Raw genomic sequence first — 144,179 nt, 5'->3', positions numbered from 1 at the left:
TCTTTTTAAAAATTAAAATTAAAAATAAAAATTGAAAATGTTACATTCAAGTAACATGTAAATGTTAAGCTCTCTGAGGGCAGAGACTGTTTCTTTGCTCTAAAGTCTATCCAACATCAGTACTGCTCCTGTTTTTCTTTTTTTAATCAATGTTTGCATGGTGTAACTTTTCCATCTTGCCCTTTTAATCTAACTATGTTATTATATTTGACATGAATTTCCTGTAGGCAGTGTATTATTGGGTCATGTTTTGTATCCACTCTGGCAATTTTTGTTTTTTAATTTAAGTTTAAACTATTTATGTTCATTAGTGATATGGCAGAGCTTAAGTCTGCCATTTTTTCCTTTTTTTTCTGTTTGTTTCTTCCATTCCTTATTCCTGTTTCCATTTTCTACTTTCCTATGGGTTATTCAAACTTTTTTTTAGGATTCCATCTTGATTCATTTCTAGTGTTTTGGGTTTTTTTGTTTTGTTTTGCTTTTTTTCATTTTTAGTGTTTTTGAGTTACCACCTGGTTTAGTTTTCTTAGTGGCTGTTTTAGGTGTATAATATACATACATAATTTCTCTTGGTCTATTGGTATCCACATTTTACCACTTCAAGTAACACAAGAAATCTATTTTCACATAGGTCTCTTTACATTTCCTCCTTGTTAAATATAATTGTTTAAATAATATAAATATAATTGCTTCCTCTGCATACATTGAGAATGACAGCAGATGTTTATAATTTTTACTTCAGTCATCAAATACTATTTAAAAAAATCTCATGAGGATAGTCTATTATATTCTTCTTTATTTGTAGCCATTCTGACGTTCTTTTTTCCTGAAGCTCCCACCCTTCTTCTGCTATCATTTTCTTTCTGTTTAGAACTTCCTTTAGCCATTCTTCAAAGAGAGGTTTTCTAGAAACAAATTCTGTTTTCCTTCAACCAAAATTGTTTTACTTTCCCCCTTCCTTCCTAGGGGATATTTTCATTGAATGCAGAATTCATGCTTGACAGTTCTTTACTTTCGGTAGTTGGAGACTATTGCACTATTATTTCCTTCTGCCCTTCATGGCTCCAGAGGATTAATCTACCATCATTCTAATTGGTGCTTCCTTATAAGTAATGAATACAGCATTTCTCTGTTGCATTCCATTTTTGTCTTAAATTTTAGAAGTTTAATTTTGATGTTCCTTTGCATAAATTTCTTTGGGTTTATCCTATTTGAAGGTTGCTTACCTTGAACCTATAGGTTTTTGTCTTTTGCCAAACTTGGGAAATTTTCACCAACTATTTCTTTAAAAAATGCTTTTATACCACTCTTTCCTCTGCTGGAACTCCATGATATGGATACTAGCAGTTTTGTTATTACACCACAGGTTCCCCGAGACTGCTCATTTTCTTTCAATCTACTTTCTCTCTTCAGATTAGGTGAATTCTACTGAGCTGTCTTCAAGTTCACTGATTCTATTCTGTCATCTTCATTCCACTTCCTGAGCCCATCCAGTGATTTTTTTTTTTTTTTAATTTCAGTTACTGTGTTTTCAGCTAATTTCTATTTGGTTCTTTTTAATAAGATTTATTTCTTTGCTGAGATTTTCTATTTTCTTTATATATTTCAGGATAATTGTTGAGACTTTTCTGAATTGAAATATGGTTGGCACACAATGCTACATTCATTTCAGGTATACAATGCAATGATTAGACAATTCTATATGTTATTTTGTGCTCTCACCACAAGTGTCGCTACCATCCGACACCATACATATTATAGGACCACTGACTGTATTCCCTACACTGTACTTTTATCTCCATGACTTATTCATTCCATAACTACAAGCCTGTACCTCCCATTCTCCTTCATCCACGTCACCCATGTCCTCATTCCCCTCCCCACTGGCAATTACTGGTTTGTTCTGAATTCCTTCTTTTTGTTTCTTTGTTTATTGAAGAATTTTTTGATGGTTGCTTTAAAATACTTGTCGCGGGGGGGGGGCACCTGGATGACTCAGTCAGTTATGCATCCAATTCTTGATTTCGATTCGGGTCAAGATCACAGGGTGGTAAGATTGGGCCCTGCATCAGTCAGGCTCCATGAAGCCTGCTTAAGATTCTCTCCCTTTCCCTCTCCCTCTGCATCACCCCACTAAAATGCATGTATGCATACTCTCTCTCTCAAAATGTAAATAAATTAAATAAAATAAAATATCATGTAATTCTGACATCTGATTCAGCTTGGTATTGGTGTCTGTTGAGTATCCTTTCTCATTCATGTGATTTTTCTGGTTCTTGGTAGGACGAGTGATTTTCTGTTGTATTCCAACAAATTGGATATTATATTATAGGACTCTGGATCCTATTTTTTTTTTTTGATACTCAGTACCTCTATTAAGGTGTAGCATGAGAACCAAATGGGCCCCACCAATACCATCCAGCAAAAGAGAGGCACTGACTCTGACTCACAATGCCCCATAACAGACGAGTGGAGTGAACATTCAGCTCACCTGTCTCTGCTGACTCCTTTCCTTAAAAAATGATGCATTGTCAACTTGCCTTACTGTCACCAAGTGGGAATAAAGATTGAGTCCCAACTTGGGCCCTGCTGCCATCAAGTAGGGATAAGCAGAGGACTGACTCATACTCCATTGCTGTAGAGTGGGGGTAGAGGCTCAGCTCCCCAATGGGTCCCACTGACATGGGGTGGGGAATAGGGGAAAATGAAGTCCTTACTACTACCCTCAACTTGCACCATCTTGTTCACTGTCATTGATGCCATATAGGGCTCAGCGGCACATCCAATGACACCAGTCTCGTGGGAGAACCCAAGTCCTGCCTAGTTCTGCTGGGTGGGGGACGAAGGACCAGCTGCCCACTCAGTCCACCAATACCATCTGGTGAGAGAGGTAGAGTACCGCCACCTGCTTCTGCCAAGTAGAGAATGGAAGGGAAGTGGGGAATTGGTGCACAATATCTGCTTCCACAGGGAAGGGACTGAAAGGTAGAATGAAAGATCAGCTCCTCTCTGGCAGGCTGAAACTGTAGGGAAGGAGTAGTATGGTTTTTCTGTTGGTGTTTGACTGGAGTAAGGTGGACCCTTTTCCTGGTCCTTTGGCTAGGGGAAGAGGCCTTGTTTGCATATTTTTGGCTGTGCCCTTTAATGATTCTGAGATGGATGCTTCTGTAGCACCCTGTTGATACACTGGAGGCACTAAGGAAAAACCCAGGGAACTTACCACAATGCCGTTCCTCAAGACCTAATGTTCCTAAGCAGCCCATCTTCTTCTGTCTACTTTGAGAGTCTTCTTCTAACAAACCTTGTTTGTTAGATTATGGCCAGGGTTTTTAGTTGTAATAGGGAGAACCTGGGAGGAATGAGGCTACTTCACCTTGACAGAATCCCAGAGCTTATTTCTTGTTCTGCCAGTATTTTGTATGTTATGAAAGTGCCTGGCACACAGTAGACATTTCAAAGAATATTTAGCCTATGAATGGAGAAGTCACTAATGCAAAGATGGCTATAGTACAGTCCTTCCCTACAGTGTTTCAGATACGAGTTCTCTCAGTCCAAAGTTCATATTCCTTACCTGCCACTTAGCAGCTTGGGCAATGTCTCAAAACTCTTTAAGATTTATTATCTCTGAAATGGATTATTTAATCATCCTGTTGGAAGTAAATAGTCTTCCTCAATTCTAATGTTTCTTTCTGTGTCAAAGTAGCTTCTTTAACAGGTCAGTCCTTGCTTCTCTCCCCATTTTCTTTCATACCAGGCAAGGAGTGACCCACCTGATTGGTGAGTTTGGGAGAAGAGACTGAACATGTATACTGAACTTCTAAATTATTCTAACTTAATGCAGGTGGCAGCAGCACTGGTTGGGGACATGTCTCACAGGAAGGATGGGAGAAGACTGCATGTCTCCACTGGGCATCTCACATCTAAAGAGAGAGAAGGGTGGGCTCTGCATGTCCAGTGTCATTAGAGTGAGTCATAAACTTCTGTCTCACCTAATTCATTGTAAGGTTCTCAAAACTAGCAAGAAATATTCAATAAATACCTTTTAAGCACTAACCAAGAGCCAGACATTTTGTCACTAAACAAAGACAAATGCCTTAAGGTGCCTGCCTTCAAGTAGCACACTGAATACTTGGGAAATTGGAAATGTAAACAGTAACAAGAAAATAACCTCTTCAGTGCTATACCAGAATTTTGAAAATGAGGTGAATTAAAACAGAAGTGCGGAGCACATGTAAGTTTTCACAAACATGGTCTAATTAACATAATATCGTTTAAAAAAACTGGGACATTAATCATAGTAATAACCACAATAGTATACACTAACACTTACTGGGTACTTCCCATGATAAAGTGCTGAGTGCTTTACATGTTTTATCTCCTTAATTATCAGAGTAAACCTCTAAAGAACATACTTCCCTACCTTCATTTTATAGCAGAAAAAAACTAAAGCATAAAAGGGTGAACAAGCTTTCTTGGGATCACATTGGTAATTAATGATGAGTCCACCAACCTCAAAGCCTATAATCCTAACCAACGGACGACACTACCCACTCCATAAATGAAGAAATTCAGGCTTAATTTTATTTAGTTTTACATCTCCAGCATTTTACAGTGTGCATGGCAAACACCAAGCACTCAAAAACTACTATGGGATAAAAATAAGATAGGAAGGGAGAAAAAAAAAAGGAGGCTCTTTGACTTAGGAAAAAAATCATCCATCAGAAAATCAGAATGATATATTCCTGTGGCTCGTGGTAGTGGTAGGACTATTGTCTCCAGGAAGCAGACATTGAAGAGCAATATATTTGTAAATATTTGGAGTTCTGATTTATCTTAAAGAGGGCAGCCTGAATACACAGCTGTGTTCACTCCTACGTACTTGTTTGGTCTATAAATAATAGCAATGTGGTGACAGTCCAGAGGCTACTCAGAGAAAGCACTCTTGGGTGACTTATCTCACCCCAAACATCCCAGGCTTCTGAGACTAGGTCTGCATCATAAAGCACGGGCTTTCCATTCCAGCTGACCTTAGCCAGACAGTCAGGGCAACACAGACAACACAGGTCAGAGGAATGACCAAAGAGTTAGAAAATAGAAACAATGGTCAGTATTTAATTATCATTTTTTAAAAAGGCATTTTAATTTCATGAAGTCATATTTTCTATTTCCTTAAGACCATTATGAATTTGAATTATTAACACCAATTAGAATTAATTTTACCAGTCAAAGAAAATGTAATAATACTTTCATTATTCCTTGCAGCCTTCCTGTACTATATACCATACACATACCATACATATAAAGTGTCTTCTGGCATGTGCCTGTCTTATGGTCTAAATATATGCACTTTATAGGCAAAGGCATATTGCTTTTTAAATGTTATTTATTTCTTCATCCCTAGTTTCCTGCATAATAAAGATATAAAAAGGCACATGAAAATTCTCAGTAAATGACTGAGAAATTGATAAGTTAAGTAATATCTAAGTAGTCCATTTTTGCCTCAGTAGAGATTATTTTAGTCAAAAGAATAAAATAGGATTTAACCTGTTGCCAGCTTCCTCCCTGCTGCTCCCATCCCAATCCATCCAATCTTCTCCACCGACTTCCTGTTCATCTTCTTAAGCAAATTGGGCTGCTTATTTTTTAAAGCTCTTCTTTCTAATACAGTAGCCTCTAGTCACAAATGTCTGTTTACATTAAACTAGTTAACATTTAATTAAAAACTCAACACTTCCTTCCACGTGCTTCATTTCAGTGGCCAAGAGCCTCATGGGGTTAATGACCTCTATACGGACAGCACAGAGAGAGAACATATCCATCCTCGCTAGAAGTTCTCTTGGATAGTACTGCTGGAAAGACCTCCTTCTGTCCCCAGCTCTTAAGGCAACACCTTTACCAAGAGTTTGACTCAAGCTTTCCCCAGCACTCATCTATGTTTTAAAATGCAAACACATGACTGCTGTGGTTTTTCAGAATAATCGGAGGCAGGCACAGAGCTGGTAAGAAATGTCTAGGGGACTATTGGTAAAGGAATAGACTGATGAAAGTGTCTAGAATGTGACGATGTTCCACATGAGAATCAGCTCCCTAGGACCTGTGCTATCTGAGCAATTACATGTCCAGGGTTAGATGATTTGCATTCTGATGGGATTGAGGGGAGGTCAGGTCACAAAACAGAATGCATCTCTCTATTCTTCTCCTAGGATGTGAGGGATTGTGTGTGAATCATTTATATGCTCCGCATTAATATTTATAGAAGATAATATACCTGTATAGATGTGTATGTATATTTACTCTATGCACATGGTTAAAATTCATCTACATGAGACTTGAAAGACCTAATGTTTGCCATACTGGAACAACTGTTATGCAACCAGAAATCACTCTGAAGGAATGAGAGCAGGGAATATGCCTTTGCCGAGGCAGAGGGATGTGCAGCGAGTGAGCAAAATACCTTTTCTTCAGCCATTGCTGTCTTCATCCAGCCACTTGCGGACGCACAGCTTCATCGCCGTGACACTGCTGAGTCCTGCTGTCTACTTCATCGGGGGAGCTCTCTGACTGTCAGTCTGCTCCCTCCTACCCATTCCCAATGTAAGAATTAACCACACCACTTTTTTTTCAGCCCATTTATATTTTTTTAAAGATTTTTTAAATTTATTTGAGAGAAAGAGAGAGACAGAGAGAGTACAAGCAGGGGACAGGGAGAGAAAGAGGCAGATTCCCTGCTGAGTAGGGAACCCAAGGTTGGGCTCGATCCCAGGACCCCAGAATCATGATCTGAGATGAAGCCAGATGCTTAACTCACTGAGCCACCAGAGTGTCCCTTATCAACATATTTAAATACCAGTGTAATTATAAGGAAAAAAGTTTTTTTTGAAATAGGTTGATTTTCAAAGTGCTTTTATCTGCCTCAATTGTAAACCTTGCTTCATTATTACTAATTTATTGAATGCTTACTGTATATTAGGCTCACTCTATCCTTTAGCTTATTTGACCATACAATGTCGTGCATGAACAGTACCAGTAACATGCCCATAATAGAGATGGGGATATTAAAGCTGAGATAAGTTAAGCTCTTTCCAAAGATCATATAGCAGTAAGTTTTAAAACCCTGGTTCAATATGAAGCACATCATTTCAAAGAAGCTGGGGAAGTGGGTGCATTATGATGGAAGGAAGAGAATCTGATGTTGTATACTTTAATGATTTATGTTTGCAGCAGAACGGCCACTGTCTAGGGACACTTGTCTATGTGGAAAGGCCATTCGTGCTCTAAACTTGACACTCACTCAGTAGTACACATTCCTGCTCTGTTATTTCCCTGTGGGCATGTTCATTTTCCAACTAGTCTTCCTTTTCAGTTCTAAAACTGGGATTGCACACGGTAGCAGGGCGGGACACTAGGTTTTTAGATTGGTGAATTCCCTGTGCACTTCACTTAATTTCCTCAGCTTTCATTTTCAGATCCCTAGAAAGAGGCACTCACAAATATCCAGACAGAACAACTAAGCACTGAACCATTTCTGGTTTCAGATAAGATTATTCATAAAGACAAAAGCCTGGAATATTTAACAAATGCAAGTATAAGCAGTGTAAGCACCTAGCTCAGTCTACCAGGGGCAGGGAAAATAGATTGCGGTGTCAACTTAATCAATGGTTCATTGCTGTACTTTTTCAGTGCTTGAACCTTATTAGGATTGAGGCTGCATTGCTCAGCTGAAAATCAATCTGGAATTTTTCAAACAGCTGCAAACTGTAGAAATACAACTGCAAATAATTTGATGATTTTTCCAAGTACCTTGGGAAAATCCATGCAAAACTAAGTGGGGCTGGTACATGGATGCGCCTCTGATGAGGCAAAGGGATGAGGAAGCCAGCACAATGCATGTTGGATTCCAAATCCAGAGCAAATTGACTGAACTTGTGTTTGATGTCAATTTTGAAGATGCAGTGAATGAACTCAGCAGTATGAATTTTAGACTCTCTCCATACAGAAACTGACTTCAGGCCAAGGTTGGAATAACAGCATATACAAGAATTGTAGAGTTTCTCTTTGGGCCTGACCTAGCATTTGGAAATGGTTTCGGAGATGATATGGATTACCAGGACAAAGGGAAAAAAGAGAAGGGACACTGACAGATGAGCCAACCTAAAAAGGGGGTGAGATACTCTTAGCAGACCTAACCAGGTTACAGTCTGTAAAGACCTCTCTGTCTGGTTGCAGCTGGCTTGCAGCTGAGTATATGACAGAACAATGCTCCATGTAGACATTAGGGAAAGGGTTTCTGAAGTTTTAAGATACAAGGAATCCCAGAACGATTAATAGGCTCATAAGTATAAAAAGAGAAATACTCACATCGTGGTTAAGAACATGAACCTTCATGTAGGTGAAATCTGAGTTAAATCCCACTCCACTATTTAGTACAGGTCCTGGTGAGGTGTTCAACCTCCTTGAGTCTCAGTTTCATAGCTCTAACCAATGCTGACACTTCCCACCTCTCAGCCTTGTTGAGACGATAAAATGAAATCATTAAATACCTAGTACCACAACTAGCATGTAATGCATGGTCCCAAATGGTAGACGTTGATGCTATTATTGTGAGGAAGAGAAAAAATACAATTTTAGATCAGGTCATTGTTATAGGTTGAACTATGCCCCCCCCCCCCAAAAATATACATTGAACTCCTAACCCCTGATATCTGAGAATGTGATCTTATTTGTAAACAGAGTGTTTGCAGATACAATCAAGTGAACATGAGATCATGACAGTGGGCCCTAATCCAGTATAACTGGAGTCCTTATGACTAGAGAAGAAACAGAGACAGACATGCGCAGAGGAAAGACAGTAAAGAGACACACAGAGAGAAGATGACCATATGAAGCTAGAGACAGAGACTGGCATTATGAACTCCCTGAGGATGCTGGAAGCTGGAAGAAGCAATGAAGGTTCATCCCATAGAGGTTTCAGAGGGACCACAGTCCCGCAAACACCTTGATTTCAGACTTCTGGCCTCTAGAATTATTAGCAATTAAGTTTCTGTTAGCTTAAGTCACCTGTTCTGTGGTACTTTGTTATGGCAGCTACAAAAAACTAATACAGTCATGATTCATACACAAGGAAAAGAGGAAGAGAGTCTATTTCGCAGGCATTTTATTAGCTGTTAGTCTTAACTAACTAGAGATGCTTTGGTTCAGTCGGAAAGTTCACAAAAATCTAGAAAGACTACGAAGTTTTAAATGTCGTAATTTTGTGAAAGAGTTTGTGATTTTTAATACAGTTATAAGTTTTAAAATACTGCATTAGTTAGTTCAAGCTGCCAAAGCAAAATAGTAAAGTTAGGGTGCCTTAAACAATAGAAATTTATTTTCTCACAGTTGTGGAGGCTGGAAGTCCAAGATCAAGGTGCCAATATGGTGAGGTTCTGGTAGACTCCTCCTAGCATAGAGATGGCCACCTTCTTGCTATCCTCACATGGCCTTTCCTTGGTGCTATGTAAGAGAGAAAGAGCTCTAGTATGTCTTCTTAGAAGGCCACTAATCCCATCAGACCAGGGCCTCATCCTCATGACCTCATCTAACCTGTCTCCCAGTGGCCCCATCTCCAAATAAATACCATTGTCTTGTGGGCTAGATCTTCAATATATGAATCTGGCAGGGACATAAATATTTACTTCATAATGTATGTGTTGAACTAGCAAGCTCTATATTATTCACCTCTCTCTCAAATATATCATGAGCTCAGATGAGTGCATTTTGGGAGAGAGGGGACAGAATACGTCCAGTGATTAGTAAGAAATGGTCTCTGACCTCAAGCATCTTATAGACTACTAGAAGAGATAGATTATCAACAGGACATTCCAATATAATATGGTAGGTGCAGTGCTAGAGGTGAGCCTGTGGGGCAGCAGAAGAGGCCCGGGGAAATCTTCTTACAGGAGACCCCCCCAGAGAAGGGGCTGTGTCTCACTCCATTTTATCCATGAAGAGCATAGTATATGGCAATCGGTACAATTAGTGTTTAATAAATACTTGTTGAAGAAGAAAATGAAAGGATAAATGAAGGAGTAAATAAAATTACCATTAACTGCAACACCAAAATTCCTTACCATCAAAGACAGTATGTTAGAACTTCATTAAAAAGTTCTAAAATGTGGGGCACCTGGGTGCCTCAGACAGTTAAGTGTCTGCCTTCGACCTATGACTTCAGGGTCCTGGGATCGAGTTCCGCATCCAGCTCTCTGCTCACTGGGGAATCTGCCTCTCCCTCTTCCTCTGATAGTGTGCGTTCTCTCTCTCAAATAAATAAAATCTTAAAAAGAAAGAAAGGAAAGAAGGGAGGGAGGAAGGAAAAGGATGGAGGGAGAAAAGGAGAAAGAAAAAAAGAAAGAAACAAAGTAAAAGAAAATAAGTACAATTCTAAAATATAAGTTGAGGTACTGTGTAGGAAAAAACATTGAACTAGGAATCTAAGGAATGGGTTTTATTCCTCACTGCCTTACAGTAGCCCTGAACCTTGGATAAGAGCCTGAGGAAGAATACATCCAAGAGCAAGGGGTTTCATCCAGTCCCTTTTAGCTCTAAAACTATGATTCTGAGATTCCCTTTTTGGATTTCATCTCAGAAACATTATTAAAAACATCAGGAGTGCTAAAAGTAAATCATTACTCTCAGTAAGGTGAAAAAGGACTCAATGATCCAAATAATAGCCACAGAGTGTTTGTCGAATTAAAGTAGTAAGTAGTATAATGCAGAGGTACCAATGGGTTTTATTCACTCACCTGTAAGTATTTAGTCAACTACTACTAAGTGTCAGTCTAGGTACCAGGTAATGACATACTGAAATATATGTGAGTATACATATATATGAATGTATATATGTACATACATATATGTATACATGTATATTTAATATCATTCATATATATATACTAAAATCTACTTAAACTTTTCAATCTGACTGCTCTGTTTCCACAATCTCATGTTAGCAGTGCTGTGGAAAGGAATTTCCTCTAATTCTTTTAGTGCTTGGCTCTTTTATCTGAAACATGAGTTTACTGTAGTTGACAAAAACCAAAAATAGCTTCATAAACTGCAGCCTTTTTATTCCCCTTCGAATTTGAAAAGCCTTAATAAAGTTTCATTCATTTCCATTTTGGGGGAAAGTAAGAATATTTTTTAATTCTTCCTGAACTCAAGTCCATCCCAGTATCAATCCAGAATCCCTTTCCAGACTTTCCTACACCCTAAAGAGATGATGCCCTAGCCTCAGTTTCCAAGGAATCATAGAATGTTAGTGATAAAGTGACCACAGGGCTGGTTTAACCCGACTCCTTCATTCTGAAGATAAAGACCTAGAAGAATGAAATGATTACCCAAGGTCATTCAGCTAATGACTATGTGAGGGTAAGACTATCACCCAAATCTCCTGACTTTAAGCCACAATTGCTCCACTAAACCATGCACCCCAACTGCCCTGTTTCATTTTTGTCCTTCGCATGCCTTAAGTCATAGATGTGGTCATTCTTTGAACTGTGTCATGCATTCAATTGGTTTCTATCTTTTTAGATCAAGGGCCAGAAAACTTTTTCTGTAAAGGGCCAGACAGTAAATAGCTTTGAAGGCTATACAGTCTCTATAGCAACTATTCAGCTCTCACTGTAGTACAAAAGCACCCTTAGACAATATGGAAAAAGTAAGTGCCTATGTTCCAATAAAACTATTTACAAAAACAGACAGTGATCTGGATTACCAGTGGGTCAAAGTCTGGACTTGATAGATGTGTCTTCTCTACTCTTGATCTTAGAAGCCCACTTCCTCTAATTATCAGGGTAAGAATGAAAGATACCATCTTTCTTCCCTTCCTGTAAAAACAAGATCTTGTGAATCTTATACATTAATTCTACAGAAATCTACTGAATACTTACTTTATGGGAAAAGAATAAGGGGTAAAACAAGCTGTAATAATAATAATAATAAAGTATGATATCTAATGAGAATTTATTATGTCCCATTTACAAAGGAAAACACTCTTATGTGTAGGCTTCTCATTATCCTTACAAAGCCCCTTGTTACTGCTAAGAAAAGTGGGCCCAGGAGGAGTAGGAAACTCATCCAAGGACCCACAGTTAGAAAGTTGCAGAAGTAAGATTTGAATCCAGACATGCATGGTTCTTATCACTGTCACCTTCTAACTTCATGAGATCTTGGGGGATCTGGTCTCTTATTACAAAGGAAGCTTAGTTTTACCCCGGATCTGTGTTGTCTTCACTTAGTAACTGAACCCCCCCTTCCACTCCCCTCCCCCATCTATTCCTCTACCTCTGTTCTCTTGTTTGGCAATAATTTATATTCCCACAGCTGTGAATGATGTGAGTTTTTGAGCCAAAAGAAAGTATAATGATATATTAGTCTAGGTTTCAACAAAAAAAAAAAAAAAAAGAAAGAAAGTTAAAAACCAAATTACAGACCTTTTAAAGACATGTATCAATCAGTCTTTTAATTTTTCAGTATGTGTGATTTGTCTACTCACTCTGACCAGCACACTGGTTTTCACGCAAGAAAGATTTTGGAGCCCTGAGGTTAAGGCCTTACTTTTCAGCTATTTAGTTGAGACAGCTTGGGCCAACTGTAGTCCTTATATTCCCCTTTAGTAAAATGAGGGAGTTTTATTTAACACTCACCAAGGCTCAGATGGTCTAGTTAATGAGTCTACGGGAAAGGTAAAGGACCACACAAGCAGCCCTCAGGGTCTGACTATTCTTTAAAGAACTACTTCTATTCTGCAAGGTTCATGTGCTGGATGCTTCTGGGGACCAAAATTTAACTAAAAGCACTGACTTGATACAAAAATATGCAACTGCATTTGTGTGAGCAACAATATGTGCATGTTTGCCCAATATTATAATGCAATGTTAAGAACCCAGGCTTGGGGGGGCGCCTGGGTGGCTCAGTGGGTTAAGCCGCTGCCTTTGGCTCAGGTCATGATCTCAGTGTCCTGGGATCGAGCCCCGCCTCGGGCTCTCTGCTCAGCGGGGAGCCTGCTTCCTCCTCTCTCTCTGCCTGCCTCTCTGCCTGCTTGTGATCTCTCTCTGTCAAATAAATAAATAAAATCTTTAAAAAAAAAAAAAAAAAAAAAAAGAACCCAGGCTTGGGTATCAAACGACCCTGGTATCATATTTTTACTTTATCACTTGTTAATTGCATGGGACCCTACAAAGGGAGGGTTAAAGTGGACTGGACAACAGGTTTTCTCTAGCTAAGATATAATAAGGGAGAGAAATGGAGGTGAAGGCATTGGAAAGGAAATTTATTACCCTATAGAGTAATAAATTGAAACACCAGTGCCTATAGGGGAGATGTTACATCCAAATAAATTTTTTAAAAAAGGAAATTAAATGAGTAGGAAGGCAGGGAGTTCTCTGTCCATGGAAGGACTCAAATAACCTCGGGACATTCACTTTTTGAAAACTGTTAAAGAAGAAATTTAGTTATCAGATAAGAGCACAGCCAGATAGCCTCCAAGACTCCCTCTGATTCTGAAACTCTGTGACCCTAGGATGTATGAAAGGGATTTGTTTGCTTATCCTCTGCAAAGTGCAGAAGTGGTCTAAGTATCCTTTGGGTTTAGCTTCCACTCTCCTGGAGTATCATGAAGAGCACTTAGCCTAGCCTTTCAGCATCCCAAAGGGCATTTTCTTCCTTGCTTAGAGCCCAGACAGCCCCTCCCATTATTTATTTGTGCAGCATGTACACAGTGACCTTGAATTCACTGTTTTTATAGGCAAGATAGACTGAGAGCTGTCCAAGCAGCTCCTGGGAGTTCCCAATTCAATGTTCCCTAACTTCATGGTCACAATCCACAAAAGCTTACATTGCTACTTAGTTTTCCTGTGACTAATCAGAACCGTCACTGGAATGAGCTGCCTCTACGAAGTGTGGGTAGTTGGATTAAATACTCTTTCATTCGTTTAACCTTACTGTTGTACTTTCTAAATGACGGGCACAGTGTAAACCACTGGAAATATAGGAGTCACTCGCCATTAGCCCCTCCTACACCTAGTTCCCAGCATTAGTGTTGTGATTGATAATACCTTGTGTCTGGATCCCCGTGTAGGCAATGCCGGCTCTGGAATGCAACAGAGAGAACCATCAGGGCTAGAGCCAAGCGTGATAAGATGAAACGGAATGCATTGTCAGCAGTAAAAGTACATGAGATGATGTCCTCTCCAACAGATGCATCTCTGTTTCAGACTTTTTTTTTTTTAACTGCTTTGAAAGGGCTAGCAATAAACTATCCAAGAAAGTCTATATCCAAGCTTTGGCATGTCCTTATCAAAGCCAATCACTGAACTCTGTTTTGGAACTTGCCCATTCCTCACTACGGATCATCCAACTAAGCACCCAACTCGCAATTCTCAAGAAAGGCTGTGGTGTCCACCTTCCGTTATCATATCCTCTGACTCCCCTCTCAGTAGATTCCCTTTACATGCACAAGATTTGTAAAACAGAAGAAAGGAGGTCATTGTATTAAGCTATGTGCAGGCATGTGGACATGACATTATAGTATTTATCCAAATGCTTTCTGGCAAATACCTGTTAATCCCCCACTTCCGTGATACTGGCAGCTGAGACCACAGGTAGTGGCTTCCCTACCTGAACATCAGGGCGATCTGAAATCCAACAGGAGCCCTCCTAATCTTCTTTTCCCAGTCCTTGCAAGTCATGCAAACCTCTCTCTGGGCTGAAACTACAGATCGTTGCAGAGTTTATCTAAACCATGATGAGGCACAGTCTTGAAGGAACTTAAGTACCAGCAAGGACAGTAAAGGAGAAACTCAAGTATGGGCAATGAGACTGGGATACAGTAACCATTCAAAATGGTCAGAGCAGAACAATGTCTAATAGAAAGAAACCTTCAAAATATGAAATGTGATGACATGCTCTAGCTGTTTTTTAGCTATCCCTCTTTAAACCATCCTGGAATTAAACTAGGATTATCCTCAGAGACTAGTGAGGAAATAAACTTTGATGTGGGTGTCAAGAGGCCTCAGCTTTGTAGAGTGTAAAACTGAAAAGACAGAACTTACTTTGTCATTACCATGGCTTGCTTTTTTCCTTTTCCTTATCTTTCAGCCATTGTGTTGTACAAAGAAATATGGCTACCAGAGAAATAAGGAATGAAAGCTACAGGGTGTGTTAGATAGAGTTCCCTAGAAATTTCTTCAAGTGATTTATTCAGGAAGCATTCTCAGGAGAAAGGGTGAGTGAATGCGGGAAAAGTGAAATGGTTTCCTCTAGAGACTGGCTTCACTGTAACAGGAAATCTCTGGAGAACAAGTTGTACCACAAAGTTAGTTCCACCTTGCAGCATGTGGGATGGCCTTTATATGACCATCCCAGTGAGACTTCTGACCCAAAAGAGGGAATAAGGGACAGCCTCTAAGGTGAAGTGCCCCACAGTCTAAGGCAATTCTCCAAGGAAGGGGATAGCTGTGAACTATTTCTAGCCAACAATCTCAGAAGGTGGGTTTTGGGTACCCTTATTGATTAAAAATATCTGGGCAAGGCCCCACCTGTATTGACTCAGTGTACTGCTTACAGCACTTAGAATAATTTGTTTCCTAAGTTCTTCCTTCTGAGTATAGCTTCTAGAATTCTCATGTGTCTCAACTTCTCAGAGACCTTCTAGGAAGATGGTAAGTTGGGATGAACTTCATCCCCTGCTGCTGCCTCTGCTGCTGAGGTATAACTGACACTCATCCGTCCTAACTTCTAATGTCTGTGTTAGATTTCCCTCCCCATGGTCCACGCTTCTACTAGTCTAGGTGGCTTATCTGATGGGTTACCACAAATTCTCATCCCAAGGGGTCTGCAACCTGGTTACTATGCTTTTATTAGACAGTGGTTGCTCTACAAGTCATTTTGAAATTACAGATGAGGATGAAAATACAAGAGATGCTTAAGTGGTTTATCTCTATGTTAGACATATTCCTCCTTGCCTTCATTGTATATGAGCAATCCTACTACCTCATGATAACCAGGGTTAAATACCTCTGCCACTAGGGTGACTCCCTTCTTTGGCTGATGGTCAATTAGCTCAAGGATCCCAAGGTGTCCATGTGGAAGCCATAACTTTCAAGGAGGAGTGTTCTTACTACATCGCCTGGTAGAAACAATCCCCTCTGGGACCTAAGACCTCCAAACCCACAGAGCCTAAGTTTGCAGAAAAGGTTTACAAAAATTCTATAAATGGTTTACAGGGAGTCAAAATGAATGGTGCCATTTCTACTTCCACTCTTCGGTTCTCAGGCCTATGTATTCAACCAATTGGGAACGTAATATCATATAATGCTTAATGGTTTAATGTGTATACTGATAGCACTCCATCTTCGCATGGTCTCTTCTCAAAGACACATGGTGCTTCAGCTGTGACAGCAGAAGCTTTTCTTCCTTGTTCTACTAAGCTATAATCTTCTGGATGGTATAGTATGAGGTAGGAGCAATGGATGCCGTAGCCATGTGCTGCTGATTTCCAAGTTTTTGCAAGTCATCCCGGCATGCAGGGTCCTTCCCAAGGTGGCAAATCCTGTATCACAAGTGACTTCTCCCAATACAGATACACCCTCCCTTATCTAACTTCATATTCTATTCCCCATGACATAGCATCGATTCTTTCATGGACACAATCTCCAGTTCATACCAGTACCTGTTAGCCCAGTCCTACAGCTACTCGCACATACAGTCCTGTCCTATCTCAGCAAGTTTTGTTGCAATTTGACCTTAATTGTATGCATGGGACCAGAGGAGGTAGAACAGATCCCAACGTGTCTTATAAGTCTCTTTATAATTCTCCTTTGAAGCCTCTCATAGTCTTTAAGCAAGGGGGGGAGGGGGGGCGGTACTCTTTCTCCAGAACCTACTTCTGTCAGCCCAGAGGGTTCCAGGGAATTGGGCAGTTCTGGATTCTTAAGTGCATCTTACCAGCTATCCCCATCCCAAGTCTCACAGTCTCACTCATTCCCTATGAAGGCCTTCATTTTCACATAGGAGACTTGCCTCAGCTGAGACTTCAGGGCTATCTGAAGTTCTGCCCTCTTCTGAGTAAGTCTTGTTCCTGACCCCTCAGCTGTGCTTCCCCTCTGGCTGTTGGAGATAAGACTCTTTTTGAAAACTTCCAACAAAATTCCCTGCCTCTCAGTTGGCTTTAAATTGTTGATAGCTATATTTGAGACTGTCTTTTTCTCTTTCAAGTGAATTAGTTATGCTAACAACAGCTACCTAATTCCACAGTCTTTGGGTTACTATTTCCCTGTACATCTCAAATGCACAGTACAATGCTTCAGCTAAAGCAACTCTTCCACATCTATCCCAACCCCAGTTCAACTCAGCGGAATGTCTTAGCAACTGCACTGTTTCCCATGGCGACTATCAAGACCCCACTTACCACCAGTGACAGGGGTCGTCATTGCCACCCAGCCAGTGAGGGATCCAACTCCAGAATCTCATCCCAGGACCATCTGCAGTCCAAACTGCCCCCGATCCAGAAGCAGAGCCCAAGAGCAAAGACAGGACTGCTCTCAAAAGAAGAGCAAGGGAAGCAGGGTCAGGAATAGGACAACTGCTAAGCAAGAATGTAACCACAGCTAAAAAGAAGCATAGATCTGATCCCATAGGGTCATTCTGGAACTGGAGCACAGAATGCACCACAGAAGCATTCCTACCCTGAGGCAAGTGGCCCAGCCTCTGAAGCACCTATGCCAGGCTATCCCAGCGTGCAGTACACGCATGCGACCACGGGGCAACTGCAGCTTACATTGAGCCAGTGGTACTTCTCGAGGGAAAGAGCAACCGTAAACAGTAATCAGCCAGCCCTCACAGCAGCTGGGGAATGAGTGTGGGGAATGAGGTAAGGGGCCTGGACCCAATAGCATCTATTACACGGGCAAGTAGAATTCTGCTCAAGAAAATGTGAGCGCTTCTAATAGAATTATTTAGTCATTAACTAATTCACTTTTAAAATTTAATGAGCAGTCACCAGTACGGGGCGAATTCCTTATCACTAGAGAGATACGATCTGAGCTAACGGGTCATTCGGAGCTGGTGAGGAGTCAGTCCATTGGTCTTTGAGGTCCGTTCCACATCTGAGATGCTATTATTGCACTTCAGTGATGAGAAAATGAGTTGGGAAAATGAATGAGACAAAGAGAGGCTGAAAGAAAAAAGAAAGAAAGAGAGAGAGAAAGAAAGAAAGAAATCAAGGCCCTAGAGAAGGGGGTATTTAGCCGGAACCACTGACCATGGACAAGCCTGGGAGGCTTGTGAACCCCTGAATTTGTTTGTGAAATTCTGTGTGAATGGGAGTGTGCTTTTGCTGGGAAAATAGTCTGTAGTTTTCATCATATTCTCCAAAGTGTCTGTGCTATAAACAGAATTATGTGAGAGAGAAAGGGTCCTTCTCAGAGAAGCAGAAATCCCTCACTGGGAACTCCCTACATACCCATGGCTGAGTTTTCCTTGTACTGTTTTGAAAATACATTAATTGAATTTCTATAAGAGGAGATTGAAATCAAAACGCCAGAGAATAAATACTGTACCTGATATTCTGCTATACAGCTTACACGTTTTCGACTGACGTTTTGCAGGACTCGTCCTCCGATGGAAAAAAGGAAACCAAAGTACATGCAGAAACCTCATTTGTGCTCAACCAAAATGAGGCCATTCCTGGTGACTGTCACAACCCTATCATAACCAATGCCTTTGCCACATATATTTTGATTCTGACTATAGTGAGAGAAAGCTCAAGTTTGGGAAGAAAATTACAAGGAGAACAAGGAGGAATCACCTCAGAAGAAAGAGAAGTCCTACTGTGGAGATAACATATTTCTATGGAATCCCATACACCTCAGCTCCATGTCAACAGGTCACAAACACAGGAAAAGACATGCAGTCCTTGTTACTCACTGAGCAGTCCCACTTCATGATTCAGCAGTGAGGATGGGTCTGACCTGCAGGACATGCCCTTATGTGATTTTTATTATGACAACATTGATTCACTCTATTGGATAGACTCATGGAAGGGATTTCATGGTTTATCTAAACGACTTCCTCATTTTACCAATTAACAAGCTGAGGCCCAGAGCAGAGAAGTGTCATGCTTGAGAGTGGCAAAGGTGAACCTAGCCCCAAATAATACTGCACAGAAAAAAGAGCAGAGATTCTTAATCCAGGTTGCCTTGGGCCAAATCCTGACTCTGCGGCTTACTTGCTGACCTGCGGCAGGCCAGGTAACCTCACAGTTTACTCACCTGTAAAAGCAGCATCATGTCATTGCAGATATAACAAGTTAGTTCTTCAAACTGCTTCGCACAGACCTGGTATATGATGAAGGCATAGTTAACATTATTAGCCCCATTGTCATTTAAACAAAAGTCACCTGGCTCCAAATCCAGTTTTCTGTTCAGTAAAGAACACAGGATTCAAATTCTGAATATTTCACCTACTACATGGGGCATTTTGGACATGTGACTTAACCTTTCTGTGGATTCGTTTCCTTATCTGGAAAGTGATAGTAATAGCACACCCATAGCACAGAACTGTAGGAAGACAAACCAAGATAATGAGCATAAAGCACCTCACATTTAAGAAACACCCCACCTCCCATGACCCTTTCCCTTAAAGCCGTTCATTTAGAACTTTCATACCTTGAGAGAAGAGGGTAAATGGTAAGAACTCACAGAAAATTAATGGTTATATTATTTTTACACAGGGTATTCACTTTTACCTGTACCATCTTCATTATCCTCCATCCCAAAACTGTGTCTACTATCAACAGAATTTTACAAATGAAGAAAACAGTGTCAAGAAAGTTCGGGAACTTACTCAAGTCTGCAGTGTCCATACACACTAGAGTCAGGGGCCCCACCAAGGTGCCAGGTTGCAGAGCTTTGGCCATTCTGCTCCTGTACACTGGGGGAGTGGGGACTTAGCTTCACATCTGCAAGCCCTGCTCTGTGCTAGGCTGTGAGGAAATACGGACCAAGGGAGAGGAGTGAGAACTATCATTACTGGGTGCTCTTATATCCAGGCTTTACCAGTGATATTCCACTTAGGAAGACATGACATCCTATGAGCCTGGAAACCAGCTCCAACAAGACAGAACAATGTCTCATAGTCTTGTGTTTCAATTCAGCACTGTTTGATTTTTTTTTTTTTTTTAATACTAACTAAGCGACATTGGTGAAGAGGCTCCCAGGTCTGTCCACACAGATATTGACTCAGTCACCATCTCTCAAACAATGGTATTAAGTAAACTTCGAGGTGAGGAATGAACAGCCAAAATCAATTGGAGTTGCAGAGTCCACATGGGCTATCTGCACAAATAGTAAAACACCTTCCATGAATTTAGAATCAACTTCTTACCCAAAGAGCGGTGTCTGGAATTCACTGGCCACCAGTCCAGAAACCATGAGCTGGAAGCACCAGCCCCAACACAGATCCAGCTGTGGACAATTTGGGCTTAGAAAATCAGCTTATCTGAACGTGAAAATGTTGCTAATTTAGTCATTTCTGGAAGAAACCACAATTGTTATAACTGTGATTAAGCTGACATGTTCCTAGTAAGCTCCTTTCATATCTGTGTCTACCTATCGCCAACACAGCATTTTAAAAAGTAGAAAATAGTTATTCCCAGATCATTGGTGATCATTTTAGCTATACACATCCACTTAAAAGACTTATTACCATATTATAATAATTAGTACATGTATGTTACCTTTCCAAAGGACATTCAAATGTTCTATCTTATACTCACAACTCAGAAAGTGGGTTTGAATTATTATTTCCAATTTACAGATGAGAATACAGAGAAATTCAGTGATTTTGCCTAAGATTACACAGCTGAAAATTCAGGCATACTTAAGGTAGTCCTAAGTGTTTTTACCTAAAAGCTAGATACTGTGCTAAGAGAACAGATGTTAATGTTCAAACATCAGTTTGCTCACCTGTAGAATGAGGAAGTAATAGTGCCTAAATCATAATATTGTGAGTATTAAATGAGATCGTTCATATAAATCACTAAGAACAGTGCTGAAACAATAAGGACTCTCTGAATTCCAAACATATTACTAATATTTCATAGATGTAGCAATGGGCTCAAAAACACTAAGGTTCAAGTCCGGACATAATACTTTCTAACTGCATGAGTTTGGGAAGTGCCTAAATACAAATATGTTAAATAAGGTTAGGTGATTCTTGCCCTGCCATCTTCACAGGATGCATGACATAATAAGTGGAAATGCTTTGAAATTTGCAAAGTGCTAGGAAAATATCTGAAGTTATGTCAGTGCAATAAACTCCTGAGGCAGCAGAAATAATACTAGTTAACAAATATTGACTCCTTGCACACATGCCAGACACTGTGCTCAGTGCTATATAAGCTGAGTTCCTTGCCATTCTCACAAAGACCATAAGGGCAGGTATTAACATCCCCATCCTATGGACGACTATGCCAAGACTCAAAGCAATGAGGTAATTTTCTCAGAGTCACTCAGCAGTAAGTGATGGTTGGGATGGGTCCTAAAATGAAATCCAGATCTTGAGCTTATTAAGCTTTTAAGGACTACACTAAAAAGATGAGCTACTGAGCTTTATAATCATAAAGAAAAGTCCAACAATAAAAGAAGAGCACTCTTTTGTATATGCAAGGCTCATCTACAACCTATCAATGAAAGTGAGTAGATGGGCTTTGCCTGGCCCTGAATGCATTATCAGAAAATAATAAACTACATTTAACTAATAGTTTTGTCATCCTCACATATCAACATTCTCCCCATTTGGGGCCTCTACTGGGGAATCCCAAAGATCTCTAAGTAAGTCTACCTAAGTATTTGTACCTCTTTCAACTAGAACCCACCACTTGAAAGAAAATGAAAATAAAAAAGTATCTAAAGACAGTGACTCTCTCCCCCTCTGACCAGGGTATTCTAGGGAAGGAAATTAAAATGCCACTTCAATGGGGAAAAATTTGAATATTTAATCTTGGGTATTTCAATCTGTTCTTTTGGAACTTGGCAGTATTACAAATTTATTGGCATGTTTTTTTAAGGAAAATGCTGTAGGAGGTCCGATTGGATTTATTTTTACATAGACATACCCATACCAACCTTATTTAGAAGAGGCCAATCTTGAGGGATGTTTATTTTTTAAAACTCAAAAACAAATCAGAATATTTTTTCCTCCTTTTAAAAAAAAAAGTTTTCAATGCATTTTAATAAGGCTCAAACTGTCTCCCTGTGAGTTTCCCTCAAGTTATCCATTTTTAATTGTCTTTAGATCTTGGCATCTTGATGTCATGGATAGGAATTGTGGCTGTGTTCTGCCAGTCTCTCCCACCCCCTTCCTTGTATGCTCGCGGAAATAAGCTTAGCAGCCATCTGCAACTCCGTGTGGAGGCAGGCTGAATGTCAGCCCTCCTGCAGGCTCCACGCAGAAGAGAGCTCCAGAAGACCTGCTGGTCTCACACCCAAACTGCCATGCCCTTGCCTTGCGGTCTTTTCCTATTAATATTTCAGCACTTGGGTTGCATGGGCTTGGGAAGCCCTTTTGTCTCAGTAGGGAGCAAAAGACAAGCTCCATAGAGGGTCTTTTCCTATAGAGAGTTTGAGAATGAGTATTTAGGTCTGACTAAAGAGCAACCTATTGACCTTTTTGGTAGGCTAGAGAGACTAGATATTCATGCTAAACTTTAAGAAAGGCAGAAGAGAAAAGTACAGGTTGAGCTGAAAGTTGAATAGAAGGGAAGGATAAAGGGGTGCCTGGGTGGCTCAGCCAGTTAAGCGTCTGTCTGCAGCTCAGGTCTTGATCTCAGGGTCCTGGGATCAAGCCCCTCTTCAGGCTTCCTGCTCAGAGGGAGTCTGATTCTCCCTCTCCTTCTGTAGCTCCCCTTGCTTGTGTGCCCTCTCTCTCTCTGTGAAATAAATAAATAAAATCTTATTTTAAAAAGGGGGGGAAGGATAGAAAAGGGAGAGAGGATATGATAAAGAAAGAGGCTAAGAATGGCACAGTCACCAGACTGTGGAAAGAGACAAGATGCCCTTCAACGGACGAATGGATAAAGAAGATGTGGTCCATATATACAATGGAGTATTATGCCTCCATCAGAAAAGATGAATAACCAACTTTTGTATCAACATGGATGGGATTGGAGGAGATTATGCTGAGTGAAATAAGTCAAGCAGAGAGAGTCAATTTTCATACAGTTTCGCTTACTTGTGGAGCCTAAGGAATAACCAGAGGACATTGAGTGAAGGAGAGGAGAGGTGAGTTTGGGGAAATTGGAGGGCGAGATGAACCATGAGACTGTGGACTCTGAGAAACAAACTGAGGGTTTGGGAGGGGAGAGACGTGGGGGTTGGGTGAGCCTGGTGGTGGGTATTAACGAGGGCACGTATTGCATGAGCATTTGGTGTGGTGCATAAACAATGAATCTTGGAACTCTGAAAAAATAAAATTAAATTTAAAAAAAAAAGAAAGAGGCTAAGGGAGAAACAGTTGAGAAAGAAGGGAGGGTTTGAGGGAAGAATAAAGGAAGACAAAGGAATGTAGGCATTATGCCTACTGTTGAACTTGGGATCATAGGTGAATCTATAGTAGGAAGGAGGGATTGAGAAGAAAAGAGATGGAAGGAGGAAGAGAAAAATAAATATACCTACAATGCTTGTTATGTATGCCAAGCATGTGTTTGGTGCTTTCATATTCACACTCTCATTTGCTCTTTACCACAGTCCTATCTGGTAGGTATAAAGAAAACTAGGCTCAGAGTGACTTTGAAAGTTGACTAAATTTTCAAAGCTAATTGCAAAACCCAATCTTCACTGGTCATTACATTATCAAACAAACATTTGTTGACTACCTTGTGAAGAGATGCCATACACTGTGCCACTTGTCCAAGTAAGTGATGTCTATTTTCTGCTCTCCAGAACTTCACAAATAGGGACACCTGGGTGGCACAGTCAGTTGAACATCTGACTCTTGGTTTTTGGCTCAGGTCACAGTCTCGGGGTCATGAGACAGAACCCCAGGTCAGGCTCTGTGCTCAGTAAGGAATCTGCCTGAGACACTCTCTCCCTCTGCCCCTCCCTCTCTTCCACCCCCCTCAAATAAATAAATCTTTAAAAAATTATTACATATTTATTTGACAATAGGATGCAGTCTAGCTTCACAGTTTAGAGAAGTCCATATAATAGAAACCAGTCTCTAAGTTTCAGAATAAAATTAGGAGTTCATTCTATGTTGGCTAGAATGTCTCTCCATTCTTCAGACTGTTGATGGAAGGGCTCATGTGTTACTCAGCTTTCTCTCAATCTAGAGATATTTTACTGAGGTCAATGTTTCCCACAGCTATTAGGGTCAGTTTTGAAAAGACCCAGAGCAAACATCAGCAAGATGATGGGCTAGGAGGTCCCAATTCTTGTCTCTCCTACAAAAACAATAAATAAACCACCAACTGACAAAAAGTAGCTTTGGGAAAGCTCTGGACTCCAATAAAGAAGCAGCAGAAATCCTGCAAAGCTCAAAAAATAAGGATGGCTACATAGACAAGTACAGAAAACATTTTACCGGCATAACCCCAGCCCTGAGTCCAGAGCAGCGCAGTGACCAGAATTTTCCAGAGCAAATCAGTGCCCAGGATTTCCTCAGGGAAATTTCACCCCAAAAGGAAAAGGAGAGCAAGAGAAATACAGCAAGCCCCATCACCACTGTAAACGCTTGTAGCCTTTGCTACTGAGGACCCTCACCCACCAGTCTTCACCAGTGCAGAATCCAGCTGATGGAGCTGGCCGGAGTCCCCCTCACTGCGTCTCTTTACCAGAGTTGGAGTTCTATCTACAGTGAGACCTGCTCCAAGAGACTCTAGTTGCCACAGTGAACCACTCTCCAGATCAGGACACCATAGTCCCTCGCCACCTACAGGAACAGAGCCACCACTGCACAGCAGTCCACCCTTTGAATACTAAGTCAAGGCTTTAACCTGCCAAAGCTAGGTCCAAGCTCTCCCTGCTCCGTACCCTCTCCTCTGAGTCCTGACATGAGGCTTCCACAGGTTATTGCTGGGGCCATGCGGCTGCTATTCTGTGACTGCCCCCTGGGTCCTAAGTAGATCTCACTACCTGGAGATGACAACCAACAGTAGGAGACTTAACCAACTGTGCCACTCAGGTGCCCCTCAGAGTTTTGTTTTTTTTTTCCCCTCAGAGTTTTTATTAAAGATAAATTGATGATAAATATTTATCTAGACTAAGAAATAAAAATAGATGAATCAAATTAATAAAATTAGAAGCAAAAGAGGAGACATTACAACTGGTATCATAGAAATACAAAGGGTAATAAGATATTACAGTAAAAAAATAATGCTAAAAAATTAGCTAATTTAAAGAAGTGGATAAGTTCCTAGCAACATACAACTTAAGACTGAATCATGAAATAATAGAAAATCTGAACAGACCAGTAACTAGCAAGGAGATTGAATCAATAATCAAAACTCTCCCAACAAATAAAAGTCTAGAACCAGATGCCTTCACTGATGGAACCTACCACACATTTAAAAAAGAATTAATAGTAATCCTCTCCAAAAAATTGAAGAGGAAGGAATACTTCCAAGCTCTTTTTAGAAGGTCAGCATTGCCTTATAACAAAACCAGACAAGGACTCTACAAGAAAAGAAAATTAAAGGATATATCCCTGATGAACATATATGCTAGGAAATCAAATCCAAGAGCTTCAAGAGCATATTAAAAGGACGATACACCATGATCAAGTGGGACTTATTCCTGGGATGCAAGGTGGTTCACATATGCAAATCAATGAGTGTGATTTACCACATTAACAGAATGAAGGATAAAAATCATACGATCATGTTAATAGATGCAGCATTTGACCAAAAAAAAAAAAAAATAAATAAGGCATTTGAAAAAATTGAACACTCTTTTCAGGCATAGAAGAAATGTATCTAACCAAAATGAAGACCGTACATGACAAACCTGTAGTTAACATCATACTCTCTGAAGAAAAGTTAAAAACCTTTCCTCTAAGATCAGGAAAAGACAAGGATGCCCACTCTTGCCACTTCTATTCAACAGAGTACTGGAAGTTCTAAACACAGGAATTAATCAAGGAAAAGAAATGCAAGGCATCCAAATTGGAAGGAAAGAAATAAAATTATCTGTTTATTAGGGAAGCTAGATGATGTGATCCTACATATAGAAAACCCTAAAGACTCTACTCCTCCAAAAAAAAAAAAAAACCCTGTTAGAACTAATAATTCAGTAAAGTTGCAGGACACAAAATTAGCATACAAAACTCAGTTGTGTTTTGATACACTAACAATGAACTATCTGAAAGAGAAATTCAGAAAGTAATCACATTTACTATAGCAAGAAAATAATAAAATACTATACTATAAAATAAAATAGAAAATAATAAAATACTTAGGAACACATTTAACCATGGTGGTAAAAGACTTGCACCCTAAAAACTGTAAGACACTGAGGAAAGAAATTAAAGACACAAATAAATGGAAGTTTATCTTGGATAAACTTCCAAGTTTATCCAAGAAACTTGGAAGAATTAATACTGATAAAATATTTTGGTAGGATAGACTACCAAATCAGTTTATAGACTGAATGCAATTTCTATCAAAATTCCAATGGCATTTTTCACAGAAATAGAAAAACTTTCTAAAATTTCTGTGGACCTTAAAAAGTCTTGAATAGCCAAAGCAATCTTGAGAAAGAGAAACAAATATTGAGGTATCACAATCCCTGACTTAAAACTGTATTATGAAGCTATAGTAACCAAGATAGTAGGTACAGGCATAAAAACAGAAACATAGACAAGTAAAACAAAATAGCCTGGAAATAAACCCACTCATATATGGTCAATGAATCTTTGACAAGGGCATTGAGAACACATTTTGGGGAAAGGATAGTCTCTTAAATAAATGATACTAGGGAAGCTAGAAATCCACATGCAAAAGAATGAAGTTGACACCTATCTTACACCATTCACAAAAACTCAAAATGGATTAAAAACTTAAATGTAACATCTGAAAACATAAAACTTCTAGAAGAAAATAAAGGGAAAACGTTCCTTGATATTGGTCTTAGCGATAAATTTCCTAGGTAAGATACCAAAAGCACAGGCAACAAAGTTAAAATAAACATGTAGGACTACATCAAACTAAAGAGCTTCTGTACAGCAAAGGAAACCATCAACAAAATGAAAAGACAACCTACAAAATGGGAAAAAATATTTACAAACTATATATCTGATAAGGGGTTAATGTCCAAAATACATAAAGTACTCATACAACTCTCAAAGGGATACAAACACACCAATGTTTATAGAAGCATTATCTATAATAGCCAAATTATGTATGGAAAGAGTCCAAATGTCCATCAACTGATGAATGAAAAAAAAAAAAAAGGGGATGGTATATGGGGCACCTGGGTAACTCAGTCGGTTAACCTACCTTTGGCTCAGGTAATGAACCCAGGGTCCTGGGGTCCTGGGATCGAACTGTGCATCAGGCTCCCTGTTCAGCAGAGAGCCTGCTTCTCTCTCTCCTCTGCTGCTCTCCCTGCTTGTGTGCTCACTCTCTTTCTGTTAAATAAATAAATAAAATCTTTTTAAAAAGAGGTAGTATATATATATATATATACACACACACACATATATATGTATATATATGTATACACATACACACACACACACACATACACACACACAATGGAATATTACCCAGCCATAAAAAAGAATGAGATCTCACTATTTGCAATGCTGTGGATGGAACTGGAGAGTATAGTACTAAGTGAAATAAGTTAATCAGAGAAAGACAAATACCATATGACTTCACTAAAAAAAAAAAAAAAATGAACATTGGAGGAAAAAAAGAAAGGCAAACCAAGAAACAGACTCTTAAGTATAAAGAACAAACTGATGGTTACTAGAGGGGAGGTGGGGGAGGTGGATTAAACATCCCCAAGTGATGGGGAATGAGGAGGGCACTTGTTGTGATGAGTACGGGTGTTGCATGGATGTGCAGAATCACTAAATTATACACCTGGAACTAATATTACACTGCATTTTAACTAAGTGGGATGTAAATAAAAATTTAATTAAAAAAAAGAGAACTCAGGGATGCACGGTGGCTCAGTTGGTTAAGCGTCTGACTCTTGATTTCAGCTCAGATCATGATCTCAGAATTATGAGATCAAGCCCCAAGTGTAGCTCTGCACTGGGCATGGAGCCTTCTTAAGTTTTTTTTCTCTCTCTCTTCCTCTGCCCATCCCCCCTCTTTAAAAAAAAAAAAAACTCATATAACTTACTAGAAAAAAAAGGAAATAATCCATTTTTTAAAAGATTTTATTTATTTATTTGAGAGATAGAGAAAACACAAGTGCAGGGTGGCAGAGGGAGAAGTAGACTCCCCGCTGAGCAGGGAGCCAGACATGGGGCTCTATCCCAGGGCCCCCAGATCATGAACTAAGGTAAAGGTAGATGCTCTACTGACTGAACCACCCCGGTGCATTGCAAAAAAATCCATTTTAAATGGTCAAAGAACTGAATAGACATTTTCCCAAAGAAGACATACAGATGAAAAGGTGTTCAACATCACTAATTATCAGGGAAATTCAAACAAAGCCACATAAGATACTAGTTCACACCTATCAATATGGCTATCATCAAAAAGACAAGAGATAAGCAATGTTAATAAAGATGTGGGGAATGAGATACCCTTATACACTGTTGCTGGGGATGTAAGTTGGTATAGCCATTATGGAAAACAATATGATGGTTCTTCAAAAAATTAAAAATAGAACAACCATATGACCTAGCAATCCTACTCCTGGGTATATATCTCAAGGAAATGATATCCGTGTCCCAGAAAGAGTATCTGCACTCCCATGTCTATTGCAGCATTAGTCACAATAGCCAAAATACTGAAACAACCTTAATGCCTTTCAACGGATAAGTAAGTAGATAAAGAAAAAATGGATAAAAGAATGGGTGAAATAGGGTATTATTTAGCCACAAGAAAGAAGGAAATTCTAACATTTGCGACAACATGGTTTTGAGAGTGGAGGGCATTATGATAAGTAAGGTAAGCCAGACAGAGGGGGGAAAAAATAAAAAGCAAATACTGTATGGTATCAGATGTATGTGGAATCTACAACAAAAAGAAATCAATTTCATAGAGACAGCAAATAGGAAGGTGGTTGCCAGGGGATGGGGATGGGGAAGTTGGAAACATAGGTTAAAAGTTACAAACTTCAGTTTTAAGAATAAATCCTGAGGCTCTACTGTATAACATGCTGACTACATTTAATAATACTGTATTGTAAATTTGAAAATTGAAACTTGCTAAGAGGAGTATAGATTAAGTGTTCTTACCATAAACAACAACAACAAAAGAGTTAACCATGTGAGGTAATGGATGTCTTAATTACCTTGATCTTAATAATCACCACAGTGAATATGTATATCAAATATCATGTTGTATATCCTAAGTACATAAAACTATGTTTGTCAGTTATTCCTCAATAAAGATGGAAAAAAGGAGATCTATCTCATACAAAAATGAAGAAAATACTGAGGGCCAAAATACTGTAGGCAGAAGGAAGAGCCACAAGTACAACACTTGTCATGTGCTAGGAAAGACAGAAGTCTGGAATGGCTGATGGCTCAAACTAAGGAAAGGGAAGAATCAGGAGGGTAAGCATGGATTATAAATTGTAGCAAGGACTCTAGATTTCATCGTAAGTGCAGTAAGAGGCCATGCAGAGTTTTAAGCAGGAGGATGATGTGATCTCGTTATGTGTTCCAAGAATGGTTTAAGGCAGGTTTAAGGGGAGAAGGATAGACAGAGGAAGTAAGAGACCAGTTAGCTGACTGATTCAGTAGTCTGACTGATAAAAGATGATAGCAGCAGTGGTAGTGGCAACTGAGACGATGAGAAGTTCAGATAAAGAACATAAGGCAGTAGCATAGTCAGTGGGAGTGTGTCATCAATTGTGTCATCAATTAGATGTGATAGGGAGGACAGAGTAGAGAAATGGAGGAGGATTATTCTGTCTCTAGTTTGAACAGTACAGTGCAAAGTAACGTATTTACAAAGACCAGGTGGAGTAGGTGAGAAACACAAGTGTTCCTTAAGTTGTTGGCATACAGAAACAATAGTTCATTCTTGGATGTTTCCATTTGAGATACATTAATTAAATACACTAGTGGAGATGTCTAATAGGCAGTAGGGCATATAACTTAAAATTTCATGGAGATAATGGGGCAAGAGGCACAACTTTTCAGCGCATACAAGGAGAAGCATAAATAGATAAAAGAAGTGGTCCAAGATCTAAGCCATGGGGTATTCAACATATAGTAGGCCAAAAAAAGAAGAGGGGATAAGCTCAAAAGGTAGGAAGGAATAACCTATGAGGTATGAAGAAAATTAGGAGTGTGATGTCAGGAAAGCCAAGAAGAGAGAGTGTCTCTATAGGAAGGGTCAGATGAGTTATATACTGCTGAGAATTCCTGCAAAATGAGAACAAGAGGTAGCTATTGAATTTGGCCAGATAGATGTCACTGGTGATACTGAAAAGAGCAGTTTCTATGGAGTGTTTGGTATAGAAGCCTAATTAGAATGGTTTGAGGAAGGAAATAAAGAAGCGTAAGAGGCACTACATGACTCTTTTGAGAAGTTCTGCTTTGAAAGGGAGCAGAGAAATGGGGTAGTTTTTAGAGATGGACATCAGTCAAAAGGGCTTTTCTCCCCTCATACTGTGGAAAGCCTAAAGTTGGGCTTCCCTGAGATGAGAATTCATGAATGACCAATTTATTTATTTTTTTCAAGATTTATTTATGTATTTATTTGAGAGAGAGAAAGAGACAAAGAGAGTGCATGGGCAGAGAGGAGGAGAAGAGAAAGGAAGTAGACTTCCCACCCAGCAGGGAGGCAGTTGCGGGCTCAGTCCCAAGACCCTGAGATCATGACCTGAGCCAAAGGCAAACACTCAACCCACTGAGCCTCCCAGGAACCCCATGTATGAGAAATTTATGAAGACAGTGTCCGCTAGGATACTAGTAAGGGAACCAGAGAAACAAAATGAGGAGAAGAGGAGGTCCAACAGAGGAGGGATTTCTGGAAGGTCCTACTGGAAGCAGCTTCTGCCTAACACATCAGGGGAACTGTGTGGTGTAAGGTACCTTCAGAGCTCTCCAAACCTGAAGCTGGGGATGCTGGCTCTCACAACCACGCCCATCATCTGCCCCCACAGACACACACTGCAAATAAATTCCAAGCATTTCTGGATTTCCCAGAAGACATTAGAAGTGAAAGACCAGGGAAGTGAGTGGGGAGCTCACCAAAAGAAGAAAAAAAGAGAGACAGAGACAGAGGAAGGAAGGAAGGAAGGAAGGATGGACAGATGGCAGGCAGGGAAGTTGAGAAGTATACCAGGTAAGAGATGGCTGTCCTCTCCTGAAAGAAGTTTCAGTGGAGACCTGACATAGACTCTGTAGGAACCTGTTTCCGTTTGCAGCATGGAATTTCATTCCAAAGATATTTACTGAGCATCTACTACATGCTTGTCATGAATCCTCAGTGTTGATTTGCAGGCAAGGATGGAGTCTGGGACCTTTCTGCAATAAGCCATGTGGTTTGCATAATGGACATAAACTTATCATTTACAATCCAAAGACAAAAACTTGTAAGTATTGAAGGGCTTTACTCATGCTTTCAATATCCATTCAACAATCGTTTTTGTTGTTGTTTTGTTTTGTTTTCAACCTCAAACCCTAAGTATTTATCTGGAGTTCAGTAGAAAGCAGATTGTTTTTTTTTTTTTCTGCCTATGACCAGAAATAAAGATTTTGCAACGCAAGCTCTGATGACAGTTCAGTTGATGGCATGAGAGAGATAATGGATTTCTCTGCTCCTACTGTTCTATTGATGGAAGAATATAGCTAATGCTCACAACTTGCAGGAAAAAGACAAGGGGATTACACAGGCCGATTTCATATACTCCTCAGCTCTAAATACATATTCAGTTCCCAGAATTGTCCATCCAGTTTGGTGCTGAGACTATAGAGATGAATAAGACTGAGTCCCAGCCTCTGATAGGCTGGACAAAATCCAAAGGTAATACGAAACACAAGGAACCAGCAAACATCAATCTAAAATTATGTGAATCCATCCCCATTTCTCTTCTACCCTGATAGAACTGCTCAGCTCAGTAAATTAGCATTTACTCTGAGCCATACTGTGATATAAAAATTCCTTATTGTCACTTTTTGATTCCTCCATCCTCCTCCATAGCCAAGACTCTTGTTATATTTTAAAACCTCATTTCCTTAAACAAGCTCATCAAGCTGACAATGCAAGAGCAGTAAAAAGCCCCAGAACAGTTCAAGGCTACCTCGAGACCCAAGTCCACAAATCTACCTGGTTTCTAGGGCACCTCAGATTTAGAGTGTTCTCTGAGCACGTGCAGAGCCCTCTTCCTTTGTCAATTTCTGGACATAGTTAGCCTGAAGGCAGCTTTATAGACCCAGGCATTTCACTGCATTGAGGTGTAAAACATCATTAGATAGAAGGACCTGTCCACCTACTTAGCAGACTTCTTTCAGGGAGAAACATGACCCCACTTTGGTCAAAGCTAAAACATGAAGGCTTCTTCACCCCACAAACATCATGGAGTTCTGTTAGTAACACTGTGATGTGCCATGCCCCACCCCTTCAGAACTCAGCACAGGCCCCCTGCTGTCAGAGCTCTGGCCACTATATTTGTTTCCCAGGGCTGCTGTAACAAAGCACCACACACCAGGCAGCTTAGGTAACAGAAATGTATTGTCTCGAAGTTCTGGAGTGCAGAAGTTCAAAATCAAGGTGTGTGCAGACAGGTTCCTTCTGAGGGCTGTGAGGGAAGATCTGGTCCTAACCTCTGGGAGCCTAGCTTCTGGGAGCCTCAGGCATTCCTTGGTTTGCAGATGGCAATCTTGCTGGGCCTTTACATTGTCTTCTCTCTACATATGTCTATGTCTGTGTCAAAATGTCCCCTTTTTATAAGGACATAGTCATATTGGATTAGAACCATCCTAATCATCTCATCTTAACTTGATCCTCACTTTGATCTTTTCCAAAGACCCTGTTTCCAAATAAGGTCATATTCCCAGGTATCTGGGGTTAAGACTTCAACAATTTCTGGAGGGACACAACTCTACCCGTAACAGCAACTGAGAGCTTGCCGCTAAAACCCCTCCTGAGATTGCCTTAGCTGAAGAGAGGGACCTCTCCCAAGTCATGCCCCCCTCCCTATCTCAACCCATATCCTATGACCGACTGACAGAGGGAGTGAAAAGCCTGAATCCCCTAATTCAGGACAAGTGCATGGTTATCCCAGCTCCAAAACTCACTGTAGCATTGTCAGAGATCTCTGCCTGGCCCTTCTTCCCTCACTTCCCCTACAGCCATTAAACTGGCAAATACACCCCAATAAATTTCCTGCATGCAAATAGCCAAATCAGAGTCCACTTCCCCAGTCATACCACTTTTAGCAGGGGCCTTTCTGAGCCTACCCTCTGTGCCCGATGCCGGGGAATCACAAACAAGATAAATCACTGCCCTCCAAGAGTTTAATATAAGAAAATGTTGTCAGGAATAGAAAGAAAGACTTACGTCAAACATCTCCTGCCTCTAGGATCACTATTTTCTATTTTGTGATTTGGCTCCCTTATCTGCTCCTCTCCCGTATCTCAGACAACGGTCACACTCTTCTAATGAATTGTGCTTCTAGAAGAAAAAAATAAAGAGGAAAAATGGTTGTTTGTTAAGTAGGGCTGTGAGATAGACATTTTGCATATTCAATCACATTGAATTCTCCCAACAACCCTGTTCCTTTACGTTACAAATGGACAAGCTGAGATTCTAGGCGCACCAATAATGGCCCAGCTCATCTGGCTTGTAGTAGATTTAGCAAGGAAGGAAATTCAGGGGCTTCTGATTTCAAAGCCTGTGCTTTTTCTACCACGCCAGTGGTTCCCAGACTTACATTACACAAGTCAGTAAATTAAAAACAAACAAAAATTGGCAAACAGAAATAGAGCTAGAAACTTCAGATATTTCCAAAAACATTAAATGTAGAAACTTCAGCCTACTATTACCACCATTTCATAATAAAAGGAACATTGCAACACAGAAAAATTGCAATGGCTGAATCTCAAAATAGAAGATCAGCACTTATAATTAAATGAATTTAGCTTCATGGAAAACATACCACATTGCCCTTCGTTTTTTTCATTTTGCTAAAGATTTGCGAAAATTTTGTAAAGAACCAGTACAAATCTTGAATTAAAGAAAAAAAGAGCTTAGTAATCATTTCTAATAGATCTGGATTTTGTTCATTCTGAAGTAAAAATAACCTCTCTAGGTTACATAGCAAAATATTTTGAGTGTTGCGGAAGTGTATCTAACCTAGCTTTGATGTGATCAAACATAACTACAGACTACGAAGGAATGTTACATTCGAAGAAACAAAGTGAAAGCAAAAGGAAATCATATTTTATAACTTGGCTATTTCTCCCCAAGTCTCAGATCTCCCTCAAAATTCAAGAGCTGGCAAGGGTCCAGTTTCCAATCAGAAGATTTTCCTTTGGCCCTATCCATTCACATTTGAATGAAGTTATATTCCAGAGTTTTCATTCTGCCGTCAGTTACCTCTGACAGGGAACTAGAGTTAAAATTCACATGTTAGTTAGTAACTGAAAGCTTGTAACATGCCAGCTCGGAGTTTGAAATATATACGTTCTATAATGCATGCTGCACATTCTTTCTAATTATTTGGAAGATGTGTAATGAGCTAATATATTCACTAGTAGCAACAAATAGGTCTTGCGCAGAAACACTGGCTTGCATTTACAAGCATTCTTCATCTAGAGTGCTCTCACAGCACCTCATAGATGGCATAAGGATAAGCCGCCCACCAGCAGATACCTCAAGGGTGAAAACCCTTGCGTCTGAGGTTTCTGCAGCACAGAGAGCACACTGCAGCATTACATGGGATGAGGTCTTAATTCCCCAAGTATTACAGATTTAGAGCTGACGTGAGGTATTTCGTTTGAAGAACAGAAGTATTTTAAGAAGGCTGAGTGCAATTTTGAAGTGGCAATCATTCCTTACAGGCAGCTTGTCATAGTGGAAAGAATGAAGTCTCTGGAGTTCATCGGAGCTAAGCATGGATCCCAGCTCCACTACTTACCCAGCTGAGTGACCCCGAACACAGCCTGGCTCCTCTTTGTAAAAGTGGCAGTGATAACGGTACCTCCCCACAAGCTTGCTGTAAAAATCCAGTGGAAGACTGCACCCGATACATAAGAGTCATTATTATATTTTATCTGTAAAATGGAGGGATCATCAACTTCAAAGCATTGTGAAAATAAAAATAACGATAAAGAACGGGTGATGAGGAGGTACCATGTGCTAGGAAATGTGCACAGTGCTTTTTCATATGATCTCATTGTATCTTAAGGATCAACGTATCATTTTAACAGGTGAAGAAATTGGAATCCCTGAGACAGAAAGTGGCATGTCCAAGGCTTCTGGGAAGTTAATAAGTGACAGATAGTGCACAGTACCCAAGTTTGTAGTGTTTAAGTGTATAGTTGGACCAAACAAATGGTATTTAGTTCATCTCTTTAGAGAATAACTTAGGATGCCCATCTCATCTCTCTATACCTATTTACATTTCTGGCAAATTATTCTGAGTGGATTCAAAGTAAAAGTACACCCTCTACCCTTAAAATGTGCCCTCTCCAGAATAACTCCAATTCAGTTCAATGTACCAAACCATTATGGAACACATGCAGAATGCAAAGACTATTCCCGGCACCTCAGGCATACCCGTGTTTTAGAGATGCATGCCCAGTGCTATCTTTTTTTTTTTTTTTTAAAGATTTTGTTTATTTGACAGAGAGAGATCACAAGTAGGCAGAGAGGCAGGCAGAGAGAGAAGGGGAAGCAGGCTCTCTGCAGAGCAGAGAGCCCCACGCGGGGCTCGATACCAGGACCCTGGGATCATACCTGAGCTGAAGGCAGAGGCTTTAACCCACTGAGCCACCCAGGCACCCCATGCCCAGTGCTGTCTTATAACAAGGCCACAATCACAGCTAATTAACAAACAGGTTAGACTGAGCTAAGCATTGTAAAAGAAGTAACAGCAAAATTTTATAGACTCAAAGTAAAAGCAATTAATTCTGTTTGGGAGGAGAGGGAAATGCACAGTGGAAGGTGCATCTGAGTGAGCCTCAGAGACGGTACCCTCTCTAAGCCATCCCTAATAAGGATCAACCCTTTGGGTGAAGCAGACCCTCTTCTAAAATGCAAACACCTCTTCCTGGAGGACGAGGGTATTACATCTCATTTTTTAGGTCATTTTCAGCTTTGTCAGCAGACTCTGAGACTGTCAGCACACAGGGCCCTAAGAAGGAGCACCAGGACAGGAAGGAAACAGGAAGCCACACGGAGGTGAGAGGCACGGTGGCTAACCTTCAACTACTATGCCAACTGCAGGACTATTCACATGGACCAGCTGACCCACCACTTTCTTGGCAGGAGCACCACACCCTTCCCAAAAGTAATGGGCTGAAATATCAGAAGCGAGGGTCTATGGTAGATAAGGGATATGACATTTCCAAACAGCATCTAAGTTTTCAGTTCTAGAGTCAGTTTACAGGAGCTTAACTGGAGTCTTCTGATTTCTGCACAGGGGGCAAGAGACTGGGACAAGGCATTGTTTGGGGTCTTTTCAGTTCTCTTTAGCATTTTGTTGCATAAAGGCTATTCTTCAGGAAATTCACTGCAGTTTCTGAAGATGACCAACATATCCAAACAAAAGAAGATAGTTTTTTACTTTAAAAAATCTACCTGAATCTATAACAGGGTCATAGAAAATAAGAGTTTGGAAGCCAAACAGGTGTGGGAATCCATTTCCTAGAGCTAAACCTTACAGATTCCTAGCTGTCTGACCTCATAAATTCACCTAATCTCCAGTTTCTCATCTGTAAAGTGGGAATTATATTACCTACCTAATAAGGTTGATATAAAATCACCTGCAACACGAGGCAAAGATTCTTTTTTTTTCTTCAGTGATGCATCTCAATGTCCCGTACATTGCCTAGCATTTACTAAAAGAACAAATCAGTACTAATATCCACTCAAAACCTAGTTGTGCTAGGTATTGTTCTAGTAACTGGATTCCTATAAATAATAAATGAGATAATATCTGCATAGCATTAGGTATGCTAAATAGATGGTTTTTTCTCTTTATGATATCTCAAACAAGAGCAGTGGACAAGGGAAGAGAGAATCACCCACGCATTAGTGCCTGGCCCTACACTCTCCCTGATGTTCTGAATTGTTATGGAGATTCTCACCCTGATGCCTACCATTTGATTTCACCAGCTGCTGCCCCTTTATCAACGGCTGAAAATCCTTAGATCTTCCTGATTGGAGCCCTACCACACTTGAAAATCAAAGTGAGCCTTACTTAAAGCAAATTCTAAACGTCTTTCCCATAAAAGGCTCACCTTGAAATAGAACTGATTTCCTGCCAATGTCTATTTTGAACAGACATATATTTTAAGCTCCCCAGGTATGTCTTTAAGTCTCCAGCATTCAGAAAGTCATCTAGCAGTGTTTTGCACACAGGGAGTGCTCAGGGAGCAGAGTGTTTTGTTTTGTTTTGTTAATTTTATTTTTTCAGTGTTCCAAGATTCATTGTTTATGTACCACACCCATGCTCCATGCAATACATGCCTTCCTTAATACCTGCCCTCCTTAATACCTACCACCAGGCCCTCCCAACCCCCCACGCCCCTCCCCTCCAAAACCCTCAGTTTGTTTCTCAGAGTCAACAGTCTCTCATGGTTCGTATGAGTGGCGTGTTTCTTTTCTTTTTTTTTTTTTTAAGATTTTATTTATTTATTTGACAGACAGAGATCATAAGTAGGCAGAGAGGCAGGCACAGAGAGAGGAGGAAGCAGGCTCCCCGCTGAGCAGACAGCCCAATGCAGAGCTCGATCCCAGGACCCTGGGATCATGACCTGAGCCTAAGGCAGAGGCTTTAACCCACTGAGCCACCCAGGCGCCCCGAGTGGCATGTTTCTTAAATGAAAGAGAAAACAGAAGACCAGCAAAACATACAGAATGAGAGGAGATGGGGAGAAAGAGAAGGGGATGAGGGAGAAGGAAAGGCAGGAAGGAAGGATCTTACCCTTGTCCCTGTGCCTATTGGTCCATTTAAGTACGGCTCAGGACAGTGGTTCTTGAACCTGAGTTCACAGAACACTCAGGAAGCCTGCTGAAAATGCAGGTTCTTCCCCACTCCCCAATATTCTAATTCAGTAGGGTCCTAAGAATATGCATTTTAACAAATCTCCCCAGTCATTTTTTTAAAGATTTATTTATTTATTTGAGAGAGAGAGAGCATGAGCAGGAAACGGAGAGAGAATTCAAGCAGACTCCCTGTTGAGCATAGAGCTGGAAGTGGGGTTCCATCACATGACTCTGAGATCTCACCTGAGCCAAAACCAAGAGTCTTATGCTTAATCGATAGAGCCACCCAGACATCTCTCCCTGGTCATTTCTGATGCAGGTAGCCTTTGGTTGCTCTTTTGAGAAGCACTGCCCTAAGAAAGGCATGATAATGACCGCTGTAAAGAAAGGAAGCAGTTCAGGAACAGACCACCCATAGGCTAAATTCAAAACCATCAGGAATAAGGAAGGGAGGGGCTACTTTCTTTGAAATATCACCACTGTAAAGAACAGAGTTAAAACCTTGCTATTATTACCCTGCTATACTCTTGCTAAACATTGCAAAGTGTTCTTCACTGCCAGTAAGATAATTTTAGCAAGGCACTCCGTAATCTGGTTCCCACTTACTTTGCGAACTGCTCCCTTTCCTCGTGCATCTATCGTCCATTAGAAGCAGAAGAACTTGTGCATTATCCTAAGCATACTGTATACATCACTTCTACATTTGTGGTAGGATATTAAAAAATGGTCAAATAATTTCCACAACTTGGAGGGACCTAACACACAATTCCTTCCAACCCCAGGATCCAAGTCACCTCAGACTTTTTGGACAGCTCCTGCAAGCCTGTCTCCTAAGGCCTTAGAGCCAGACTCTCAAGACTTCTGGCAAGTCTGTGAGTTCCTAAAAGTCTTCAAATAAAAACTCTTTTTTCAAGTTATTGAGAGCAATATTGTTGATTTGAATCAAAGAACCTTAAGTCATACATATTCTTCCCTTTAACCTTTACTTTCTGTACCTTTCACTGGGCACTTTACATATACTGCCTTATTCCATTAATTTTTCATACATCTCTGAATTTTTCTGCAAATAAATGCAAGTTCTTTTGGAACAGAGACTATATGTGATAGTTCTTTATGTGCCCCTCTAAAGGCCCAGGATAGTGTCTTGAATAAAACATTTGTGGTTTGGTTGGGTAACTGACTAACCCCAGAGGTACAAAGTCACCTTTTTGGCCTTCACATAAAGTGTTCCTAACATTCTGACATCAAACTAGTTCTGGAATTTTCCAAATCATTACTAATCCTTTGCCAAGCCAATCTGAACTGTGATCGACAGGAAGCATTCCTGTCTGTAACATTTCCCTGGTGCTGTTGCTTAATAAAGATTGCAGCCCTGTGAACTTCTGCTTAAAAACAAAAACAAAATTCCTCTAGGGTAACTTGATTTCTGATCTTCATCAAGATGTCTTGGACTCCAGCACTCATGGGAGCATTAGCAAGCCCCACACTGTAATTACAGAATGCAAACCAACCCTTTCCCCTCTGTTTGGGAGGTAAAGGGTGGGCTTTGAGTCCATAATTTCTCAGCAGCACTCCAGGCTCTGTTCTCTGCAACTTTTCTTTTTAATTACCCAAAATATGTACAGAATGTATACCAAGGCTGCTTTTCATGAGTGAAAGAATACTGTTAAGTCAAATGAATTTACCGTGAATCTTGTCCTTCTAATTTCCACATGGAAAGCACACCAACACACTATCTAAATAAAAGATCATTGATTTGCCCTTTACAATATGGACAGTCCCCAACTTACGATGGTGCGACTTCAAATTTTTTTGACTTTACAATGGTGCAAAGTGAGATGCATTCAGTAGAAACTGTAGTTCTAATCTTGAATTTTGCTATTTTCCCAGGCCAGTGAGATGTAGGCCAGTCCTCTCTCTCAATGTTGGGCAGTGGCCCCAAGCTGCAGTTCCCAGTCAGCCCCGTGACCATAAGGCTAAACAACTAAATATACTCAGAACCATTCTATATCCATAGTCATTCTATTTTCCACTTTCAATATGACATTCAGTAAATTACGTGAGACAGTCAACACGCTATGATAAAGAAGACTGTGTGAGATGATTTTGCCCGACTGTAAGAGAACATGAGTGTTCTGAGTACATTTAAGGTAAACTCTATGAAGCTGTACTGTTCAACAGGTTTGGTGTATTAAATTACATTCAGCTTACAATATTTTCATCTCATGGTGGGTTTATTGGGATATAACCCCACCAGAAGTTAAGGAAGATCTGCAATTTTATTACTTAAAAAGCTGCTACTTAAATAATTTCACGTATACTTTGAAAGTACCCATTCCTTTAAATAAACTGACATTTGGAAAGGAAATGGTGAAAGGATTTGAATATAAGCAATTGTTTTGGGATCCCGTCCATACAGACAAAACCTTAGGATCTTTCTTTGCAGACACTCAGAGATATATCAAGAAGATACACAGAGATCTTTACTGTACCCAGTCTTGGAATATACTCTTAACCATTTTTTAGTATTTTTCAGTGTAAGAATAATTAATCTCTTTTCCTCCCACTTTTAGTCACTTTATCCTTTAGTCCCTGGGAACCCAAAAGAATGGGGTAAATATGCAAATACTAATAACCTTCAAGGTTGGACTTAATTTTTGACAAGAAAAATGTGCTCAAGCCTGAAGCAATCTCAGGGATATTTTCTACTTTCAGGTGACATTTCTTCTATGATAACCTAAGAGAATTCAGCCTGAGGTTACATTAAGAATAAACAAATTATCTTCTAAAGATCTTAATGCTAAAACTCAGACAGTGAGTGACACAATTTAGACTTTATATGAAGTCTGTCTCTATGAAGAATTCCTTAGACAACGAAGTACTGCATTTATAGCTCTTAATCTCTCCAACACAACTGAAAGTGTCACATGCACAAGAAAGCCAAAGTTTTTTAAAATCCTAAGAAAACAATGTGACAATGTCTTGCCTTCAACTTCTTCAGCTGAATACCTCACTGCTTATTACTCTTATTACCGATAATAAGCATTTCTGTGCCACTACAATATTCACAGTACTCCTTATAGTCATTATCTATAAGCAGCTACTAAACCTCTGTGTAAGATGAATTAGTTATATCCTGATTTTAACAATAAACAAAGACCTTAAGTAAATAAGTAATCTACTCCTTCTGAAATTCTTTTGCTTAGAAGAAATCAAAACTCATATTTTCATCACAGGTCAGATAGAGAATTTTTAAGATTCTAACAATAGTATGTAGATAAAAGCGCAAATACACACACACACACAAAAAAAAACCCACTGATACTGGGATAATGGTTTAATGGTTTTCTGCAAAAAATCCTGAAAGGTAGTCTCAGAAGTCTAGAGATTTAATTTCTTGGCAATTTTATTAAAGGAAACAAATACTAACCTTGTATTCATGCTTAATTTAACCTTCTTCAAGCAATTGCCAGAAACTTCCTTGGAAATTCTGGTTGTAGTCTAGAAATTAGGATATCTGAAGTTGTGCATGACAAAAACTTTGTTTTACTAAAAACAAGGGAATGGTCTTTTTCTGAAACAACTGTCCTGACAATGTATCACCAAAATACAGCCGCCAGCCACAGATGGTAGGTCAATAATGTATGGGATACAATTTTCAAGCTAGTAAATTTATCAACTGCATATTCCTAATGAAGCTCCCAATGTTAAGAGCAGAGCTACGGGGTTATTTTCTCCCCTTATAGTTCATAGTTCATTGAAATACAAAACTTCAGAAAGGAATTTGGGAAGATGGTGGAATAAGAGGACCTGTAAACTCACCTGATACCCACATTTACACCTAGATTATCATTCATATCCATGTAAATGAACTGGAGGACAATCCAAAGCCTGGCAGAACAAACTCTACAATTAAATGTAAAGAAGAAGCCATATCTGAGAGGCTAAGAAGGGCTAAAACAGCAGTTGGGAGCTGCCTTCAGAGGGAGAGATCTATAAGCATGGAGAAAGGAAGGAAATGGTCCCTTGTGCCAGGGAAATCATCCAGGGAAGATGAACCCCCCATAACATCTAGGTTTGAAAACCTGAGCTAAATACCATGAGTTTGTATAATAAGTCATACAAGGAGCTTGGAATTTTTAAAGTCAGCTGACTCAGCACTGGGTGAGCCAAAAGAGTAAGTGATAGCTGGGTCCCCACCCTTAAAGAGATAGCAACCCATGGAGAGGCAACACAGAAGGGACAGTTTGCACGTTTCAGGAAAATCGGAGGAAGATCTGTTTATAATGATTTGGAGCATGCTGGGGGACTTCTCTCAGAACAAAGGAAGTAGTTGGCAGGCGCCGTCTTCTCTTCTCCCACCCAGCATAAACAGCAAGCCACCCACAGGAGGTAACACTTCAGAGACACTTGTTACCTGACCTGCTGGCAGTGCACCCTGCCCACGCATTCTCCCGAGAATGCTCCCACTCCAAGCCTGGTAGCCTTGGCCCTGGGCTGACCATAGATTTTCCTAATGCCATGTTCCCACATGCCCTGCCAGGCCACTGTACACAGGGCCCCAGTCACAAACGCTGTGACCCCAGCTGTAGAACTTCCCAGAAACCTGACCAAGGAGTAGTGGCTCAATGTGAATTTTGCTAACACCACAGCTCTGCCTCCAAGCCCTCTTATGGGAAGACCCCCTCAGGGCTGACCTGCCTGGACCTCACTAACACCACACAGCAAACACAGCCCACAACAGGAAAAGAGTCAGTGAAGACATCTGGTCTTAAAGAAAAAGTGACAACAAGAGTAGGACACAAGCAATACACCTCGGAGACTCTACTGAAGGGCCAGGTTCTGGTGAACAGGGAACACTGCACTGCAAGGCACCCCAGGACCTCTTCTCCACAAAGTCACTACTTTCAAAAGCAGAAAATGTAGCTGCCTTTCTTAACAAAGAAAAAGACACAGAGAGATAGACAAAATGAGGAGATGGAAAAATATATCCCAAATTAAAGAACAGAACAAAAGGTCAGATAGAGAATTTAATCTTCTGGAATTCAGAAAAGGGTGGAGAACATCAGTGAGACCCTAAAAAAAAGATTAAAAAATGTATCAGAGAGAAAGAACTCAATAAAATGAAATTAAAAATACAACAGATGGAGTAAATGTAGGCTGCAGGAAATAGAGGAACATATAATGGACCTTGAGGATAGAGTAATGGAAAGCAATCAAGTTGAAGAGATGAGAGACAAACAAGCACTATATATTGAGAACAGACATAGAGAACTCAGTGATACCATCAAGCATAATGACATTCTCATTATATGGGTCCGAGAAGCAGAAGAGAGAAACAGGAATTGGAAAATGTATTTGAAGAAATTATAGCTGAAAACTTCCCAAATATAGGAAGGGAAACAGAAAGCCAGATTTAGGAGGCATGGACAACCCCCAATTCAAGGAGGTCCACACCAAGACACAGAGTAATTAAAATGGCACTACCTCAAGGCAGACAGTCTCTCCTTTGGTGTCCTTCCTGTCATTTCCTTATGGAATAGTCAATTAAAAATAAATAAGATAATAAAATGGCAAAAAAATTTGTGATAAACCACGAATTTGAAAGGTTGCTAGAGGGAAAAAAAAAGCAATTACATAGAAAGGAAACTCCATAACCTTGTCAGCTGATTTATCAGCAGAAATCTTGCAGGCCAGAGGGGAGTAGGATGATATATTCAAAGTGCTGAAAAGGAAAATCTGCAGCCAAGAATACTCTATCAAGCAATGTTATCATTCAGAATAGAAGGAGAGCTAAAGAGCTTTCCAAAGGGGGGTTGGGGGTGAGGGAAGACTTCATGACCACTAAACCAGCCCTACAAATAATGTTAAGGTAGACTCTGTGAGTGGAAAACAAAAACCATAAGTAAGACTCTATGAGTGAAAAACAAAATGAAAAGTAAGAGAAATAAAACTAGGGAGCACAAAAGAAAAAAAAAAAGTATATCTCCAACAATCAGTCAAGAGAAGCACAAAATAAAAGTATGCAAAATATATCAAATATCTAACTGTAGAGGGGACAGGAGTAAAGAATGAGTTCAAAATTAAGCAACCATCAGCTTTATGCAGACTGCTATATGCAGAGATTACAAATAAACTAAATGGTAACCACAAATCAAAATCAGTAATAGACATGAAAAAAATAAAGTAAGGAATCCATTATTTCACTAAAGAAAGCCAATCGTGAGAAAAGAGAACAAGGGAAGAAAGGAACAGAAAAGAAATACAAAACCACATAAAACAAGTATCAAAATGGCAATAAGGACATACATATCAGTAATTACTTTAAATGCAAATGGATTAAATGCTACAATCAAAAGATGCAGTGTGACGGAACGGATTAAAAAAAATAAGACCTATGTATATGCTGCCTAGAAGAGACTCATTTCAGACACAGATACACATGCAGACCAAAAGTAAAGGAATGAAGAAACATTTATCATGTAAATAGAAGTGAAAAGAAAGCCAGAGTAGCAATACTTTTATCAGACAAAATAGATCTTAAAACAAAGACTGTAACAAGGAACAAAGAAGGACACTATGTAATCATATCTAGTATAATCCAACAAGAAGATATAACAATTGTAAATGTTTTTGCACCCAACATGGGAGCACCCCCCAAAATAAAGCAACTAATAACAAACATAAAGGAATTAATTGGTAGTCATAAAAATAATAGTAGGGGACTTTAACATCCCATTTACACTAATTGATAGATCGTGCAAACAGAAAATCCACAAGGAAACAGTGGCTTTTTTTTTTTTTTAAGATTTTATTTATTTATTTGAGAGAGAGAGCATGAGAGGAGAGAGGTCAGCGGGAGAAGCAGACTCCCTGCCAAGCAGGGAGCCCGATGTGGGACTCGATCCCAGGACTCCAGGATCATGACCTGAGCTGAAGGAAGTCACCTAACCAACTGAGCCACCCAGGAGCCCTGGAAACAGTGGCTTTTAATGACACATTGGACCAGATGGATTTAACAGATATATTTAGGACATTTCATCCTAAAACAGCAGAATATGCATTTTTTTCAAGTGCACATGGAATATTTACCAGAACAGATCACAATTTAGGCCACAAAAGAAGTCTCAACAAATTAAAAAAGACTAAAGTCATACTGTACATCTTTTCATACCACAACATTATGAAACTAGAAGTCAACCACAAGAATAAAACTGGAAGGCACACATGGAGGTTAAAGAGCATGCTACTAAATGAAGGTAGGCAATGAAGAAATAAACAAGAAAATTTTAAAAAATGCATGGAGACCAGTGAAAATAAAAACATAATGGTCCAAAATCTTTGGGATGTAGCAAAAGCTGTTCTAAGAGTGAAGTTTATAGTAATATAGGTCTATCTTAAGAAGTTAAAAAAAAATCTCAAATATAACCTAATCTTACATCTAAGGGAAATAAAGAACAACAAACAAAACCCAAAAGTAGTAGAAGTAAGGAAAAAAGAAATATTAGAGGAGCAATACACCAAAAAAGAAACTAAAAAACCATGTAAATAAAACTAAGAGCTGGTTCTTTGAAAAGATTAACAAAATCAATAAATCTTTAGCCAGACTCCTCAGGGGAAGAAAAAAAAGAAAGAAAGAAAGAGAGAAAGAAAGAAAGAAAGAAAGAAAGAAAGAAAGAAAGAAAGAAAAGCAAGCAAGAGGGGTCATATGAACAAAATCAGAAATGAAAAAGCAGAAATAACAACTGGCATCACAGAAATACTAAGGGTTGCAAGACAGTATTATGAAAAATGATATGCCAACAAATTGGAAAACCTAGAAGAAATGGATAAATTCCTAGAGACATATAACCTCTCAAAACTAAATCAGGAAGGAACAAAAAATTTGAACAAACTGATTACCAGTAATGAAATTGAATCAATAATCAAAAAACTCCCAACAAACAAAAATCCAGGACCAAATGGCCTCCCAGGTGAATGCTACCAAACATTTAAATAACAGTTAATACCTATTTTTCTCAAACCATTCCAAAAATTAGAAAAGGAAGAAAATCTTTCAAATTCATTCAATAAAGCCAATATTATCCTGATACCAAAATCAGATAAAGACACTACAAAAAAAAAAAAAAAGAAGAAGAAGAAGAAGAAGAAGAAAGAAAAAGAAAAAAAGGAGAGAGAGAGAACCACAGGCCAATATCTCTAATGAACACAGATACAGATGTAAAAATCCTCAACACAACATTAGGAATCTAAATCCAACTCTACATTAAAAAATAATTCACCATGATCAAGTGGGATTTATCCCTGTAATACAAGTGTGATTTAATATTTGTAAGTCAATTGTGATACATCATATCAACGAATGATGCTGTGCCTGAGTGGCTCAGTCATTTCGGCTCAGGTTATTATCTCAGGGTTGTGGGATCGAGCCCCGCACTGGGCTCCACACTCGGCAGGGAGTCTGCTTGAGATTTTCTCTCTCTCTCTCTCTCTTTCCCCCTCTGTCCCTCCCCCCTGCTTACATGCTCTCTCTAAATAAATAAAATCTTTTTAAAAAAAGGAAGAGATAAAAACCATAGGATTAGTTCAAATAGATGCAGAAAAAGCATTTGACCAAGTACAACATCTATTCATGATAAAAACCCTCAACAAAGTAGGATTAGAAGGAACATACCTCAACATTTTAAGGCCATATAAGATAATTCCACAGCTAACATCATACTCAATGATGAAAAACCAAGAGACTTTACTCTAAAGTCAGGAACAAGGCAGGGATGTCTACTGTCACTGCTATTATTTAACATAGCACTGGAAATCCTAGCCACAACAATCAGACAAAACAAAGGGATAAAATGTATCCAAATTAGTAAGAAAGGAGCAAAACTTCCAGGGTGTCTGGGTGGCTGAGTTGGCTAAGTGTCTGACTCTTGATTTCAACTCAGGTCATGATCTCAGGGTCATAAAATTAGCACCACTGGGCTCTGTGCTCAGTGGGAAGTCTCTTCTCTCCCTCTTTCTCTCCCTTTGCCCCTCCCCCTGCTCTCTGTCTCTCTCTCTTTATCTCAAATAAATAAATAAATCTTTTTTAAAAAAGGTAAAACTTAACTATTTGTGGATGACAAGATACTATATAGAGAAAATCCTGGAGAGTCCGCCAAAAAACTACTAGAACTGATAAATGAATTCAATAAGGCTGCAGGATACAAAATTGATGTATAGAAATGCATAGCATTTTTATATATTAATGATGAAGCAATAGAAAGAGAAATTAAAAGAGCAACCCCAACTACAATTTACCAAAGATAATAAAATACCTCAGAATAAACTTAACAAAAGAGGTGAAAGACCTGTACTCTGAAAACTAAAACAATGATGAAAGAAATTGAAAAAAGAAAGACACTGAAGAAAATACAAACAGCTGGAATAAAAAATATTGGAATATTGGAATAAAAAAATTGTTAAAATCGCCATACTACCTAAAGCAACCTAAAGATATACTGCAATATTTTTCAAAATAGGAAAAACGTTTTTCATAGAACGTGAACAAACAATCCTAAAATTTGCATGGAACCACAAAAGACGGCAAATAGCGAAAACAATCTTGAGGAAAAAAAAAAAAAGCTGGAGGTTATTATTCCAGGTTTCAAATTATACTACAAAGTAATCAAAAAGTATGGCACCAGCACAAAAATAGGCATATAGGTCAATGAAATGGAATAGAAAGCTCAGAAATAAACCCATGTTTATACAATTAATTAATCTCTGACAAAGGAGAAAAGAATATACAATAGGAAAAATAAAGCCTCTTTACTAAATGATGGGAAAACTGGACAGCAATATGCAAAAAAAAAAAAAAAAAATGAAATCAGACCACTGGCTTACAGCATACACAAAGATAAATTCAAAATGGATTAAACACCTAAATGTGAAACCTGAAACAATAAAAAACTGTAGAAGAGAGCACAGGCAATAATCTCCCCAACATTGGACATAGCCACTTTTCTCTAGCTCTGTCTCCTGAGGCAAGGGAAACAAAAGGAAATATAAACTATTAGGACTACATCAAAATAAAAAGTTTCCACATAGCAAAAGAAAAAATGAACAAAACTAAAAACAGTCTACTGAATACAAGAAGATATTTGCAAATGACGTGTCTGATAAAAGGTTGGTATCCAAATATATAAAGAACTTAAAAACTCAACACCCAAAAAACAAATAATGCAATTAAAAATGGGCAGAAGATATAAACATACATTTCTCCAAAGAAGAAATACAGATGGCCAGCAGACACACGAAAAGATGGTCAACATCACTCATCATCAGGGAAATGCAAATGAAGACTACAATGAGGTATCACCTCACACCGGTCAGAATGGCTAAAATCGAAAACACCAGAAACAAGGTTGGAGAGAATGTGGAGAAATAGGAGCCCTCGTGCACTGTTGACAGAATTGTAGACTGCTATAGCCATTGTGAAAAACAATATGGAGCTTCCTCATAAAGGTAAAGATGGAATTATCCTAAGATGCAGTAATCACACTACTGAGTATTTATCCCAAAAATACAAAAACACTAGTTGAAAGGGATACATGCACCCCTATGCTTATCGCAGCATTATTTACAATAGCCAACATATGGAAGCAGTCCAATTGTCCATCGAAGAATGGATAACGATTCCATTTATACGGAATATAAATTATATGGAATACAAATCCATTTATAATGGATAAAATTACATATATAAATGGAATATTATTTAGCCATTAAAAAAGAAAATCTTGCCATTTACTTGGGCAGTGATGGAGCTAGGGAGTATAATCTAAGTGAAATAACTCAGTCAGAGAAAGACAAATACCGTATGATTTCAATTATATGTAGAATTTAAGAAACAAAACAAACAAGCAAGGGGGAAAAAAGAGAGAGCGAGATTAAGAGAGAGAAAAACTGAAAACTAGACTCTTGACTATAGAGAGCAAACTGGTGATTACCAGAGGGGAAGTCAGTAGGAGGATGTGTGAAATAGGTGAAGGAGAGTAAGAGTATACTTCTCTTGACGAGTGCCGAATAATATGTGGAATTGTGCAATCACTATATTGTGCACCTGGAATGAATACAACGCTGTACGTTAACTACATGCTGTATGTTAACTATGTTAACTATGTTAAATAATTCTTAATTAAAATAAGAAACAATAAAAGTTAAAAAATAAACACAAAAGAGAGAGAGGAAAAGAAGAGAAGCAAGCTTTGTTTTGGATACCTCTTGCCATAATGGTGAGCACTCTTCTCTAGCGAGAAGTCATGTATTAAACATTTACATAGTGTATGGCTTACAGAAAGTGCTAAGTTAATTGATAGGTAATTAAAATAAAGATGGATAGAATCACAGAAAGTCTACTGTACCAAACTGAGTTATTTACAATCTTTTCTGTTGTCTCTAATTTACCTGTTTCCTGCCATGTCAGCAATATATCAAGTATATTTGGGGTTGTGAACAATGAGAGGAGTTCTATCAGCTCCATAGGCCCCCAAGTTTCTAATCCTATTTCCAGCATAGAAGATCAGGGCCACCCCATGGCCACACTGCTCACTGTACAACTCAAGGGAACCTTCCAATGGTCACCAATAGGAATGGCCCTTCCTGGAGGCCCGCCACATGGTAACGCTATAAAACTCTTCCTTTTAAACATGAGGCCCACGGGGTAGATACTGATTAATGCCTATGTAGCTTTGATAACTTCTTTTGGACTAGGGTTCAGCTGTGTCGTCTGGCTTTTCCTGTCCTGGGGAAAAATAGAGATGTAGTGTTAGGTCCCTGGGGATCATCTGAATGAATGTAATGACAACTGTGAATGTCAGTTAGAAGCTGACAAGGGCTTAGAGTTTCATAGAGGACTCATTCACCACCTCCTGACTTAAATGGTCCCTTTCCCCAAAGCAATTAGCTCAGACATAGGGGCCTTCCCCTTATTATTATCTCCTTCGAAACCTAAGGCAAAAGGTCAGGTAGGGTCTTACTGCTATTAGCCCAACTGCTCTGTTTTACTAACTAAAGAAATACAGTAAGCTAAACACTATCCTGGTTAGGTTGTGTTGACCAATATTAATAAGTGTGGGGGTTTTGTTGGTGTTGTATTCATCTGAAGTCAAGACATACTATTTGAACCCTAAATATAGTATTTATGACTTCTGTTACTCCTTGTTTCTAAAGAAAGATCATAGGAATACTTTATAAGGAAATTCTCAATATATAGACTGATACTTACATTGCTTTTTCTCATTCATCCTCTAAGTTTAAATACTTGTAAACAGAACTTTAAAAATATCTAATAAAAGTTTATATGACACTATAAAGGACACATTTGCTCATTTCATAAATAATGGATACTTTTGTAAGTACCAGGAAAATAAAGATGAACAAGACAGACACAACCACTGCCCTCAAGCTGCTGATAGTTTGCCTCCAGGATCTTAAAAGAAGTAAAAGATTTTTCCAACCTGCCCTTTTCCTATAAGGAAAACCCATCTTATCCGATGTTAATCCCATAGGAGAACCTCACCAATGGTTAACTGATGATACAGAATAACCAGTCCCTCCTGAAATTGGACACAGTACTCCAGAAATGTCACTATTTAAATGTGGCCTACATTTTTCCGTCTTTCCATATCAGAGTGACTTTGTCTCAGCACACTGGCTACAAGGTGCACACAGGTTAACTTACTAAAAGTGCAAGTAAACATGGGCTGCTCAGCATGCAGAAGATGTGGAGGCTGACGTTTATTTGCCTGTTCTTTCTGGTGGCATTATAATCCCAGAGGAGGAAAAACAAAGAAGTCTGGATTGTACTGTAGACAAACATGAGCTTAAAAGTCATGAGCAACTGGGACGCCTGGGTGGCTCAGTGGGTCAAGCCGCTGCCTTCAGCCCAGGTTATGATCTCAGGGTCCTGGGATCGAGTCCTGCGTCGGGCTCCTTGCCCGGCACGGAGCCTGCTTCTCTCTCTGCCTCTGCCTGCCTCTGTGCCTGCTTGTACGCTCTCTCCCTCTCCTTCTCTCCGACAAATAAATAAAATCTTAAAAAAAAAAAAAAGTCATGAGCAGCTGATCATCCTAGGACTTCAGGTTACTCAAGTAGAAACTGGGGGCCTCATTAAAATCTTAAAAAAAAAAAGTCATGAGTAGCTGATCATCCTAGGACTTCAGGTTACTTAGGTAGAAACTGGGGGCCTCATTTGGGCTTCACTGTGGAGCCTCAACAGTCTCAGATCCCAGGAATTTCACACTTAGAGGTCCATTATAGCTTAAGATATTATTCAGTAAGTTATAGCTTCATATATTGGAAATTCCCCCAGGCCTTCCAATAGGACTCCAGGAGTTGAAATTCGTTGAGGTCTGACCATCCTGTTAAAACCACCAAGGATGACCTATTTCTACTGCCAAATATGCTATGCTCTGATACCACTTTTTTTCTCAATAGACTATGCCCTATCATAATTCAGGACACATTTGGGTTTTATCAAACCCTGTCCCATCACCACCACTATAAATCCAAAACACACACACCAGTTTTTCTTCCTATGGAAGATTCTTAATTATCCTTAAGGGTTCAAACCAAATATGTGCTCTTCTGTGTCAATGTCCTATGGGAAGAGCTCCCATATCATGCTATTCATAATTCCATCTTGAAATTTAACATATCATATGGTAAGATAAATATTTACATCCAGGTTCCCCAACTAATCAATTAACTCCTCAAGAATAGAGACTGAAACCTATCTATCTTCTTGCCACAAAGCCTCACAAGGTGATAAGAACACAGTTAAGTGCTTAATAACTACTGAATAAATAAAAACATGGTTGAATGGAACATACGCACCCCTCCTAGATTATTTCATAGCTTCACCACCACAAGGGTCAGCTGTCAGGACAACCATCCTCAAGTGGAGCTAGTTTACTGTTAATCTTTAAAAGGACACTCTGAGGGGCGTCTGGGTGGCTCAGTGGGTTAAAGCCTCTGCCTTCGGCTCAGGTCATGATCCCAGGGTCCTGGGATCGAGCCCCACATCGGACTCTCTGCTCAGCAGGGAGCCTGCTTCCTCCTCTCTCTCTCTCTCTCTCTGCCTGCCTTTCTGCCTACTTGTGATCTCTGTCAAATAAATAAGTTATTAAAAAAAAAAAAAGGACACTCTGAGGACATTTATCCCTCCATGGATTTAGGGATGTTAGGAGAAGCCATTAGTTGTTTCTTTTTTAATTACAATAGAAAGATAGATAGATAGATAGATAGATATTCTAAGGAGCTCTGAGGCTTTGGGAAAATATCTGTGGATTTAAAGGGAAAGAAATATCCCATCCCTAACACAACTTCAAGTACCAAGAGCTGACTTTTCTTAATGAAGTGTTAACAAAATGTCAGCACAGACCAGAACACTGCAGATTTGCATACTCCTTTGGTTAATAGTGTTAAAGTAGGATTGCATGGATGTTAAATCCTGTTTATGTTAAAGAACTAAAATGCCTGTTAAAATTATTGGTCCTTTTTTGAGACTCTTCGTACAGAATAGGTTGGTAAATTAAAAGTGGATTCATTTGACCACTCAGGGATGGTTACAATTCTAATTTTCAAATATAATGCATTTCTTCATTGTATCCAGAAAGTAAAAGGTTGGATGGCCATGAGTTTCACAGACAACTTCATGGTCCTGAAAATTTGGGATTTTGTGTACTAGAGAGATTTAATAGGCACTAGACCCAGTCACTAAGGCCAATCATTCACTCTTGACCACAGAAATACCGGGAGTAAGGCATAAGTGCTAATGACCATATTGCATTACTGTTTTTTAAAATATAGTGTAATTACCTTCTAAAACATGATCTGTCAGCAAAGTTGCTTAAATATAAATACAAATTTATAAATAGTTATATATATTAATTTAATATATAAATATTTTCATATTATATAAACCTACTTATAGTATATTTATTTGATATTGATATCTTATATATTTAACCAACTGAGCCACCCAGGCACCCTGATATCTTACACATTTAAATATTAGTATAGATTTATAGAATTTATAAGCTATGAATTATATAATGTATTAAATATAAAATTATATATAAATACATAAAAATGTATTTAGATATTAATATATTAACTCATGTATTCATTTACTATATACATATATATTTATAATACATATAAATATATACTTAATATATTCATATAAAACAATGTAAAATTAGGTTCTTTTCATGATTTCAAGCTAAATATTGATGATATATACAAATTCATATCTGCATTTCATTTTCCTCCTGTTAGTATTATACCTATATATTCATCTAGAACTTCAAACTCAACTCAACCACAAAACTGATCGCCAGTGGAAGAACTTTGTGTGTAGTTTCCCGAAGCTGGGAGGGTGCCGGCTGCCGTGGATGGAGGTCTGCACGCTTGGGAAGGAGCTCAAGTAAGCTGCCCAGAGGAGGGATCCTTGGGGGAGTGAGGAGACCAAAGGTGAGGATATTGGGATTGATGGTGATGCTGAGGAAGCACCCTGTGCCATTGGACCCCTAATGCAAAGGACAATTTGAAATAACAATTACACTTGACTTTTTTTTTAAGATTTTTTTTTTTTTTTTTGGATGAAGAGACAGCAAGAGTGGGAACACAAGCGGGAGGTGGGGGCAGGGGGTGTGTATGAAGCAGGCTTCCGGAGGAGCCGGGAGCCCGACCTAGGGCTTTCTACCCCAGGTCGCTGGGATCATGACCCAAGCCAAAGGCAGACGCTTAATGACTGGGCCATGCAGGTGCCCCACTCTTGACTTCTAATAAGAGAGAAATATACCCCAAAATTCCTAGGAGAAGATTTGCATTCTTTCTCTGTCCCTTGAAGAGGTAAACCTTATCTTGTCCTTGAAATGTAAACACCCAGGACTAAACTCACTGCCCTGGGTTGCCTGAGACTAGACAGTTAGCTCCATGAAGGCAGGAACTCTGTTTGTTTTGTTGTTTACATCCCCTAAACCCAATACATGTCCTGGCAGACAGCTGATGAATGAATGAAGGAATGAATGAATGAAGACATTCTTGTTTGCTTCTAACTTCTCTTAAGAAACTTTTTTAGTTCTTAGGCTGGGGTGACTAAGCTAAAGTTCTCTGGCCTGTTCTTGCTTCCTTCTTTACCACACTGTTCATTTACTTCACCAATTCTCATAGGATACTTTCCCCTCCCCCATTTTGTAAGGTTTTTAAAACTAATTCCGGAAATGAACAACTTCAGGATGGTCTCTGTTATCTCTCTTTCATTAGCTCTACACATGGCTGTACTTAATTTTCTACCGGATCGGTCTGTGCGATTTAAGAACATATTGCTCACCTCTCTGATACATACACGGGGAAACTACCTGCTTTAATTCTCTCTCTCTGCTCAGTTGTGGAGAGAAAGGACCAAAAACACATTCTGGCTTCCTGATATAACTTCCAACTTTAATACTACCTGAGAAATCTCCCACACAGAGTAGAAAAGAATTAGCTCTACCTTATTTCTTGTATTCCATTAGTATATGAGGAGCTGTAACACCACAGTGAACAGATACAATCTTGCCTTCAAGGGGTGTGTAGATTGGTGAAGAAATGAGGCAAGAAGCCAGAAAACTATAGCTCAGGTATGGAAAATGTTGTAATTCGCACCAGAGAGTAACTTTCTGACCTGGGGTCTGAAGGGCAGGTTGCTGAGGTGCCCAACTCCACCAGAAGTGAAATTCAACCATTCCAGTGCTGTTCTCTACCCTGTGCCCGAGGCAGAAGTGTCTGCTGGTGCCCTGGCAGCAATCATCAGCAGGTGTGTGTTAGCTCTTCAGCCACAAAGCAAAAAAAACAAGGTTCAGGCACTGCTTTAAAGGGATTGTCTGTTAAGAGGGTGTTTAGTTCTTGGGATAGAATTTTAGGTTTTTCAAACAGGAAGCACCCCCTCAAACTTCTAAATGTACTGATTTTAGAAGAATGTCAGAGTTCTCAGGCTCTGGTTCAACTCAGTGCATAGCTCAGAACAAGAACTCCCCTCTCTAAGAATCATGAAAGTAGTGACAGCTGAGACAAGCCTCAGAAAAGAGCTGGCTAGCTTTCTTAAGTGCGTTAACCAACTAGTGTGGCTGTTAGCAAAATCTTGGAGCTGGAGCTTAGAAGCCTTCAATGAGGATGGAGAATTTAGTAAACATTTATTCATACCTTTATGTGTTTATTCATTCAATAAACACTTATAGGGAAACTACTGTGTTTCAGGGAATGTACTAGGACATGGAGAGAAGTCATGAATAAGACATAACCTCTACCATCAAAGGGTTTACCATTTAGAAATTCAAGTAAACTTCAGTTATAATAGAATGTTCCATGTGCACAGAATAACATGGAAATGGGGGAGGGGTCATTAATCCCAGTTTGAGGGATCATGGAAAGCTCATTGGTGAAGTCAGTTTCTTCACTCGATCTTGAAGGACTTAGAAGGTGGCTTAGGACCCTATCTTCCATTTGCCCTTGGTTAACTCGGACTTTTGTGGCATTGGCTACATTAACTCTGTACTGTAGAGGTTCCGGCGGTCCTCTCCTGAGAAAAGTGGAGATGTATGCTAGAGGCACAGAACAGAGCAAGATGTCATTGACTCACATGTGTGATACTGTTGCTAAATGAACACCAGGCACAACTGCAGTGTTTACAGAATATATAAAAACATGCCAGTGCTTCATTCATGCAAACTTATTATCGAAGACATTCCTCATTAGGACCACAGACCTCTTTGCTAAACTTCTGAAGCATAGAAGTCTTTGTTTCACCTCAGGAAATCTGCATCTACTTGTGCCCGATTGAGTGAACCTGGAAAAATAGAGAGTAAGAGTACTTATAAATATCCTTACTGATTGGTTCTGGAATGGAGAGGTGTTGGCATGGATATACTTCATGTTTTTCTATAGGAAGGTTTTAATATGATTTTTATTTTATTTTATTTTATTTTTGGCTTTTAGTCACAGCTTAAAGAGCAGGCATGCACATTTAAAAATGCTTCTCTCAACAGCGGCATGCTTCCAGCACAAAATCTTTATGTAACCTTTTCAGTCAATATGCTTATGAACATATTCTGTTTGTGATAGACCTTTAAATTGTTGAGACTAAACCTTAATCAAAATTTTTCAAAAGGGATGCCTAACAAAGTACTTACTTGGGCTACCCCCAAGGGAATAGTTGTGAGGTGAGGGTGCGCTCCATTTTTCACTTTGAACATTTCAGAAGTTAGGGTTTCTTTTTTTGTAATGCAAAATACAATAAAGATGGGGGCTATAACTGCCAAATTGTGATTCTATGATGAGACCCAGGAGAATATGATATATTTCCATGCCTGAGAAATTGTCTCTTAACGAAAGACAGATAATAATAAAGAAGTACTAACATTAACTAAGAGTCCAGGTGCAACACTGGATTGAAAATTAAGCTAATGTGTTATTGCCATAATCCCCCTCTGCTGTGGGTGTCAGAGGTATGGCACATGGAAGTTGCAACACCATCAGTAAAGCAATCTTAAAAATAAGTGAGCAGATATTGTACAAACATCAGTTCAATTTCCCAAGCAAACGCCATCTGCGCAGACATCACTCCATTGATGAGACAAACATGTGAACCTCCAAGGCACATTCTGTTCTCCAAATCTTAGAATTATGGCCTCTTAAAAGAAGAACCATAAAAATACATGGAAATATTTGTAAGAACAACATAAATAACGTGAAATAGACTTTTTTTTCCCCCCACAATCAAGTCCACTCTACATGACTGGGCCAAAGTCCTTGAAAATATATATTGATATCAGGGAATCTAGCTGAGTCGGTAGAAACACACATCCAAAACCGGATTTTGTAACGTGAAACAAGATTATTGACAATTTAATCTGTAATACATTGAACCAGAAGAAATGGCAGAAGCAACATGCTGAAGTAGAATCATGATTACGTAGAATCATGATTAGTAACCCTTACTATATATAAACAGCTCTAGTCCAGGGAATCAGAGACTGAAAGTTCTAGTAATGCCTCTGTTGCTAACTGTAGACAGGAAAGACACTTTACCTCCCTTATACAAGGATGACACTTGCCCTTACGCATTATAAAGCACAAAACTTGAAGAATGCAACCAAGAATTTCCAGCAAACACTTGAGAAAAGTCAGAATTCTTTCATAGAGAAAATAGCATCCCCATCTAAAAATACTCCTACTTCCCAAGCTTCTATGAGTTGGCCTCCTGACTTAGCAAAAATATAAGTAAAGTTCTTACCTTTCATAATATAATGATGACTCTGCCTCCCTCATGTCTAGTATCTAAAGTGTAAGGGCTTCCCATTAGCCAATATTGTGGAATGGCTGCACCGTGGGTAGTTGTTAGGGAGTTCGATCCTGAATTATCTGTGAGCCAGCACCTGCCAACAGCTGGCTTAAGACATCTGATATTTGAAAAATACAGTCTAATGGACATGCTAAATACTCTTTCTCCCAGATTCCAGCTTGCTGCACTTTAAGCTAGACCACCAAGAAGCAATGTACTTGGACCAAATTATCTCCGTTCTCTGTAGAAATGCCTTTACTGATTGATGATGCAAGGTTTTGCCCTGAGCCTTTACAGAGGGTCGATATGAAAACTGTCTCATCAGTATTTCTGTTGTTTTTGTAAAGCTGTAGCCAGTCAGTGTCCACTGTGGTTGCAAATAATCAGTTTCAAAAAGCCCCACAGAAATTCACCTCATTTAACTTAATTCTCAGAAAAGGTTTGTTTCTGTCTGTAGATGTGTATGCTTTCATTTGTCTGTAGTGAACATTAAGGAGCTAATGAGGAATCCTTTTAGAGCTAAATTCAGACACACCTTAGAAATTAACTCACCCTGGGTTTATGGCACTATTTTGGATGGAGGGCAGCGTTTAGGTAGCATTTCTTCCGTTCTAGTCATCAGTCATCATCAGCTATCCATTTTACATCATATTTAACTTGGAAGTTGACTTCTGTTTTTTCCAAATTTTGGAGGCATATAGCTGAGGGTATATAGAAAAACCACCACAATTCACTGAACATTTACTCTGTGCCAGGTAGTTATATGCATATCACCTTAGGTGATATTCAGTAACACCATAATCTTTTTAAAGGTGAAGTTTGGATATGTCAAATGACATATCAATGTGAAAACACTAGTGAGAGTGGAGCTGATATTTGAACCCAAATCTTTTCTGGGTTTGTCCAAAGTACATGCTCCTACTTAGGAATCTACTGTATATTTATTAAACATTAATTTTTAAAAGAAGCTTATTTTGAGCATGATTATTAAGTTAATTAATTAACTTTGCAATACTGTTGTGAGGGTAAAATAAAATGAAAGCATGAAAGTACTTTGAGAGAATTTTAAAACGGTACAAAAGGTGAAATGTTTTATTCTCTTACTCCATTATACTGATCATTATAAGATTTGAATAACTATATTAAAATCTAAGGGATGTGTGTTTAAGTATGCAGCTCTAAATCTTGACTGCTCCATTCTTTATTACAGTTGATGTGGGAATAACATAGATTTGAATCATGCAGGTTCACTTATATATGGATTTTTTTCTTTTTCTTTTTTCTTCAATATTTTATTTATTTGAGATAGAGAGGGAGAAAGAAAGAGATGAATGGGGCAGAGGGAAAGGTAAAGGAAGAAGAAGAAGCTCCTATTGAGCAGGGAGCCTGATGTGGGACTCAATCCCAAGACCCTACCATTGTGACCTTAGTCAAAGGCAGACACTTAAACAACTGGGACACCCAGCCCCTCCATGGATTTTTTTTTCCCAGTAAATACAGTATTGTAAATGTATTCTCCTTATGATTTTCTTAATGATATTTTCTTTTCTCTAGCTTGCTTTATTGTAAGAATACTGTATATAATATATAAAACATACAAAATATGTGTTTTAAATTGAATCCTCCTTTTTTTTTAAAAGATTTTATTTATTTATTTGACAGACAGGGATCACAAGTAGGCAGAGAGGCAGGCAGAGAAAGAGGAGGAAGCAGGTTCTCTGCTGAGGGGAGCCCGATGTGGGGCTGGGGCTCGATGCCAGGACCCCTGGGATCATGACCTGAGCTGAAGGCAGAGGATTTAACACACTGAGCCACCCAGAAGCCCCCAAAATATGTGTTTTAATTGACTGTTTATATTATTGGTAAGACTTCCAGTCAACAGTAGGCTATCAGTAGCTAAGCTCTGGGGGTCAGGAGTTATATGTAGATTTTCAGCTTCAAGGAGGGTTGGCATTTCTAACCCCCACATTGTTTAAGAGTCAACTGTAGTTTTCAACAATGATTTTTAATCAAGTGGAAAGCTGAAAAGAGCTTTGACAAAAGTCCCTCAGATGTAAAATACTTCACTGAAATTCATTAACAAATGACATTCTAAATTAAACTTCAGCTCATAAAATTCCTAATTCCTATTCTAGTAGGGAAATTATTCTTATACTATACGTATAGCACCTTCCTATAAGCCATACAAAACCATCCATTTGAAAACCCTACAGTGGTCCTCCGACCTGCAAATAGCTATTTCAAAGAAGAGATGTAGAGAGACTGTTTTTTCCTATGTCTTAAGAAACAGCCTCAGAATTTATGAAATGATCAACCATCTCTATACACGGATAAGAACAGTCCATTCATTCTTCACCTCCGTCTGAATCCTTGGCAAATAAAGTACAACCTCATGATGCCGATCTTATTTCATTAATGCCTCTCTCTCTCCTCTCATTGTCAGCATTTTATTCTCCCATAAAATGACTTTTGCTATTTCACCTCTGGATACTAATTATATGTTTCATTTTGTGTGTTAGTCCTACTTCCTTTGGCTTGTCAGGAAAAAAAAAATAGTTTAAAACATACAGCATCACAAACCATGAATATGTTTCCAGGCATCAACTGCAACTACAGCACAATGAAAACATCACCATATTGGGAAGATTCTGGGGCTGTTTCATTAAGATGGTAAACAACTCAGGGAGTAGACTGTAGGACTGGGTGACATTTAAGAAAAGCTTCATTCTTTCAGTGGGACATTTAGCAAGCTACAGACAAAGTTATTTTCTCTATCTTATTTTCTTATGATTTTTTTTAAGATTTTTTATTTATTTATTTGACAGACAGAGATCACAAGTAGGCAGAGAGGCAGGCAGAGAGGGAGGGGGAGGCAGGCTCCCTGACAAGCAGAGAGCCCGATGTGGGGCTCGATCCCAGGACCCTGGGATCATGACCTGAGCTGAAGGCAGAGACTTAACCCACTGAGCCACCCAGGCGCCCCCCTATCTTATTTTTAACTTAATGAATCACAAGAATATCCTCACCTAACTCTTGTCCATACTTTGTAATCATCACCGGTGGTTGGGATACATATTTTTGTCTTACTTTTATTTGTATTTTTAGAGGTCCTTAGACATCTGCCAAATCAAATATTATGGGGTGAAATGTGTCACAGAAGCTTCTGGTGCTCTATAGATTATAAATATAAATGAAATAATAATAACATATGGTCCTTAAATCAGGGTAAGAAAGACAATTCTAGGCAGTTGCTGACACTCTGTTAGAGAAGTGGTAGAAAAAAAAGATGGGGTTGCAGAGAGAAGTGCCATCCCTTTCCGAGAAGTATGTCTGATCGAAAAGACCATTTAGGAGGGACTGCCTATTGAGTAATATTGGCGCATCAGTCTGGGAAACTACTCCCCTAAAGCCAATACAAATAGAGAAAAATAGCCAAAAAATAAGGAAGCATGCAAATGTACTTGACAGGTCCCCTTCTCAGGAAGCAGAGCCTGAGGCAGAGATTTGGATACAATCTGTAAGACACAGAAGGGAGCAGAATGGAAAAGAGAGAACCAAGCAAGGACATGGTGTCAAGTGAAGTCTAGTGCTGGCCTGGTAAGTTAACATTATGTGAGACTGCAGAACAAAACCTGGCAGAATTTTTCTGTAAAAGGTCAGATAGCCTCTCTTACAACTACTCAACTCTGCCATTGTACCATGAGAGCAGCCACAGACAATAAAATAAATGAGTCTGGCTTTGCTCCAATAAAACTTTATTTACAGAAACATTCAGTGGGCCAGATTTGGCTCCTGAGGCCATGGTTTGATGATTCATGCTCTAGAGTATAAATCACACCACAGAATTGCCTGTTCCCTTCTCCCTACCTCAGATGCAAGGAGTTTGGCCTTTTGTCTCTGTATTGTCAGACCCCAGCTATGGAGCTGGGGTAGGGATGCTGCCTCACCCCCCGATACAAGGTGGTTCTCAGCAATGAGAACAGCAATTCCCAAACTTCATGCTGAGTCAGAATCACATGGTGTTCCAGAGAACACACATTTCTGGGCCCCACACAGAGTGTCTGATTCAGTAGTTGTAGACTAGAGTCTGAGAATTTGCATTCGTAGCAAGTTTCCCAGTGAGGTTAATGCTCCTTTTCTAGGGAAAACTCTTTAGGATCATGAACTTCACAGTTATTCAGAGGAAGGGCAGTGGTGAGCCTTTTGTAAACCACACTCTCAACAGCTAGAGGCCCAATGAACTGACCGAGTGGAAGGTATCTCAGTAGAGCATCCACAGCCTCTGGTACAAGACTTCTAGGAGTTTGCATCAGGAAAGATACAGAATTTTTATAACGTACCTCTGAATAAGGAAGTGTTTATTTATGACCGTTCTCTTTTTGATGAGGCTGCTCATTCTTTGTCTTTGCCTAACCTATTCTGGTCCAGCTAATTCTTGATACTAAGTTATATCCATCTGGGCATTTAACTTATTTTTATGTGTTTTCTACCATGTGTTCATTGATGCATTCATTGGTATTGGTTGGCATACTAATCTTTGTTAAATTCTTATCTTCTCGAGAGCACAGACCATGTTTTTTCCTAATTTTATAGCTATCGAGGGAAGAGAATTCTATGTACTTCATGGCTGCTTTGAATCAATATTTCCCTAGGGAAAATAAAACTCAGAGCATACAGAAAATAAGGGTTTCTTTATTTAATTCCTCTTATAACTTCTTATTCTTAATCTGTATTTCTGTTATCATAAAATATATTCCTAGACAATTGACATTAAGAGTATAAACACTGAATCTCTCTCTAAGTTTGTCCTCATACTTATTATGGCCCAAGTATTAATGCCTTTCTGTGAGTACTCTAATGCTGGCTCATAGATTCATTGCCAGGAGACCAAAACAGAAAGAAAAATCTTAATTTGTGCCTTATGAAGTAAGTTCTCTGAAGCACATTAGTTTGAGGGCAAAGAATAGATCACTGTGTATTGTGAACTGTGTATCTAAATCTTGACTTTATTTTTCTTACTATCCTTGAAAACGAAGCAGAGAAATGAGACTTGGTGTTGTGACTAGTTAACTATTTAACTAATTTCTAGAGTGAAGTTAAGTCTACATAAAGGATAATGATTGACAGAGTTTTTTCAACTGTGAAGTGTTCAAATAATAACACACAAACACAGTAGGCCAGGGAGTGACTACTAAGTTAGGATGCTGGCTCATTTAGCCAGGGCTAGAGATGGGGAGCTGAAGGGCTGAATAAAATGTGAGATATTATTGTTTATTGGACGAAAGTCTGTTGTTCCCTGAGCAAAGGGAACTAATAAGAATATCAAGAGAAGGGGCGCCTGGTGGTTCAGTGGTTAAGCCTCTGCCTTCAGCTCAGGCCATGATCTCAAGGTCCTGGGATGGAGCCCCACATTGGGCTCTCTGCTCAGTGGGGAGCCTGCTTCCCCCCTCCCTCTCTGCCTGCCTCTCTGCCTACTTGTGATCCCTTGTCTGTCAAATAAATAAATAAAATCTTAAAAAAAAATCAAGAGAAAATGAACTGGATGATAAGCTACAGGTGTAGCCAAGATCCAAATAAAAAACCAGGAGGAATTAGAACTTAAGAGGTCATAAAGAAAGGAAGGATAGACACAGGTGATGACCAAAAGAAAATGGGATGAGTACTAGTGACACAAGCAGCTTTTCTCTATTGTCCAGAAGGTATGAAGGCCTAAAGAAAAACCAAAGAGAAGGCATTATTTGTCAGATGGAGTATAAACATACATACTTTACAATCCAGCAACAGCACTTAACTGTAGCTGTATGAGCTGGAGAAACTTACCAAGGTGTCCCAACAAGTATGAATAAGAGTGTTTGAAGCAAGGCTATTCATAAAAATAAATAACTAGAAACAACCCAAATGCCTATTTACAAGAAAATGGATAAATGATGTTATGTTCACGTAATAGAATATTATACATCAGGGGAAATAAATGACTTGCAGCTCCATGCAATAACATAAATGAATCCTAAAAATATAACGCTGAGTGAAGAATATATATAAATCCTGCTTCCACTTAATGCAAGAGAATGATATTCCTGTCCTAATAACAATAATAAAATAACCAAATCGTAACTTTTCTTGAACCCAGGAGGGAACTGAGGTCAAAAGGCAACCACAAGAACTGAATTTCAAAAAGAGGCAAGCCGCTCCAAGGAGAAACAAGACATGGAAATGATTTTACCTTTGCCAGAGCATGAAAGAAACAGGGAGCCACTCCAGAAGAAGGTAAGAATAAATTAGTTAAAATATTAACGAATTCCTAAAGGCCAAATATGGGCAGCATATAACTTTAGAATAAGTAATAATTTTTAAAAAATAATCTGCTTGGGTTGGCACAAAACCACCCACTTCCCTGGACCCATCTTTTATAAAAAGCAAAACCACTTAGGGAAGGGTGGTAAGTCCTCTCTCCTCAAGGTCACCAGGCAAGAGACAGAAGCCAAACCCATCTGCATCAGCAGGAAGAACATGACACTTCCTTTCCCCGACCAGAAACCTTCTTGGTGAAGAGTAGAAACAAAGCTCTCTTTCTCAGGAGAAAGAAAGGAAAATCTTGATGTCTAGGGTCCTACACCAATACACAGCTGAAGTCGACCGCCTTAGGGGAGTGTTGGGAAACCCTTCTGCTCAATATCTGCCACAGACACAAGACAGAGTCTGGTTGCCATGGTGGAGTTGACAGGCACACTAAAAATACCCTATCCCAAAAGCCCAAGCACATAGGTCCTGGCTAAAGATGAGACTGGCCCAAGAAAACCAAAATATCCTCTGGTCCCACAAAAAAAGAACAAAAAACAAACAAACAAACAAAACCCCTTAGCATCAAGTAAGAAGCAATAGCATTCTACCCCTGAGGAAAGGAAAAAGAGTGTGGAAAGAGAATCTTGTAATATAAGCATATAGCGACTCCTAAAAGCTGAAGGTAGCACCAAGGCACAGGGAATAACCCTCTAGAACTCTAGGCCACACTATAAGATGAAGGTAATGCTGTTCACTGCTGGAGGAACTTGAAGCCTCTGGTACACTATCAGTAACTATAGCAACCATATAACAGAAACCCAGCTGAACTAGAGACTAGATTTACTCAACCACCAACGCTAACAGTCTGAGCCGACTCAAGTCCATTTCCAGGAATAAATGCTATTTGTTCCAGTTTCTACTCTGTACAAATGATGTAACACATTCAATCAAAAATTATGAGGAGGGATGCCTGGGTGGCTCAGTCGGTTAAGGGGCTGCCTTTGGCTCAGGTCATGATCCCAGATTCTTAGGATCGAGTCCCACATTGGGCTCCTTGCTCCGCAAGGAGCCTGCTTCTCACTCTGTCTCTGCCTGCCACTCTGCCTGCTATACTCTCTCTGTCTCTCTGACAAATAAATAAATAAAATCTTTAAAAAAAAAATTATGAGGAGCGCCTGGTTGGCTCATTTGGTAGATCCTGTGACTCTTCATCTCAACTCTTGATCTCAGGGTTGTGAGTTCAAGCCCCACATCAGGCATAGAGATTACTTAAGAATAAAAATAATAATAATAATAATAAATTTTAAAAAGAAATTATGAGCCAGACCAAAAAATAAGGGGAAAAAAAAAAAGAACATTCTTGAGAGTCATGTATTAATAGAACCAGATTAGAGAAAACTCAGGTGTTAGAACTCAAAGATAGTCAACTTTATGATTAATATGCTGAAGGACCTAACAGAAAATATTGACAACATACATTTAAAAATGGAGGATTATAGCAGGGAGATGGAAACTATCAAAAATATCAAACAGAAAAGCTGTAAATAGGGACGCCTCAGTGGCTCAGTCTGTTAAACTACTGACTCTTGATTTCAGCTCAGGTCATGATTTCAGGGTCGTGAAGTCAAAACCCATGCCTGGCTCTGTGCCTGGCATGGAGCCTGCTTAGGATTCACTCCCTCCCTCTCTCTCTGCCCTAATACCCTTCCCTCTCTGAGAAAAAAAAAAAAAGCTATAAATAAAAACTTGATATCACAGATAATTCTTTCAACAGATGTACCAGTAGACTGCATATGGCTGAGGGAAGAATCAGTGAACTTTGAGATAGGTCAGTAGAAATTAGCCAAACTTAAAGACAAAGATGAGAGAGAGAGAATCAGAACAGATCATCTAAGAGTGATGGTATAATATCAAATAGTCTAACGTAGATGTAGTTGGAGCTCTAGAATGAAAAAAGCAGACTTCTCATCAGAAACACTGTGACCTAGAAGAGAATAGAAAAACATAATTAAAGCACTGAAAGAAAAAATCTGCCACTCCAGAATTCTATACTCAGCTATGTTATCCATCAAATAGGAAGGCAAAACAAAAACTTTTTCAGAAAAACAAAAGCGAAGATAATATATTGCCAGCAGATTTGGTTGGCAGTAATTTTAAACAAAGTTGTTTAGGCAGAAGAAGGATGGTATCAAATGTAAATCTGAATCTGTGTGAGGAAATGTAAAGCATCAGAAGTGGTAAAAATGAGAATAAATATAATCATTTTCTTATTTTTAATCATTTTAAATATATATATGTCTAAGGCATAAGGAGTAACAATATATTGAATGGTTTGCATATGAGAACTAAAATGTATGACAACAGCACAAAAGGTGGGAGGAAGGAAATTGTTGTAAGGTTCATATGCTCCACATGAAGTAATATAATATTATGTGAAGATACACTAATAATGAATTAAAAGATATATATTATAAACCTTAGAGTAATCACCAAAATCATTATTAAGGTGATTTAACTAAAAAACCAAGTGGAAATGAAGTACAATCCAAAAAATATTCAATTAATCAAAAAGAAGTCAGGAAAAGCAGGAAAAAAAGGAAAAAAAGAAGAGATTGGATAAATAGAAAGTAAGATAATATATTCAAATCAAAACATGCCAATAATTACATAAAATGTATATTGTCTGAATGCTCTAATTAAAGAATGATAATGCACAAAAATTTAACTACAATGTGATAACATTTGCATAAGCCTCAAAAATAAGCAAAACATAATGATACCTTTTTTTTTTTAAAGAGATTTCATTTATTTAGGGGTGCCTGGGTGGCTCAGTCATTAAGTGTCTGTCCTGGGCTCAGTTCATGATCCCTGGGTCCTGGGATTGAGCCCTGCATTGGGCTTCCTGCTCATCAGGAAGCCTGCTTCTCCCTCTCCCACTCCCCCTGCTTGTGTTCCCTCTCTCACTATGACTCTCTCTGTCAAATAAACAAATAAAATATTTTAAAAAGAAAAAAAGATTTCATTTATTTATTTTAGAGAGAGAGAGAGAAAGAGAGAGAACAATGAGCAGGATGAGGGGCAGAGGGAGAAGCAGGCTCTCCACTGAGCACTGAACAGGGAGCCAGTCACGGGGCTCGATCCCAGGAATCTGGGATCATGACCTGAGTGGAAGGCAGGCCCTTAACCAACTGAGCCACCGAGGTGCCCCTAAACAATACCCTTCTTAAGGACGCATTTATTTGTATATATATATACTTAAAATGTGAATAATAAAATTCAAAATAGAAATTACTTATAGAAAAAGATTGAGAACACAGAATTTGAAGGAGGAACCGCAGCTTCAGTGAAATGGTAAAATTCTGGTTCTTAAGTTGGGTGTTGAGTATACATTTACCATGCTTTGTACTCACATATGTTCCTATATTTTGTCATGTGTGTTAGATAGAATATTTACAAACAGAAGGTTGTATAAACAACTAAATATAGAAAGGGACCTCAAAGTAAGGTAGACTGATTTTCAAAAAACAAAGAGAGAAAGGATTTCTAGAACTATATGAAGTGAGAGATCCCATAAAATTTTAGTTCAACAACAATTTTTGAGCATATATTCCATCTACAAGGTGCTGAGCTATGCAGTGGGTATAAAATTATGAATAAGACACTATTTTGAGCTTTCAGCAACTTAGAGCATAGTAGAGGAGTTGATTGTCAAATCTCTGTCTGAAAATCATGTTGTTTGGATATGCTTGAAAATAACCCAGTGGGTGAGCACAAAGAGAGCATCAGTAAAGACATAGATGAGATAAAATTGGCCATGGGTTGATAACTTTTGAAGCTCTGTGATAAGGACAGGGTGTTCATGAATCTATTTTCCCACATCTATATATGTTCCAAATTTCTCCTAATAGAGGTGGTTTTGTTCTGTTTACTTTACAAAAATGATATGGTTCCATACTTTTACATTAAAAATAAGATGAGGAATTGGTGAACTTTATGATCAACAGTGAAAAAACAAGGTGACAATTACATGATCCTGAATTTTTTGACACGCTAACACAATAGGCTAAATAAAAGAAGAAAAAGGTAATAGAGATGCAAGAAAAAGAAATTAAACTCTATTATGCATTGGAAAGGAAGACATAAAACTGTTTCTACCTGCGAACAACATGATTGTCTATGTACAAAATCTTGAAGCTTCCAAAATAAAAAGCTATTAATTAGTGCATAGCACTGTTAAAGAATAGGTCAATGTAAAATTTAATCATTTCTATATACTAGCAGTGAATAATCAGAAATTTATATTTTTTGATGTACTATTTTCAATAGCATCCCAAAAATGAAATATTTATGTACAGGTCTTAGAAAGTAAGTGTAAGATCTCTGTGCTGAAAATTACAAAACATTGGTGAAAGAAATCAAAGAAGATCTAAATAAGTGAAGAAATACACCAGTTCATGGGATGAAAGATTTAAAATTGTTAATACGTCTGTTCTCCCCTAACTGATCTATTGATTCAAACATAATCTCAGTCAAAATCCCAGAAAGTTTTGTGGGTTTTTTTGTTTTTTGTTTTTTGTTTGGAAATTGACAAACTCATTCTAAAATTTACATAGATAGGCAAATCACCTAGAATAGAAAAAACATTTTGGAAAAAAGAGAATAAAGTTGAAGTTTCCCATTACCTGATTTCCAAACTTACTATCAAACTATATCTTTAGGTTCTGGTAACAATTTCAGTGTGGGTAGCGGCGGCCACGCACAGGCAATAAGAAATGTGCTGACACCAGCTGACGACCCTCCAGTTGAACTCAGTTCTGACACTATCTACCCAGAGATAGCATCACACCCCACTGATGGAAGGGTCGGTCCTACAAAACTGCCCCACACATACACTTCACATACAAGTCCCCAATCCAGGTTGGTCGCTATACTTCTGTCCCACTGACTATAAAGAAGAGATTCCCAAGATCCCCTCCTCAAGTTTGAGTCATTTACTAGAGTGGTTCACAGAACTCAAAGAAACCTGTACTTACTAGAAATATCAGAGAAACATTTACTTTACTAGATCACTAGCTAATTATGGAAAGCTATGACTTAGAAGGCCTGATGGAAGAGATACATAGGGCAAGACGTGGGGAATGGGGATCCCTTGCCCTCTCCAGGTGTGACACTCTTCCCAGCACCTCCTTAGGTTCACCAGCCCCGGAGATCTCTAAGCCCAGACCTTTTGGGCTTTTAGGAAGGCTTCATTACACTGGCACAATAGATTAAATAACTGGTCATTGGCAACTGATTGAACCTCCAGGCCCTCACCCTCCCTGAAGTTGGGGGTGGGGACTGAAAATTCCAACTCTCTAAATTTTTTGGTTGGTTTCTCTGGTCCAGCTCCCATTCTCAGGTGACCTAAGGGCACTCCAAAAGACCTCATTAACATAACAAAAGACACCTTTATCTTTCTAAACCCTTAGGCAATTACAAGGTTTTGGGGAGCTGTGAACCAAGAACTGGGGAGGAAAACCAAATATATATGAGAAATATAGGTTAGTCATCTAAATGACCAAATATATATTTCTTATAAATCACAATATCACACTACAGAAGTCAAGACAGTCTGATGGAGAAAGGACAGACATAGTATAAATAAATGGAACAGAGGAGTCCAGAAATAGAAGTACACACATAGTATCAATTTTTTAAAGATTGTATTTATTTATTTGACAGAGATGGGGGAGAGAGAAACAGAAAGTAAGCACAAGCAGGGAGAGCAGTGGGCAGAGGGAGAAGTAGGCTTCCCTTATAGTAAGGAGCCCGAAGTGGGACTCAATCCCAGGAACCTGGGATCATAACCCAAGCCAAATGAAGGCAGCCACCCAGACCTCCCAGTATCAATTAATTTTCTATGAAGATGCAAAGACAATTCAGTGGAGAAAGAAAAGTCGTTTCAAAAAATGGTGCCGAGACAACTGGATAACAATGGGGGAAATTTAGATAAAAATGGGTTATCTTTTTAAATGAACCTCAATCCATACTTCTCACTCAGTACAAAAATTAATTCAAATTGGATGGTGACCTAAATGTCAAACCTAAAACTATAAAATTTCTAAAAGAAAACATAAAGGAAAATCTTTGCATTTTTGAGTTAAACATTAATTTCTTAGCTATCACCCCAAAGCACAATCCATAAAAGAAAACATTGGATAAACAGGACTTCATCAAAATTAAGAACATTTACTCTTCAAAAGACAAATCAGAAGAATGAAAAGACAAGTCACAGAAAGGGAAAAAATGTTTGCAAATCACATTTCTAATAAAGAACATATAAAGAACAATCAAAATTCAATAATAAATGGGGGCAATATTTGAATAAACACTTTATCAAAGAAGATACAAAGATTTAGAATAAATATCTATAAAGATGCTTAATAGCAAGAGTCACTAGAGAAAAGCAAGGTAAAACCACAGTAGGATACAACTATATACCTATTAAAATCAAATCTAATTTTTAAAAAACCTGACAACACCAAGTGCTGACAGGATGGAGAGCAACTGGAACTCTTATACATGGCAGGGAGGAATACAAAATAGTACAGTTACTTTTTGGAAACATTTTGGCAATACCTTATAAATTCAACATACAGTTAACAATAGCATAGAAATCCCACCACCAGATATTTCTCCAAGTGAATGAAAACTCAGGTTCAAACAAAAAGATGGTCAAAAAGGTCTACAGCAGCTTACCTATAATTGCCAAAATCTAGAAACAGTACAAGTATCACTCAACTAAAGAATGGATAAACTTGACTGTAATATACCTGTATGATGGAATAATAGCAATGAAAAGGGAAAGGAACAAACACCTGATACATGCAACAAGATATAACTGAATCTCCAATGCATTCTATTTAATGAAAGAAGCCATAGTCAAAAGCCTGAATGATTTCACTGAAATGACGTTCTTGCAAAGGCAAAACTGTAGAGACAGAAAACAGAGCAGTGGTTGCCAGAGGTGGGAGTTGTCTACAGAACTGCTCTGGGGAGTATTTTGGAGCAATAAAACTTTTCTTTATCTTGACTGTGGTAGTGGTTACATGGCTATAAAAATTTGTGAAAACTTGCAGAACTGTACCATAAAAAGAGCAAATTTTACTACGTACAAATTATGCCTAAATTTTTAATAGAAAAAAATCCGCCCAAAATATAATAGGGATAAGTATAAAATATTTTGATTCACAAAATTCATAATTCATAAATGCAAAAATGAGGAAGATCTGGTTTAATGTACACCCATGTAGAAAAGTACAAGAAACAAAGGGCCTGGGTGGCTCAGTGGGTTAAGCATCTGACTTTGCTTTGCCCAAGTGTCTGCCACTCCCCCCTACTTGTGTGCGCTCTCTCTCTTTTTCTCAAATAAATAAATAAAATCTTTTTTAAAAAGAAAAAGAAGAAAAATACAAGAAATAATTATAAATTCAATATGAATAAACACCTTGGCATGGTTAACGAAAGAGTCATTTAACTTTTTTTTTTTTAAGATTTTATTTACTCATTTGAGAGAAAGAGAGCACAAGCAGGGTGAATGGCAGGAGAGGGAGAAGCAGACTTCCTGCAAGAGCAGAGACCCCAATGTGGAGCTCCATCCCAGGACCCTGAGATCATGAAGTAACTTAATAAGTCAGAACTTCAGGATCCTGGGATTAAGCCCCACATTGTCAGGCTCCTTGCTCTGTTGGGAGCCTGCTTCTCCCTCTCCCTGATCCCGCTCATGCTCTCTCTCTCAAATAAATAAAACATTTTAAAAAAAATAAAGACATAATTTCCTAATCATTTGCAATTCATTGACTCATTTGCTAACTAATTACCTCATCTGCATTTACCAATCATATACTGTGTGTCATTCAACATATAGTGTTAGGTGTTAGAAGTAAAAAATGGTCATTTATAATTACTTTAATTTCATTTGTCTTTTATAGCTGTCTCTGAACAAAGCAAAATGCATTACAGATTCTTTTTTCAAGCTGAAAGGTTTATTATTATAATTAGTACACACAAATCTCACAGTCTACACACACAACTGAAATGGCTTGTTCCTAATTTTTTCTTGTTAAAAATATACTTTGATTTAAAATCACCTTCTTGGAGAGCCAGAGTGGCTCGGTCACTTAAGCATCTGCTTCAGCTCAGGTCATGATCTCAGGGTCCTGGGGTTGAGCCTCATGCTGGGCTCCCTGCTCAGCAGGGAGTCTGCTTCTCTCCCTCTCCCCCTTCCCTGCCACCACCCCACTCATTCTCTCTCTTTCTCTCTCTCTCTTTCTCAAATAAACAAATTCTTTTAAAAGTAAATATGTAAAATCACCTTCTCCATGAAGGTTTCTCCAATTCTCTTAAGTTCAGGATGACCCCTCTCTCTTGTATTCCCTAAGAATATTTTACCATTTGTCTTTCACTTATAACACTTTATGTTGTATCTCTTACTGTAGATCTTTTTGTGTACCTTTTGAAGTTTTTTATTTTATTAAGTATCAAGAAAATATAAGTTTACATTAGTAATCATATAAGAATGATATCAAGTATCACACAAAAGGAGTCATCATGAAAAGCTAGTCTCTGTTTCCCTTATCTTGCTGGACGGCCCTCTTCCCCAACTGTCCCACTCTCTAAAGGTAACTGCTGGGACACCTGGGTGGCTCAGTTTGTTAAGCAGCTATCTTCTACTCAGGTCATGACACTCCTCTCTGCTTGTGCTTGCTTTCTTGCTCTCTCTGACAAATAAATAAATAAAATATTTTTTAAAAATAAAAATATTGGTATTTTATTTAGGTAACTGATTTTTAAAGGTAACTGCTTTTTAATAATTTGTAGGTACTAGCACTTATACATATTAGCTACTTTTTTGTTATAAACATAAGGTATTATATCTTGGTTCCTGCTATGAAATAATAGATTTAAACTTCTTTGCCTTGTTTTCCATATTCTTGGTCCTCTCTCAATTTTTATTTTTTTATTTTTACCAATCTTGTTTCACCAAATTCAGAAAGTACATCTTGACTCTAAGTTATGTACAATGAAGATATTAATGCTCCTACCTTTAATTCCACCTCTCCTCCCTCCCAAGGAGATTGCTTCTACTATTAAGATCAAGTTGATTCACTAGTGTTTTACTCCATTTATTGTTAATTCAGGCAATACCTTTTATTTCCTTCATATTTGGACAAGGACTTCTGACACAACTATTTGTTAATTTTTTTCAAACATTTCTAGTTGCCTTTCTTTTTTCTTCTTGTCAGAGTAATATTATTATTTCACTATATTGCCAGTTTTCCAGCCCTCTGATAATTCTCTCCACCGCCTATAATTGTTCCATTTCTTTCTCATGAGGATTTTCTAGTAAAGCCTTCGGCTGCCTTTGGCAATGTACAACAGTCAGTTTTTAGACCTTTGCCCAAGTTATCATTACAGGATATATTTTACTCATATTCTTGGTTTAGTCCCACAATTTCTTGAATTCTTTATCTTCTTTCTTGGTAATCACCAAAATTTCACTAGAGTTCCATTCTTAGAAAGGTTGCATAGAAAGGGAGGGGGAAGGGTATAATCCTTGAATAAATGAAGTGTTTTTATTTTGCCCCTCAAAATAGATTGGCTGGGAATGAAATTCTAGATTCAAAATCATTTTCTCTTAGAATTATATTTAAGTGTCATTCTGTTACCATCTGTCAGTCAATGCAGCTAAAGAGAGTTTCTGCTCATTGGGCTCTTATCTTTGTAGATAACTGTTGTTTTTCTCTACAGAAGCTTTTTCTTTGGTGTTAGTCACTATACTGTACTTCATTAGTTTTTATTACTGTACTTCATTAGTTTTTGATGTAGTGTTCCATGATTCATTGTTTGTGTATAACACCCAGTGCTCATTGCAATACGTGTACTCCTAAACACCCGCCACCAGGCTCACCCATCCCCCCAGCACCCTCCCCTCCAAAACCCCCCATTTATTTCTGAGTCCACAGTCTCTCGTGCTTCATCTTCCCCTCCAATTCACTTTTCCTTTCCTTCTCCTAATGTCCTCCATGTTATTCCTTATGCTCCACAAGTAAGTGAAACCATATAATTGACTCTCTCTGCTTGACTTATTTCACTCAGCATAATCTCCTCCAGTCCCATCCATGTTGATACAAAAGTTGGGTATTCATCTTTTCTGATGGCTGCGTGATATTCCATTGTATATATGGAACACATCTTCTTTATCCATTCTTCTGGTGAAGGGCATCTTGGCTTTTTCCACAGTTTGGCGATTGTAGACATTGCTGCTATGAACATTGGGGTACATGTGGCCCTTCTTTTCACTACATCTGTATCTTTGGGGTAAATACCCAGTAGTGCAATTGCAGGGTCTTAGGGTAGCTCTGTTTTTAATTTTTTGAGGCATCTCCACACCGTTCTCCAAAGTGGCTGCACCAACTTTGTCAGCCAGAGTCTTAAAAGTTTATATAACAACCTTAATGGAGTTCAAGAGCTCAACAGCATATTGCTCTCTCCAGTCTTTCAAAATGGCTTGTTGTGGAATGGTGGGTGGAGTGTAACATTCCAGAGACAAGGGAGGGAGGAGGAGCCTCCAATTGCCAGGGCAATTGGTGGTCATATCCTTCCTCTTGATAACCTCCTCCAACAGTGAGGTGAGCTCCTTCTTACGTTCCCACCTCTTTTCTACCATTCCTGAGTCTCACATGCTCTTCAAGTCAAAAGCCAAGGAAGAGAAAGAGGTAAGGAACAGGACAGGTGTTACTCTCTGATATCACCAATCTATTTGGTTTCCCCTGGACTTGTTACAAGCCTATAACTAAGTTTCTTTGGGTGTGGCAGAAGTTTAGACATTTTTTCTGGATTCTTTGCAGACCGTGTCAATGCTGGGATCTTTCACTTCATCTCCCATAACTGAAGCAAATGCCTCATCTGTTTATTCTCTTACTGCCCCCATCTGAGTGATCTATGCTGCACAGACCCTCCCTTTTGAGGACACATCACTCTTCCTTCTTAAAGTCATTTCAAAACAGCTCTGGGTGGATTTCGTCTCTCATTGTCCCACATCTGCTCATCATGCACTCCTCACCCACCCTTTTGCTCGAACAAACCAAGCAAACTTACAGAGCTACCTCTCCTCACTCCGCTATGAACACAATAACCAACAATAGCCTCATAATTGTAGACCATTCTAGGCTTGACCTAAGGCCTATGGAAGACAGGAGTCAATTTCTCCACATGGTTTCCTTGAAGCAATTTTCACTCAATTTGGGGTGAATGTGGACAGAGTGGAAGGTGATATAAGAGAAAATGCCTCAGTGTTGGAATAATTTTTCCATGTACGTTCTCTACCTGCTACCTTTTCATTCTTCTAAAGGTGGGTTTTGACTCAAAGGTTACACGACTGGAGTTTGACAACTCTTTTTCAAATCCTGAATAGATGACCTGGTACTTCACTCCATTATAGAAATATAATCCACCTGCTGATTTGGGGCCTCAGCCAAAACTGAGGCACAAGTTGTCCTCTGTAAACATTCTGTAACCCATAGTAGAGACTCAGTTAAATGGCAGCAATTTGCATGGGAGAAATTGTCGATACAAGGTAAGCAGACACTATGAAATAAAGCAACAGGAAGATCAAAATGTAGTGAGGCACAGAAAATAAATATTTCCACAAACCCTCTTGGGGAAGACTTGAGATAACAATAGAATGATGATGCTTACCTTAGTAAATAAAATAATAATAGTTACTAATGATTAAGTGTTTAGTCTATGCTAAGCCTGGTGAGAAACACTTTTTCAACAGGATCTCTTTTAATCCTCAAGCAACCCTGTATATTAAAAATGATTGTCTTAACTGAGGGTTGCCATGGGGAGGGGGGGAGGGAGAGGGTAGTGGGGTTATGGACATTGGGGAGGGTATGTGCTATGGTGAGTGCTGTGAAGTGTGTAAACCTGGCGATTCACAGACCTGTACCTCTGGGGCTAATAATACCTTATATGTTTATTAAAAAAAAAAAAAAAAAAAGATTGTCTTTACAATTCGCATAAGGAAACCAAGGCTGAGAGAGGCCAAGTAACTTTTCTGAGGTGATACCTCCATGCTATTACATGTAGTTTGTTGACATCTATTTAAGCATATATATTGGATGCCCTCATGAAGTTCCCCATAAAGCACATTTCAAGATCTTGTCAAAGGAGGACTGCATTTGTGGGACCTAAATGACAATCACAATCAGGACTCTGGACCCCAGTGTGCGTAGGTCAGGTTAGAAGCTCCAGTAACCAGAGTAACTAAATCAAATCTATCCATATTTGAGGTGTCACACTGCAAACGGACTTTTCTTTTTACACAAGAAACCGAAAGTATCTTCATAACTTATTCAGAGGCCTCATAACTCAGATCATCTAAGATCTAGCTTCAATATACACTAAATCACTTTTAACCAAGTTTTTCCCCATTTATGACACGATTTAACCCCTAGCCTCTTTCCTGGTTTAAGCAAAAGCCATTTTTAATAAGTAGGGAAAAAATCACATACATGAAACTTTTAAGCTTCTAATCATTTTATGCCAATAACCAGCTAGTCCTTAAAGAATTTCATAACATGGTGTTTCCAAAGGTTCTTTGTGACTTAACAGAAACTCTTTGAATTTTCCTTCTTTCTTCCCTCTAGTAGTTTCCAAGGCTCTTTTGCTTCTCGTGTGTCTTGTTGCCTATCAGATATATTCTTTAATTTGCTCTCCAAGACTTTCCATTTACTTTTTATGTTAGTCACCAGAAAATATGCAGAGATTAGCCTCATCTTACCACACTTTGAAGTACTGAATATGTTTAAATAAATTAAAACATACACAAACACACACACATTTACACACACACACACACACACACACACTCTGAAGCCTTGATCCTCCAAGGTCAGGTACCTGCCAGTCCGTGCAGTGGGTGCCTCAACTCCTCTCCTCTGAACTAGAATGACTCCATCCACCTAATGGCTCAAAAGCTCCATCAAATCACCTCCACACCCAAGGACATCTCAGATGTCCTTACTTACCCCTAGCATCACAGAGAACACCCTGGTTCAAACCACCACCATCTTCCCAACCTTTAAAGTGGTCCGTTCACTTTTGTCCCTGCCCTGTCTGATCCATTCTCCAAATAACAGCCATACAGAGCTATTAAAAATGTGAACTGCATTCCAGGCACCATGGTTTAGAACCTTCAAAGGCTTCCTATTACACTCAGAATAAAATCTAATCTTCTTAAAATTGCCCATAAGACCCTATATGCTTTTGCCTCTGTTAATCCCTCCAATCATATGCTGAACTTTCCACCCACTTTTATCCCAATTTGTGTGTTTGGTGTAATGGTTCTCTCCCCCACCAGACTGTTGCATGAAGGGGGACCATAATGGTTTTATGCATCATTGATCATTTGCCTGTACCAAAACACCTCATGTAGATTCTTCATAATTTTTTATTAAATGAGTAATAAACTTAAATAAAAATTGCTATAATCAATAGGAAATATTCTATTATATGCAGGCTGTAAAATGGAAATTACAAACAATGGGGAAATATTTACAAGACATTACGTGGAAAAGCAGAATAAGAAACATATAAAATATAGTTGTACATAACATTTACAGAATGATTAACATATTTACAACATGTATATGTTATATATAATATTTATAATATGATTGAGCCCCTTAGAACAGAATAGACTTGCATATCTTTCAAAACAATCCTGGTTTTACAGAGAGAGAGATCTGTTTAAAAAATTATAAGAAGGGTCTGCCTTCTGAGGTAGAAACTAAAGTTTGTCTTTGGAGCAGATGATTCCTTTGTCTAGAAGGAAATTTTTTGGTGGCCCTTTTGGTTACACTGAATGAAGTAAAAATCCTTTCCTGAAATAGGAACGTATGTGGAACTTACCTGCTCTGCATAATAATGACTTTGCCTTTGATGTATATAGAGATGCATTTCTGTGGATTGCCTTTCCTTTTGGAAAAACCTCCTGAGCCTACCTTCCCCTCCCCTCCCACTAGTGGGTAGCTAGTGAGGGGGAGGGTCTTTCTAAGATGCTGAAACACGAACTGTGTAGGAACATGGCCTATGAAATAGTGTGCTGAAGGCAGCTCATTATAGATTCTAAGACTCAGTTGCCAAATTTTCAGGAATTTTGTGAGATCATTGTTAAATGCAGACATTATTAAAAATTCATTATGTAATCTTACAATTAAATAAATTTTACTGAAAACAAAGATAACAAATATTCAAAACTCACCACTTACTGTTTTATTATATTGTACTATCACTTACGCTCTTCAGGTTACTTACATCTCCTTTTTTTTTTAATATTTATTTATTTTTTTTAGAGAGAGAAAGAAGAGGGGACAGGGACAGTGGGAGAGAGAATCTCAAGCAGATTCTATGCTGGTGCGGAACCCCAAGTGGGGCTCCATCCCAGGATGCTGGGATCGTGACCTGAACCAAAACCAGAAGTGGGACACTTAACCCTGGGGCCTCTACTTACATCTTTTGTATCAGGAGGGTGGAAACAGTGTACAACAGAATGCTACTGCGTAACTCTTCTGAACTCCATGTTTGATGATGTCATGTTGATAGCTTGAAATCAGCCATGGAAATGGGCAAATGCTGCAAAACAGGGCTTGATTTATTACTTTGTTGACTTTCTAGACTTAAGAAAGTAAAACAGAAAATGTTAAAAATCCACAGTAAACTTAAAATTGTGTCACATCTGTAGCGGTTACATTGTGAATAGCACAAAACGCTCCTGGAGTAAACCAAAATATCAACCAGCATTTATGTTGGAATCACACTTTTTTGTCGATCGCAACCATATGTTTCCTAGAAGCACAAAAATTCTGCAAAAATCAACGAAATCATTCTGTAAGAGTCAATTGCTATATGGAATTTACTATAAAAACTATTGTATATTTTATTATAATGGTAAATTGTGTTATACATCTTTATATCAGTAAAGTTAATGATAAATTATATATATATGTATATATATATATAATATATGTATTTATATACTTTTTCCTGGAGAGCCAGTTGTGGAATCAGTACATCACTGGGTCTAGGCCACTTCTGTAGCAGAATGGAAATTGTGAAACACTAAACCTCCTTTGGGATACACAGAAACTTTTGAGGAGACCCTAACAACACACTGGCCTTCCTGCAACAGAGATGAGAATTCCATCTATTGGTATTTGGGGATTAAAGGTACAAGTAATTCCTGAAGCCTGAGACTATGTGGTACATTTGTGTTGCTTTTACATAACATATATGTGCATACAGATAGGGACTAGGGAGTTATTAGAATCATGAGATATAGAATGGTGGGTTTGTGAGTGATTCTTTTCTCCTTACTTTAAGGGTTTTTTTTTTAATTATCTTGAAAATACAGGAATCATAATAAATACATGATTTTAAAGAGAATCATTTGGCTCAAAGAATTAAGAAATATGCAAATCCAGAAAATTTAAGGTCTAGTTCTTAACCTGTAACTAATATGGGCTAAGTACTTTGGCCTCACTGATTCTGTTTCTCATCTCTGAGGAGTAAAATAGCAATCTGGCTCACCAGGTAGCTGTGAGGAATAAGCAATGCAGTAGCTTGTCACCACAGTTTCTTAAAAGAATGATACATGGAGCCAAGAACACTCTATATTATAAAAATAAGTAGAGGTAAAGCTAAACCGTACTTAAATCTATTGTGTTTCCTTGGTGCTCAATTGATATTCTTTATCAAATCTGATGTATTGAAATATCTATGAACTGTCTCTGGACAATCCTTCATTAATTCTCCTAAGTGTCCTCTCTACTGTTAACTTCAAAAGTAAGAAATGCATTCTAATGAGACTGTTAATTACAGAAAGTGTTTTATTTCCTAACTTGGCAACCTTATAAATCAAATGCTCTGTACTCTGTAGCAACAAAGATACAGATTCGTTCATTTCCACAAGGCCAAAAGTAACAAACAAAATCTACAGAAGTGACACCTGAGCATGTAAGTCCTGTCCCTGCTCTGAGAAGTCCGAAGATCTCTCCCCACGTAATGACACTTGGTTGCTCGTGTACAATCTTTACATAAAATAAATTGGTGGCAATGTTTTAAAATAACTGCAATGCTTGATGAAGATAGTGTCAAATTGACATTCCTATAGGTAAAGGAAGGTTACAACTCACCAGGGAAGGTGTTACTTCTTTTAATGAGTGACCTTTTACCCTCTCATTATTTTTGTTACCTCTAATTGGTGTCAAAATGAGATCAATAGCACATCCTTACCTCACAGGACTCTTATCTGGATTAAATGATATATGGAATGCTTAGAACAGTACACAATACACACTATAGAGATGTTGCTATATTATTATTATTATTATTATTACTACTACTACTACTACTACTACACATGTTGGGTATGAAAATCTCATGTCCACTCCATACAGCCTGATGTCTTTTCAAGTTACATTTTTACCGTCCATCTTACGACTTTACGGTGGGCCATCTTCCCTTGCTTTTCTCTTCTCTGACTTCCTGCTTGGTGCTTCAGCCAGATTTCTCCAGGATTCGCTGCCTACCTCACAGAAATTAGAAACAGACATTAGTCCAGTCGTGGTGTCCAGGTAGCAGATCTTCCAGGACTTTGTGCAGTTAGATTTTGTGCAGTTAGATTCTTCTAAAGCCCAAGAGATCTGTCATTAGTGTTTCTCAGGTTCTTGTCTAATAATAATGTCATGGGCCCCTCTGCACTGTTGCTATTTTTATCTCTCTACGTTGCCCACTTAAGAGTGGTCAAGTGACACAGGCTGTCAAAGTAACCCATCACTCTGGACATTGTCATGGTCCGAGGGTGGACATGGGACCAAAACAGCTGATCAGTGTTCTCTGAAAATTGATATTGATAAGGGAGGAGAGCACCCTTTGCCTATGGAATGACTAGCAGAGAGGACAGTTCAGGTCCAGAGTCATCTTCCTCACCAAGTGGAGAAAGCCATGCCAGAGAATTCAGTAACCTCTAATTAAACGAAGAAATGATCATTTGTTGCAATGGTAGTATATGCAAGGCACTGTTCCTGGTACTTCAACCATATTATCTTATCCAGTCTTTGTAACCATCTTTTGAGATGAATATTATCTTTCCATTGGTAGATGAGCTATTTCAGATTCAGAGAAGTTACTTGACCAAAACCAAATTACCAGTAATTGGAAGATCAAGAATGAAAAAGACTCATTCCATTGCACCATAGGATGATCTACAATCTCCATGAAAGTGAAAATTGTTCAGTGGCTGGAGCAGCCTTCTTTCCCCCAACAAAGAAGATGGGTGTTCTTGTGGTAGGAGCAGAACTGGGGAGAGGCCAAGTATAGCCCTCTCTAGCCCTCAAGCCAGAAGTACTGGCTTGAAATGTGCCTACTCTTCAGCTGTGATGAGGGCTGCCACCATCTAATGGTTAGGCTGTGTCAGCAGATACACATGTTGGGGGAAGAGAGCCTGAAGGTTGTCTGTAAGGATTCAAAGCAAATCCAGGCTGGTGCATGTCCCCTGTGTCCCTCAGCCTGTGCCCTCTAGAGCTGCCAGTAGTCCAGACAGCCACATGGATGGAAAAACAGTGACACAAGGAGACTGCGACAGATGCCATGACTGAGTTACAACACACTGTGGGGTGTCCCGTGAAATTGAGAACTCTGCCTCCTCTTCCAATTTTTTTTTTAAGATTTTATTTATTTGACAGACAGAGATCACAAGTAGGCAGAGAGGCAGGCAGAGAGGGAGGGGGGGAGCAGGCTCCCTGCCAAGCAGAGAGCCCAACGTGGGGCTCGATCCCAGGAGCTGAGATCATGACCCAAGTTGAAGGCAGAGGCTTAACCCCCTGAGCCTCCCAGGTGCCCCAACCTCTTCTGATTTCTAATGTCATTCTCTTGGATTATGTTTTCCTGAGATAAAATGAGTGAATTCTCATCGAATGAATTCCTCAAAATATAGAAATAGAAATCATCCCCTCTACATGTGCATGTGCACACATGTGCTCATGCACACACCCATGCAGAACTCTCTCCTGTCTTTTGTTCCCCTTTCTTCGCTAGGTAATAGAATTCCTCAAGACATTGCTTTGCCAAAGATCCTACTTGTGCACCCTGCCTTCCTCAAGGCTTTGCTGAAGACATGCACCTGCAGTAAACCAGAGGAAAACCTCGCCTATCCCTGTCCCTAGCCGCATGCAAGCTCTGACCATGGAGTGTGGCCGCAGTTTATGCTGGATACTTCTTTCAAAGGGAAGGCTTTTTCCTTTTCTCCTGCTCAGAATGCTCCTTCTAAAAGCAGTTTCCACAGGAAGTTTCTCCAAGCATCTCTCACCTATTCAATTTTGTCCCATTCCAACACAACTCATTCTAAAGGTCTCTTCCTGGCCTCACAGTACTGAAGCCTTCTTTCTATTGCCATTTAAGGTTCAGTGAAGAATGTGCAAGGAAAACGTGTCCTCTCTGGCAGTGCAGTTTGCAGGCTGCCTGTGGTGGCTCCAGACCAATGTTGTCCATGTGTTGCTCTTGCCTAGAAACTCCTTACCTTACAGCAGGAACTGAGCTTTTGTCATAGGCCAGCCACTGTGTTGGGTAGAGCATGCCATCTCAGATGAACCTCAGAGTGGTCCTAGCTGATACTTACCATTATTATCACTTGCAGATTAGGGATCCGTGGTTATAAAAGAGAAGCATCTTAATCAAGGTCACAGAGCAAGTGACATTATTTAGATTCAAACCTCAGTCTGTCTGATTCCAAAGCCTGTGAAGTTTTTTTTTTTCTTTTTATTTCTTTGTTTAACCTATGCATCCCTCATTGCTTCCCAAGAGAAATACTGGATATTCAATACCAGGAGGTTTGAGCCAAAACCTCTGTTCAACTGCATATTTGGATTTCATTCACCCTTTTGGACTCATCATTAATCTCCTGTGGGACCTGCAGTTCTCAGTGTCTGCCATGTCCTTGCTGTCTGCTCCTTCTGCCTGGACTGCCCTCCCATCCGCTCCATGCTTAGCTAAGAACTACCTGCCCTTCAGTCTTCAGCCCTGATTTCCTCTAGGGTATGGTCTATATGTCTCTGTGTCACCTGTCTCATGTGCTGGCCCATGAGAATGCACCTAAGCATCTCCTCCCCTGCATGATGTCCACATTGATTTGATACCAGCATCCGATCAGTAAGCCATGTATGTCTGTATGTATATAGACATCATTTGCAGGGGTGCCTGCATGGCTCGGTTGGATAAGGGGCTGGTTCTTGATTTCAGCTCAGGTCATGATCTTGGGGGTGTGAAACTGAGCCCCAGGTTGGGCTCCACACTCAGCGGGGAGTCTGCTTAAGATTCTCTCTCTCCTTCTCTCTCTGTCCCTCTCCCTACATGCTCTCTCTCAAATAAATAAATAAATCTTTTAAAAAATCATTTGCAGTAGTATCTTTCTGATGTATATTGTAAACTCATACAAGAAATACAAAACTATAATATGAGAAACAAATTTTAATGATGTGCTCAATATCTTGATGATTATCATGTCTTCTCACTACCAATTTGCTAATAGTTTAGGACACAATATATCCTCGGGGCAACGCTGATCATTAAGAGAGTGGAAATAAATCAATATTTCAAACAGTCATCTTGATATATTTCCATGTGGCTTTGCAACAGATCAGATCAGTTTGGCGTTCTCGTTACCTCCTAACGTGGCTGACCAGAAAAATGTCTACCTTGCCATTTTTTACTGTTTGCTTAAGTATATGTTATTAATATTATCTCTAATGCATTCTTTTTTTGAAGGGATCTTTCTCAGCCATTTCTCCATTTTGTGAGGGTTAGGCAGTCATAAGCCAATTGAACAGACACCCATTTGACACAGTAAATGGAAGGGACGGTAAATAAGCAAGGAAAGAACCTCTCCTTACAGGTTGCAGAACTACCACTCTTCCCACAACACACTCCTGACCGAGGGCCCAGGGAGAGTCCAGCCAGCAACTGCGACAGCCTGGTGCGTGTCCTCCTTTAGATAAAAAATAATAATAAGCATCTGCCCCCACCTTCAGAGGAGTGCTGCTCTGGACAAGTTCCTGGAGGATAAGGGCCATGTTTTCTTCAGTTCAATCAGGATTATTATTTTAATAATAATAAACAGCCAAGTATGGTTACCTTTATTAGTTAATCTGCACAAGAAAACTACAAGGTGGATATGGTTATTACTCCTAATCTATAGATGAAGAACATGAGCCATTAAAAAGTTACTTAACTTGGCTAAGGTCACATCCTTAGCAAGTGCTAGATTCGGGATTTGAACCCAGGTTTTAAGGCTTCCAATGACATCTTGTTCTTAACAATTTTATTCTGCCTCATTATGCATATTTGTGTGTATTTATTATATAATGTCTTATTTATTACATATATTGTATATAATGTCTTACATATTATATATGTGTATATCCATCCATACAACCTTCTATACATCTATCCATCCATCTACTCATTTATTCACTCATTCAACAAATAATTATTCAGCACCAAGCAGGGAACATGGCATTATTTAGGTGCCAAGAATACTCCAGTGAATAAAGCAAATATCGCTGCCCCTACTGGGAGGAGACAGACAACACATAATTAATACATAATAATTATTATTACAATTAATTAATACAACTATAGTATAAAATTATACATAATTATGTACAGAATACATAATAGATTACATGTGTATTAATAATTATATATGTACATATTTATAATCATGCACATGCACATAATTATACATATCACAATTAATATAATCATAATTAATACGATTAATACATAATGAATTCTTAACTCTTTTAAGGAGACAAATGCTGTAGAAAAAAAATCAGGAAATTAGGGATTTTAGAATATTGTGGAGGTGTAATTTTAAATAGGGTAGTTAAGGAAAGCCTCCCTGACAAGGAGCATTTGAACAAAGACGGGAAGGAGTTGAGTGAGCGAGCCACGGGGTATCTCACCAGGAAACATTCTGGGTGGAGGGAGCAGCCAAAAGTGCTGAGGCAGGAGCATGGCCAGAATGTCCGCAGAACAGTGAAGAGTCCACATGGTTGCAGCATGGTGAGTGTGGGAGGCAGAATCCTGGACCTAAAGACATCCCAGGAACCTCTAAGTATGTCACCGTACACAGCAAAGGCAATTTTGCAGATGTGATTCAGTTACTTTGAGACTGGGAGATGATTCTGGATTAGCTGGGTGGACCCAGTGTAACAACAAAGGTCCTTAAAAGGGAAAAAGGGAGGCTGGAGAGTTAAAAAGGAGATATAAAAGGATGTGATTCAAGATATGTGGGCAGCCAAGGCATCTGGGTGGCTCAGTCAGTTGAGCGTCTGCCTTGGGCTCAGGTCATGATCCCAGGGTGCTAGGATTGAGTCCAGCATCGGGCTCCCTGTTCAGTGGGGAGTCTGCTTCTCCCTCTCTGTCTCCTGCTCATGCTCTCTCCCTCTCTGTCTTTCTTTCACATAAATAAATTTTGGGAGAAAAAAATATGTGGACAGTCTTAGAAGCTGGAAAAGGCAAAGAATGGATTTGAGGGCCTCTAGAAAGAAGGTGGCCCTGTCCATACTGTAATTTTGGCCCACGGAGACCTCAGACCTCAGAACCATGAGATAATTTGTATTGTTGAAGCCATGAAATTTGTGGTAATTTGTTAGAGCAGCAATAGGAAACTAATACAGTGAGGAAAGTGGAGAGCAGTAAATGAGTCCAAGGAAATAACGAGGGTCAGATCATGTAGGGACATTTAGGCCATTCTAGAAATTCTAGCTTTTACTCCAAGTGAGAAGATGACCACAGAAAGCTTTCAGCACAGAAGACACATGATCTGAATTATATTTTAAAGGATCCCTATGTCTGACTTTGCAAGAAAGACTAAGGGAGAAGAGCCCGAAGGGCAGTGTGGGAGGAAGGCTAGCTAAGTTGGAAACAGGAGACCAATCAGGAGACTATTGAAATAATCCAGACAACAAATGATGGTAGCTTGTTCCATGCAGTAACAGCAAAGAAGGTGGGAAGTAATCATGGACTGGAACTCTTTTTAAGATAGAGCCCAAAGGATTTGCTAATGGATTGGATATGGAATGTGGAACACAAGAAGGAATCAAAGACGATTTCAAGGTTTGGACTGAGCCACTGAAGGGATGGAATTGCCATAAATAAGCTAAAGGATACCTTAGACACAGGTTTGAGGTAGAACTGGTAGTGGTGCAGTGGAGAACAGGAAATCATTTTGAGGTATATGAAATTTCTCATTTGCAGTAGGCAGTTGGAACTTTATACATTTATATTTACCATGATTCTTGATATAATTGAAATTATTCTTACTGTCTTCTGGGTTTTGTGTTTTTCATTTACCATCTTTTTCCTTAGTTCTTATTTAGCTATTCTGCCTTCTGTTCAAAGTGATACAGGTTTCTATATCCTTTTATCACGTTTTAAGCTTTAATTAATTAATTAATTAAATTTAATTTAATTTAATATAAATTAATTAAATTGATTAATTAATTATAATCAATAATTAATTATTATTGGTATTTTATTAATATAATAAAATATTTATATTTTATATTATAATATTTATATTTTATATACATATTTTATATATTATATAATATATAAATATTTTATATAAATATTTATATTTATATATTATTATATATTAAAATATTTATATTTTATATGATAATAATAATTTATATAATAGCAATTAATAATTAATTGATATTATAATTAATAATTGATAATAATTAATTAATTTAGGGAGTGTGCACACAAGTGAGGGGAAGAGCAGAGGGATAGGGAGAATCTCAAGCAGACTCTGCCGAGCAGGGAGCCCAACACCGGGCTGGATCCCAGAACCCCGAGATCATGACCTGAGCCAAAATCCAGGGTTGGAAGCTCAACCAACTAAGTGCGCCACCCAGGCACCCCCTACAACCTATTAAAATTTCCCCTGTTGGTGTGGAAACTCTACATTAGGCTTTTATTCTTTACTGCCTACCCTCAAAATTTTAACATATTATTTCTAAACACTTTAAGAATGTCTCAGGATTTCTGTCTCCCAAAGAACTTGAGGACCTGGCTAGTTTTTATGTTTTAACCATGTACTGAAGATCTTCTCTTGTCTTGCCACTGCTCACCTTTCTTATTGTAGTTAACCTAGAGTTTTCGTTTTGATATTAAAAAAAATAACAAAATCAGTTATATTAAAACTTATTAATTTACCAGTGTCTGTGCTCACCAGTGTTTCTGGCTTTTCATTCTTTCCCTCTAATTTCATTTATCTTCTTTCTGGAATGTCTTTTCCATGAGAGTCTGAGAGTAATAAACCCATAGTCTTTTTATATTTAGACAGATCTCTTTTTTGCTTGTATTCTTAAATGATAGTTTGTCTGGATATATATCATTCAAAGTATACTTCAGCTCTGAGGGCTCCTGTCATTTTTCTGTTACAGAAAATTTCTCTCCATTGTCTCTCCAAATATTGTCTGTATGGCACAGCTCCTTTCCCTTCGGGCTCCATTCCATTACACAACAGGAATTGATGACCTGGAGCTAGAGAACACAGATGATTTCCTTCCATTCTCTCTAGTCCTTTTTTCTGAAATTTCTATTAGACATATATATATTTTAAGATTTTATAATTTAGGCAATCTCTCCACCCCACATGGGGCTTGAACTCATGATCCTGAGATCAAGGATCGCATGTTGTACCGACTGAGGTAGCCAGGTGCCTTGCTTTTAGACATATTTTGGGAATTTGTGATCTATCCTCTATCTTCCTCATATGTTTTCTTTTATTCAATTATTATTATTAGGAATGTCATACATACAAAAGAATATTACAGTGTGTACATTGTATACAGGTATTTTATTGGTACTCATGTATTAAATAATCTGCTTGAAAAAAATAAGACAGGGGCACCTGGGTGGCACAGTCAGTTAAACATCTAAATCTTGCTTTGGCTTGGTTCTTGATCTCAGTGAGATGGGCTCAGAGCTCAGTGTGGATGGAGTCTGCTTGAGATTTTCTGTCCTACTCCCTCTGCCCCTCCTGTTGGTGCTCTCTTTCTCTCTTAAATAAATAAATCTTAAAAAAAAAAGACATAAAACCTTTAAAACCTTCTCTTATAGCCTTTCCCAATTTTATTCCCATCTCCCAAAAGAAGTAAACTAGTATTCTGAATTTTGTATATAAAGTTCTTGGTTTTTCTTTATAGTTTTACTATAGATTTATACATTCCTAAAATAGTTTTGTGCACTTCAAAAATGCATACAGATGGTATGCCTTATGTAGTATTCTTTTCTATCTTGCTTTTTCTTTTACTTAATATAATTATTTGTGACATGTCTTTTCAGTGATAAGTGTATCTTTGGTTCCATCATTCTCACTGCTATATAATATTTCATTGTATAAATATAATCACAGTTTATCCACTTTCCCATCAATGTATATTTGGATCACATGCTATTGCAAACATTGCTGCTATAAGTATTATTGTAGTGAACATGTGAGGGTGTTTTTCTAAAGTAAATATGGCCTTAGAATTAAAACATCACAAGAGTAGTGTGTTAGAATTCCAGTAACCTATATACTCACTCACATTTGGTATCATAAGCCATTTTAATTTTTGTCAGTATGATAGGTGTGAAATCACATATTTTTCATTTTCCTGAATTACTGATGAGGTTGACATGTCTTCATATACAAGTTCTTCGTAGGTTCATGACTTTTGCTTATGTTTCTGCTGAGTGGTTGTGGTTTTCTTATTGATTTGTGTGAATTTTTTATGCATTCTCAATTTTAGACCTTTGTGGATTTGTCGCTCATACTTTCATACTTTCATGACTATTCTTTTCACGTTTTCAGTGCTGTCTTTGAATTTTAAAAATAAGCTCTTAATTTCAATATTTGTTTTATCTCATTTTACCAGGTTCTCTCTCCATAGTGGCATTTTTTTTTCCACTCCATATTTTTAAAAGGATGCCTTACTATTTTACTATGAAGTATGATATTTGCTTTAAGTTATTTTCATATCCACTTATTTTTGTTTTATTTTTACTGTGCTTTAAAAATATCTTCCCAATCTTTTCTTCATAATAGGGGTATTTTTTCATTTGCTCATTTAAAAACAATGAACATACTTATATAACCTTTATTCAAATTCTTCTGTCACTCCTATTTATACTGTGGTAAATCCCATCTCCAATTGTGGACTTTTGGGACGTCCTTGTTATTTGTTCTGTTTACTTTAAATGTATTTTAGATTTCGGATGGCAGGCTAAGCTCAGAAGAGATGTTTCTGTAACTCCCTCTTTTTCTTGCTCTCTTCTACTTCCTTTCTTGTTCCTTCTCCCTTCTCTTTCTAATCTGCTTCCCACCTCCTCCTGTGAAAGCCTTGAATTAATTTTCACTCAGCCTTTCACAGGACTGGTAGTCAACTTGACTCCATTCTCAGTCCTGCGGCTGGGACAATGTCTTCCAGCTCCCATAGCTCTGTAGCTGCATATAAATTCCAGCCTAGCAGACAGGTGACATACATTTTCCACATCATTTTGTGAGTGGGAGATGCACCCCTGCCACTGGTTCCAAGCAGTGAGCCTGGCTCAGGTCCCCACCTCTTCGGGAAACATAACTGCGCAAACCAGACTCCCGGCCAGCCCTGCCTATTTCCGGGTCAGAGACCAGAAGGCCAGCAGAACATCCTCTCAGCTTCGTTCCCCATAGCTTTACTTTTCATTTATTTCATTTCTGGTGTATGGAGAGACTTACCTTATTTTGTTTATTTATTTTTTAAAGATTTTATTTATTTATTTATTTATTTATTTATTTCAGAGAGAGATTGAGCAGGAGGAGGAGCAGAGAGGGTGAAGGAGAGAGGGGGAAAGAATCCCAAGCAGACTCTGCCCTGAGCGTGGAGCCTGACATTGGGGTCAATCTCAAGACCTAAGATCGTGACCTGAGCAGATACCAAGAGTCAGAGCTTAATCGCCTGAGCCATCTGGCGCCCCGACACTGACCTTGTTTTAAAGCACAAAAATCTAAAGATTTCTCATTCTATGTTTTTCTTTCTATCTGGGGGAGAAGGTGGTAGTTCAATGCACAATTTACAATATTATCCTGACATAAGTTCTTTGTATTCCCACTAATGAGCACAGCTCCTGCCCCAGTGACTGAGGCACCAGTGCATCAATGCAGACATGCATGACTCCATTCAAGGAGAAAATAATGCCTACTATACAGGACTGTCTTGAGGCTTAGAAGTAGCCAGCTCTGACTCTGGCCTTTGGTTTTCATATTTTTCATCTAGCTTTACACCATCTGAGTTAGTACCCTGAGGAATGTCTGATTGTTAGGCAGGAGTTTGTGGGAGGAAAAAGATTGCACAAAACCTTCCTAATCTGAGCTGGCTTCTGCCTGAGGGCAGATTTTGGGAGAGGAGTTAAGTGACTTCATAATTGGGAGGGAGGCGTGAACACCAGACTTGCAAAGGAAGCCTCCTGTCTCTGGGATGGGAGAAGGCGGTGTGGGAAGTCTAAAAGCCAGATCTTCTGAGCTAGCATAAAGTGAGATGTACTGGGAAAAAAGAATTCACAAAAGTGTAATCCTAAGCCGGTGATGTGGGGTTTAACAATCAGGAGACTTACCTAACCTCCCTGTGGTCTGGTCTACCCACACATGAATCGGGAGAGAGGAAGTGTAAGCTGCCCACAGCCTATAGCACGTGTTAAAGGTTGGCTGAGACTACCCGTGAAGCCTTTTCAGCTTCCTGAAGGGAAAAAGGGCAGCACAGGGTATATTAATTTTTAAGTGTTTTTATATTAATATTATTAGTAAAAGCTTAAAAATATTATTTTTATGAGCCCTTCTGATTTAGAGGTGTTTATGATGCATGCTTTACAATTTGGTTATTTATATTGCTTTTCTTTAATTTTATTTTTCTCATATGTAATTTAAAGAATTTCATAGGAGAACTTGGTTAGGAAAGGCACTAAAACTCACATTCTCTTTTTTACACACAGTAAAACTTAATCCTCCAGGGTTAAGTTTATTTTAAATATATTTGTATTCACCATAAGGCAAAGCTCTATTTGTCTCTACTTCCTCTTTGAGTCTGAGAAGAGTGGCTGTCTAGGAGCTGCCCGAGGTAGGGGGTGGGGGGGTGGGGGGAGCTGTTCTGAGAGGAGGCTGTCCCAGGGCTATAAGAACAGCAGTGTGGGGCACCTGGCCTCCCCACCAACCTGTTGCTAAACCTATGTACGGCTACCAGAATAGCTCTTCTAATAAACAGAAATAAATGCGTACATGGAAGAGCCAGATGCTCTGGAAATAATGTCGCTCAGGTTGAAGAGGGTTTCCAGGAACTGCCATTTTCAAGAATAAGAATTTACCTCTGAACAGGCTTTAATAATGGAAATTGAAATCGTTCTAAAGACGAAAGGAAGGCGAGTGTGTTTGAATACTCACAAAAAGATGTATTTCCTAATGTGAGGTGACAGGTATGAAATGAGACCACAAAATTGTTGGCATTTATAAATATATTATTTATATTCTTTCCTGAATCCAGGTACCATACTGTGATTTTTATCCAGCAGTTAAAAAGCTGTGAACCCTGATAAATTTAACCAAGAGTTATTATACTTCCATCATTATGGAAAGAGACCCCTTTTATTGCTTGAGTTAAGGGTCTGTCCACTTTCATTTTTGCCCGATTTCTGTAAGTTTTTCATCTATAAAATTGTATAAAGGGTTGAACTTGACATAAATTCTTCAGAGGCGTAGGGTTTGCACCAATTGTTTTCTGCCCTTTAATCACTTTCATATATTTTACTGTGATTACCACAGAATAAGCCAGTGTGCTCTGAAGATCAGAATGTTCTAATCACTTGCCTGTGTTGCAACAGAGGCAACATCCCTGTTCTGGGTTGAATTACTAGTTGAGCAGGCCTAAAGCCCGGAAGCTAGCATTTAAGAATGCCTACCATGCACCACGTTTTTCTAGGTTGTGCTTATCATTTGATCTTTACAACTGCCTTATAAAGTGGGAAGCACCATCTCCATCTTTATAAATATGGAAACATGGGCTCAGAGTGGTGGAAGAACTTGCCCAAGGTCACACAGTTGGTAGGAAGGAAATTCCAAGCCTGGTCTTCTTGACTTCAAAGACCCCACAAGATCTTTATTCTCCAATATGAGGGCTCTGAGTGGGGTGGTTAGAAGGAGGCGTTGAACTGTCTTCTTTTCCGTTCTGTTATGAACTTCCAAAGACAAAGAGCAGATGCTCAGTGTGTAGACTTGAACAAGAAGTACACTTTAAGTCATAGCTTTGCTGTGGGGAGAGCTGGACTCTCCTTGAGAAAGATCATAAATAGACACTCTCTATCCTCCTGTCAGAGCAGTCCACCAGGCCTGTGGACTGCCCTCTCCCCATGACAGCAATGTCCTCTTACCACCATCCAGGTGTCCCCCTGGCCATCTCTCAGGTATTGATTCTTAAAGGAAATCCTCATTCTTTAAACTTCTGTGGTCAGTCAACAGATACTTCTCAAAGGAAATGTGAAATATCAGCTGGGAACCATAGTAAAAAAGGATGATATAAGGAAAGAAAAATAATACATAGTTCCTGTCCTTCAGGAGTTCGCACTCTTGGTGGTGAGGAGAGGCATCCAAACAGGTAGTTAACTACAAGGTGACACACCTTAGAAGAACCGCAATGCAGGGGGAAATGAGAACACAAGAGAATGAGAAATGAACTCTCCCTGTGGTGTTTGGACCAGGCTTCTCAGAGGAGGTGAGCTTTCTATTGAGTTTTGAAAGTTGAATGAGAAGTTAAATAGCTGAGGAAGAGAAAAGAGAGATTTCCCCAACAGAGGAGTTGCACGGATAAGAATAGAGAGGAATAAAGGGGCAGGGAGTGGCATGACACGGCTGAAGTAGATGGTGGGCTGTGGAGCAGTGGAGAGTTTGGTTTCCTGTGACTGGCGTAATGAAGTACCAAACACAGGGTAGCCCCAAGCACTGAAATGCCTCATTTCACAGGGCTGAAGGCTACAAGTCTGGAATCAAGGTATTACCAGGGCGGAATCTAGTCTCAAGAGGAGGCTCTCTCCTTGCATCTCTCCAGCTTCTTTCTAGTGGCTGCAGGTAATCCCTGGTGATCCTTAACATGTCATTCCTTCAGCCCAGTCCGATGGCCACTTTCTTCCTTGGGTCTTCACGCCATCTCCTTCTCTGTATCCAAATTCCCCCTTTTTATAAGGACATCAGTCATATTGGGCTACAATCTACCCTAATGACTTCATTTTCATTTGATCACTAATGTAAAGACCCTATTTATACGTAAATTTACATTCTGAAGTACTAGGGGGTCAGGATTTCAACATATCTTTTGAAGGGGGGGGGACCTAATTTAATCCACAACACAGAGTTAAGCCTGGAAAAGGAGGTTGGAACTACTGCAAAGAATCATTCATTCAATAAACATTGTCAGTCATATGCCATGTGCTGAACATTTTGCTGGAGAAAAAAATAGTTCCTGTCCACAAATGCTCAAAGTTATTTGAGCTACGATGCAATGAACTTAGAGTGCAGAAACTCAAAGAGCAGTATATCACTCAGCTATTGCCTGCCACTGATCACTCCAAACTTGGTGGTTTAAAATAGGAATACTACTTATTGATTATACATCTGTGGGTCACCTGGGGGTCAGCTGATCTAGTCTGCATTCACTTGGGAGGCTATGTTTCAAGTATCTCTCATCCTCCTTGGGTCAGTGGGCTGGTTCAGACTTGCTCTTCTCATGATAATGGTGTGGAACAAATGGAAATAAGCAAAGGCTTTACTTCCATTCATGCATCACTGGTCCTAGCAAGATTTACGGCTGAGCTCAAAGCTTAGAGTGAGCAACTATAAAGTCACATGTAAAGGGGAGCAAATATAGAAAAGGTGAAGAATTGGGGGCAATTTACCATATGAACTTTGTAGTCAAATAGACCTGAGGTGATGTTTGATGGATGGATAGAGATTAGACAGATGGATAGATGGAGAGATAGGTAGGTAGGTAGGCAGGTAGATAGATATTAGCTAGTACATATCCACTTTACTTCCTTCTAATAACTTGCTTCTGTAGAGTGTCTGATGTCAAATTCTCTCCTTTCTTTACTCCTTGTCCTTTTAATCTGCTGTCCTTTTAATCAACAAATTAAAAATTTATTATCAAAGAAGTAAAAATCTGACATTTAATATAAGATGATTAGGGCTGATAATGGTCCCAGGAATACACTGAGGGACTCTGTCTAGCCCGGGTGGTGGATATTTCTTAATCCATCACAGTGAGGTAATGATGGTGGAAGGCCAGGCATCTGTGACAGACTGGGGGTTAGGCATAATCTTCTCGCTGCCCTACACTGGCAGACACCTACTTTACCTGTATGTAAAGCAATTATGATGCTAAGAATATGAAACAGTCTCTGTACTTATTTCTCCTTATCAGTCATCGCCAATGGAGGGTGATGCTAAGGGTTGCCAGGATGCCTTATAGAAATGGTGATTAAATCTGGACTTTGGGACCATGTCCACTTCTGTGCTCTGACAACATCTTTATGCTGTCAGGACTCACTCAGCGCTCTTCCCCATCATTATTGTCATTAGTATCATCCTCCAGCTAGTAAATGTGTACTCAGCCTCACTGCCATGGCAGCTCCCACAGACCTGAAGTGTGAAGCCATTTCTGGGCTTCCATTGGCAGTCGAATTACAGTATAAGCCAAACCAACTTCTGATCTGTGAAAAAGACAAGGATCTACATGCCACTGTGCATTATCAGGCAGAAACACACATTTGCTTTTATGGAGAAAAAAATGTAAAAGAAGGAATAAATGACTTTTTATGTTCACCTCTAATAACTGTAATTTTTTCCTCTAATTTTAAAAGTAAAGCATGGTCAGAGACAATTGGGAAAATTCCAGAAGGACATAAGAAAAAAATAAAGACCATCCATTATACCACCACCCGGAGATAATCACAATTAACATGTTAGTGGGGTTTTTTCATGTTATTCTTACATGTACATAAATACATATTTTACATCAAATTAGATCACAGAGAACAGATGCATTACTTTTATTCATCCTTAATTTGGGGGGCATTAACCCAGGTCATTTTCATTAATATTCTTGAGGAACATGATTTTTATGTCTGTATCAAGCAAATTGATACCTTTTACTTTTACATTTCTGGTTATCACATTTGCTCTCCATGAGTTAAAAAATAAAGGCTTCATTTTAAGGATTCTCATTGCTAAGATGTGAACCTCCCATTCTCAGTGTTTGCCATAACGGGTGTCTCCCAGAAAGCAGAGCCTGTGGCAGAGGGTATGTGTGCTATTTATTTATTGGAAACACAATCCCAAGAAAGCAAGAGTCAGCTGTGGGGGGTGTGGGGGGACAAGGTGAGAGAAGCAGGGCAGGAAAGAAAGCCCACACAAAATGTCTTATCAAGCTGGTCCCCACAGTGATGTCGAGGAAACTGGAAAGACAGAAAGAAGAGACTTTATCCACAGGTACCCATCTCCCTTTTGACAAAGATTCACATCACAGAGTGTTAATTCTCCTGCAATTTGGGGTTGCACACACAGGGATACCAGGTGGAGTGCCCTGTCGCTGGCAAGACACTGGCAGGACCCAGCCTGCTCGGGCTGGGTCTGCATGAAGACATGGGATTGGGTGCAGGGGGGCAGCTTTTGGAACAGAGACAGGCAGATCTCAAGTGATGAAGACAAGGGGTCTGCTACAGTGCCTCCTTTACTCTGTGTTTGCAACTTTATGACTATTTAAAACACAAAACAAGATATAAAGAAAGCCCCAGCAAATGTTTAAAAAGAAACATTTTACTGTTAGTCTTACAATGTTAGGAGAGGAAGGGCAGGGGGAAGAAAACCAGAGGAGAGGGGTTTGTGTATCATATCCTAGTAGGGCATTCACAGCCGCCCGCCATTCCTTTCCCTCAAAATCCTCCTAAAAATAACCGCTCTGGGATGCCTTTCTTTATTTATTCTCCCTGAATGAGCACTGTTTGCCTGGTGCTCCCTTGGCATTTTTGCACTGTCTTCATATTGCAGTCATGACAATATGGTAGGATGGATTCTCAGTTTAACAGGGTAGAAATTCCCAAGTATAACTGTTCCGTCTCTTATATGTATGTATGTACTCAAAACTGTGAAGTAATCTAAAACAGAATTTTAGAGCTAGGGGTACTTCATTTCAATAAATAGTATCAAATCCTCATCCTGTAAATAGCAACATTTGGGGCTGCTCCTTGGACAAGGAGATAAATTTGATACAGCAGTGGGGCTGGGAATAAGGTAGCACAAACATACAAATGTTCTTTCCAACAAATACTGTTTGATCACCTACTCATTCATGCTAAACACAAAAAAGATCTATGCAAGAATCAGGTACAATCCTTTATTTCAAAGGCTTTACAGTTGAAAAAAGAGCATTCTCTGTATTTGTTATGAACTGAAAGTGCTCTTTAATTGATATTAACTAATTTGCTGTTTATAATAAATAACCCTAGGGAATGGAGGGTAAGCCTTGGAACTCTGGATTAAGAGAGATGTAGTTTCAACTTTGGTTTTTCCATCGGCGGAGTGGGGTGAGGGGTACACCAAGCCTCATTCCACTCACATAGAAAGGAAAATAGGGATAATATGAATTTCGTTGGGTTGCTGAGAGAATAAAATAATATATGTAAAGCACTTAGTACACTGCCAAATGTATAGTAATTCAATGAATGTTAACTGTTTTTATATTGTTCTGATTTCACATTGAATTTAAATGCATTGTTCAGGATCATAAGCCACACCCAAGTGTAGAATTCTTGTGTTCTGTTTCCCAGTCTAGCGATATTTCCTCTGAGATATGACCGTGAAGAGTATGGATCCTGACGCCAGACTTTGAACCCTAATATCTAGCATAGCATTCTGCAAGCAATGGATAGTCAGTAAATACTGTTGAATAATGAACTGGCAGCAGACTCCAAGTCAAATTATAGAGTTGCTAATGTATCATAAAAATAAAATGTATTTCGGTGCTTTGCTTGGTATTGCTTGGGAGAATATTAAAGATACCAAACATAGTTTGTTCTCTTGGTCAACCATCTGGTGACAAAAATGGTAGGTGAGCAGATCGTGAACAAGTCCTTCAAGGACACGTTTTGCTTGAGCAGGGTGGGCCTGAGCACAGAGAGGCGGAGGAGAGAGTTCTAGTTCTCATGATCTAATCAGGTGGAAAGCTGGGGATGATGGAAGTGGCTGTGGGAAGCAAAGGCTAAGAAAAGGCCCATGGCTGACTCCAGAGCCCAGGCGTCTGGGAACGGGGAGCAGTTCCTGGATCACCAGGGTCTGACTCAGTGGCTCTGTAGCAAGCATGGTACATCCATGCACACGGGAAAGGTATAAGTGACTGAAATCCAGCCCACCTGGACAAGGACAGGTGCTTCCCTGAGAAGGAGCCAGTGGGATGAGATCCATATCCTGAAATGTTTACCTGTGCTTATTCTCTGGCAAATAATCGTTCTGGAAAAAGCATACTGTTGGTATTTTTCTATTTCGTAACCTAAGTATTGCTACAGTTGACTTTCTGATCACCATTTAATGAGTATCTCCTGTTTGCCATGGGCTGTATATACATTACCTCACTTAATCCTCTCAATTCTCTTACTTCCATGGAGCCCTGGCTCTTAGGGTAGGGAATGTGTTTGTTTTGCTCACCATTATATCCCCAGTGCCTAAGACAGTACCTGGAAAAGTAGCTTCTCAATAGTTTTTGCTGAATGTATGAAAAGAATAGGGAATACTATCCAAACCTACAGCTCAGAAGGGTTAAGTGACTTGCACATGCTAGAAAATTGGGGGGTCAGCAGAGACTGGAACCCAGATCCATTGGATCCCAAGTCCTGCCCTCTCAGCCACTCTTACTGGTTTCCCTGTCCTCCTGTTTCAAAGCAGGTCTTATACCGCCACCATCAGTGTCCTGAACACTGTCTTCACCTTGTCACTTCTCAACTAAAAGTCCTCAGTTTCTCTCAGCTGCCTTAAGACGACATTTCAGACTCCCTTGTCTAGCATCCCAGGACCTTTAAGATCTGGACTTCATATTATTTCTCACAGTAAAGCTTGAGCCCAGTATTCTCACTACCCCTGGACAAGGGTTAGGCATTTTTGTCCTTGATCTTACTCCCTTTATATATGTTACTGGAAAGTACCAATTCATCCTGCCCACCTTTCTGGATCCCCTCCCATCCTCTAGGAAAAAGTTGTACCTCTTCAGTGAAGCTTTTCTGACCATCTCAGCATACAATAATTTCTCATTATGTATCCTACTTTCTAAGCAGTTAAATAATGTTCCTTATGATTCCCAGTCTTTATTATATTCCTATGTCTCTACAACTCAACTGTCCTTCTATTGGGAACAAGGAACATGGCCAGGAGCAAGCAAAACAAACACTGTACGTAGCATAAAAGAATACTGATTGAATGGTTAATGCAACTAAATATTTTAGGTTACGCTAGCTAGATGAAATACATTATATATATATATATATATATATGTATATACACATACATACACATAACATGTATATATAATACTTATATATACATGTTATTTATATTTATTGATTTAGAACAAAAAAGGTCTCTCATATCTCCTATAACATATATATACACACATAACATATACATGTATACATATATATACACATATATATGTGTGTATATATGAGGTTATTGATTTAGAACAAAAGAGGGCTAACTCTTATATCTCAATACAGTAAAATATCCCTTCCCTTTCCTCTTTCTTTGCTTCCTCATCCCTTTCTGTAGGGAGGGTCCCTTTGTGTCCCTCTTGCAGAGCAGAGACTGTCCCTGTTGGAAGAGAACATGAAGGGTCAGAGACAAAGGTGAGACAAATGCAGGGTCACAACAGCCTTGAGGCTGGACTGAAGCTCAAAAATCCTGGCCAAGATTTCAAGCTGGCTCCCTTCGAGAACTATGGACTTTTGAGTGGCAGATTTTGCTGCAAGATTACCACTGATACAGTTCCTCAGTGACTTCAACAGGGACATGATGGCATGCCACTCAACATGTCAGCCAAGTTAGGGACTGGCACTGTGAAAAGCAAGGTTTCGAAAAGATTGTTATTTATCCGCCCTTGTTCATGCAAAACCACAATGATCCTCTTCTTATACTCGAGGTGGGAGGATCATTCATACTAAATACTACTGTTTCTTTCTAGTTAATGAGTTCTTAGGGAAATGCTAATGAATCTGGCTAAATAGGACGTATGCTGCCTTAGAGTGGCGGTAGGGAGAAGCTATCCTTCTTGCACTGCACCTGCCACCAGAACAGATAAAAAGCTCCCCAAGTCCATTCTCAGGAGGGCCATTTCTAACCCTTTTGGGGTGAGAGAATGATCTGTGCTGAGCCATCGCTCATTCTATTCCCAGAGGAATCCAGTTGCTCCAAGGGGAAAAAAAAAAAAAGGACCACTGGGAACAACCCCCTAAAGACTGTTCAGGAAGCAGACAGGTGTCCTACACCATGTAAAACAGAGACACACACCTGAGATCCTAATAGCTGCTCTGGAGATGCTTTTCAATTTGTCCTTTGCTTTAAAAAAAAAAAAAATGGTTTCCTTTTTTCTGAACAATAAAAGCAAGTTAGGGACCTAGGGATACTCTGACAAGGAAAGCCCCTCTGGAAAGGAAGCAAGTTTAAGTCATACACGGCATTCCATTACTGCCCACTTGTGTTCTTGGGCCCCGTGAAGGCAACTAGATACAACTAGAGCAGGAGGCAAGCTCCTTGAGGCGGGAGCGATGTCCTATTAACCTCTATGCCCTCTGCTTCTGGAACATAATAGACACTCAGGAGTGTTTATGGGATGTATTTATGTTTGCAAAGTCAATAAATGGGCTAATAAACGAACAAAAGTAGTTGTCTTTTCCTATCTTGGTTCTTCTTGAATATTAGCCCAAGATTATCAGAATATTATTACAAATCCTCTACTGTAACACTCAAATTTACCATAATTAAAACTTAATGTTTCCTGAATTCTCTATAGCTTCCAAATACTCTAACCATAATGGACTAAGGCATGCATGTTTACTCAGAGTTTTAAAATAAAACACGCTGCCCCTGTTAAAAACAAAACAAAACAAAAAAACAAAAACACTACACAATTGATGATGTGACCTCCAAATGTTCTTTATCAGTATCAAGACAGGGCCAGCTTCCTTGACTGTGACCACTCATGAAAAACGACCTGCACTCCTACCTCCGGGAGCCAGCTGATGCTCGACAGATTTGCAGGAGATTTTCACACTGCTCTGGCCTCCCCGCTAGCTTCCAGGAGCAGCGCTCCAATACCTTGTAATGCCATTACTGTCACTCCGAAACAAGCTCAGAAATATGTACTGAGAAATGAAATTTTCTTCAGACATTCCTTCATCTAAGCCTTCCAACTCAGAAAGATAGAAGATTCTATCAAGAGAGTCAGTTTTGTTTTAAAGGCAAATAAAAAGGTACTGGCACAAGGTTTCAGATATTTCAGGGACAGTAATACCTGTAGCACGGCTACAAAAACAAAACAAAACAAAACAAAACAACAACAACAAAACACCAAACCCAAACAAAAAAGGTTACTGGTTTTGGGTGCAACTTGAAGAAAATGAAACTCCTTTCCATGTAACTCCTTAAGTATTCTTTCATTTCTGGAAGGTGCCCTAATCCGGGTTGGTAATCTGATTACTTCTTAAACCAAAAGGATTACTTGTAATCACCTGCCACAAAATTCCCGTCTAAAGGTTTCAGAAATCGTGCACCCTTGCGGCTACGATGGCAACAACCTGCGCACGGGGGACAGACTTACCTTCCAGTTCATGTCCATGCGCAGCTGCACTTAACGTGACGGGAAAATCAGCTGCTGAGGCAACAGGTCAGAGACCCGGCCCTGCTCTTCCTAGCGTGTGTGATTCTAAGGACGGGCAAATGCGCCCACAGTGTGCTCAGAAAGCGCTGGAAAGCACTTCCTTCTATCACTCACGTGCCAGGTGCCGGTGGCATGAAATGCGATGAACCTGGGTGTAGAAAAAAACCTGTGAGAGTGTGAACTACGATGCAGACACTGATCCTCTCCCCTCCCCTTGTGGGTAATTTCCCCTCCCTGGCAGGGCTCTGGTTGGCTTCACCTGGAGGGGCATAGACTAGAGCACTTTTAGGATCCTGTGGATGGTTTTACCACCAGCTGTGCTTAGCTAAGCAAAATGAGTTGGTTAATTGAAGCAATTACCTGGCAATTCAAGCCCAAATACCTCCCCATGAGAGGCAAAGGAGGATAATTTGAAGTTTTTGCCAAATTAGGCTAACTGAATACATCCTGAATGCAGATTGAAAGGTCAAGTTAAAGGGGTGTGGCGCTTATTTTTTGGGGACACAGTATCAGGCTTCACATGGACTTACTCTGAACTGTGAGCACATGTGTATATGTTAAGAGTAAGGAGGATCTATATACTAGAATTAAAAATTAAATATTTTAAAAGGTACACCTGAAACTCATATAACACTGTGTTAACTATACTAGAGTTAACATTTTAAAAACTAAAAAAAAAGAAGTGAGGAAGATCTAGGTTAGTGGCTCTCAAATTTTAACAAGTATCAGAATCACCAGGAGAGTTTGTTAAAACTCAAACTGCTGGGCTCCACCCCCAGAATTACCGGTTCACTAGATCCAGTGTAGGGCCTGGGAATGTGCATTTTAAAAAGATTTTATTTATTTGAGAGAAAGCAAGTGAGCAGGAACAGGAGGAGGGACAGACGGACAAGCAGATTCCCTGCTGAGCATGGAGCCTGATGCAGGGCTCAATCCCAGAACCTCAAGATCATGGCCTGAGCCAAAGTCAGACACCAACAGAGCCACCCAGCCACGAACAGAAATGCCCCAGAATGTTCATTTCTAACTAGTTCCCAATGGATGCAAATGCTGCTGGTCCAAGGACCACATTTTGGGAACAACTGAATTACTCTTCTCTCTCTCTCAGGAAGATGAAAGCAATGTGATGCTTCCTATGGCAATTACATTTCTGCCCATCTCTCAAAAACCCAAACTACTACTAAGATGTTCATTCAACAAGTGTTTCGTCAAGCACCCACTGTGTGATGCTTATCTTGGTGATCTCGAGATAAAGACCAGTCTATATCCTTAAAGGGGCTCCCAGTCTGGTGGAGAGATGGACTCAACCAGATGAAGATGTGGATAAGGCATTGTGAGAAGTGATACCACAGAAGTAAAGACTGGGTACCATTGGGAACACAGAAAGTCCACCTGGACTCGAAGTCATCTGCCCCTCTGCACATAGTAGGTTTTCAGTGTAGGAATGCAATGCTTCTGATCAGCAATTATACAGATACTCTACAATGACCTGATCTGCCCAGTGGAAAATACTAAAGTACTAAAGAAATAACTCGATTCAAGTGGACTCCTGAATTGGAGCCAAAGGAAAAGAACTTTTAATCACCACAAACCTGGTTTGAATTTAGGCTGGCAGATTTTGAAATAAAAAAACAAAACAAAGAAAAACCCTGAATCTGATTATCAACTCCTTGAACCTGCTACTTCCTCATAATCAGTAGCTTTTTCACTTTAATGAAAATCAAGTGTATTGGGGAAATAGTCATTTTCAGGTGAACAAAGTTATCAGGTATGAAAATAGATGGTCTTCCAGCTTCCGTTGACAACAGGCCTGGGCAGCAAGGTGCTGGTTCAAAGTGTCATTTTTGTTATGCAAGTAGTCTGATGCAGCTCATTTTTTAAAAACTACACTCACATTCATGGCTAACACCGGGCCTGGCGAAATGGAATAGATATTAGCTTGTTTAGCTACAGTATCCAAAAAAGAAGGGTAAGTAGATCTTTTCATGAATTCAAAAATGAAAATGGGGGGAATCTATGTTACTTCATTTAGGACAATATGCCAATGTTTATTTTTAATAATATTTGGCTGATTCAATTAAGATCAAGTTAAAAAAAAAAAACAATTGCTGTAAGTTGTTCACCAACCTCTTAGAAAGGCTTTTTCCTTTGGTTTGGGGTCTCCTTAGTTTAGATGGATTTCTTTTTAAGTTTCCTTTCTTCATCAGTCAAAAAATGAAGTAGAAGAGCACATACTTCTTCCTTTTAGCAAGTAGACAAAACTCTCCCTTCTGTGCCAGGACGACTTTTTGACAGTATACTAAGGAAGTAAGTAAAGACAGAAATAATAAGCAGCTGTGACATGTAAGCAAATTAAAAGACAGTGAGGGAAGTAAACTCTACTTTTCTAGCTCTTAGATTTTGTGGAACTTAATAAATGGTTACCTCACTTTTATATTACATAGCAACCTAACCTTTGATTGGTAAAGGAACGTCCTAGTTTACAAACAGGTAATGTTCTAAAAGTCTGTAAGACAGTTGTTTCAAACTCAGAATGCTTTTCCCACAGAAATATGTTATAAATTGTGGTCTACCCAGATTAGCCCACATTAAGCATATTTCATTCACAACTTATCTATTGTACTGAAATATAGGGGCAGGTAATAAGTATCCATAATGTATAAATAATTTTAAAAGCAGTGATTTTGAATAAAAACCTCTAAAGTTTCATCTCAGGATACTTGAGGAAAAGAAGGTCTCATAAGAGGCCAAAAGTGTAGATGAAAACGTTTGGTGAAGATGTTCAAGTGGGATCCTGAAACTGTTAATACCTCAGGATTTGATGACATTTGTCATTTATAAGATTATGTCAAAACATGTATCTGGTTTAACATTAAATATCCTGTTTCCATAATGGCCATAGTGAGTGTTGAACTTTAGCTTAGTATAGTTTATAAATGTACTTTATAGAGAGAGGAATGAAAAGTCCTCCTTTCTGAGGTGGTGGTGATCATCAAACAAACAACTTGAAGCATTCATTTGTAGCCCTTCTCTCTGTTACGTGTCCTTATATGATCATCTGATAAATGGTGACTTCTCTACTGGCCCAAAGACCCAAGAGGGCAGATATCTTATAATAAGATGTTGCTAACCACTAGATCCCCAGCACTTAGCAGAAAGCCAACTACGTAACTGTTTGAGAGTATTTTTTAAATGAATGAATGAATGAATAAGGGGGAAAAAGATTGGCCTAAAGAATGTAGAAATGTGTTAAAAATAATAGATGTTTTAAAAATGAATGTCTGAAATTACATTTATTATTAATCTCTGCGTAGCCAAAGAGGGGAGAGTCATAGCCAACGACTGGGGTATAAAAATAAATTTCTCCAAGGATGAGAACAGTTGGTAAGACAGTTTATTTTGTGAAAATCAAGTAGTTAGGTCTGTCCAAGCATGTTTGGTTGTTGTTTCAAAATAAGGGGGATTGGGATCCATCAGCCTTTAGGATAGTTAAGGGGCAAAGAAGGCCCCATGCAGGTATAATCAATGGTGTGCATACTCATGGGGGGCAGTAGGAGAAGTGTGCAGGTAATATGTTGGGTGGAAGCATTATCTGTAGAGAATTAAAAAGAAAGTTTGAAAAGTCAGTCTGCTTTTTAGTATTACTGTATACCTACAATTCTAAAAAACACCAATAATAAAATAATCCTCTGTAACAAGATCTTTTTTGGTCTAAGTACTAAAAAATCTGCAGTTACTGTTGTTTCAATTTACTTACTGTTGAATTTTTATTTTTAATTTTTAAAAATATTTTATTTATTTATTTTCAGAGAAAGAGAAAGAGAGCACAAGCAGGGAGAGCAGCGGGCAGAGGAAGAAGCAGACTCCCCATTGAACAAGGAGCCTGATGCAGGACTCATTCCCAGGACTGTGGAATCATGACCTGAGCTGAAGGCAGATGCTTAATCGACTGAGCCACCCAAGTGCCCTAGTGTTGAATTTTTAATTACTTATCTTTTAGTAAGCTTTGTAGTCCAAGTGGAGGTTAATTCAGATAATTTATAGTTGCATACTGGGTCCCCAACAAAGGTGGCCTTGCCTACAAATACTTGTTTTAAGAGTGGGTTCTTAAGAGTTTGGGATTATCCAAGTTTGCTTCAGAAACCCCTGTAGTTCTTCATATTCTTTCCTTTAAATAGCACATTTTGAAAAAGCAATGTTAACATAGTAAGTAACACCTTGAAGATACAGGACTTGAGTTCTGGGCTAAAGTGTTTTATGCACAATATTTTCCTTAATCTTTATTCTATTAAGGGGACTTCAGAGGTGCTCAAAACCTTCTGAAAAGGATGCAAAAACATGTATGTGTGTATTTTTAACAAGAGGCTCCGTGAGTTTCATCAGAGAGGTCTATGACCCCCAACAACATAAGAGCCAACAGGACAAGGTGTATCCAATGTATCTTTCACATTCTTCCATGTTTTATAGTGAGGAGGAATGAGCAGAAACATTTTTCTATAAAAATATTTGAGTTACAATTATAGTCATGTATGAAGTATATGGTATATGTCATTTTCATTATATAATTATATAATGTCATTTTGTAAAAGGTAAATTTGAAATCTAAGGAGGTTTAAAAAAAGGAGCAAAAACAGGATAAATAAATGTTCCCACCCACTATATATGTATGTATGTATATATATGTATATATGCATGTATGTATGTATATATATGTGTATATGTGTGTGTGTAATGGATTGCATGATATGTGTGTGTGTGTGTGTGTGTGTGTGTGTGTGTAATGGATTGCATGATACTGAATATCTGGAACATCATCCTTTTGCTGTATTTAAATAAAAGTCTGTCCGGTAACTATGTGGATAAGAAAATGCCACTTTAGATCTGGGATTAGAATCATAAAATTTGGGCGCCTGGGTGGCTCAGTGGGTTAAGCCTCTGCCTTCATCTCAGGTCATGATCTCAGGGTCCTGGGATTGAGGCCCGCATCGGGCTCTTTGCTCAGCAGGGAGCCTGCTTCCTCCTCTCTCTCTGCCTGCCTCTCTGCCTACTTGTGATCTCTGTCAAATAAATAAATAAATAAAATCTTTTAGAATCATAAAATTTTAGCATGGAAGGGATAGTGGTAGAGTCTGAAATTTTGTTCTGGCTTCTAGCACTGACTTTAAGGTCAGAAGATATAAAATAGTTGTTTTATGATTTGTCTCTAAAAGAATAATAATAGTTGAAATGCGTTAGGGGCTTACTATATGTTGAATACATGCTTTTATGAATTATCTCATTTATTCTTAAAATAATCTTATTGGATAGATACCATTATAGGTTCTATATTACATATAAGGAACCAAGACTTAGGGAAGGTACTTACCCCAGATAAAACAGATTAAAAGTGGAAAAATGAGAATTTTTTTTTTAAGATTTTTATTTATTTATTTATTTGACAGACAGAGATTACAAGTAGGCAGAGAGGCAGGCAGAGAGAGAGAGGGGGAAGCAGGCTCCCTGCTGAGCAGAGAGCCCGATGCAGGGCTCGATCCCAGGACCCTGAGATCATGACCTGAGACAAAGGCAGAGGCTTAACCCCCTGAGCCACCCAGGCGCCCCGAAAAATGATAATCCCAACTCAGTTTCCCTTCCCTTCAGGGCCGGCTCACTTTATGACCACCCTAAGTTGACTACCTGTTACAACATAACTTGATTTTATCTGTTTTCAAAAATTTGTATTACCAGTTTCTTGAAAGAACCAGTTCTATTCCAAGTTGATAAGCACCTATCCTTTGATTAAATACTTTAGTGAGGGAAATTCTACCATTTTCCTTAATAGCCCACTGTGGAAACAAACTCTTCTGTAAAGGAAACCATTATCAAATATTTGTGGAAAGTTAACAATAAAGTAGGCGCCTCCTCAAATATCACACCAGATAATTACTTCCTAGATTATTGATTTTATGAACACAAAAACAAAATGTTTGGGATTAATAAGAACAAATCTGGGCAGGATAGAAGTGATCACAAAGAGGAGCCCGTGTGTGTGTGTGTGTGTGTGTGTGTGTGTGTGTGTGTGTATGTTATAGGGCATTTTGAAAAATCATTTGACTATTCCTTGTTGTAAATATTTTTTTTCTTGATATAAATTTTTGGATTAGTGGCAGTAGTCCGGTGTTTAGCCTGGGGTGCCAGAAAGTAGAGCGTGCCTGACACAAGGACTTACTGAACATACTTTACTGGGGAGTGTGATTGCAGGGATGGAACAAGCAAAGGATGAAGAACCGGGACAGGATGTGTTACCAATGGCCACTGATTTAGGTGACTGGTTGCTTAATTCAGCAAGACCAACTAAGGAGCTCTATACTACGCATTTCAGGATCCTTTGTCAGAAGATAAAAAGGGGAGCATTTATCCATGGGCCCCCATCTCCCATTAGGCAAAGATTTACCACGGGGTATTTATCTGTCATGATTCTTTGTGGGTTTTCGTGTACCCCGAAATTTCAACCAAGAAGCCTCTGGGTGGGGGGAGAGATGCGAGAGAGGCCTTGGAGCAAGGCACTGCCAGGCTGTACCTATGTGAAGCTGGCTGGAGCCCACTTAGAACTGGTTGCTCTTGCAGTGCCTAAAACAGACACTAGGCTCTGAGGATCTTCATGAAATGGTACATGGGAGGTGTGAGATAGAAAGTAATGTTATTTTTTCATAGAGTCACAGTTTTTCATTTGCTGGCCTCCTTTCCTGTATGGACTTTAATGTCCTGTATATCCTGCTCACTGGGTCTAGCAGAAGAGTCCCCAGCTTTCATTATCTGTTCATTCCTGTGATGAATATTCATTGGGTGTGTCAGGCCTTGTGTAGGGAACTGGGGATAGAAATATGAATATGATGAAGAGATTCTTGCTGCCACACAGCCTACTACGTTATCCAGTCTGTGCCTACCCCAGTACTAGCACTGGGTACCAGCACGCAGTAGGCATTTTTAAGGGAAGAAAAGAGTCTTCTAATACAATCAGTAGTAAATGAGTATGAACTACTCTGGAGGTCTTAAATGACCAGAGGGATGTCCCACTAGATAAACCACTCTATCATCCTTGCAGGAAATCTCTTACCCACTGGCTATAATGGCTTATGTCTGCCCTGGGAGTAAAGACTGTTTACTTTATTATCAGTGTACTGCCTTGGGATAGGGGAGGCTGAAATTTAGACAGATTTCTGTACTCATCTGTAAGGTGCCTCCTAGGTGTAAGAGAACAGTCTGAGGAGCTAGAATCCAGGAGCATCACCAGCAGCAGCAGCAGCAGCAGCAGCAGAGGCCGCACCTACACACACCTGGCAGTATTCCCAGGAAGACGGTGGAAGATGCCATGTCCCCTGCCAGCACTCTCTCCATGAGCATCCCACTGGCCAAACGACCACCAGCTGACTCTACCCCAATGCCTAGTTTCAGGAGCCAGCTTGTTCCAGCGCTTGCTTGCATAGAAGCACTCAGGTAGAAAATACATCGATTCATTAACATCTCTGATACACAGTTAGCCACATCCTGTTGTGGAGAGGAAAATGCCATGTCAGAGACGTATTTATATGATAATAAGGTTTTCGATGCTTTTGGAAGATGCTGAAATAAAAATAAAATCAGAATAAAAGTATTCAAATGATCACATTTTGGAGAGCAGGTGAGTCTTCCTAGCCCTGAGAGTGGTTTCCCTCACTCCAGACCCATCTTCTGGCCTTCTGTGACAATGAAGCCCGAGGTTACATCATGTCCATTACCTCTGAATTAGCTGATGTATGGGGAGCTGTCAGTGTTCTTTAGTATTCACATTAAACTCTCCGGGGCAGAGTGACCAGAGCATGCCGGTGCTTTATGGAGCAGTCTAGGCAGCGAGGCTGCTGGAGGCTTCCAAGGGGAACTTTCCACCCGTGGGGAGTAGCGGGGCCATTGTGTGGTTGGTGGCAACCAGGGCAGAGGCCCCAGGCTGGGAGCTGGAAGGACAGAGAGATAAACTCAAGTGTCTCTTCAAAGGGCTCGCTCTAGTGAGGGAGCACAAAGCCCCACCCCCTCCAGCAACAACCCCCACCTTACTCCCCAGAGAGAATTTCATGGTTCAAAGAGTAAGGATTTCTTCTGGAGAATAGATCTGCAGGCCCAGCGCGCCTCTCCCGCGGGTGCCAGCACTAGAGTTGGAGGGGGCGGGGGGTGGGGAGCGCCTGGGAGCGAGCATCTGAGTCCACGCGCCTGCTTGTGTGCTGCTTTACGGGACAGATGTGCGTTGCCGTGTGTGGAGGAGTAGGTGGGGAGGGGGAGCCGGGTGCTAAGACTGCCTCTCTCCTTTCCTGGGGAAGAAAGGCAGAGGATACACAGAGCGGGGGACCAGTGTAGGCTCTGGTGCACCAGAGTGTGGACGTGTGGGTGTGGTCTGCGAGTACTAGGAGGGGTGTGGGCGCAGAAGTTACTGGAACAGGAGTATGGCAGGTTGGAGCTGCAACTCAAGCCGCAAATGAATCACTCATTCTCTTCAAAGTACCGCTCCTTCATTTGGCAAAAATGTTTAAAACCATTTGGGGTCAGGGAAGGAGGAAAGAGAATGCACCCCATTACCTTTGCGGTCGAATACTACTCCCTTCTCCACAGGGAATCAGATGACCCCAGGATTCAAACATGTTCAAAGTAGTACGTAAGAGCCCTGTCTGGGAAGCACATTTAGAATCTAGGCGCAACGTTTGATGGTTTAGTCTTCACGCTACAAACTAACCATGGGATCTTAGAGAAGCCATTTTAACCTCGACATGCCTCAGTTTCCTCCTCTGTCCTCGGAGAGTAACGGGAGCTTGATCTGTGCGCGGGGCCGCGGTGCTGATCCCACTGAGAGCGGTGTGTGCGCGCTCCCTGAAGCCGGCACCACGCTCTAGGCGAGGCAGGAAGGCGCGCTGGTGTTATCCTCGAGCCCCGAGAGACCAGTGGGGGAAGACTCGCTCTCTAAAATTAGTCCAGCTTCCAGGCCCGGCGCCGGGAGCGCCCTCCAGCTCGCAGCGCCTCTCCCACAACCCCCTCCCCTCCCCGCCCCCCCCCCCCCGCCCCCCCCCCCCCCCCCCCCCCCCCCCCCCCCCCCCCCCCCCCCCCCGCGCGCGGCGCTCCGAGATCGCGAGTCGGCCCGGACGCCGAGGCTTCTCTCCCCTTCGCCCTTTTCGCTCGCGGTTTGGGAGGAGGAGACAGCGAGAGAAAAGCGAGAGGGGGCGACGAGAGAGGGGCTTGGCTGTGCGTCGGCGTCGGCTGTGATGGGGAGCTGGGAGCAGCCAGGCGGCGAGCAGTAGTTGCGGCGGCGGCAGCACGGAGCAGACACGAGAGCCAGGCGCTGCTCCCGGCAGGCTGCGCTGTGATCTGGGCTGCGGATTGGGATCTCGCGCCCCGTCCCCCTCCTCCCGCTGCCGTTCTCCTCCCGGCTTCCCCCGCTCTGCCTGCGAGCCTCCGAACGCCGAGCGCCTCTGCCCGCGGCTCCAAGTCCGGGAGAGCGCGCGGCGTGCACTGCGGCGGCGGCGGCGGCCGGGCGGCGGGCTAGTCCTGGGCTGGAGCGCTCGGAGAGGAAGACCACGGAGGCTGCGCCTGGTGGAGCCGTGGATCTCCGGCGAAAGCAAGGGTGCGTGGGGATTTTAGCGTAATTATTTGGCTGCCCGGTGCACCAGCCGAAGCGCGCTTCCAGGAGCACAGCTCCAGCTGCCGGGTGCAGATGGGCTGCGAGGTGGGCTCGGGCAGGCGAGAGCCGACGGAGCGCATGGGGAAACTTTTCACCTTGTAAAGTTCCTGCCTCGGCACAGCTCCGAGCCGCCGCCGCCAGGAGGGAAGAGAGGCTCGGTCTTGCGGCATTAGCCTGGAGGTTGGCATGGAGAGTTGGCCAAGTTTGAGGCTGAGCGTTTGGGGAGGGCCGCGAGGGGGCTTGCGGATCAGTACACCTGTCCCTGGGTCCCCCAAGCCCCGGCCGCCGGTTGCAGATGGATAGGAGGATCCAGGCTGCTAAGCCTGTTTGATAGCTGGTGCCTGTCGGGCGCAGCGGCGATGTTCAGATGCCGATGGATGCACTTGGGCGACCTGGAGGTGCAAGTTGAGTCGTTGCTTGCCGAGGTGCAGGGCGGAGCAGGGGGCCCACACTCCACTTTCGCTAGGGAGTGAAAGGGGTTTCTGGGCTATCTGCAGGTCAGCTCCACGCTTGACTCCGGTTTGCCGGGGTCGCGGGCAGGGTGAACTGTTCCGAGAGGCAGCGGCTCTCGAACTGGGGCGCCAGCTTTTAACGTAGTGGCTGGGAGGGAGGATTTTTCTTGCTACCTTCACAGGGAGAAAGAAACAGAGCGCCTAGGGAGAGTGCATGATTTTTGGCGGGCGGGCTTGCACGCGTGAAGGTTGCTTGTCTTTGAAAAGAAAGCGGCGCGGGTCTCACCGCCCCGGGGGTGCGTTGCCTCCCTCTCTGGGTCGGGAGGCGGGAACGCGAGGACGCGCCAGCTCTGCGCTGGAGGCCCCTTCCCGGACGGGTGTGGATGGACCCCCCCCCCCCCCCCCAGCCAGGACGACAGTGGGTGCGGGGCTGGGGCCGGGATCTGAGGGAGAGCGCCCGGGAAGCTGCGGAGACTGCCGGGACCGTCCTCGCGCCGCGCGCCTGGCTCGCCAGGATTCCGCCAGTGGGGGTCGCTGAGCTAAAGTGCATCCGGCCCCCGGGCGTGCGCGAGGCTGCAAGCCCGGGTATTTTTAGAGGTGCTGTCGTCTAGTCCTCCCTCCCTTCTCCCGCTGACTTTTGTCGCGCGTGCTTTCCGAGATGGTTAAACATTGATCTGGATTAGGCTTCGCGGAAAGCAACTTTGTGCACTTTCCCTTGCTCTACTGTCGTAGGCGGCGCTGCGCTTGGGGCTGGGATGCGGGGGTGGCGGGAGTTTGGCCGCGAGCTGAGGGAGCCTCTAGGGTAGCCTGCGACAAGAGGAAAGGGGTGGGCGCCCCCGGGATATGTGTGTGTGTGTGTGTGTGTGTGTGTGTGTGAGAGAGAGAGAGAGAGAGAGAGAGAGCGAGAGAGAGAGATGATGGCATCCTGCGACTGCAGCTCCTCGTAATAATGGGGACCAACCGGGCAACGGAAGGGGGGGGGGGTTCCTGAATGGATATGAGGAGCGAGCGAGCCTGCGGTGACCGGGCGAGGTCGCCTTGGGGGGCTAGGAGAGGCTCCCGGGCGGGAGAGGCGCCTACGGCCCCGGAGCGTGGGCGGTCGGCGGTGGTGGTCGGTGGCGGCAGCGGGTGGCGGCTGGCGGCTGGCAGACTCGGCCCGCCTCGGTCTCCGGCCGGGTCTCATCGCCGCCGGGCGCCCACTGGGATTCCGCTTCGGGTTTGGGCGAACCTGCGGCAACCAGGGCGGGAGGGAGGCAAGCGCGGACCGCGCAAATGATTGAAGATTCTTTTCTCCTCCTCATCCCTCCTCCCGCTCCTTCCCGCCCCCAGACTCCGGCGCGTTTGTTTTCCAAGTTGGATCCCACTTCCATTTACAAGTGTCAGACAAACCCGCGCGAACCTCCCCCACTCACCCCGGCCCCAGCCAGGCGGCAGAGGGGGCGGGGGGCGAGCTGTCTGCGCGGCGCCGGGAGCTGTTCGACGCTCCCACCCAGGGCTTGACCGGCCCGGGTTCACCTCGGTGGGTCCTTGTTTTAAAAAGATAACGCATAAACAAACCACGAAACCCAGACCATTCCCGGCCACTTTGTATTCTGCCGCTTTTCTCCGGCTAGCTTCGGACGTATTAATTTTTTGCCCCCAACGCTTGTCTTTTCAAAGGCGAGTCGTGGGCGGTGGGAGGAAGGGGGCGGGGGAGCGGGCCGACCAGTTCACGGTGGATTTGTGCTCCTGGCTTTGTTGCTAGGATTAGATTCTCTGATTGCCCCCGGGCCGAGTTAAAATAAATGCAGAGACTGAGAACCGGCCAGAAAATCTGCAGACGACTTTGCCTGGGATCCAGGCGGCAAGTTCAGGTGGTGGAATGGGGAAGCCCGCCATCTAGGAATTGAGGACTTGAGGTTCCCCCTTGTCAGTGTCGCCCAAGGAGAGCCCAGATTTCGCCTCTACCTTCAGGCACTGAACTTCTCTTAACGTTTATCGAAGGCTTGAATGGTGTTCTGGTTTGTGACGTGAAGATTTGAATCTGAGAAGGCAAGGAAGGGAGGGGATGGAAGAGGGAGAAGGAAGGAGAAGGGATTGAGAGATGGAAATTCTGCAGAATCCTGGGAATTGCACAGAGGCAACTGTTCCTGTTTTCTTTCTCCTTTCTTTCTTTCTTTCTTTCTTTGTTTCTTTCTTTCTTTCTTTCTTTCTTTCTTTCTTTCTTTTTTTTTTTAAGTTCTTATTCCTAAATTGGAGAAGTTGAGCAGTGAGAGAATAAAGAACAGCCAAGAAAACCAGGGCGCCAAGAGACAAAGACAAAAAATGCATAATAACTTCAGCGCTTTTGATGTGACTTTTTTCTCCTAATAGGGTTGGAGTGGGGGAAGGGTTTTTAACATTTTACAAGGAGCAAAGTTGTCTCTTAGAATTAAACCGAATGCTGATATTTAATCATGAATCCATGTGGTTTCCTTTTTGGAACTTGGACAGTGAATACTCCTGGGGCCAGTATCTATGCACAGTGCACTGGGATGAGAAAGTTCCCAGAACTGTCCAGTTGTAATGTCTTCATATCTTAACCACACAGAGAACTCCACATGAAAGGCAGAGGGCTCAGAGATCAGAAATCAGTGGCTGCTGGGCTGGCTGCATCCCTTGTAGCTGCAGGATTTTCATAGCCAGTGTTTGTTGACCAGTGACTGGGGATCAACACCCCCCTGCCCCTCCCCCCCCCATTTTATTTATTTTGGTTCCTGGCAGAGTCGTTTTGGGAATTTTTTTTTTTTTTTTTATTTTAACAGTCAGGACCCAGTCTGTCTGTTAACTAGCAATTACAGTTGTGCTGAGCTACTCAAAAATGAAATGAGTAGCAATAAGCAGAGTGGATGCCCACTGACCTGTATGCTATATGGTTATTTTGCCAGCTCACAGCTTTTTGTAAAGCAGCTCTTCAGGCTGCTCGCAGAGGAACATTTTGATGTGTCAGGTTACGTTATCCTTGCTTTCTTCATATGTTGCAGAATGACCTGCTGTAATCTGGCTGATGAATTATGTCAAATAGAAAGAAGGCAATTACCAGTGAGGAGAGGGTATTTAGTCATTTCCAGCTGGTCTGAGTAGTGCTCCTAGTGGCTGTGGTGTTATGCTATATTTATAGCTCATAGTGCAGATAGGACCAAGGTGGTTTTATCTTACCTTTTGTGGAGCTGGGTGTGGCATTCGGTGACACTCCACATCTGTCTGGTTAACTGATGGGTGGGCCTTTTCCTCTGGGGCCAGAGGGAAAGGATAATATTGGGAGTGTTCGGTTTCTTCCATTGTGGGTCATTCTTAGGCTTTTTTCCCTGGACAGGAGGAGCACAGAGTGGGGATCATCTGATGGGATCAGGTGGGCTGGCCATGCTGATTGATTTCCTTTGATTGCTGGGGAAGGACTATTGAACCCTTGTCTTTGCTGATTGTGACAAACGCCAGGGAGGAGTGGAAATTTAAAAGAAAGGGATCTAAGAGACCTAGAGGGAGGGCCATGTCTCCTGCCTAATTCCTTCCTGATTTCCACAGATGTTAAAGGCAGAAATGCACCTCCTGTGTGTATTGCCTTGCTTATTGATAAAATTTTCTGAAATACTTTTCAATCTGTGATTGTTGAATATGTCATTGTGGGAATCCTTCTACCCAATTGTGGGGGTTGGGTCTGTGTTTTATAAGTTTGTTGTCATGAGGCTGACCACAGTACCTGCTGCCCAAGAGGCACAAAGTAGATACTTGTGGCTTAGGTGACTTCTTGGTTGAAGACCTTGAGGGTAAATATATTTTCTGTGTTTTGGCCAATTTGATTCTACTGGCTTCTCGAACATACCGATTTTTCTGTCAGTTGAAGAGTATCTACTCCTCTAATAAGCTCTTGTCTGTTTTTACATTAACCTTCTTTCCCCCAAATTTCTTTCTAATTTTTAGAACAGCATGCCTTTCCTTAAAGAAACAAAAATAAAAAGATTCAGCGGAGTGCCACAGATTGAATTTATTGAGAACATATTTGACACTTGTCTAGTGGCTTCCAGCCAATTTCTGGTCAACCAAAATAGTCTGTCAGTTACATGTAACAGTGACGAATGACCATTCTAGTAGCTTTGGATTGGACTGGCACTCCCAGGTTAGTCTTGCTGTTAGCCTATTCTAGGATTGAAATGTATTTGTATTAACTAGAAAGGGTAAAATTTGAGAATGGATTTTCTGGCTTGATGGTGGTCAGAGAAAATAGAGCACAAATTTCAAAACTTAACAATCAAACCCTCCATATAATGGAAGTGTGTTGCTTCCTTCACCGGGCAGATATGTATGAATGGGAGGCCTGGGGAGCCTTGTAGGATTGTCCTCGCTTCGATGATGAGAGTGTGGCCTTGTCTGGGCAAGAAAAGTTGTGTAGGGGACCTGGAAAAGGACCCTTGGATAGATTTTAGTATTGCACGTTTCTGAACTTACAGGCTTTCAAGACTGGATTTTAGCCTCTATTTAATAAAGGAAGTTTGTTTAATTAACTCTTGCCCTTGTATGTCTTAAATTTTACCCTTTGTGCTTATTCTGTAAAGTCACATGGAATTCAGATATAGCCTTTGTCAAAGTAAAATATATCGTTGCTGATCTGTGCTTACGATTGTGTTGGGAAGATGGGAGTTACCCACGTGTGCAAACTAGAAATCAACACATGGGCATATTTGTTAATTGACAAAAGGGTCCTAGAGGACAAGGGAGAGATTAATAGGAGCAGAGGTCAACTTTTAGGAGGAATATAGAGTGAATACAACCCAATTTAGTAATTCTCAGTGAAACCTTGTATGGGCAAGATTATTACAAAATTAATTCTTTCATTTCTTGAAGACAGGGCTTCTTTTCTGGAAGAACATATTCACAAAACAGACCAAGTAGGCTATTAGGTTGTTATTTAGTATTTTGGGAAGATATCAGAATTTATTCAGGCTCTTTTCTTCATTATCCTTTGGTGGTCCCTCCACCCCCAACTTTGAAGAGGACCCTTCAGTCTTTTAATGGTGTCTGGGAGCTTGCCTGCAGGTGCACACACCTCCCCCACTTCCTCCCCAACATATACACACCCTGGCTTTCTAGTGGTTATATCAACAATTCTGGGATTTTTTTAGTTGACTGTTGGCAGTATCTAAAAAGTATTGTTATAAATAAACTACTCTTTAGCAGATCCTTTAAAGAATCATTCATTTTTGCTGTTTTCATAAACTTTAATGGGTTGTTTATAGCACTACGTATTATTATTCACCGTTAATTCCCTGAGGTGTCTCACACCACTCAAGGCTCTCCGAAGTGGTCCTCAAGCAGTTCTCCACCTTGATGGCACTTTAGAATCACCCAAAGGCTTTTAAAACAACTGATGTACAAGTTGCATCCAGACCATTTAAATCAGACTCTCCCTGGGGAGGATCCAGGCTTCCGTTATCTTTTAAAGCCTCCCAGCAGATTTCATTAAGTCGCCAGGGCTGAGAAGCACCACTACAAAGGTTGGGCATCAGGAATGGAGTTTGAGTCCTGGCCAGAGCTCCCAGACCTCAGGGAATGTGAATGAAAACCTGGAGCCCTTGCGCTCTGCATTGAAGGAGATGGCTGGGATCCTTGTGGCTTCCATCTGCCTGCATTTTTTAGTCCTCAGTTTGCCAGTGGTTAACATTCCTCTGTTGCCTAATGTCAGTTTATTCTTCCATTTTCCTAGACTTTGTCTCAGTTCCTTCCCCAAATAGTAATCACGGCGGGTCCAGGAGCTGAGAAATGAAATTTTGAAGGCTTCAGACGTCTCCAGGAATAAATATTCTTCCCTTTTCCATGTTGGACTCTTGCTCTGAGGTCTTTTTTTAATCTACTTCTGGATTCAGGGTATGCATGCAATGTAATCCATCAATATCTGCTCAATTTTCTTCTTATTTGTAAGGGTTACAAGGGGTGAGTTGCGTAGAAAAATGAATCATGTTCTCAAGGAGCTTACAGTCTAGTTGTAGCTAAAGATGTGTATACTTAAGGAAGAAAAAAATCACAGCACCTTTTAATGTTGGAGGTTGAAGGAACCTACCAAATTTGGCAGGCACGGTTCTGTTGCATGCAAGGAAGTAGCTTCATTCCTACAGGCTGATGTCCTTGGAATATTCGTGGTTCCCAGTTTTCCTCTGAGGCTTAGTTATGAATTAGCTTTGGCACAGAGAACTCTGAGGTGTTTTGTCCTTTGGGAACTCAGCATTCATGTCTCTTGCTTGCTTTATAACACACATTAAAAAAAAAATAAATAAAGTAAACACTATGCACGGTAAGGTTGGCTTCCAGAATGGGTGTGAGAAGGCTCGAAAGTTTCCCTTGGATGTCCACCATGACTTGCTGCTTGTACTTTGCAGAGCAGTTGCAAATGATATTTCCATAATTCTTAGTTTTTCTTTTCTTCTTTTGAGATGTTGGAGATAAGTCCAGCCATTGAATGAGGCAGAGATATGAAATGTTAACTGGAAGTTTAATTGTAACTTCAGGACTTCAACTAAATTAAATTCCAAACAATCTGATAAAAATTATAGCTTTTCAGTACCATGGAAGGTTAAAAAGTGAGCACGTTGGAGCAGCGATTGTGTTTCATATTTTGAAATAAACCCCAAATCACTAATGCTACGAGATATCATTGGACGCTACTTAACACTTGTAATCATCTGAAAGCATGCCGGAAAATACAGATTAAATCTAGCGACAAATGTGCTTCATGATAGTATAAATGTCATTTTTTTTCCTTCAGATAAACATGGCATGCACGTGTATGTGTGTCTGAGTGTGTGGGGTGTGCTCTTCAAAAGCTGAATGGGCCTGCATTTTGGAAAGAGTGGTAGAGGGGTAGGTTGGTCTTTTCTGAAACCTAGATCATCTATTGAAAATGGTATTTTGTTGATTTTTTTTTAAAAAGTCTAAGTGTATGATTAATAATTTGGGCATCTGAAAAAAATATTTGGGGCATCTAAAGTCTATTTCAAGGCTGCAGTTTGAGACTTAAAGTCTATTTCAAGGCTGCAGTTTGAGACTGTGTTTGGCTCTAAGCGGTGGCTTAATGATGGTGTTCGGTGCTGTGATTGGTTGAGTGGTGTGTTGTGTGATTCACATGGTTAAAGTTCCATGCCAGGCCAGGGTTTGAAGCCTTGGTTTCATAAGATTGGCCTGGCTGTAGAGAGCCCCACTGCCAAGAAAGGTACACAGGAAAGTGGGCCAGATGCAGATGGATGACCTTAATGTTGCTAGAGTTATGGACAAAGTGGGGGTGTGAATCTTTTCCACATTTCAAAGAAAAGTTTCAGAATAACAATTTCAATCAGATGAATCAGAATTCAGAAGTGTGTAGTAATCTCCTTTGAGAATTTGGTACCTATTTGATAGGACTGTAAAGGCATTTTAGAATGTCAATTAAATGGAAAAATATGCCCGGAATTGAATATAATTAAGAAATGTTGAAGTCTGGTGTCTACATATTCAGACACTGTATTAGATGGTTTAATTAGTGAACCAGAATTTGGATTTATTGACAGAAGGTCTCTTTCTCATGGCATGTTTCACTCATTAAAAGCTCGTAATGTCTTGGATCTTTTTAGCTGTTGGAACTTGATCATTTGCAATTTTGTGCTTCTTGACTTCAGTGGTGTGTGCCTTTTTTTTTTTTTTTTTTTTGACTTTGCAACCGATTAGGATGTTTTTGCTTCTTTCACTGATGGCCATGCCCATGGAGTGAGCCTGTGATAACTCCTAACACGAAGTATCACCAAAACCTTAGGCAGGACTTTGTACCTCTGAAAAACAAGGGTAGGCAAGTAAAACTCATAGTGGAATTTTTGCTCTAACAGTTTAAAAGTAATTTGTGAGGTTAATTTCTTCTTTGTAACTATCAGCCCTATATTGCATTTATCTGAAATCTGCATTTCTCAGTGTCCTTTTCAGTTTTAGGGTTGATGGGTTAGTGATATAGATCCTTTTGACTCCAGATTGTTGCCATGAAAGAGTTCCCAATCATATAAGAGACTGAGAAATTCCTTTCTTTTTAAATATCCTTGTCGTGGGATAGATTTCTTTTTGATGATCATAAATGCTTGAAAGTGCCACAGTGAGTAAAGAAATACATTGAGAATGTTGACAACAAGTGAAGATGTGAGAAACACATATCCGGAAATATCCTTCAGGATTTGTCACTACCTGTTTACAATTTAAATTTTAGCTCTCTCCTGCAACGGTATTAATGTAAACAGCTAGTTTTATGAGATTTCTTAATTCTTCATCTTCCTAAGTATGTTTCTTTAGGAGCTATCTAAAATAATCGACCATTCCCTCTTTCCTGTAGGTGTAGCAGATCCTTCATAGTCTGGGTGAAGTAAGTACGCATTATACTGTTAGTCTTGCTGAGGCCTATGCTGGTTCTTGAAATCCATGCCATTGTTGGCAGAAATGCGCTGAGTGCTCTAACGACCTTGGACTGATTTTGCATGAAAGCGTATTATACAAATGTGATGCCTGACCCTTGAAAAGTTAGCTTTCTAGACTGGATGATGTTTCCCGAGATAGGTCCAGAACAGGACAGAAAGCATGTGTGCCCTAAGTCAGAAAGATGACACAGGCCATCTTTTATTGAGTTGAAGTGACCTCATCTGCTTGGAAGTGCCTGGAGTAACAACGAGACCCTGATACCTCATTTACATTCAGAATACAACTACTAGGATGAGGGAATTATGCAATGCAGGCAATTGATTGGGAAATGTAAGATGAAAACATATTCTTTAGCCAGATCAATTTCCTAGATCTTCCTGAATATGTAATAATTAGATAATCTTCTTTTACTTTGGAAGTGTGGATTTTGTGTGTATAATTATTTACCTGCGTCACTTTATTCCCAAGTTTTATTCAGCAGTGCACACACTCTGTTCAATTTATACTCTCTATATTTCCGTTAAATAGGTAGGATTAATAACATATTCTACTTCCTCTTCAAAGAGAGAGAGGGAGATACAGGTATTTTATGAGATATGCCATTTTCATACAGTTCATCAGTGGTTATTATAATAATCAAAGTGAATAAGCCTAGATTGCTCTTATACAATAGATAACGTTTTTAAACATGAGCGTAAATCACATTTTTCAAAGCAAATCACATTTTAAATGCATTCAGTTAGGGAAAACGCACTATTTAAGCAGATCCTGGGGCACATTCTTTTCCAAAGAATATTTTGTTTCTCCTTAATTTGTCTGTTTTTTAACTTTAAATTTTTGTATATTCGATTTCTTGGAGAAAGGCAAGAGGGTACGCATATGGAGAATGTCTTCTATTTCAAATATGTGACGGTCTGAAAATTAGAGTGTGACCTTCTCCTTCAGCACTACTTTGAGGAGAAGCATCAGAGGAGCCGGGGCGGGGGCACGTTGGAGTGGGACTGGAATTAGGAGAGAAAGGTCTGCCTCATTTACGGAGAGGTTGCAGAGATGGGAAAGCTGACGAGTTTCTGGGTCAGTGGGCTTAGGCCAGTGCCACCCAGAACCACACCTCTGACTATATCAGCTCTTCTGTGAAGATACTGAATGAGGATCTCTCCTGTTCCCAAACTTGGGAACGTCCAGAGGAGTAGACATGATTGTTCAGAGCTTTCTACCTGCTGCAGGGCCCCCTCCTACTTTTCACTCTCCTTGGTGGCTGCTGGCCCGGTTCTGTGTTCCCCCTGCACAACCCCCCTGCTCCAACCCTAGCTGGAGCCCTATGCCCTCCTGTAGCTTCGCTTCATCCTTACCTCCTGCTTTGCGTTTCCACATTGCCTGCTCAGGTTCCCACTACAGTTTGTGTTGCTGGTATGGCACCAGATACCATCTGCCTGGTCATGAAATTACCTGTCCCGGTGTCTCTTCCCTGGTGTCCCCGGGTGTCCCCCTCCTATTCCCTGGGACCATCGTTCCCAGGGCTCAGTAGCATTACATCAACCTTTACTCCTTCACTCTTATCGTTGCCAGATCTTCCCCATGTTTAATATTTAAAACTGAACAACCATATCTGTTTCTGTTCAACTGGAATAGTGTATCATTGACCTTCAAATGGAACATCCACAGCCAAATATTGAAAAATCTCTGAGGTATTCGGGCTGCATTATGATTCTGATGTTGGTGGGATGTAGAACATTTGAGGTCCACATTTTCTATTTCAAGGAAAGATCCTCCAGGCATAGACACACCCAGGTTCTTGACTGGCTGACCTGTCAGAGCTGTGGCTCTTTCCCATAGGTTTTCAAGGAGTGCGGCAAATACACCAGAAAGGCATCATGGACACATCCAAATGTCTGGTTACCTTCCAGGTGCACCACTTTGTTTTTGAGGAGGTCCTGATAGAGGAATTTGTACCGAATGGTACAACTGCATGGAAATCAATGTTCACATTTAAAGGTAAAATACACTGGGAGGTGGGAGCCCACTTCAGTGCTGAGTCTTTTCTGTCTCCGGAAAGCATAGAATACGTACGTACATAAGAATGTTGTTATTATGAGTGTCCTTGGGGTCTTTCTAATTTACATTTAAAAATCAAATCGTCTGCAAACATGTGTGCTGTATCTATTGCTATACTAACCTACAACTAACACACCATTCCCATGTATACTGAGACATGGAGGTTCCACGCCACTGCTTACTCACTTCTGACCTTTGTGGGCAAGAGAATCTTGTTTTAAAGCATTGGATTTACAGTGTCAGGCACATAGTGTGTGTGAATGAATGTGTGAGATTACCTGCCTGAGAGTCCTAGAATAAATTAAAATGTAAGTCTTGTAAAATTCCAAATTCCTAGTTGTTGGTTTTGTTTTGTTTTGTTTTGTTTTTTCAATTTTACTGCAATAAAACATTATTTGAGGGGCAGGCTGGTAAAATCAGCCTATGAACAGGTGTGTGTGTTGAAAATGTCATTTTACAAAAAATGCTCAATTCTTGAATGAATGGAAATTGGAAAAGGCTCTGTCTGTCTTATAGACACTATGTCATTCTGTGAGCTTAACAAACAAAATCTCATTAACACCAAATCATGGGAGCATGAGAAGTGTGTAATGCTCTTAATTTCTTATTAAGTGATTTGTGTTTATTGAAAATTGACTTGAAGGTACACTGAACATAATTCATAATATTGGATTTAGGTGGGTCTAGATACCTGATTCTTTTCTGTACTTAGAATGTGCTCACACAGTTCATTATCGGAATAGAAGGTGGGAAGAGCTATGCCTTATTCCTGGAAGGATTTACTGAAATGAGGAGATGACGAGTTAGACTTTGGAGATCCTTTTCTTAAGTTCCTGTCTTTTAGATTTGTGTGATCATTCCAGGCCTTTATTTCTCCAGGCACACTTTGTACGTGTCTACAAGCAGATGAGAGCAAGGGCACTTAGGGGCTGGTAGAGGCAAATGTGAATCCCGTTTTTCCCCTATTAACTCGTGAGACCTGCTGGGTAGCAGCAGGCAGTACCAGACATTTAATTGTGTGCTAGGTAAGGCTGGCACAACTCCAGCATCATGGTGGGGCAAGAATTACACTAATCAGCTGGGATATACTGCATATATTGATTAGAGTTGGATTTTGTTATGCAAAAAAAAAAAAAAATCCTTATAAATAGTGGGAAAGTAATTGAGAGTAATTAAAAAGGCAGAGAGTTAAATCACAGTTCTTTAGATGAAAAGGCATTTTGATCCTTTGCTTTCATGCAGATTTCCGGGCAGGCTGGAGCCGTCTGAGTGCTGAGTCTGAATGGTGTGATCGCTGTTACCACTGAACTGGAAAGAGAGTAAATGGGCAGGGTGCAGAGATGAACCACTGGTGACCAAGTTCCAGCAGTTTCTTCTTGGTGGCTCTTTGCTGCTGGAAGCCTTCTTTGTTTGGGTCTGGGGCCTTTTCATTTCTTTTTCTTGGCCTCACTAATGGCTTTTGGTTATTATTAATATCCCTGATGCAAACTGAATGGGGGCATTGGTGTCCTAGTGAACACTGGTGAGAGCATTAAACCATGCTGGAATTATCCGGGGTGCCAGCGTGTGTTGTCATTGCTTCTCCTTCCCCCAACTGAGAAGGCTCTGTAGCCATTTGCTGTCACGGAAAACACTTCATCTGTGAAATGATGACCTGGAATGGCGTATTTTCACATTCTTTCTTGCCTCCTGAGCCCTTTCTTGCACAGACGGTGTCTGCCAGTAAATAGATGCTTAAGGAATATTTGCCGAATGGAGAAATGAACGAGATGTATAGGTTTTCAATGCTGGACTGATTTAGCATCTTTTTATTTTATTTTGATTTATTTTGATTATTTATTTATTTAAATTACTATTATGATTATCTTTTATTTTAGAGAGAGAGAGAGGGAGCATGAGCAGGAGGGGTAGAGGATCATGACCTGAACTGAAACCAAGAGTTGGATGCTGAACCAACTGCGCCACCCGACACCCCTGAGTCAGCATCCTTGAGAAGTTAGAGGTGACGGCTGGTGGAGTTCCAAGCACATTATGATCTCAGATCCTAAACAACCAGTAGGCAAGGGGGAGGCAGGGGGAGAAGAAAATGGCTAATTTGTCGAGCGTCCACTACATCAGGCTCTTGTATATACACTTTGGTTCCAGCATCCACTGTGCTCTAGTAGCTGGATGTCAGCGTCATTATGTTTTTTAATTTTTGTGAGATTTTATTTATTTATTTGACAGAAAGAGAAGAAGCAGGGGGAGCAGTAGGCAGAGGGAGAGGGAGAAGCAGGCTCGCCGCTGAGTAGGGAACCGGGACATGGGGCTCAATCCCAAGACCCTGGGATCATGACCTGAACTGAAGGCAGATGCTTAATCGATTGAGCCACCCAGGCGCCCCAGAGAATTTCCTTTCCTTAAAAAGACTGAATGGTATTCCATCGTGTGCATGTATCACATTTTGCAAAATCTTACCTGTCGATGGACATTGAGATTGTCTCCACACAATATTAGTGAATAGGGTTTCAGTGAACCTAAGAGAGCTAGTGATCTCTTCAAGACCCTGATTTCAATCCTTTCGGATAAGTACCCACAGGTGGGATTGATGGATCATAGGGCAGACCTATTTTTAATTTTATGAGGATCCTCCATAATGTTTTCATAGCTGCGAACTATATTGTAAGGGTTTCAACTTCTCCACCTACTCGCCAACACTTGTTATCTTTGTTCTCTTTTCTTCTTTTTTGGTTTTTTGAGTTTTTGTTTTTAAATTTTGTTTATTTTATTTTTTAGAAGATTTTATTTATTTGAGGGAGATAGAGCAAGAGAGAGAACACAAGCAGGGAGAAGGGCAGAGGAAAAGGGAGAGGCCGGCTCCCTCCTGAGCAGGGAGCCCAACGTGGGGCTCCATCGCAGGATCCTGGGATCCTGGGATCCTGACCCCAGCTGAAGGCAGGTGCTGAACCGACTGAGCCACCCCCACACCCCAGCATCGTTATTCCATAGTTAACAAAGATATGATTAGGAATTGAACCAAGGTCATGGACCTTAGTTAGCAGGACCGGGATTTGAACCCACAGCTCCTGTCTACAACCAGGGCTTCTCAAATGTAGCCACACGAATCCTTGTAGCAAAACAGCAGTATGGTCTCATACTCTCAAAGCCTGGTGATGGAGTGCAAAGATAGACCATGGGTATCAGTCAGATTCCTTTGATGATTGAGTGTTTTTTTTTCTAAAGCTTTATGTGACTTTAAGTCTATTCATAATGTGTTTCTTTAAACGTGAAATAATATTTTAATTCCTTAGCTGTCAGCATACTTAAACTTTCTCCCCAAACCCCTTAATTATAATTGACACACTGGGGCACCTGGGTGGCACAATCGGTTCAGAGTCTGTCTCTTACTTTTGGCTCAGGTCATGATCTCAGGGTTCCAGGATGGAGCCCCACCTCAGGCTCTGTGTGCAGCATGGAGTCTGCTTGAGATTCCCCCCCCCTCTCTTCCTCTGCCCCCCACCCCCACTCGTGCTGACTCCCTGAAATAAATAAATGAAACCTTCAGAAAAGTAAGTAAAATTGACACACCTAAAAGTTGCTCCGAGAATATCCTCTGGGACATCTTTAGAATTTCCACGGAGAGAAAATCAGACATGGCTGCTGGGTTGGAAGAGAGACCTGGGGCACCTATTTTGAAGTTTTGTTTCCATAGCAAGTATAGTTTTTTATTTAGATTGTATGTTTATTTGCCATGGCCTGAGCTGTTGGAGATGGGAAAGGTACTAAAACTCCCCGTGATTTCATCCTGTTTATTCAGGCACTTTGAGTTGCATGGATGTAACTGCTGTTAATCCGAGCTTGAGAAGCAGGCGCAGGGCCATACCACCCTGCGTCATTTGGATAATCGTGAGGCCAGTGACAAACACCTCGCATAAGGTTAGCTACAATGGGCTGTTTTACTATCCCAGTTTCAGCGTGTGGATCGAGTTTATGGGAGAACGCTGAAAAAAGAAAAATGGATAAAGAATCCTGAAAAACAGAACACTCCCAAACTTCCTGCTGCTCAGTAGGCATGGAATTGATAGAATTGATAGATTATTAAAAAGAAATTATTGACAATACTGGTGATAGTAACTTGGGTTTACTTATTACAGTTTCTTTATGCGTTTTTGTATTGGTTCACAACAACTAACACTGATACAAGGTTTCCGTATATCCTTTCATTTACCCCCGACAACCCTCTGAGACAAATACTATCATGATCTCTACTTTACAGATGAAGAAATTGAGGCACAGAGCTGGGAAGTGACTTGTCCATGGTGATACAACACAGGAGGTATCAAAGTCGGGATTCTAACTTGGTTTTGTCTATCTTTACAAGCTGTGCTCTCTGTACCTCTGCTCGTCCAACAACTATTCTCCTTAGCAGAGTTCTGAGCTCCTGGCCTGTCCCCAGCCTGACTCATAGTTACCGTGACCCCGTAGCCATCCTGCTGGAAGGATGCAGGCTTCTCCAGACCACACTGCCCCTGAAAACACCTGCCAGGACATGGCAAATAGGAGTGTGCCTCCAGGTCAGCAGGAAGCACACTGAGGGCGTCCAGAGATCAGGGCGACAGTACGGATGCTCCCTCTTGGAAATGACTTTTCCCTTCCAGACCAGTCTGATAACACAAGAGAAAACGGAAATGTTAACCAATGCCCAATCAGTGTGGGTTTTTGCACCCTGCTTGAGTCATTTACCACTTGCTGGAACTACATTCAGTGTAAGCAGGATGTTCTAATTCTGTCCTGTTACTTCTGGGAGTGGCCCATCAGATGCTCAGTGAAGGTCCTGCAGCTCTCCAGGGCTGTGCTTGCATGGGACAGGTTGGATGAAGAAGCCGGAAATCTGCTCTTTTCTGATTTTGGCTTCTCAGCTGAATGTAAATAAAAAGATGGAAGATAAAATGTAGAAAATTGCATTAGCATGATTAGGGGTCTTATTTGCATAAAAGAGTCTTTGAATCACAATTACCCTCTGGCTTTGGACCCTGCTTTTCTTGCCTTTCCTATTATCCGGTCCAAGGTCATTACTAAAAGGCTTCCTGTTTCATGGAACAAGACTTACTAAAATATTAATTTCATTGCCCAAAGTAGATTCATATGGTCTGGTGAATAACTTGAGGTTCTGTCAGAATTACAAAATAAGAGAGTTATTTTTTATGCCTTCAGAAAGGTGGTTCATGGATTTGAGTAACAGGCAGCTAAAACTTCATTTTGCCTATCTTTGTGACAGAGATGGGTAAAAATCTCTATGTTCTTTGATAATTATAGCAGGAAAACAACGTAACTGGGTAAGTTGCGTGTTCAAGGCATCATGGAGGTTTTTTTGTTGTTTTATTTTGTTTTCATTTAATTGTACAATGACTGCATTTGAATTTGATGCATAAGACTCTGGGAGAGAAATGAACTTACAACATTTGAAGCATAGAAGTATTCTCTCTCTTTTTTTTTTTAAAGAAATATAGGTAGACCTTGAGTATTCATGATTTTGTTGAATGCTTTTTCATTTTCTAACACAAAAGCTTGATTTCAATGCGGTTTTCTTGTTGTTCTCTTTGCAGCCTTAGCTGTGTGTGTAATTTAATCCAGTATATTAAAAAGAAATTGCATTCTTCCATGGTAAAGGAAAAAAAAATCCCTCAGTTTTCCTTAGTATTAGCTAATGATAATAATACTTGGAAGCTCAATTCCTGAAAACAAAATAAGACAAAACAAAAACAAGAGCCAAACTGTAACTGAAGGCTTTCGCATCATTACAGGCAACAGCCTGAGGCTGAAACAGATACACTTTGAGAGAGTTTGGCTCATTTCATTGATATTTTGTGTGTTGTGAGCAGACATGCATTTTTCTTGGTCCAAGTCACATATATTAGTTGACAAAAGCCAGCAACTTACTTACCTGGTCTCACTTTGGAAATAATCCTCGAAAGTTACTATTTTACTGTTCATTTTTCCCCCAAGCTGGTTTTGCTCCCAGAGTGACTTAGTAGCTCTTTGCATAGCTACTTTCCAGTCAATTTTATAATCTGTACTTGTCCCCCCTTCCCCGCGCCCTCCCCCGTGACTGAATTGCTGGAATCATTTCTGTTTTACTTTAAAAAGCAGTTTGCTTCATGTCACAACAAAATAAAGCATGGATTAGAAACAGCATTGCAGTTTCAGACTTAATGCCTTTGTGACATCTCATTGCTATGCAAATAAGATTCAAGGAGGTCATCCCTTTAACAGTTGCTCTAGCCCTGGTATCTACTTGATATTCGTTGGCCAAACTTACTAAGCATTCATTACAGAGCTAGCCTAGGTGTTTAACTCTTTGTTGGCTTTGAACCTGCTGTTCCAATGCTGCTGAGCCAAACTGCGCCTCCTTCAGCAGATGTCTTCATTTTGGGGACCTCCTTGCTTCTCCCCTCTTCCTCTGGGCACTATGGGGACCTCAGGAAACCTAGTACTCTACTGTTTGCAAGAAACACTTGTTTGTATGCCACGACACATTGGAAAAGCTCATTTGTGATGTTTCCTTTGCTGTCTCAAGTGTTTATCATTGCTAAATACAGTATTTTTAGATAAATGTTTTATTCACTTGCATCTGTGTCAAGTTCCTGCAAATATTTCATAGAAAATGTAGGTCTGTGCTGCTAAATGTTCAGGTAATACTTATTTTAAAATTAATTGTCTGCTATTCGAATTTGATTTCATCTGGTTTCACAGCTGTGTGTAAGTAGTCACTGAAGGTGGAGGAATCTGATTTTGATTCCGTAAGAACTCACTGCCTTTAATGAGTGCAGATTATTGTTGGTGTTTCGTTTGCTTGGTTAAAAGATTTTTTTCTTTAACTCACTAGTCTGCTAGGTATTTTTTTAATGTGGTTATTAAAATACCCATTTCTTTTATAATTCCACTTAGGAATGAGCCTTCTGCAGTTTGAGCGACTGGCCATATTTGAATGGTTAACTCCCTGAGTGATTGTTCTTTTAGTGACTATTTCAGTCCAGTGGATTTCCTTCACATACCCGCAGATACAGGGCTGTTTACACACTGAGTTTGTTCTGTGATTTGGGCTAAAATAAATACTAACTGAAAGAAAACACACCTTACACTCAATGTAGAGGTTTAGGAACTGTGGAGAAGAACATTCATCCTGCATGTTAAGAATTAAAATGATAACTTTGCCAGAAGGGGGAATATAAGCAACTTTGTTTTTTAATACTGAGAATTCTAAAAGGAGGGCTTGACTCCTTTCACGGATTAAGAAGGTGTCTCTGGATTAAGGTATTGAATCAAATACAAATCTTTTTAAAAGATGCTACTTTGGCCTTTTATAAACCAGCACAGGACTAGAAGTGCCTTATCTGACTGCCTACTGGCGTGAAGGACTGCTCAGACATCTGATAATGACGGGTTATCTTGAATTGTGCTGAGAGAGGCATTACTCCTTATGATTTGGATCAAGGGCAGGGGGAAACTATGAGTAGTTAAAATAGCGGAACGATATTTTTTGAAGGGCCAGTTAAGGGCGACTTCCAAGTGAAGACTTCGAACCTCCCCTTTGTGTGGTTCCCCCCCTCTTGTCCGGTTCTTCACGGGCTCATAAATATTCACAGAGACCCTGTTATCCTGTGACACCTTGCTGGCTGCTGGCAGGGTCAAGGAGATAAATACAACACCGTTCTTGACCTCAGGGAACTGAAAGTGTGGGGATGTGGTCAGGCCTGCTGGTAACCGCAGGGGAGTAGAAAGGCGTATTGCTACAGTGGGTGTGCTCTGCCGCTTTCACGTGCACGTGGGTGTGCTCTGCCGCTTTCACGTGCACGTGTCCTCTCTGAACTCACCTGAGTCCTCCAGGCACTTCTGTGAAAGCAGGACTCCCCCGACCAAGGCCAGTGCCTCCCAGCACCGGAGCTGAGGGTGGTTCATTACCCAGTAATTTACCACTAAGAGTCAAGGTTCTCGACTTGATGCTTCTGATCCGTGCTGGTACTTATTTCTTCAAGGAGCAAGTTGAAGGCAATGCTGTTTTATCTAGTAGGGATGTTCTGAGAACCTGGATGTATAGGTTTCAGAGGTGTGTTTTTAAAAGCAAAATTGCGATGAGATCTTTTCACTTCAAGAAGCCCTGCAAGTTCAGCTTGCGTCAAGAAACAAATGTCATTTATGAGTTGCAAATTTGGATTTACTAAAACAGTGTTAGAATTTAAAATCAGGGGATAGTTTTCAATATTCTAGATTATCTTGGTGCCTGGCAGCTGCCTCTCCTCTGTTGTCTTCCTTTTTCCACCTAAACCAGATGTTGAGTGCAGGACTTGTTGAATTGCAATCAACCAGTATTGATTAAAATGAGAACAGGAGTCAAAGTGAGTGAGTAGGTATTAGCTGAAATGAGAGAAAGTCTGAAATTCATTTGTCTCTGCTGTCATTGTTTTCCATGTCCACAACTGATTCCATGGACTGTGTTCAAGTGTGGGTGACTTATAATAGCAGTAAGTTTTCTTTGGGGGCCTTTGGAGAAAGTTTTAAACATGAGTTTGCTCAAAGTGAGGTGGAAATGTTCATTGCCAGAAGCCTTGATTTAAAAAAAAAAAAAAAAGAGGTCTATGTTTTAAGAAATTGTCTTTTTTTCTTCTAATTAGAAAACTCGGAATTTTTTTTTTAAGATTTTATTTATTTATTTGACAGAGATGGAGATCACAAGTAGGCAGAGAAACAGGCAGAGAGAGAGGGGGACGCAGGCTCCCTACTGAGCAGAGAGCTCGATGCCTGGCTTGATCCCAGGACCCTGAGATCATGACCTGAGCCCAAGGCAGATGCCCAATGACTGAGCCACCCAGGCACCCCTGTCTGAATTTTTTTTTTTTTTAAATTCATTGTTTTTAAAAATCTACTTTCTTGTTTGAAGGATGCCGGTTAATAGAATGCTTAAGTCTCACTGTTGTCATCAGACTTCACAAAACCAATGTAGAAGAGTTCTTCTTGGCTTGTTAATGGGGTAAAATGCTACCAGATGAGCCTCAGTGCTGTGGTTTGTGGTCTGGACCAGAAGCCAAGGACTTTAATTTTACATCCAGATTCCGAACCATGAACTTATCACTGGCTATCATTTTTTTAAACAATTGACCCAATTTTCATTAACATACCTTAAAATACTTAACTTCAGCTCATTTAGTATTGTGACTATTCATTATATGAAACCGTTCATAAAGATCAAAGTTTAGAGAAATGAGCATCTAAGTATATTTAATGTCTCATCATTCCATTATGATTCATATCGCAGTCTGTTTCTCATACACACGTTTGATTAGAATGTTCCTCTCTGCCTTACAACTTTTTCCCTCCACTTGAGGGTCAGAATCCCCTTTTCTGGGTTTTTAGGAGAGGCTTTTGAAGTAGCTTAGCCCCAAAAGCCCATGCAGCTGTTAACTGACATGGGAGGAGCGGGGAGAGAGTTTTGAAATGTGAGATTTTGAGGTTATCATATTGTTCTGCACTGTGTTTAGATCATTGGCTTCCCGAATGAACTCTGGGCTACTTTGGGGTAAAAACGCTTTCATGTTCACTTTATGGCCTGTTTAGCATTCTTAGGTTGAGTAAATAAAAATACAGATCAATGAAATTCGAATTGCAGATAAACACTGAACAATTCTTCAGTATAAGTATGTCTCAAATATTGCATAAGACACATTTGTATCTGGCAGCTCGACTCCTGCACAGATGGCAGCTTATCCTATAGAGGGTGTTGAGAAAGAGTTGAATGAAAAGGAAGGAGCCTTTGGGTGGAAATATCCAGTAGTTGAATATACTAATTTAGAGCACAGTGAAGCTTGATTCAAGAGTCATCACATGCATCGGTGGTACTTTTTTTTTTTGTTTTTAAGATTTCATTTATTTATTTGAGAGAGAGAGAGAGTGAGAGAGATCACGAGCAGTGGGAGGGGCAGAGGGAGAAGCAGTTTCCCCACTGAGCAGGGAGCTTGATGTGGGACTCCATTCCAGGACCTGGGATCATGGCCTGAGCTGAAGGCAGACCCTTAACCACTGAGGCCCCACGTAGCTGCATGGGTGGTACTTGAAGCCCTGGGGATTTTCCAGTGTTATTATGTGGACCAGTGGTTTTCTTTCTTTCTTTTTTTTTTTTAAGATTTATTTATTCGTTTGAGAGAGAGTGAGAGTGAGAGAGAGAGAGCGTGAGTGTGGCAAGGGGCAGAGGGAGAGAGAATCTTCAAGCAGATACCCTGCTGAGCGTGGAGCCCGATGTGAGGCTCGATCTCAAGACCCATGAGATCATGACCTGAGCCGAAACCAAGTGTCGGATGTTTAACTGACTGAGCCACTCAGTGCCGCTGGACCAGTGGTTCTTAAACTGTAGTTGAGCATCAATCAGTTGGAGGGTTTGTAAAACATAGATTCCTGTGCTTCCCTCCATTATTTCCTATTTGTTTGGCTTCACAGGGAACTCAAAGACTACATGTCAATGCTGCTGGTCTGGGACCATCCTTTGGGAGTTACTGCATAGACTGTCTAGAGAGGGACCAGCAAATATTTTATGGAAAAGACCAGATGTTAAGTATTTGGGGCCATGCAGGGCATACCATCTCTGTCACAACTACTCATTCAACTCTGCCTGAGTAACTTGAAAACAGCCACAGAAGGTTATGTAAAGGTATCTAAATGAATGGGGTGCAAGTAAATTTTATTTACAAAAACATGTGACTGGCCCCATTAGGCCCATAGGCCAGCTACAGTTTGCATCCCCTGCTGTAGGGTGAGAAAAGGCAAGAGTTGAGGTTGCCCGGTTTTAAGAATTGGGCAGAGAAGAAGGAACCAGAGAAAGAGCAGTCTGAGCCATGGAGGACCACCCAGAGGAAGGGATGAACCCCAAAGCCAAGGAACCTGATTTTCAAGAATGAAAGTATGAGTCACTCTCACCCACAGTTGGAGGGGCCATTACGGACGCAGGGGTGGATGGCTGCTGAAAAAAGCCATTGAATTTGGCCATTAGGATGTGATACTGACTGTGGAACAGAGGGGGATGCCTGCCAGATGGCAGTGGGCTGAAGCGAGGGAAGAGGTGGCAGCAGCAAATTTTGAATACGCTTTCAACAAGTTTGGCAATGAAGGAATGGAAGGGGTTGGGGCTGAAGCCTGAGGAGAAAGTTGGAAAGTTGGATCTGGGGAGGTTTTGTTTTGTTTTGTTTTAATGAGGATAGACAAAACAAGTGTGTTTAGGGCAGAGAGGAAAGGGCCAGTAGAAACAGAAACCTGGCCAGTGTACACACACCGTCTCCTAAGAAAATGGCGCCCCGGGAGTTGTGCAGCACGTGCTGAAAGGGAATCAGATGCAAATACAGGAAAGGGGGGTAATTAATGAAGAAAAAGCCTTCACAAGACACAGGATGGGAAGGGATGAAGATAGCCTGCAGGGATTGCACATTGGACTGCTAACAGGGAAGTCCTTCCAGGACAGGAGTGGGTGAGGATCGCTCCATTCAGGTGAAGGGAAGGAAGGGAGTTCCCGGAGGGCTGCCCGTGTTCCCTTGGGGAAGTGGAAGCAAGTTTGGAGTGAGGAGAGTAGGGGTCTTACGGAAATTGGTCAAGGCTTAGGGTAGACAATGAGGCAGAGTCTGTCAAAACTAAGTACCAAGCTTGCCAGGCATCCCTGAGGGCTCTGCTGGGGCCAGAGCTCATCCGTCAGGGCACGTACACGTCCCTGTTATATGGAGTTCTGCCATGGTCCGGAGCAGCCTGGGAACTGTACAAAGCAAAACAGACAAGAGGGCTGATTCAGAATTACAGGTTGCCCAGAGAGATGGGTCAGAAGGACATGGGGTGATAGAATTTCAGATGCCTCTGAGTGGAAATGTTGGGAAAAACTAAGTGTAGGGGAGAGAATGAAAGCGAGACTGCCCATGTATCACCTGAAGTCTTGGGGAAGATGAAGGACGGGTTTAAAGAGAGATAGAAGGGGGTTAGAGAAGATCGGAAGTTATTAGAGTTGTGGGTATTTTGTAGCAATTTCAGAGATGGGGCTGTTCCAAGGAATGACAGAGAACTAGGCTGTGCCTGTGAAATTAGACTCTGGAGTGGAGTGAAGGTAGTGTTTTGTGGCTGCCTTGTTGAGGGGAGTTGGATGGGGAGGTTAGCAGAGGGGACCTCGAAGTCACATGACGTGATGGCAAGAGAGGAGAAAGCTCTTGCCCCAGCAGAAGAGACCTCATCCTCCACCTGCCTTAACTTTGCTACTGAGCTCAGCCTTGAAACGTCTTCTCTTCTGATTTTTTTTAGAGCCGCTACTCCTTGCTCATTTTTGTCTTCTCTGCCCTTGCTAGTTGTGACATTCCTCATTCTGTGACTACTGAAGCAACTCACCACACATTTTCACTCTCTTTCCTCATTTTTTCCCTTTTTAACATTTTTAAAAATTTTAAAAATAATTTTTTATTTTTTTATAAACATGTAATGTATTATTAGCCCCAGGGATACAGGTCTGTGAATCACCAGGTTTACACACTTCACAGCACTCACCATTAAAATTTTTTAAATTTTTAAAGAGGATTTTTTATCCGAGAGAGAGAGAACACAAGGGAAACAACAGACAGAGGGAGAGGGAGAAGCTGGCTCCCTGCCAAGAAGGGGAGCCCGATGTGGGGCTGGATCCCAGGACCCTGGGATCATGACCTGAACTAAAGGCAGACACTTAGCTAACTAAGCCACCTAGGCATCCCTCATTCCTCATTTTTTTCTAGCTGGCAGAAGCATGAAGAAAGATTCAGACACAGAGGGTACCTCTCTGTTGGTAACTTGAACTTCTGTGACTGTCCATTCTAAATCAGAAGGAAGTCGTTTTCCAGTGTCTTCTATACAGGAGAGACCAAGTCTTCCTCTCTACCAAGGATTACAAATTGTTAGGGGTTGCTGGTAACTTCCAGTCTATAGTGTGCCTGACTTCTTTGAGGAAGCCTGTCTATCACAACAGATTTGGACCTGTCTTTTTATATTCATGCTTCTGATTTCAGAGTCTTCTAAAGACAAACAGGAACTATTTCCATTAGAAAATTCAAGCTCACATAGATGATGACTTTAATAAATGAAATAAAAATAACGTTCAAATGGACATTTAAAAAAAGTTTAGAACAAATGGTTAAAATGGCATCCTAGAGGATCCGTGCTTCAAAGGATTATCTCCTCGTTGCTCCAGTCCTTCCTTCCTTTCCTCTCTCCCTCCTGCTATCCAACCATATTCTTTTGCCTACGGAAAAGAGGACTAGGTTTTAAATTTGTCTTTGTCTTTGAAGCTTTTCCTTTTTTTTACAGGAATGGCTTGATTTATATCTCATACACTCATGTATCAGTTGAAAAAATCAGAGAAAATGAATTAGAAAAGTGTATCATTTTTTGTATTTGAATCAACACATCTCACACTACATTTCATGTCTCATGCCGATGGCATTGCCCTCTGCATTTTTTCCCTCCAGTTTGGAATTGCCAAAGGAAAGATGTAAATATGAAAGGTAACAGATGTTGGAGAAAAGATTATTAGAATAGCTGTCAGATGTTATGAATACCCTGTTTTGTTGGAATGTGTACACATTTACCTTTTGACTAAATCTGTGCAGAAAAGTTTACCATGTACTTGACATCCATTAGTATCTTGAGAACTGAAATATTAAAAACAAACTTAAACTCTTAAAACAAAAACAAAAACAACACTAGCCCAACTTTGTTTATATTGTCATCGTGGGAAGTAATAGATTATTGGTTAATCCACTGAGCTACCCAGGCACCCCATGAAATAATAGATATTGGTAAAAGAGGAACAGCTGGTGGGGTAGTACTTGGCAGTCATACGTAGGATCTCAAATCTTAACTGCATGAGAGTGACGTTCCCATATAAGTTTTGGTGAGGCATATAGTTTGGTATTGAAAGAAACTGTGGTACAGAGTTTCTAAGGGGCAGAATTATTTTCAAGAACATAACTACATTAATGATCCTGAAAAGATAACAAGAATCATGGAGTGTTAAGGCTGGAAGAAACTTTAGAATGAATTTGATTTAATCTCCTTTTTTAAAAAAATTAATTTTTTTTTTTTTTTTTTACAGGTGAATTGAGGTACAGAGAAAGGGTGAATGAATTGTCCAAGATCAGTTAGGGACCTAGTGAGGGGCTAGAATCCTACTCTAAAATCCAAATTCTGTGCCCATCACCAGTTGGCCATCTAGATTTAAGTACCTCAGCCATTTCAGCATCTAAGGCTATACTTTAAGGTTGTAGTGGGTATTTTGAAAGACTTAGTTGTGGCTTAAAAGTAAGTTAAAGTACCTGCATTTTGCTTGTGAAATACGGAAATGTTTTGACAGCTGCGTCACTTTGGACAAACATTATCACCTCGGGTGAACTTGTAGGGAGTAATTTAGATAAAAATGATGAACTGGAGGGGGAATGGGAGATTGTAACAAGGCAGCCGGTGCATGTACGTACAGACCCACCACCTGTGACTTAGAAGTGAAGGCACTGAGAGGCGCATGCAATCTGAAATGTGTCTCTCACTCATCAATCAGTGTTTATCAGAACTGGAGGTCTTAGTAAGTGAACTGAATGCTCTCAATTCAGGCATGTCAGTAATCGCCATCGACCAAGCGTTCTGTCACACCTGCCTGCTTTTCTTTCTTTTTCTCTTTACTTCATTACATATTGATTGACTTCTTGGGTTTTACAAGTTCATAAATCACCTTCTTTTGAGAGGCTTTTTGGCTTTTGTGTGTGTAGACTGAGGGTTCTGGAAAAGATGGATACTCAAATCAGAGTAACAAAGAACTTCATCTTCCCTCCTTCAGCTTCGTATGCAAGAGTGAAGCATCAAAAGACAGTGTCATTATGATGAGACAGATTTGAAAGCAGTATAAACACCCTCTAGAAACCTGGGATGCTAGCAGCCAGCTCTCCTCGGTTTGATGGAAGCTCTTGCCTTGCTCTCATGGAAGTCATTGGAGAGGGCTGGAGAGTCTTTACAACCAAGAAGAGGTTTTAATATTCATTACATAATGACACGCCACCCTTGCAAATTACGACAGATTATTACCCAATTGCAAATCTATAATCCTGATACAGAATAAAATAGATTCTCCTTTGTCTTACAGGGTTATGTTTTATATTGCCTGCAGTAGAATGATAGATGACTTGATATCTGAGATTTCTTCTGCTCCTAAAATTTTCTGAATACATAAATCTTAGGAAATGAAGTTTTGTTATCATTATTTCCATGAAAAAGTTCATTGTTTTCTCTGCTGTAGACATTCTAAATTCCTGGGTCCTGATACATTCATTTCTTATTGTTTTGGGATACAAACTGATATAAACTCTATTTTTAGTATCTAAGTGTTTTGGGTTATAATATAAACCAGTTGTATGACATTTTAAATTCTTATTTTACAGACGAAGCCTAAAACATTTTTTTTTTCCTGTTTACGAAGCAGACTTACATACAGAACAGAGTGAAGGGATGGTTTTCTATTTTTGGCATCTAAGCATTTTTTATTCTAATGTAAACCAGTTATATGAGACTTTTTTTTGGCAAGACCTATGCAGTGATACAATATTAATGCCCAGTGTCTTCTTAAATAACAAGTAAGTCAACTTCATAGGTTGATAAGTCTAGCCTTAGCAACAAAAAATCATTTTCCGGGAAGTTTTTAACAGTTGATTCAATTTGGAGATATTCAGTTATTCCTTTCTGAATTAATTTAATTTCTGACAGCCAGTTTAATACATCAAAAGGGAAAAAGAAAGAAAAACTGCATTTGAGGATGTCTGTAATTAATGGAGCTCACTTCTAAAGAACTCCAGACTGCTAAACCCTTGCTTGTGAGTAAGTGGCTTATTCTGAAGGGACAATGCTTTGAAAGAACAAAACAATTGAAGCCTGAGGAGAGGGTCTCTGAACCAATTTCCACTTTGGTGATTTGGAGCCATTGCTTACATGTTCTCCATGAGGATGAGGCAGGAGAAGGACAGGAATGGCTCTGGGAGTCACTGTCATCTCTCAACAGAGTTTGCCAACAGAATTTACAGGCATAAGTGAGTCTTTTGCACTAGTTTAGGAAAGTGACATTGACTTTCACAATGTTGCTACAGAAAGTCAAATCAAACAAAGTGCAGTGGTTAAGATAGCCATCCTGACTGTGGATCAGTCAATTCCTACAGTGCATGTGGTGTTTTCTTGAGAAAGTTTGAGTAAACACGGATCTAGAGAAATTCCCTTTAAACCACAATCTCAAAACCCAAATGAAATATATTTCACTCTCTTTAGTAACAGTAAGCATTTGTGTTTGTTGAGAGCCCGTACTGTGCTAAGTACTGCATAGGTGGCCTCATGGAAGCTTTCTCACCTCTGGCTTCTGAGGTAGGTACAGGTGAGCACTGAGCCTGAGCAAGGCTATGTTCCTTGCTGATGGTTGCACACCTAGTGAGAAATGGAACCCCCAAGTAGGTGGGACATTACAGTTTTCCTTTAACAGCTGGAGTTATACGTCGTATTACACTAATTGAATTCATCAAATGATTTGTCCTCGTTTCTCTAGGAACTTTTTTTTTTTTTTAAGATTTATTTGAGAGAGAGAGAGATCAAGAGAGCACAAACAGGGGGAGCAGCAGAGGGAGAGGGAGAAGCGGGCTCACTGTTGAGCAGGGAGTTCAATATGGGGCTTGATCCCAGGACCCTGGGATCATGACCTGAGCCAACGACAGATGCTTAACCAACTGAGCCACCCAGGCACCCCTCTTTAGGAACATTTAGAATGTTACATTTAGACAAAAAAGCAAGTGCTTTGTTCTTAAAAACAATGAAAATCAGTTAATGAAATTGTTGAACTAAAATTACCTCATGATGATCTGATTATAGATTTTCCACAACCAGGTATTTTTCCAGTCCTATTTTCCTTATGTCTTACTTCTCCAGTAATGTGCTTAAGGAATTCATATTTATTTTAGTATTAATTGAAGGAGAAATCTAATTTTAAAAAGATAAAGCTACTGGATTAAGGCCCACAAATTATATTTAATCGTTGTAAATTACTTTTTCATCAATTTGTTGAATAAATAAGAAATGAGTGCCTACTCTGTGCCAGGCTTTTTGAAGCAGCAAGATATAACATGGGAGACAAAGGCAAGGTTCTGCCCTCATGAAAATTACGTTTTGTGGGGAAAGATAGCCAATAAACGTTTTTTTTTTAAATTCATCAATTTTTTAATTCTCTGTGACCTAGAAAGTACCTGTGAACAAACTGATGTGTTGAAAGGGCTCTTGGTTTACTTGGAAAACCATGTGTTCGCTCCTATTTTACTTGAAAGTTCCACACAGGTAACTCACTGGTTACTTTTAAAGATGCGACTTGGTTATCTAGGGTTATGTGTTATTTCATTTTCAACCATTATCACTTTATGAAATAACAAGGCTCCTTGGCCTGCTCAGAAATGCATAAAGGGATCAGAAGCTGCTTGGCTGGGTCGAGCTTCTGGAGAGACCCAGGGAGCCAAGAACCAAGTATCTGAGGAGAAGCATGAAGTGCTGGGGGAAGAATGGAGAAGATCAGTGAGGCAGCTGTGCCCCAGAGCAGCTTTGCTGCCCAGTCCTGGGAACTGAGAGCTCTTCCTCCTAAGCTGTGTATCCGTGTCAGTTTTGCGTGTGTGAAATGGAATCAAAAGAACTGAAATCGTGTAAGTTCAGCCGCTCTTGTGACCATCTCAACCATACTAGCCGACTCTGTTGCCCCAAAGTGACACGATTGGCAGTGGAATGAAGACTGGAACCTTATGACCACGTCTCAGGAATCCTGTGCTTCTGGAAGGCTCTTCTTTGAAGGGACATCAAGGAGAGAACAGTCTTCGCCTAAATCATCCCAGCTGAGCACCTCAACAGATTTACTTGGCCCCAAGCATGGCTGTGGGACCATGTGTCATTTCCTCTCCTTCCTACTGGTGTTTCTTGACTCTGTCCACTTCAGTGTCTAACAGTCATGTGCTAGTGAAAGCTCTTTCCTGAGCTGTGGCTCCCAAACCTAGCTGGGCCTTAGGATCGGGGCAGCTGTAGCGTTACAGATTCCTAGGTCCTGCTGACTTAGGCCACTTACTTGGCAAAGAAGAAGCAAGGACGTGCTGGTAAACCTTCCTCCAGCAGCACTAGTTTAGGAAAGTGATTCTCTCTGAACTCCGCACCATGCATCCGCTGGAAGGAAATCTCTTCACCCACCCCTCCTTCCTCCTCTCCTGTCCTATAGCACTTAAGGTAAGGAGGAGTTAAGTGGACAGTATCCATGTTGCTTTTCCCAGGAACCTGACTGACACTCCGAGATCAGCAGTCAAACCTAAGTCTCTCCAGCTCCTTCTGTAATTATGGCCATACTTTCCTCCTACTGCTGACTTTTTGCCTGCAGTAGGCAGTGTTTTATAGGAACGGGGGTCCATTTGTAGCCTCTCTCACATTCTTGTGGTCCATCGCATAAGAATAGGGCTGTATTCCTCTCCTCCCTCATCCCCTGGACAGCTTATGCTTCCCTTTCTCCTCCTAAAGCCCTGCAGATTTGGTCCCTCCTCTTTTTTCGGATGTCTTATTAGTTTGTCTTTTCCTTGGTGGATTTAAACATGTCACGCAAAACACTAACTTCACACTTGCCAGCACTGTCCTTCATTCTTACTCATTCTTCCTGCTTACTTCCTTGCTTTCTGCTCTGATTTTTTTCCTCTTTGAACGGGGACTCATTTGCCAAGGCACCTCAGGCATATTTATTCGCTCTTTGGAAAGGAAGCCCACTGGAAAGTGTAAGGATAATTGTTCAGTACTCAGGATTTATAGAGTATTTCTTCACAGTAACTCAGGTTTCTTTTAATGTGAAGTAATTCTCTTCTTAAACCAAATTGTAACCATGATTTAGCCATATTTTCTTTCCCAGTTCTTTTTTAAGAGGCAAATCTTAAGAAGTCAGCCTCTGTGAGGAACTAGTTTACTGCAGAGAGGTCCAAGGTAGTGGTCCAGGCAGACAGCAGATTCATTGACTTATAGAATCTCAAACTGGAGGAGATATGGAAAAGATTCCCAGTCTTCTACTATTGACGAAGTCTGGACTGAAAAGATCACATTTCAAATTCCTAGATCACTCTGAAATTTAATTCATTTGGGTTTGGATACTTGAACTAATTAAAATCAGGTATTAGTAATTCTTTAACATTTAAAGCAGTGACATCTTTTCTTGACATTGAAATTCTCCATGGAAGCTCCAGGTTTGAAATAGATAAAAATGAAGTGTCTCTGGTTGGAGGGGGAAAGGCTCTGTACTCTGGTAGGCTCTGGATTAAGGATTCTTATCTTATACCCTTGTCATTTCTATCTGGCATACCATGCTTCTTCTTCTTCTTCTTTTAAGATTTTATATATTTATTTGAGAGAGAGCATGAGCTGGGAATGGACAGAGGGAGAGGAACAAGCAGACTCCTGACCAAGTACAGAGATTAACTTGGGGCTTGACGTGGGGCTCGATAAGGGTCTTGAACCCAGGACTCTGAGATCATGACCTGAGCTGAGGTTAGATGCTTAACCAACTGAGCCACCTAGGAGCCCCTGGTATACTGTGCTTCTTGCCAAGAGATGGAAGGTAGAGGCAAAGTAGAAATCCAGTGACTCTGCTTCTCTCTCTCACCTCTTAAGACTATACTGCATTATCCACACCAAGGGCCCTATTCTCCACTCCACTTGTCTTATGGGCAATAAGACAAGATTAAAGAAATACTGATATCCTGAGAAATCTCACAGAAGGATCCAGGAGCCTGAGTTTTATTTTATTTACCAGACTGCTAGATAAAATATTACATTAATGCATTTTAGAAAGATTTTAAGGAACAAAGTGTGGAAAAAGAAATTTCAAACAATTAAGTTCCTATTGGCTGGAAATACTAACCCTTGTCACTGAGCACGTGAGAAAAAAATGAGGTGTTCCTATGTTTAAAAATTTACATATAAAAACCTTTTAAATTATGCAGGGGGGAATCTTAGGTAAACTCCAAACCGGTGTTGGATGCCAGACTAGAAGGCAGAGAACTGCTTGAGATTTGGGGACTGGAGAAGCATTTTATGACATGTTACCCTATTGAAATTTTATAGGAACTTATTTAATTTCTAGGCACACACAGACAACCAGGGAGAGGTGGAAGGAAGGTTGACATTTAGAGACTTTATTGGCGGCCATCTTGTATTACTAAAAAAATCAAGCAGTTGGCTGTGCCATTTACCTGGGCAGGACTCAGGAATTCACATGTTATAGAAACAGAGCTAGTGGCACCTTTGCATTTATAGATGCCATGACCAAAGTTAACCCTGGGTAATAGCCCCATCAACAACATTGGAGGTCAGTGTTTTCTGGTCCTCCAGACCGGGACGGTCCCTTGCTATCTCCTTTCACAGGGTCCTCCAGGCAATGATCCTGACTTTATTTAATCATTTTACATCATTTTTAATTTTAGGGTATTCTTTGGTAAATTTTATGTAATTATTTGGATAATTTTTAATATTAGGGTTTTTAAAATAAAAGTTTCTCATTACCTTTATAAACACCTTGTGGGCAGATACAATCTTTGTCTTCTTATTACTGGATTCCTACTATCTAGCACAGTTCCTGCCATAAAGTAGGGATTCAATTAAAAAGCATATTGAAGGAAGGAAGGAAGGAAAGAAGGAAGGCAGGCTGAAACAATCAGATTTTTACATGCTCATCAGTGAAGAAGAGCTATTGTGAACACTTAGAGATTAAGGAGTAAGTCTCTTGAAGTAATTAAGTACATGCTGCTCTGGGTTGAGTCTGGCTTTGTAACTCCCTGACTCTTCGGAGACTGGGAATTTACTTAACCTTTCTGTGGCTTAATGTCCTTCTCAGTAAATGGGTGATGATAATAGCACCTACCTTTAAGAATTTTATGACTATGAATTAGGCATCTGGCACAGAGTGGGTGTTCAACATGTAAAAAGTGGGGTAGGTAACAATGAACCTCCTTTAAGACTAAGTAAAGGAGAAATTTCACCGCCATATATATTTTGCACTGTCACCAATTGGAAACAAAGATACCCAGAGTGGGTAAAACCAGAGAAGCAGGCATTGCCCAAGTAACTGAAATGTAGAGGTGACATCTACCCCATTACAGCAGAGGAAATCAAGTAAAAATAGAAAGTAGTTGAGCTCTGATGTAAATATTATTGTCAAACATTGATCTAAAAAAATACAAAAATCCATCATTCTCTTCTGGATATTGATGTGTGTTAATGGAGACCTTTTGTTGTTGAGCCTAAATGACACAACTAAATACTGGTGGTTTTGTTTCACCTTTTCCTCTTCTACTTTGAAAAGATTTGGCATCTATCCATTGGCATAGCAAATAGATCCTTTATGGAGCAGGGCATCTTGCTTCAGGAAGAATGTGGGTACCTGGTAGAGACTACCCTGGGAAGGTGCACATTTAATTCGCACATACTGTTAAAATGTCTGTGGTGTCCCTCAGCTACAGAGGAAATCCTTTCAGTGTTTGGAATTTATAGTTAGGGAATTTACAAGTGAGCAAGGTTATAAATGACTTATTTGTGGTTTTATATACATTTGGGGGGGCATCTCTGGGTGGCTAAGTGGGTTAAGCATCTGCCTTCAGCTCAGGTCATAATCTCAGGGTCCTGGGATCAAGCCCCGCATACCCCGTATACCACGGCTCTCTGCTCAGTGTGGAGTCTGCTCCTTCCTCTCTCTCTGCCCCTCTCCTACCCGTGCTTGCTTGCACACGTGCACGTTCTCTCTCTCTCTCAAGTAAGTCAACAAATAAATAAAATCTCTTTTAGAAAAGCATTTGAGGTCATAAGACAAAAGATGTCCTCCATATCTAAAGTTGTTAATATTATAAACAAATGAGATAAAGAAATAAAAAGGAATGAGGTATAAGAAAACTCAGTACAAAAAAAGGAAGAAAAAAAAAACCACCAAAACTTGAAAAGTAAAAAAACGATAACCCAGGCATTGTTTGGGACGTGTAAGTTGAATCTTTTCTAAATGCAAGGTAGTGTGGTTCTATTCAGGTAATAGTAATTTAAGTGCATTTATTACCATTAACATTTACTGTGGATTTTCTGTGGGCCACAAGGTGCTTTGTGCAAAGCATTTTTACATGTGCCAAGATCATCAGAGTTCTATAAAGTAGGTATTATTATGTCCATTTTATGCTTGAGAAACAGGTTTAGAAACATCACTTAATTTGGGATTATAGAAGCTAATTAATTGTGGAGTCGGGATTAGAACCCAGGTCTGCTGTGATCCTAGGGTGTCCTCTTGACTACAATTAAGCTGTAAATCATATAGTCTCAGCCTTTGGGCAATGTGGATTCTTTGCAC

This window comes from Enhydra lutris, unplaced genomic scaffold (genome assembly GCF_002288905.1).
Source record: "Enhydra lutris kenyoni isolate GAN:26980312 unplaced genomic scaffold, ASM228890v2 scaffoldscaffold37, whole genome shotgun sequence".
In the NCBI taxonomy this organism is placed as follows: Eukaryota; Metazoa; Chordata; class Mammalia; order Carnivora; family Mustelidae; genus Enhydra; species Enhydra lutris.
The sequence above is the reverse complement of the archived record's forward strand: the minus strand, read 5'-3'. Positions refer to the sequence as shown.